At 44.1% G+C, this 102,201-nt stretch overlaps 1 protein-coding gene across 3 annotated transcripts; it reads left to right on the top strand.

Annotated features, from left to right (window-relative positions):
- On the top strand, positions 890-101,714 carry CFAP221 (cilia and flagella associated protein 221). 3 transcript variants are annotated; one of them, XM_021075445.1, is made up of 25 exons: positions 890-1,186; positions 1,765-1,947; positions 6,274-6,374; positions 17,666-17,752; positions 17,898-17,996; positions 21,407-21,507; positions 32,234-32,337; positions 39,391-39,550; positions 43,146-43,266; positions 43,350-43,461; positions 44,286-44,394; positions 50,660-50,747; positions 52,687-52,776; positions 55,445-55,543; positions 60,538-60,643; positions 62,028-62,161; positions 63,945-64,025; positions 65,331-65,438; positions 65,527-65,667; positions 67,762-67,920; positions 69,520-69,611; positions 76,284-76,376; positions 79,903-79,998; positions 86,426-86,548; positions 100,902-101,714. In XM_021075445.1, exons 2-24 carry the CDS (start codon positions 1,809-1,811, stop codon positions 86,532-86,534), a joined length of 2,529 nt encoding a protein of 842 aa, XP_020931104.1. In that variant the 5' UTR covers positions 890-1,186; positions 1,765-1,808; the 3' UTR covers positions 86,535-86,548; positions 100,902-101,714. The 3 variants fall into 3 exon arrangements, with proteins under 3 accessions (XP_020931104.1, XP_020931106.1, XP_020931105.1); XM_021075447.1 differs by having other exon boundaries at positions 890-1,294; positions 100,902-101,060; XM_021075446.1 differs by lacking the exon at positions 100,902-101,714 and adding an exon at positions 86,974-87,885.

Here is a 102,201-nt window from a genome sequence, read left to right as displayed (position 1 = left end):
GAGGATGAGGGTTCAATCCCTGGCCCTGCTTGTGGGATAAGGTCTGGCATTGCTGTGAGCTGTGGTGTAGGTCACAGATATAGCTGGGATTCCCAATTGCTGTGGCTGTGACGTAGACCAGCAGTTGTAGCCTGGGAACTTCCATGTGCCTAGGGTGTGGCCCTAAAAAAAGCAAAACGAACAAGCCAAAACCCAAAAAGACCTAGGAGTTCCCTTGCAGTGCAGCAGGTTAAGGATCTGGCATTGTCACTGCTGCAGTGCGAGTTTGATCCTTGTCCTGGGAACTTTCACAAGCCTCAGGTGTAGCCAAAAGAGGGGAGATCTAAAGGACATCATAGTATTTTGTTTTTGTTTTTTTGTCTTTTTAGGGCCACACCTGCGGCAATATGGAGGTTCCCAGGCTAGGGGTCGAACACCACAGCCACAGCAACAGCAACACGGGATCCCAGCCGCTTCTGCGACCTACACCACAGCTCCCAGCAACGCTGGATCCTTAACCCACTGAGCAAGGCCAGCAATCGAACCCACAACCTCATGGTTCCTAGTCGGATTATTTAACCACTGAGCCACGCCAGGAACTCCAGGAGTCGTAATCTTTTGGAGGTATATTATGAAATATTTATGGTTGCTATGATGTCTGGGATTTCCTTCAAAAAAATACAGTAGGGGAAAGGTGTAGATGAAATAAGACTGGCCATGATTTTATCTTTGTTGCAGGTTCATCATACTACACTACCTGCCTTTGTATATGTTTGAAATTTCTCATAATAGAAATCAGCACAGAAAGTATTACAGCAGAACAGCCAGGACTGAAAGTCAGTCGGGGAAGCCCCACCCACTGAACTTAATAGGCCCCGCCCCTTTCAGTCGAGCTCTCCCGCCAACTGTTCTCAGGGCGTCCAGTTTACCTTGTCTCCCGACTTCCTCATTTCCACTCGGGAATCCGTTGGCCTCGCACCGGATAAGTCTTTATCTCAGTTCTTCCAAGGCTCTAGAGACTACCCCGAGTCCCCAGAAGTGGCCTACAGCCTCCGGACCTCGAATCACGCCGCCCGGGTCTCCCCGTATCTCAGGGGAATTTGGTTGCGTCCTCTGCGACCCCTGGGATGGCGTCCGCGTCGTCATGGCGACGCTCCGGGCTGTAGGCCGCGGCACCTCAGAATCCTACCCCGGAACCTGCTCCCGAGTGAGCGGCCTGGGACCTGGGACTGGGTGGTGATGGAGGCGGGTAGACGGCCTGAGCCCGGGGAGAGTGTCCAGTCCCCAGTCAGCCCTGCTGGGGGTCGGAGGAGAGGTTGGGCCTAAGGGGTTAAATGAGGATGGGGGTGGCGCATGGCTGTGGGATCAACCCTACTCCCAGCAGGGGATGGAGGATAGGAGGACCTCAAAAGCAAAAAAAAAAAAAAAAAAATTCCAAACTCAGTCTACTGTGAGAGCCTTTATTTTCCCCTTCTTGTGCCCCTACTAACAGCAACAGCTCAAGAAGCATCAGGACATTTGGGGCAAAGCTTTCCAAAAGGATTAAGGACCATGGAAGTGTTTTGACCATGGAATGGGTTTGATGTGTGATGCAAGGTTAATGGGACAGCCTGTGTGGGAATGGAGTGGCTGGGGAGAGGCGGCAGGTGAGGCGGGTGGGGAGGAGCCGGAGCTGCAGGAAACCACACAGTGACAAGAGGTACCTTTGTCAAGGATTGAGGAAAAAAAAAAATAAAAGTGCCTGGTTTCCCGTGGATGATTATACGCCTACTGTTTTCTTCCCAGGAAATGACCTTTGGCTCTAAAAAGACTCCATTTTTTACGATAAAATGGCAGCAGTGAAAACCCCCAGCAGAGAAGTAAAGAATGCCGAAGAACCATTTCAGAACATGTCACCCCTCCCTTTGAGGAGCCTAGTGGAGGAACCTAAGAAAAGAGGAGCAGTACCTAATCACCTCCTGGAATCCAGTAAGTGGTTAGAAAGCACATTTGCTTTACAACTTTTCCCAGAGGACCCAAAGTCCAGAAAGCATAATGGAATTTTGGGTGCCAATTTATCTAGATTGTTTTACAGGCTCATACTAGGACTTATTTATTTATTTATTTATTTGCTTTTTAGGGATGCATCTTCAGCATATGAAAGTTCCCAGGCTAGGAGTCCAGCTGGAACTGCAGCTGCTGGCCTATACCACAGCCACAGCAACAGTGGATCCAAGCCATATCCAGGACCTATGCTGCAGCTCACAGCAATGCTGGATCCTTAACCTACTGAGTGAGGCTAGGGATCGAACCCAAGTTCTTGTAGATACTGGTCAGGTTCTTAACTCGCTGATCCACCATGGGAACTCCAGGCTTCTACCAGTTTTTAGTGTTATGAACAAAGGTTCTATTTAGATCCATCAGCTTAATTAATAGACTTTTTGTTTAGATTCATCAAAAAATTTACATTTTATTTCATCCATTGCTCCAGGAAGTTAGACAGAAATTAATGGTAATGATAGAAGATATGTATGATATATATTTAAAATTTTTTAAAGATAGGTATTTAATATATTTAAGGTATGCAGTATGATCATTTGAAAAATGAATTTTTCAGAGTAATCTATGTAATGAATATATGCTGTAGTAAAAGTTTTATAATGAAAAATAGCAAATTCCATCTCATCCCCCCCACTACTAATTCCCACTCTCTCAGGCCAATGACTTTTAACACTTTTAGTTGTTTCTTCACTATTTACCTTCATATTTTTTAATGTGCAAATGTTGCTGTTTTTTAACTTCTCAATTTTAAGTATTCTATCAACTTCCTTTCTCTCTCACCCACCACCATCATCCCACATCCCACATCCCCCATACCTCTACACTCTCAATTAAGTGGGAAGGGCTGGGAGATTGGGGTTAGTAGATGCAAACTATTACATTTAGAATGGATAAGCAATGAGGTCCTACTGTATATACAGGGAACTGTATCCAGTTTCCTGGGATAGAACATGATGGAAGATAATATGAAAGAAAAAGAATGTATGTATACATATGTATACATATATGTGTGTGTGAGACTGGGTCACCATGCTATACAGCAAAAATAGACACAACACAGTAAATCAACTATACTCTAATATAAAAATACATATGTGTATGTTTATATAGTAAGTAAAAATGTTAACTGATAGACTTTTATGGTGTAAATGAGTTGCCCAGTCCTGTTGCTTCCACTTCCTCAAGTATCTTTCCTCTCTGTCCCCACTTGGTCCTCAGCAGCAGTGCCCTCCTCCCTGGCCATACCCTCCTCCCATCTCCCTTTCCACCCCTCGCCCCCCATCTTCCTTCCCAGAATCCAGGCTGGCTCCTGTACCTATCCTGTTTGAATACTGTCAGCGTATCCTCTTGTGTATAGAATAAAGCAGCCATTCCTCTGCTTGGCATTTGGACTCCTTTGCCATCAGTCGATCTGAACCTTCCTACCTACTTCCCCTGCCATCTGCAGCTCCGGCCATGCCTGTTACTCCTACTCCTTCAAGGCCACTTGCGTTTTACGCCTTCTTGCCTTTCCCTAGGCACATCCCTTAGCCTGGAAAGCCTGGTAAATCCTATAGCTATATGTAGACGGCTGATCATTTTGCTTACATTCTTCTCACTAATCCGTCATAACATCGACACCTTCTATTTCAGTGGTGCTGTTGGGAAAGCTGAGACTCAGAAAGGTCAAATGAATTCCCCAAGGTAGCCCAGCCAAGTGGGGAGTTGGTGTTCAGCTGTTGCTGCTCAGTGTCCAGCTCTCTGCGTTGTCACACTAGCTCGCTTTCCACTTGCCGTTCGAGGCCCATTGCCAGTGCAGCATTTGGAGTAGCTCTGTTGTCACTGTAGAACATACTAGGTGCAAGTTAATATACCTGACTATTTCTGGGCATTAACAGCAAAAGGCTCATTTTACTTCTGCTTTGTAGCCCTAAAACCAAAATCTTCAGCATTAAAAAAAATTACCAAATAATGTTAATTTCAATACTTAAGAATTTACTAAATAACCTACAGAGATCGTAGTCCCCCTGAGATGCCATCCTTATCCTAATCCAACCCTGATGACAGTGACCTGGGAGGAACAGAAACACCAAGAGTCTCACACCCACTTCAGATGTATCCTAATCAGAGGGTAAAGGATGGGAGCATCGTGTCTGTGGCTCACAAGATTTGGATATAGCCAAAGGGGAAAGGTTACCATTTGTAAGAAATTGGACAGTGCATTATTATTGAAGGAGGCAGTGGGATGGTTGGAATCAGGCCTGGGCTTAATTTTTTTTTTTTGGCTGCACCTGCAGCATGCATAAGTTTCCAGGCCAGTGGCTGAACCCATGCCATAGCAGCAACCTGAGCCATAGCGGCAGGAACACTAGTTCCTTAACCACTAGGCCGCCAGAGAACTCCCTGGGCTTGAGTTTTAATCACCAGATGTGAGCAGGTTGCTTAGTCTCGCTGAGTCTCAACATCATTATCTACAAAACGGAAAAAAATATTCTGTCACAGGGTTGGAGTGAGGATGGGCCTGGCAGGAAGCGAGCAAGACAGGAAAACAACCATGACCCCATATCTTCACACATCTCAACTCCTGCTAAATGAGGAGGATCCGGACATTTCTGTGGGCTCAGCTGTCTTGCCCTTGTTCTCAAAACTGGGGGAGGAAAAAAGATGTTCACGTGACAAAAGTAGTCTGAGACTTTCCTGTCCAGAGTGATAATCACTCAGAGCTTTAGGAATACTCTCTATCACACTGTAATTCAGTTCACAGGAAATCCCAATAATGCCAGTTAAATACACAACAATAAAATTAAATACTTGGTGTTTGGATTCTTTGAAGTGGATATTCATTACATAATAAGCCATTGCAGTATTATTACACAGAGAAAACAAACTGTGCTCTTTATGAGCGTGTGTCTTATTATGAAGACTTATACAAAATGTGTTCAGAGCAAATTATTTTTATAGGGAATAAACAATAAATGTGGATTTGTATCATGTGGATAATATCCCCCAAGTGATGTATGAACATAGAGTGAGAAACCGTTCAGTTCATTTGGAACAGACCATTCACCTTGCTGACAGCTGTAGCCTCTGAAACTTTCATGTGCTTAAAATAGCCTAAATTAAAGGGAGCCCATGGTGTGTGTGTGTGTGTGTGTGTGTGTGTGTGTGTGTGTTTTAATTTTATTGGAGTATAGTTGACTTACAAAGTTGTGTTAGTTTCAGGTATACAGCCCAGTAAATCAATCATATATATACATATATTCATTCTTTTTCAGAATCTTGTCCCATATATGTTATTACAGAGCACTGAGTACTTTTCCCTGTGCTGTACAATATGTCCTTGTTGGATATCTACTTTATATGTAGTAGTGTGTGCACGTCAGTCCTAACCTCTTACCTCTTACCTCTTAATTTATCCCTCCCTCAACCTACATTTCCCCTTTAGTAAATATAAGATTGGTTTTGAAAACTTTGACTCGGTTTCGGTTTCATAAGTTCTTTTGTATCATGTTTTATTAGATTCCACATGTTAGTGATCTCATATGACATGTGTCTTTCTCTGTCTGACCTATGTCACTTAGTATGATAATCTCTGGGTCCATCCATGTTGCTAAATGGCATTATTTCATTCTTTTTTATGGCTGAGTAGTATTCCATCATGTGTGTATACCACATCTTCTTTATCCATTCCTCTGTCGATGGACATTTAGGTTATTTCCTTGTCTTGCTATTATGAATAGTACTGCAGTAAATATTGGGGTGATGTATCTTTTTGAATTATGGTTTTCTCTGGATAGATGTCCAGGAGTGGGATTGCTGGATCATATGGTATTTCTATTTTTAGTTTTTTCTTTTTTTCTTGCTTTTTAGGGCCACATCTGCGGCATATGGAGGTTCCCAGGCTAGGGATGGAATTGGAGTTACAACTGCAGACCTACACCACAGCCACAGCAACACAGGATCCAAGCTGTGTCTGTGACCTACACCACAGTTCATGGCAACACTAGATCCTTAACCCACTGAGTGAGGCTAGGGATTGAACCTGCAACTTCATGGTTCCTAGTTGGATTCGTTTCTGCTGCATCACGATAGGAACTTCTAGTTTTAGTTTTTTGAGGAACCTCCATATTGTTCTCCATAGTGGTTGCATCAGTTTATATTCCCCCAACGATGTAGGGGGATTAAAGGGAGCACATGTTAATAGGATCTTCTTTCATTTAATATATTTTTTTCATATCTCATCTCATGATTTACTTATCTACATTGTTTCTATAGAGGTTTATGCAAAACTTCTGAAAAATAAAGTTCTACAGGCAAAACCTGGCATCTTGCATTTTGGAGGCTATCAAGTAGAAAAACAACATCAACAGATACTGGTAGGTACTTTTTCTTTTTTCTTTTCTTTTTAGGGCCGCACTGCGGCATATGGAGGTTCCCAGGCTAGGGGTCGAACAGGAGCTGCAGCTGCCGGCCTACACCATAGCCATAGCAACGCCAGATCCGAGCCATGTCTGTGACCTACACCACAGCTCATGGCAACGCCCAATCCTTAACCCACTGAGCAAGGCCAGGGATTGAACCCACAACCTCTTGGTTCCTAGTTGGATTCATTTCCACTGTGCCATGATAGGAACTCCCTGGTAGGTACTTTTTAAGGGGGATAATTAATCATAATAATGAAATGACATGAACATTCTACATTTATGCTACTCATTTATTTGTGGCGCAGCAGGTTGAGGATCTGGCGTTGTCACTGCAGCAGCTCAGGTTGCTGCTGTGGCATGAGTTTGATCCCTGGCCCAGGAACTTCTACATGCTGCAGGTGCATTCAAAAAAAAAAAAAGATGGCAAAATCAATAGAATCAGTAGAAGTGCAGATGTAAATTGGACCAGAAAGGTAGTTTTAGGATGAGAAATAATTTTTTAATAATTTATCTGATATTTACTTATTTAATTATTGAGGTGTAGTTGATTTACAATATTGTGTTATTTTCAGGTGTACAGCATGGTAATTCAGTTACACACACACACATATATGTATATGTATATTCTTTTTCCTTATAGCTTATTACAAGATATAGAGTTCCCTGTCCTATACAGTAAGTCTTTATCTATTGTTGGTTATCTATTGTTGGTTATCTATTTTATTATTTACTTATTTAATTTTTTTTTTTTTGCTCTTTAGGGCCGAATCCACAGCATATGAAAGTTCCCAGCCTAGGAGTTGAATTGGAGCTATAGCTGCCGGCCACAGCCACAGCAATGCAGGATCCGAGCCACATCTTCGACCTACACCACAGCTCACGACAACACCAGATCCTTAACCCACTTAACGAGGCCAGGAATCGAACCCGTGTCCTCATGGATACTAGTCGGGTTTGTTACCACTGAGCCACGACAGGAACTCCTTGCTTATCTATTTTAGATACAGCAGGGTGTACCTGTTAATCCCAGCCTAGGATGAGAAATTTTAAAGCTGCGTCAGTGTCCTTGGACAAGTTTCCTCCCAGGCCAAAGGCTCCTCTCAACACTCTTTCCAAATTGGTCCTGTGGCTGAATGACTGTAGGGACCAGGAACTGGGCTTTGTGTCTCACGTGACTGGTTTAGTCCCTGCACTAGCTTCATGGAGGTTGTATTATTACCCTTTTGTAGAGAGAGGAAACCACGACTGCAAAAGGTGAACTAGTTGCCTCAAGAATCCAGTGATAGAGACAGACTGACTCTCAGGCCGCCTTCCTCCAAACCAGTGCATTCTTGCTCCACGACTACACCACCAGGGAAAGGAGGGTGGGTCCTTAGGAGCCCCAGCAAGGGTTCTGCTTCATCTGTTCTGGTCAGATGTCCATACCTAAATCAGTCATTCTGGCCAGAGGGATTCCAGCTGGATCTGGGATGGCAGGGGTACCACTGAATAGGATCCAGAAGGGACAGAGGAAAGGATGCACAGAGAGTGGCTGAAGCTATGGGGACAGCAGTCCACCCCAGAGCCACAGCAAGATCCTGGCCTTCTGGGTCCCCTTCATTGATCTGGATGGTCAGATTGGTGTGGCCTTGGGGTGACTACAGCTTTCCTGTCTTCCCCAGTAAAGGGGTCCTGAACATTTAGATCAGCTCTACAACCTCAGTGACCCCACCAGAATCCCCTTAAGTCACAACGAGCAGGATATCAGAACTACCGGATTCAGCTTCCATGTGTTCTTACATATCAAAGTGGAGGGAGAGAGAAGGGATCAGGAGAGGGACTGGTCAGGGGCCAAGTGCTTCCTCTCAAGGGAAAGGAGTTCCCTGGTGGCCTAGAGGTTAAGGATCTGGCATGATCACTGCTGTAGCTTGGGTCACTGCTGTGGAGCAGATTGGGTCCCTGGCCAGGATCTTCTGCATGCTGTAGACATGGCAAATTAATTAATTAACTAATTAATTTTTTTTTGGTCTTTTTTTACCTTTTCTAGGGCCACTCACATGGCATGTGGAGGTTCCCAGGCTAGGGGTCTAATCAGAGCTGTAGCCACTGGCCTACGCCAGAGCCACAGCAATGTGGGACCCAAGCCGCATCTGCGACCTACACCACAGCTCATGGCAACGCTGGATCCTTAACCCACTGAGTGAGGCCAGGGATCAAACCTGCAACCTCATGGTTCCTAGTCAGATTCGTTAACCACTGCGCCACGACGGGAACTCCTAATTAATTAAAAATAAAACTGCAGTTAGGAAATGTACCCCTCAGCCTGTAAGGACACAAAGACCGAAGTGAATCATGTGGGGACTTATGTTTCCTGGTAATTATGTTTGCTATCTAGATGATGATAGGATAGGTCTAAAATAACTATCATTCATAGTTATTCATTGTCTATAATGAATGAACAATTCGTCACCCATCCCCAGCCCCCCCAGCTCTCCTAATTCCCTTACCTACCCAGCCCCACCCTAGCCAACCACTGATCCACATTCTGTGGGTGTAGATTGGCCTGTTCTAGACATTTCCTATAAATGGAATCACACAGCATGTGGTCATTCTGCGACTGGCTTCTTTCATGCAGCCTGTTTTCCAGGGTCATTCAGTTGGTAGCATGAATGAATACATCATTCCTTTTTATGGCCAAATAGTATTTATTGTGTGAATAGACCACATTTTGTTTATCTATTCATCAACTGATGGACAGTTGGATTTTGTCTTGGGGCTATTAGGAGTAATGCCATCATGAACATCTGTGTCTTGGAGTTCCTGTCATGGCTCAGGGGTTAACAAACCCAACTAGTACCATGAAGACTCAGGTTTGATCCCTAGCCTTGCTTCGTGGGTTAAGGATCCAGTGTTGCCATGAGCTATGGTGTAGGTCAAAGATGTGACTCAGGTCCCCTGATGCTGTGGCCGTGGTGTAGGCTGGCAGGTACAACTCCGATTAGGCCCCTAGCCTGGGAACTTTCACATGCTGCAGGTGCAGCCTTAAAAAGCAAAAAAAGCAAAAAAAAAAAAAAAAAAAGAACATCCGTGCCCATGCTTTTGTGTGTTCACATTTAAAAAAAAAAAATTTATGGCCACACCCTTGGCATGTGGAAGTTCCCAGGGCAGGGATCCAACCTGTGCCTCCACAGTTAGCTGAGCTGCCACATCCAGATTCTTAACCCACTTCGTTACAGCAGGTTATCCTGTGTGGACATATCTTCAGTTCTCCTGGATATACATCAAGAAGTTGAGGAGTTCCCGTCGTGGCACAGTGGTTAATGAATCCGACTAGGAACCATGAGGTTGCGGGTTCGATCCCTGGCCTTGCTCAGTGGGTTAAAGATCCGGCGTTGCTGTGGCTCCGGCATAGGCCGGCGGCTACAGTTCCGATTAGACCCCTAGCCTGGGAACTCCATATGCCACAAGAGCGGCCCAATAAATGGCAAAAAAGACAAAAAGAAAAAAAGAAGTCGAGTTGTTGGGTTGTATGGTATATTAATTTTCCGTGGCTGCCTTAATAAATGACCACAAATTTCAAGGCTTAAAAATCCAGAAACTTATTCTGGAGACCAGAGTCCAATATCCAGGTGTCAGCAGGGCCATGATCCTTCTGGTGGCCCCAGAAGGAATATCTCCTCTCTTCTTCCAGATTATGGTGGCTCCAGGTGTTCTTTATCTCGAGGCTGCATACTGCTATACTTGGCCTCCATCCTCACAAGTCTTCTTCTCTGACTCTGTTTGTCTTCTCTTCTGTCTCTAAAAGGACACATCACTGGACTTAAGGCCCATCTAGGTAATCCAGATGATCTTATCTCAGGGTCCTCAACTTACTAGCAGCTGCAATCACTCTTTTCCCAAATAAGGTCACACTCAAGTTATTAGGGTGTGGATATATCTTTTTGAGTTTACCATTCAACTCACTACTGTTCCAGTTGCCTTTCCTTAGTGAATAATGAAGTTGAGCATCTTTTCTTAAGCTTACTGGTTACATTGTACCAAAGGCTTGCAGGGGAGAAGCCTTTTGGGATAGCACAAAGCAGAGTGAGAAGCAGGGAACAGACATCTAGGGTTCAGCAGGAGACATGGAGAGGGGTTCAGCCGGGTGAGCATGTGGCCTATTTGGGGACCAGGGTACAATGTAGTTTACCTGGATCATGGGATTTTTTGGAGGGAGGTAAAAACTTCATTCTGCTGAAGAATAGAAGCCATCTCTGTCTTTTGTATAACATAATGCCTAACCCACAGAAGGCACTCAATAAATACTTGTCAAGATAATGAATTCACTTTATTGGAAGAGAGTGACTTGGCAGAGATTCACTGATTCCAAGTAAACACAGGGTAAAGTCTCAGTAATCACACTGTTTCTATCAGACATGAAAACAAACAGAAATAGATAAAAGTGCCGAATTAGTTCATCTCAATAACATTCGGGGAGAGCCAGCCTCCCATTTTCTATCAGCAAAAATGCAGAAGCCTAAGGCGATTACCTTGAGATTCTTGTTAAACAAGGTGGTGGTGTTTGGGGGGGTGGGGGGAAATGGGGGAATCCAACTCTGCTTTTATCTTGGTTTTGTAACAGGAAACTGCAAATTGCCCAAGAATGGAATGATTGAATGTGTGTTTAAAACCGCAAAAAAATTGTTCATTAACCTTTGAGATTGATCCCGATCTGGTTAAAGCCTTTAACTTAGATTCATATCACAATCAATGTTTCAATTTACTTTAAAAGTCGAAATAATGGTTCCCAGTTTTCTCAAAACCAGGATCTCTTTCATTCTTTTTCTGCTCTGCAGAAAGACTTTGTCTGGGAAACTCTATTTATTAAGTAATTAATTTTCCCCTGAGACAATCGGTGTTAACTCTTGCCAGCCCAAAACCATGTTGTTAGCCTAGAGGAACTTAGGTAAAGGAACAGTCCCTTCAGGCTTTCTGAAATAATTGTGTTAGTTTTCCATTCTCTGTTGCAGCCTCCAGAGACACCCTTGCTACAGGATCTCGCTTCTCAAAACTGGGGGTGTGAATCCCAAGCAGCTTCTCAGTTGTGACGGTGGAGAGTTGAAGCCACCCATGTAAACACAGTGCTTTTTCTGGAGCATCAGTTTTACTCTCCCATTTTGGACAAATGCATTATAGAGCAAAATCTTAGAGTAAAATCCATTACCAACATGCATTTAAGATAAAAGTGTTACCGACCAGGGTTCTTGACCTCCTAAGCCAATAGACATTGATAAGAGGCCGGGCAGGAAATGCAGACAAGGCTTTATTGGGACTCAGGTGAAAGTAAGTAAGTTCCCTTGCTCCCTCCTCAGGGGGGTCAGGGGAGCTAGGTCCTTAAATGGAGTGACAGTGGGGACAGGTCCAGGGGTCTGGCTGAAGGGATGGCTTGGGTAGTCTGCCCACCCCCTTGGTGGTGCTGAGTGCAGAGATCATGCCTAACACCCTGCTTTTGCTCCCAACACCTCAGAAGGGGCAGCTGGGTTTTTGGTCTTTTTGAATCTTGTTGTTCATAATTTGCCCCAACTGCACATGGACACGGTTATTTGTAGTGCCTTATCATTTGGAGGAGATGTTTGTCCAGGTGCAAGCACTGCAGCAAAGAGTCCCAGGCTCCAGGCTCCACCTGTCTCAAAACACTTTAAAGACATTACACGGCTGCTTGCATTTTGCCCCCAGATCCCTGTTAGGTGTTAACCTGAGAAGCTGTGTCCTCAAGGGGAGGGGTTGAAACGCCCCCCCCCCCACCCCCGCCCCCGACCTGGAGGCTGAAGTGTTCACTGAAGGGCTGGGTTTGCTCTGCCCTGTGGAGGGAGGAGACAGGTATCTCCTGAGGGGGTCGAGAGCTGTGAGCAATGCTTGGGAAACCCCTGTGAGTGAAAGCTTTTGAACCCACAGCTGCCTGGTGTCCAGTTCCTTGTTTGCCTTGTAGGTTGGTTTGTTGTGGGTGTTACAAAATCAGGTCTGGCTCCCCGCCCGCCTCTCGAAAATCAGAAGAGGCAAATGTTGGTAGAAAGGCGAGTTGCTTTTAATCAGAATGCCAAGGGAGTTCCCTTCATGGCTCAGCGGTCAACGAACCCAACTAGGATTTATGAGGATGCAGTGGCTGTGGTGTAGGATTTGACCCCTGGCCTGGGAACCTCCATATGCTGCGAGTGCAACCTTAAAAAGCAAAAAAGAAAGCAAAAAGTATGCCGATAATCTGGGGAGACGGTGGACTCAGTGCCCCCCAAAAACAGTCTCTGAAGATTCTCCCTGGCTGTGAGCTTTTAAAGGGGACAGGAAGCGATCTCAGTGATCTCACTGTGGGCCTGTGATCTTTCTTTAGATCCTGTTTTGTTCACACAGTGTGTTTGTGAGATCACTGAAGGGGAAGCTGGGGAAGAGATCTGGTCACCTTTTAATGACTGATTCTTTTTTCTTTTTTTTTTTTTTTAGCTATTTCTTGGGCCGCTCCCACGGCATATGGAGGTTCCCAGGCTAGGGGTCGAATTGGAGCTGCAGCCACCGGCCTACGCCAGAGCCACAGCAACACGGAATCCGAGCCGCGTCTGCAACCTACACCACAGCTCACGGCAACGCCAGATCGTTAACCCACTGAGCTAGGGCAGGGACCAAACCCGCAACCTCATGGTTCCTAGTCGGATTCGTTAACCACTGTGCCACGACGGGAACTCTCTAATGACTGATTCTTCATTGCTACTTATTTGGTCTATGGGAAAAACTGACAAGTTAGATAAGTATTATGTGATCAAAAGATTAAAACAGTGTGCTTGGGCCAGAGATGAATGCCTGGCTTCAAGTTAGCAGCGGGGAGGGAGTTCCCTTTGTGGCTTAGGTGGTTAAGAACCTGCCTAGGAACCATGAGGTTTCGGGTTCGATCCCTGGACTTACTCAGTGGGTTAAGGATCTGGCATTGCCGTGAGCTGTGGTGTAGGTCACAGACATGGCTTGGATCTGGCGTTGCTGTGGCTGTGGTGTAGGCCATAGCTCCGATTAGAGCCCTAGCTTGGGAAACTCCGTATGCTGCGAGTGCGGCCCTAAAAAGGACAAAAGACAAAAAAAAAAAAAAAAAAAAAGGTTAGTGACTGACAAAGGGCCTCCTGCAGAGAGCTCTTTCCTGCCCCAAACTGCTTACCTGTGGGCAGTTCTGAAAAACTGAACTGGGGCCTGATTTTTCACTTAAGAGTCCATGTGGTGCCCAGTGGAGGCAGCATCAGTTGTGAGGATCAGGTCCAGGAGAAGGTCAGCTCCCAGGAAACAGATTGCTCAGAGGGGGGTCAGGACATCTATTGCTCCCAGTTTGTGAGACTGTAGAATTTAGGTGATTTTTTTCTTTTCTCATCTCAAGGGCAATTCTGGGTTGCTCACATTTTCAAATAAACTTCAAATATTAATTTAAAATACACTTTCTCAACAATTCATCTCAAGGCCTTGCTTTCCCCTTGAATGATGATCCCCCCCTCCCGCCCCCAGTTTTAGTTGTAATTAAAAAGTCAGGAATACCATTTTAGCCCTGAAAGGACATTATTTTTAACAAACTGACCTGCTGACAAAGTATCAAAAGAAAGACAGGAGGTGCAATTTAGGCACTGATAGGTCCTGAGCAATGAGGCAGTAGAGGGAAGAGCCCTAAACCCCGGCTCTTCCCCAGGGTTCTGGACTCAGTGCTGCCTCTTAACCCGGGTGCTGTGTCTTTGCACAGATGTCCATCATCCAAAAGATGCTTTCAGTCCTTCTTAGGCTCAGACAGCACAGACTTCAATAGGACAGAGAATAAGGATTATCATAGCATGCAATGAGTATTTGCAACCAAAAATGGAGAATTCCAAAATTAATAGACTATCCAGTATTCCCAATACGTTTTGCCTTTTTTTTTTTTTTTTTTTTTTTTTTAAGGGCCACACCAGCAGCATATGGAATTTCCCAGGCTAGTGGTTGAATTGGAGCTGCAGCTGCCAGCCTGCGCCACATCCACAGCAACACCGGATACTTAAATCGCTGAGCAAGGCCAGGGATCGAATGCAAATCCTCATGGATACTAGTTGGGTTCATTACTGCTGAGCCACAATGCAAACTCCCCCAATATGTTTTGGAAGTCAGTCTCTTGGTGGTTAACTTTACTTTCCAAAATGTAGAGAGTGGGTTGTTCTTTGTGTTGTTTTAAGTTCATCAGAAAAAGTTCATTGGCAAACATGTCCCCTGGAACGTGTTTGTCTTAGGCAACACTGAAATGTAACTGTCCTTGTGAAGAGGGTTTTTCTCCCCAGCATCACTATGGTCTGTTTGTTGACTGTCCTCTCAGATTTCTGCAGCTGCCTGTGGGACCGTGAGCCCAGCCTCAGTCCTAAAGAGTCCCCATCTCACATCAGATCTCAAGTAAAAGCTAAACATTTTCTTACTCTTTCTACACTCTCTGTACCTGAATATCTATTTTTTTTTCATTTTTTCAAAGTTTTATTGAAGTATAGTTGATTGACAATGTTGTGATCATTTCTGCCGTACAACAGAGTGACTCAGTTATACAAGTACCCATATCCATTCTTTTTCAGATTCTTTTCCCACATAGATTATCACAGAATATTAGGCAGAGTTCCCCGTGCTGTACAGCAGGTTCCTGTTGGCTGATCATTCCATATACCTCCGTGTCCATATGCCAATCCCACACCCCAGTCCATTCCTCCCACCTTTCCCCTTTGTAAATATCTAAATTTTTGCTTGAGTCTTTTTATTATTTCTTATTTAATCTTATTTTTTTCTTTGTTAATCCAAATGTGAATAATTGTAGATCCAGACTCATACAGTGAATATGGGATCTTGCAGCCAAATAATGTATCTTTATTATCATGAATAAGGGCTATATTGTTTTATTCTATAAAAAAATCATTCAGTATTTTCTTCTTGCTGTTTATTTATTTATTTATTTTGCCTTTTAGGGTTGCACCCATGACATACGGAGGTTCCCAGGCTAGGGGTCTAAAATTTGGAGCAGAGAAAGGTTTATTGCAGGACCATGCAAGGAGGTGGGTGGCTCGTGCCCCCAAAATATCCCAAATTCCCTGAACCAAAATTGCAAAGCTATTTTATTTTATTTTTATTTTTATTTTTATTTTTGCTTTTTAGGGGTGCATCCGTGGCATATGGAGGTTCCCAGGCTAGGGGTCCAATCAGAGCTACAGCTGCCAGCCTATACCACAGCCACAGCAATGCAGGATCCAAGCTGTGTCTGTGACCTACACCATAGTTCACGTCAACATCAGATCCTTAACACACTGAATGAGGCCAGCAATTGAACCTGAAACCTCATGGTTCCTAGTTGGATTTGTTCCCACTGCGCCGTGACATGAACTCCCTGCAAAGCAATTTTAAGGGCTTTTTAGGGCTGTACCCGCAGCATATGAGGGTTCCCAGGCTAGGGGTTGAATCAGAGCTACAGCTGCCTGCCTATGCTGCAGCCATAGCCAACAAGGGATCTGAGCCATGACTGCAACCTATACCACAGCTCATGGCAACACTGGATCCTTAACCCACTGAGTGAGGCAAGGGATGGAACCCTCAGCCTCATGGATCCTAGTCAGTTTCGTTAACCGCTGAGCCATGGAGGGAACTCCAGAAATCCTTTGTTCTTGCAGCTGTCCACAGAAGGCAGGTCCCAATGTTCCTGTAAACCTCCAACAAGATACATGTTATTGGAGTTCCCATTGTGGCTCAGTGGCTTAAGAGCCCAACTAGTATCCATAAGGCTGTGAGCTTGATTCCTGGCCTCACTCAGTGGGTTAAGGATCCGGCGTTGCTGTGAGCTGTGGTGTAGGCCAGCAGCTACAACAACGATTTGACCCCTAGCCTGGGAATTTCCACATGCCACAAGTGCGGGCCTAAAGAGACCAAAAAAAAAAAAAAAAAAGATATGCAAAACAGGGTCGTAGAAATTGTACTTGAAGAATGTTCACAGGTGACAGACAAATGAGAACATTTTTTTCTTTTTGCTTTTTAGGGCCGTCCCTGAGGCATATAGAGGTTCCTAGGCTAGGGGTTGAATCGGAGCTGCAGCTGCCAGCCTACACCACAGCTATAGATAGCAACTTGGGATCTGAGCCCCATCTTCTGCCTACACCATGGCTCGTAGCAATGCCAGATCCTTAACCCACTGAGTGAGGCCAGGGATGGAACCTGCAACCTCATGATTCCTAGTTGGATTCGTTTCCACTGCACCAGGACGGGAACTCCAAATGAGAACTTTTGACCAATGCAAATGTCTGCGTAACCTCATCAGAAGATAATGTTTAATTTAGGGCCTCAGTGAATGCGAGGCCTTGGGCAGTGGGCTGTGTGACAGGCCCAGCCTCTGGCCTTAATTTTGGAAACCAAACCACACTCTTTTTCCTGATTTTTTGACTGCCTGAATGTCATTGTGTCCCCAGGACATGTGACATGTCATCAGAGAAACTGGGAGTGGGGACTGGCTGTCTTCTTAGCTCAGCTACTTCACAGGACTAAGCTGAGTTCCACAAAAAGGCACCCAGGGTAGCTGATTGGGACAAGGGTGGGGGAGCATGAGAGGCCTGGCCTGGGGCCTCCAGGGCTGCAGCTCTAGAAAATTTTTAGGCTGGGCAGAGACAAATGGGCATATTTCTTTCTTCCTTTTTTTTTTTTTTTTTTCCCTTGTTAGGGCCACACCCATGGTACATGGAAGTTCTCAGTCTAGGGGTCAAATTGGAGCTGCAGCTGCTGGCCTACACACAGCCACAGCAACACCAGATCCGAACCTTTAAATGGTGTTTGCTGTGTTTATTTCCTTCTTCTCTCTCTTTTTTTCTTTTTTTTGGCTGTGCCCACAGTAGTGGATGTTCCCAGGCTAGGGGTCAAATTGGAGCTGTAGCTGCCAGCCTGTATCACAGCCACAGCAACGCCAGATCCGAGCTGCATCTGCAACCTACACCACAGCTCACAGCAATGCCGGATCCTTAACCAACTGAGCAAGGTCCGGGTTCGATAACCTGTACCCTCATGGATACTAGTCAGGTTCATTACCGCTGAGCCATGAAGGAAACTCCTTTTTCATTTTTCTTTAGGCTGCATTTGGTAGATTCTGAATCTTTTAAAAAGTTTAAAAGTGCACTGTATCTCGTCAAATCCCTTCAGCAAAGGATGAGGTATAAATGAATGAGGAGGTGAGTATGCAGACAGATAAAGCAGTGTGTTAACTGAATGCTCCTTTTCCTCTCCAGCATCTGGTCAACATTTGCAATGAAGACACGCATGTTCATATTTTACCCCCACAAACCAAATACTTTCAGATCAAGTATGTAAAAAAGGTAAGTAAGAGTCCTTTGGTGGCCCTTCTCCCTCCCATGGTGTTCACGGTGGGATATGCCTGAGTGGGTGTGTAAAGCATTGTCACCCTGGTCCTTCTCCTGGTGCCCTGGGGCTTGTCCCAACAAGAGCTCCCTTATCTTCTAGGAGAACCGCCTTGTCCCTGGCTTGTCCCTCACAGTCACCGTTATATTTTCCCCAGATGAGTGGCGATACTATTATGATTGTATCCGTGTTCACTGTAAGGTAAGTTTCTTAAAATCAAGCTATTTTTTGGTGGGGTGGAGAGTGGTATCAGAACTTATATCCTCAAGGGAAGAAGAAAGAGAGACAGAAGGCTGAGTATGAGGTTGTTCAGCCCAATGTCAAGGGCAGCCAGACTGAGTGGCTGGAGAGTCCTTGTCCAGGGATGTCTGTTGGTCTCTGTTGGGAAACCTCCAGTTGCTGAGAGCTGGGGCAGGGCCAGAGACACTGCTTGCTTAGGTTCCCATCTGCCCAAGCCCCCAGACCTCATTCATCTTGTAATACCATGGTGTTGATGTTGCTTTTCATTAATTTCTCTTTCTGATCTTTTGTTGTTAGTGTATAGGAACTCAAAAGATTCCTGTGTATTAATTTTATATCCTGCCACTTTACCAAATCCATTGATGAGCTCTAATAGTATTCTGGTAGTATCTTTAGGCTTTCCTGTGCAAAGAAACATTTTGTCTGCAAACAATGACAGTTTTACTTCTTCTTTTCCAATTTGGATTCCTTGTATTTCTTTTCCTTCTCTGATTGCTGTGGCTAGGACTTCCCAAATGTTGAGTAATAGTGGTGAGAGTGGACATCCTTGCCTTGTTCCTGATCTTAGTGGGAAAGCTTTTAGCTTTTCATCAATGAGAATGATGTTAGCTGTGGGTTCGTCATATATGGCCTTTATTATGTTGAGGTAGGGTCCCTCTATGTTCACTTTCTGGAAAGTTCAAAAAGAAAATTACAGACCAATGTCATTAATGTATGTAGACACAAAAATCCTCAACAAAATATTAGCAAACCGAATCCAACAATATATTAAAAGGATCATTATTATGATGAAGTGGGATTTATCCCAGTGATGCAAGAATTCTTTAATATCTGCAGATCTATGAGTGTGACACACCATATTAACAGATTGGAGAATGAAAACCACATGGTCAGTAGATGCAGAAGGCTTTTCAAATAACTTAAACATCCTTATTTAAGTGCTGTGTTAAAAAATCACCAGCAGCCCTAAGTTGTGTCTATAAACACTGAGGACTGGCAGGACATTCTACCAGAATGTCCTCTGAGGTAACCCCAGGGGTCTATAGGGAGGTGGGAACTTGTGCGGCCTGACCCCATAGGGCTGTGCTGTGGGATTCTTGAGAATGCTTTCCAGGTCGCCTGATTCATCCTTGGTCTCCAGCCAGAGCCAGCTTTACACTCTATCAATCCCTCTTCCAAAACTGGCAGCACCCACCTACCCCTCGTCTCCCTCTGTGCTCTGTGCCCAACTCTTAAAAGTTGAAAAGCCTTAAGATTAATGAAATGTAACTTTTTTTTTCTCTTTTGCTTTTTAGGGCCACACCCATGGCATATGGAGGTTCCCAGGCTAGAGGTCTAATTGGAGCTACAGCTGCTGGCCCACACCACAGCCACAACAATGCCAGATCTGAGCCGCATCTGCAACCTACACCACAGCTCACGGCAATGCTGGATCCTTAACCCACTGAGCGAGGCCAGGGTTCGAACCTGCATCCTCATGGTTCCTAGTCGGATTCGTTTCTGCTGTGCTACGATGGGAACTCCAGATTAATGAAATATAACTTTTCAAAACTAAAGTGGAAGAGTGTGCTTTAGTAACAAGTGAGTTTCAATTTTTAAAAAGAGGGGTGGATTTCCCTGGTAACCTAGTGGTTAAGGATCTGACATTGCCACTGCTGTGGCTCAGGTTTAGCCACTGGCCCAGCAAACTGCGTGCTGCGGGTGTGGCCAAAGATAAATAAATAAATAAAGTAAAAATAAAATTACTTTTTAAAAAGTAAATAAATAAAAAATACAAGGAGAAAAAAAAATCTAAAAATGAAACCAAAATATTGCTGTTAGTATTCTGTACCAAGAACAGAATCCCTAGAACAGACAATGTGTAGAGTGCCAGGGAGTGTGTCCTGCAACTAAATTGCAATGCTAGCTAACACCTTGTAATTATCTCTTGTACTTTAAACTTTTTAAGGCCATTATCTGCTTTATTTATTTTTTTAACCTCAGATTTTTAAAAAATTCTAGTTGATTTATGGTTTTTTTTTTTTTTTTTTTTTGGTCTTTTATCTTTTTAGGGCCTCACCCACGGCATATGGAGGTTCCCAGGCTAGGGGTCGAATCCGAGCTGTTGCTGCTGGTCTACACCAGAGCCACGGCAATGCCAGATCCGAGCCACATCTGCCACCTACACTACAGCTCACGGCAATGCCAGATCCTTAACCCACTGAGTGAGGCCAGGGATCGAACCTGCAACCTCATGGTTCCTAGCCGGATTCGTTAACCACTGAGCCACGACGGGAACTCCTGATTTATGGTTTTGTGACACTTTCTGCTGCATGGCAAAGTGACTCAGTTATACATATATATACATTCTTTTTTTGTATTCTTTTCCATCCTTGTCTATCCCGGGAGAATGGATATAGTTCTCTGTGCTGTACAGTAGGACCTTATTGCTTATGCATTCTATATATGATAGTTTGCATCCACTAACCCCAAACTCCCGTCCGTCCCACTCCCTTCCCGCCACCATCTGCTTTAATTCTTTTTTTTTTTAAAGTTTGCATTTTATTCTGTGATTGAAAGTGATCAGAGGCTTTTTTTTTTTTTTTTTTTTTTTTTTTTTTGCTTTTTAGGGCCACACCCGCGGCATATGGAGGTACCCAGGCTACGGGTCCAGTTGGAGCTACAGCTGCCGGCCTACACCACAGCCACAGCAACGCAGGATCTGAGCCACGTCTGTGACCTACGCCACAGCTCACGGCAATGCCAGATCCTTAACCCACTGAGCAAGGCCGAGGATCGAACCTGCAACCTCATGGTTCCTAGTCGGATTCGTTAACCACTGCGCCACGACGGGAACTCCTGCTTTAATTCTTAAACACCTTTAAAAAAAGGCAGAATTGTCCCCATTTGAAAGCAAAGGAAGAAAGGCTTGTGGAGAGGTCAAAGGTCTTACTTAAGATCATGCCCCATGCAGGTCTAGAAGCAGGCCTCTGGACTTTGGCCAGTTTGTCTGGATCAGCTGATTCTGTGCTGGTTTCTCTTTATCTCAGGCCCCTTAGGATTATGTTTCCCTATAATTTTCTGAAATAGAAACAGATTACTGTCTTCATCTCCTGTGACAGCATTACCTTTAGCTTTCCTGGATAATATTGACTCTCATTTCAATAAGATGTACTTAAAATTTCCTCTAGTTTGTTTATAGCTAAGAAAACTCAATATTTCAAATGTTCTATTTAAGTACTCAGGTTTTTAAAGATTTTTTTCCTTTTTTTCTTTTTTTTGGGGGGGTATTTTTTCATGGTAGAAAATAAGAAGTAAATTATCTATAAATCTGTCTTCAAAAATTATAGCTGTACGTGTGGTAAGCTTGGGTTTTTCCCTGTTAATTTTAGGGAGACGAGACTTTGCTTGTTCCCATCCATGCCTATCCTGTTGCGAACACACTGGACTTCCCCTCATTTATAAATCTATCAAATGTTCTACTTGGTGAAAGGTAAGTGATCAAAATTAATTGCCAAAGTGGCATGTAAAAAGTTAAGAGATACATAGATTAAAAACTTGGGTTTCTATTTTTTCCTAATGGGAAGTCTTCCTTACAGCTAAGTTAGACTGGACTTGTAATTGCAAAGGCAAAAGAAAGTAAGAAGAAAGGGTGAGAGGGAAGGAGGGAGGAAGGAAGGGAGGAGGGAAGAAAGCAAACAAACAAACAAAATCCCCAAACCCAGCTAAGTCAAGATATCATAAAAGGAATTTATTGGTCGTTAACCTGACAGATACAGGATGCATCTTCAGGCATGGCTGGATCTAGGGGTTTAATTCAGGTTTCAGGACCCCGACGCCCCCCCATATCTGGGTTTTGCTGCCCTGTGCAGGCTTCTTTCTCAGCAGGCTCCACTTCATAGCTGTAGCAACACCATATCCTTTAACCCAGTGTGCCAGGCCAGGGATTGAACTCCTGCTTCCATAGCAACCCAAGCCACTGTAGTTGGATTCTTAACCCACTGCCCCACAGTGGGAACTCCATGCAACTTGCTTTCTTTCATTCAACATTATGTATTCGTTGTCCAGCCATGTTAATCCATAAAGCTCTAGTTCATTGCCATGGGGTCCACTGTATGGACTTACCAAAGTTTTTACATCTGTATTGCAGCTAATTGAGGGTTATTGCCACTCCTTTTTCTGCTGTGACCAGCACTCCTGCTCAGTATGCTTGTACACAGCCTAGGGCGCAGGTTCCAGAGTTTCTCCAGGTTGCACACGTAGCAGGGGAATTGCAGGTCCACACGACTTCAGTGTCACTGACGCCAGATTGTTTTCCAAAATGGGTGTACTCATCACACACCCACCTGTGGTGCATGAGAGTTCCTGTTTCTCTTGCATTATTGCTGACATTGGGTGTTATCAGACTTTCACATTTTGGGTGATGGATATTCTTGGCCCCTTACTCTTTTTATCTCTATTTATTTTCCCCAAAACATTCTGCCAGAACTTTTTCCCTCCCCATATCAAGCCTTTCCCTTCACCCAGTCCTTCTCAGCACTAAGTGGTCAGTATAGGGACCCCCAGGACCTAACCAAGGAGAGTCCTTCCTGGCAGGACCCACTCACTCTGTGCATTTTAGGGCCAAATATAACTATTTCCTTTAAGTGGGTAAATGAGCAATTTTTAAGCAAAATTAAAGTGGCAGGAAGCAACTAACTTCCTAGTTCAAGTCTTCCTTTCTTCCTTTTTTTCTCTCTCTTTTTTTCTCTCTCCTCCACAAGGCACTCCTTGTTTGGACCGTCAGCGAGGCTGTCAAGGTTGACAGCACTGGTTTGTTCGTAGGCAGGGGGAAATGACGGCTTTAGTATCAGTCTTGGTTCTTTTTTTTTTTTTTTTTTTTTTTTTTTTTTTTTTTTTTGTCTTTGTTGTTGTTGTTGTTGCTATTTCTTGGGCGGCTCCCGCGGCATATGGAGGTTCCCAGGCTAGGGGTCCAATCGGAGCTGTAGCCACCAGCCTACGCCAGAGCCACAGCAACGCGGGATTTGAGCCGCATCTGTGACCTACACCACAGTTCACGGCAACGCCGGATCGTTAACCCACTGAGCAAGGGCAGGGACCGAACCCGCAACCTCATGGTTCCTCGTCGGATTCGTTAACCACTGCGCCACGACGGGAACTCCAGTCTTGGTTCTTAAAACATACATCTAGCCACTTCCCCTGGAGGCTTCTCCCAAGCTCTTTCCTACATCATGCCCTTCATTTGTACTCAGAATGAAAACTGTGGCTAAACACTTTATGAAACTGAGTTACTGTGTGTCATGTTGTGATATTTTCAAAAATCTTTCAAAAGATAGGTATGCTACTTTGCTTCTCCCAACATTTGGGCAGCAGGCTGTGCCTTCCTAAGACTTGATGCACTTGACTTAATGGCTTTTCCCCAACTTTTAACCGCCCAAACTGCCCTTGCAGTGTTCAGCCCACAAAGGTAGCAGCACAAAGGGTGAGTATTTGAAAGAATTTTCACCTGAAATGTCCCCTCGTAATCCTGGGCTGCTTTGGGGGTTGAAGGTATCGTTTGGGTAGGCACTTTATCTGGCATTCATTCATTCATTCAACAAACCTTTATTGAATGTCTACTATATGCCAAGCACTACTAGTTCCAGAAATGATTAAGCCCTGATCTCACGATTAAATGGACACTTCTTATTTCTAATTCAGTGTGTTCGAGCAAGGTTACCTAATCTAGCTCAGTGTGAATTGAGCCAGGCAGGTGGGACAGGGGAGCTCAGACAGGACTTTCTAGAGGAGAACTAGCCTGCACTGAGCTTTTTTCCTTTTGGCCGTGGCGTGCAGCAACTTGGTGTAACAGCTTAGTTCCCAGACCAGGGATTGAACCTGGGTCACAGAGGCAAAAGCACCCAAACCTAACACTGGACCCCCAGGGAACTCCCCTGCCCTGAGCTTTTGAAGGATGACAAGAAATCAGCCAGCAGCAGAAGGGAGCAGAATAGGAGAGAAGAGGGCTGTTTCAGGCAGTGCAAAGGCTTGGGCAGAGTCAGAGATGTGAAAGGCACAGCAGGTTTGGGCCTGTCTAGAGCGTTCATGAGACTGGACCTGGGTTATAAGACTGTGGCAGGGGAAGTAGGGAGAGGGCTGAGTGAGGGGGGCCTCAGAAGCTCTGCTGGGAGATGTGGGTTCTGCCCTGAGGCCCCCACCAAAGGATGTAAGCGCAGAGTCATATCTCCCTTGTTGAAACCTCACTCTGGTGGCCTGTGTGGGGAATCGCAGGGGTGGCGGGGTGGGGTGCTGGTCAGGACTGCTGTGGAGAGCCAGACCTGAGACAGGAGAGGGCCTGGAACACCTCAAAAACATGCAATGATGGCAAATATTTCAACGTGGTAGTAGGGTCTTAGGTTCCTTAGCAGTGTGGCCAAAACTCTGCCTCTTTCCACTGGTGCTGAGTAAAGACACGGAGACAGAGTTTGGGATGAAGGAGAAAGAGAGCTTTTATTGCTTTGCCAGGCAAAGGGGGCCACAGCAGGCTACTGCCTTAAAGACTGTGTCCTCCACTGGGAAGAATTGTGGGGAGCTGAATGGTAAAAAGGAGAAAAACAGGTTTTCAGATAAGGATCAGGATTGGGGTAAACATGTGTTCTTTCTTTGGGGGAATCTTAGTCATCAAAGTTGGTGTCAGGAGGTCTCCGCACAATCCTGGTGGTGGTCTTCTGGGTTATTGCCTAGAATAACAGTACTTGTGAAAAGGGCGTATTGATCAGAGATTAGAACAAACTAGGAAAGTTCCTGTAAACATCATGTGCTAATAATTTTAACCCACAGCCGATTATGCTCAGGGTGACTAATCTTTAGCTTTGGGTAATTGTGTTTAGGGTGCAATTAAGCCAGGGAGAAGGACAAGGAAGGACTCTAAGCTGTTCAGTTTTAAAGTACTCATTTCTAAAAGGAGCATAAGAAATATAACTTTTCTCTTAGGTGTATAAGATGCCTACATCTTTATGTGTATCCCTTGAGAGGGAACCAAGATCCTGCCCCAAGGCTGTACTATTGTTTCTTTCTTTTTTTCTTTCTTTTTCTGTCTTTTGCCTTTTTTTAGGGCCATACCCTTGGCATATGGAAGTTCCCAGGCTAGGGGTCGAATTGGAGCTACAGCTGCCACCCTATGCCACAGCCACAGCAACGCCAGATCCGAGCTTCGTCTGTGACCTACGCCACAGCTCACAGCAATGCTGGATCCTTAACCCACTGAGTGAGGCCAGGGATTGAACCTGCAACCTCATGGTTCCTAGTCGGATTCGTTTCCGCTGAGCCATGGTGGGAACTCCTGTACTATTTTTTCTTGACTCTTCCTCCCTTGTCTCTGCATCCCCTTCCTCCCCTGAACAGCAACTGTCTGAACCTGTTCCTAGAAACTCAGGGAAGGTCCTGGAGGTTGAATGAGGTTCATTGCCTAAAAATAAGAAATGAGGGGACACAGAAAGGCTTTTGTGCCCATGAGCCCCACAGGGCAGAAGCAGAAACAAAAACTCATTGCACATGATTTATTAAGGCATAACTCATAAAGGAGCAAAGGGCAGAGAAGGGGGTGCTCAGGCCCTCAGCCAAGGGCACTTGTCTGGAGAAGGTCAAGGAGAGATCCTCAGCCACAGCCCTCTCAGAGCCGGTGATGGACACACCAACTGGTGAGGGAGAAGACCAGGAGCATTGCTGCAAAGCCACAGCAAGCAGACAGGCCCTGGATTTACACACCCACTTGTCACCTCTCCATCTGTCTTCCTTTTGCTCTGTGATTATACTTCTCTGGAGCGACGGGGTGGCTTCCATGTGCAGTTGAGCTGGTGTGAGCTGCTGTCCGGTACAGGTGAGCACGTGGGTGGTGTCATGACTGGATAGTGTAGGGCTGATGTGTGCCAGGTGTACCATTTCTGGGCTTCCTTCCTTTCCTGGACCACTGGGTGCACGGCGTCTGCTTGCCGTGGCTTTGCAGCACTGGCATTTAAATGTTACCATGCATCAACAATGCAAAATATTATTAGTGATAAAAAGACTCCTCCCTACAATTTTGGACATGCTCCAGCCACTGCTAGATGCAGAAGAAGCAGCGATTAGAGTCCCCTGATGGTGCAGAGGGTTAGGATCTGGTGTTGTCTGTGCTATGGCTTGGGTCACTGCTGTGGAGCAGGTTCGATCCCTGGCCTGGGAACTTTCACATGCTGCAGACAGGGCCGAAAGAAAGATTCCTATATCAATAGTTGGCAAAGGGATAGACTTACTAAATTGATATGTTCTAATCCATGTTACAGTCTAAATTATTCATGTGTCTCTGTGGGGAGGAGTCCCTTCATCTTGATGGTGTTTCCCTTGAATTTTGTACCTGCACAATGGTTAATTTATTGTGCCATCTGAATCTAGCACCTTGTAATAAGTTAGCATTTGTCATGCTTATTATCATTTAACTTTCATTCTACAAAAAGGAGTCAAATACTACTTATGGCAAGATGGCTCGCTCCTTCCACTCCCTAAACACTGAGTTGGTTTTTTTTGTTTGTTTTTTGTTTTTTGCTTTTTAGGGCAGTACCCTTGGCATATGGAAGTTCCCAGACTTAGGGGTCGAATAGGAGCTGTAGCCGCTGGCCTACGCCAGAGCCACAGCAATTCTGGATCCAAGCATCATCTGTGACCTACACCACAGCTCACGGCAATACTGGATCCTTAACCCAATGAGCAAGGCCAGGGATTGAACCCACATCCTCATGGATGCTAGTTGGATTCGCTTCCACTGAGCCATGGATGGGAACTCCGAGATTTTTTTAATTAGGGAGGAAATCTTATCTATAGTAATTTCACAATATCATTCTCTCAGGAAATTCTCGATTACTGCTTAGACAAAACAATATTAAATACTTGGGTAAATGATAAAAATAACATCAGAATAAGGTAAAAACAAATGTTACATAATTTACTAGAAATGAATGTGGGCTCTGGTCCTCTATTAACGTTTATTTAGAGATGGGACAAGAAAGAAATTTAAGTTTATATCGGGGTATTTTCTATATTTACTTTCTGTAATGCAAATTTGTATTTTTTCCTTCTAATAGGCACAGAGTTTGTACATGATCATAATATAAGTCTAACATTTAAAAGGTTTGGGTTGGATTTTATTAAAAATAAGAAATAATTTGGAATTTGCTGGTGGGTTAGCAGGTTAAAGATCCAGTATCATCACTGCCGTGTCTCAGGTTCCATCCCAACCTGGGAAATTCATGCTGTGAGCTTGGCCAAAAAAAAAAAAAAAAAAGCAGGGGGGGATAATTCTTTTAAAGTACTTAATATATTTTTATACATAGCCTCAGTGTATTTGATTAATGCTTAAATAATAAAGCAACAGTGATAAAAGTTGTAATTACCTCCAAAAGTACTAACTTTTATCTGCTTTAATTTTTTTTTTTTTTTTTTTTTTACTTTTTAGGGTCGCACCCGTGGCATTTGGAGGTTCCCAGGCTAGGGGTCAAACCCGAGCTACGGCTGCCAGCCTACACCACAGCCATAACAGCACCAGGTCCGAGCCACATTTGTGACCTACACCACAGCTGATGGCAACACCAGATCCTTAACCCACTGATTGAGGCCAGGGAACAAACCTGCAACCTCATGGTTCCTAGTCAGGTTTGTTTCCGATGTGCCTCAAGGGGAGCACCTGCTTTAATAACTGGCTGCTTTCTATAAGTTATATAAGAACTGTAATTCAGGTTCTTGTTCGCATCCAAGGATTAATAAGTATAAGATGTGTATATTTATTCATGCTTATTCATTGCAAATGAGTTCAAACTGTGTTTAGCAATGGGAATTTAGTTGAGAATTTTTAAGTCCCTTCGGAATCTAATGAGATTCTATTTCTTCACACGTGGAAAAGTTCTAAATAGGCTAAACTTCATATTTGCCAAATTTCTCTTGGCCCAAATTAATTTAGACTGCCCTTGATTTATGATGAAGGAAGCCAACTGCACTAATGTGACATCCTTAATATGAACAGCAGCAATGAAAGCAAGGTTCAGGGATCCCACTGAATTTGTATTCCTTGCACTGCTGTGTCTCCTTCTAAATTGAGGCACCTGGAATTCTGTGCCCTTAAGGAATTGTTTGTTTTTCCGACTGATTAATGCATCAGGAACTTGGCTTCATGTAATCATCATTAAACAAATACTCTGACACCTTTTCTATGGGAATTATCAGAGCTTTGAAATTAGTTACAGATTGGGCATATACTAAAATCCCTAGCAGGGTTTTTTGGTTTTGTTTTAGTTCAGGGAAATGCAGCATTCAACTTTTAGCAGAAGAACCCTGAGCGGTAGACTTTGCCTTTCTGGGGCAGCTCTGAGCAGACCCCTGAGGGTACTGGCTGGAGGGTCGGATGGCCCATGGGGCTTGTGAGTCACTGGCCTACTCTTCAGAGAGCAGGTTTGGGCAGTTTAAGGCTTCACATTGACCACTATCCAAGGCTACTTATATCTTGAGGGGTGCTTGTAATTTGTAATGTTAGTTTTATCTACCCAGTGTGGTAAAGAAGCTGATACCCAGTGGGGCCTGAGTATCTGTTAGGCTGAATAGCCTTGAAAATGTAATGACTTTTATGTACCCTGTATTTCAGAATTAGAAAGCATCTCTAAAGAGAGTAAAGCTGGAGTTCCCTGATGGCTCAGAGGATTAAAGATCTGGCATCGTCACTGCTGGGGCTTGGGCTGCAGCTGTGGCATGGGATCAATCCCTGGCCTGGGAACTTCTGTATGCCGTGGGCGTGGCCAAAAAAAAAAAAAAGAGGAGTTCCGACTGCAGTGCAATGGGATTGGCAGCGTCTCTGGAGCATTGGGACCCAGGTTCCATCTCCAGTCCAGAACAGTGGGTTAAGGATCCAGCATTGCTGCAGCTGCAGTGTAGTTTGCAACCATGGCACAGATCTGATCCCTGGCCCAAGAACTGCATATGCCTATGGGCTGCCAAAAAATGAAAAAATGAAAAAAAAATAATAAAATAAATAAATAAATAAATAAAATAAAATAAAAGAGAGAGAATGAAAGTAAAGATGGATGAACCTATACTTATAGTAGAGACTGATTTGGGATAAGATTTATGAGTTTGGGGGAAAAAACCTATGAAGTATTCATCTCACTTTTGGCTTAAGTGATTACTCTGATAATGACCCTTGTCTAGAATTTATATCAAGGAATATCACTGTCAAAGTGAATATCTAGAATTTACAAATTAATAAGAGAACAGAACAACGCAGTAGAAAAATAGGCAAAGAATACACACAGGCAGTTCATAGGCAGGGAAAACCAAATGGACACATCTGAGCAGAAGCTCAACGTCAAAGAAATGAAAAGCAAAATACAACAAGGTGCCAATTTCACCCCATTGGGTTGGAAGAAGTTAACATGTTTGTGAAGTCTGTGTTGGTAACCACCTGGAGCCCCCAGATGCCACTCGTGAAAGGGCAAATTGGTACCCATGCTTTGGAGAGCACTTTGGCCATTTCTAGTAAAGTTGGTATTTTTACTTGACCAATAACCAGTCATTCCATTTCTCTGTTATAACTGGAGCAGTTCTGGTACTGATGCACAGGGAGTCCCGACCACATTGCAGTGGTGAAGAGGCATAAACTACTTGAACGCCTCTCAGCAGGAGGATAGAGAACTAAGGCTGGTGTAGACCCACACTGGTTAGGATGAACCAACAGGATGTCATGTGTCATCATGGATCAGTCTCAAAAGCATAGTGTTGAGCAGAATCAGCAAGTTTTAAAATGACATTGTTGAAAGCAAGCAGTGGATATCATGTATTTTATGGGTACATACATAAGTGATGATGTAATAAAAATCCACAGGGATGGTAGTGAATACAGGTAGGGGTCACCCCCGGGGAGGGAGGAAGAGACAAGCACCAGGGAAAAGTGTACGGAGAGCTTCAACTGTTCCACAATGTTATGTCTTTCAAAGTAAGGAGTTCCCTGGTGGCCTAGTGGTTAATGATCTGGCTTTGTCACTGCTGTGCCTCAGGTCCAGTCCCTGATCCAGAACTTCCACATGCTGCAGGCTACAGCCAAAGCAAACAAACAACAACAACAAAGAAATAAGACATTGACCTGCCCAAAGCAAAAGAATTAATAGCACCTGGTAGTGGATAAAGGGATCTTTATGTTGTTCTCTATATTCTTCTTTAAACTGGAATATTTCAGACATTTAAAAAAGGTAATGAATTTAAAGCCAAATAAAAATGCTTTGGCTTAAGTTTTAAAGCCACATTTGAGCTGTACTGGACTCCTCCTCAAGTTGTTACTGAAGAAGGGTTACTTTTCTCCAACAAATATTCATTGAGTTAATCTGTGCCGGAGTCTGGGATTTTGCTGAGGTTGTGCTGAGGAAGCAAGTTAGCTCGGCTTTGCCTTCAGAGAACTTGAGCCTCCCAGGTAGACAGGTGCTGGTGGGTCAAGGAGTGGCCTTGAGAGCTGGTTTGGATTCCAGCAGGGGAGTGCGCCTGCTGGTATACCCTTGACTGAAGAATGGTCCTTCTCCATTGGGGATGGTCATCCTCTTTGACTGAGGGAAGGACCTTCATGGAGTGGTGAGGGAGGAAGGGGACACCCACCTAGCTAGCCAGATCAGCCGAATCAACCCTGGCGATCAGTGGGGTGACAGGTGTCACAGCCAGAGCGCCCTCACATCCCAGAAGGTGGTCTTGATGGGAAAAGCCCATAGGCAGACAGGTTGGGATGAGCACTGCTTGGAAGGGAACACAAAAGCTAACCTGGCAGCTCTGCTCAGACCCATTACCATCCAGTTCTCCCAGGAGTAGGAGCCAGGAGACAAGTTTCCTACTGAGGGAGTGAGGGACAAACCTGGTTGGCAGGGAAGTCCCCATGGAAAAGGTCACAAGGTAGGAACCAGCCACTAAGCAGGAGGGCATGATGGGCCGGGAAGGAGCAGGAGTTAGGTGGTGGAGAAAGAAGGGAGGAGGCACAGGAGAGGCCGGGCCGGGGGCAGGGCTGAGTCCCCTGCAGCGGAGCTGCCGAAAGGGATCCAGATGACCTGTCTGAGCTCCACGCGGGAAGCCAAGTGCTGGCCAGAGAACCCTGCTTCTCCCCACACTCATCCCACAGACTCGGGCTGACCTGTGCTTGTCCTCATAAATGGAGTGGATATGGAGGTGCTCAGGGTTCTCTAAGAAGTGCCATCTCAGAGTTTCTGTTGTGGCTCAGCAGGTTAAGAAGCTGACTAGTATGCATGAGGATGCAGGTTTGATCCCTGGCCCCACTCAGTGGGTTAAGGATCCAGCGTTGCTCTGAGCTGAGGCAAAGTTCACAGATGCAGCTCCGGATCCTGAGTTGCTATAGCTGTGGTGTAGGCTGGCAGCTGTAGCTCCGATTAGACCCCTCACCTGGGAACCTCCATATGCCACAAGTGCAGCCCCAAGGAAAAAAAAAAAAGTGCCACAACTGTGGCAGCTCCTGTGATGTCGTAAGCCTCGCCTCAAGCTCATCACAAAGTTGGCCTTTTCCCCTGTGAGAGCAATTCTGAAAACATGGTCCCTCTCTGGCTCCTCTGCTGGCTGTTGAGCTTCTAACCGAATGAAGCCTCTAGCAAATTTCAGTCAAACATAGCCTGCAGTGTGGTTTCTTCAACATGGGCTAGTGCCATGCTCCGTGAAGGCCACGGCTTCCCAGGCTGTCCGTGAAGCCTGGTAATCCAAGTTCCAGGCTTCCCCAGGGCCTGCTGTGTAGTGGACATGCCCTCTCCCCATGACCATGAGCGTCCGTAGGGTAAACCTGCTCAGACTCAAGAGGCAGCAAGCCTGAGATGTTTGGGGTGGAAACTCAGGACAGTTGACCTGCTGTGAATCCTGGTTCTGCCACTAACCAGCCATGTCAGGGTGGGCAGGACGGTAACCCTCCCTGTGCCTTGGTTTCCTCCTCTGTCAGTGAGGGAATCATATTACCGCTGGGTAGGACTGGCACAGCTCACTCTCTGGGAAATGCATAGGTTGCCGTGACCCAGGAATTATTGCATGAGTATCGGGACGGTCGTCATTCTGTGGCTGCTTATTACATAATGAGTCTCTATTCCTTGGTACCAAGAGAGCTGGTTCTAAAGAAAAACAATATTTTCCACATTTCTTTTCTTTCTTTGTTTTTTTTTTTTTTTTTTTTTTTTTTTTTTTTTTTTTGGTAGCAAAAGTTATGTGATTCCTCTGCAATGCAGTTGCCCTGTGGATTTCGAGTTTCATGTCACCTTGATTCAGTCTCATCCAGCCTTTACTGTTGAGCCATCATCAGGTAAGGAGAATTAATTCTCAAGTTTCTCATCCCCCAAGAATTCTCAGATCAAAGAAGATTTGGAAAGTAGGTGCCAAGTTATGAAAGAGAATAAGGCAGCTTTGACTATGTTATTTTCAAAAGTGTAAGACTAACAAACTTTTATGTATCTGACATAGCGTGTAATTGGAATTGGACACCAACATGGGAATAAAGACAGTTTAGGATAATTTGCATCATGCAGATAAATTATAATAGTGTCCAGGTAAATTTCTCCCAAAATCAAAACTTGAATTTAGAAGTTAATCCATTCTTTTTTTTTTTTTTTTTTTTTTTTTTTGCTTTTTAGGGCCACACCTGCAGCACATGGAAATTCCCAGGCTAGGGGTCGAGTCAGAACTACAGCTGCTGGCCACAGCCACAGCCACAGACACATCAGATCTGAGCTTTGTCTGCAACCTACACCTCAGCTCATGGCAACGCCGGATCCTTAACCCATTGAGTGAGGCCAGGATTGAACCTGCAACCTCCCGGTTCCTAGTCAGATTCGTTTCTGCTGTGCCATGGTGGGAACTCCCTAGAAGTTAATCCATTCTAATTCTAGTTTTGACTCTAGGTACGTCCTTGGTTTAGTAGTCACTTTTAATTGTTTCAGACACAATAGAAATATTGTTTCTTTTTTGTTACATTTTAAAAATACATCCTTTCCCTTTATGGTTTATCACAGGGTATTGAATGTAGTTCCCTGTGCTGTGCAGTAGGACCTTGTTGTTTATCCATTCTGGGTGTATAGCTTACATCTGCTAATCCCAACCTCTTCCCCTTTGGCAACCATAAGTCTGTTCTTTATGTCTGGGAATCTGTTTCTGTTTTGTAGATAGGTTCATTTGTGTCATAGTTTTTTTTTTTAATTTTAATTTTTTAATTATTATTATTATTTTTTTTTAGAGGTACACTTGCAGCATATGGAGGTTCCCAAGCTAGGGGTCAAACCAGAGCTATAGCTGCCGGCCAACACCACAGTGTCAAATCAGAGCTACAGCTGCCAGCTGACACTACAGCCACAGCAATGCAGGACCTGAGCCTCATCTGCAACCTACACCACAGCTCACGGCAATGCTGGATCCTTAACCCATTGATCGAGGCCAGGGATTGAACCTGCAACCTCATGGTTACTAGTCGGATTTGTTTCCATTGTGCCACAAAGGGAACTCCTGTGTCATAGTTTTATTTACTTTTAAAGTTTTATTGAAGTATAGTTGATCCAATTTTGTGATAATTTCTGCTGTACAACAAAGCGATTCAGTCATACATATACACACATCCATTCTTTTTCAGACTCTTTTCCCATATAGACCATCAATGGACTACTGGGTACCATTCCCTATGCTACGTAACAGGTCCCCCTTGGCCAATCATTCCATATACCAGAGTGTGCATATACCAATCCCCAGCCCCCAGTCCATCCCTCCCCCTATGACCTGTCCCCTTTGGTGACCGTAAGTTTGTTTTCAAAGTCTGTGCTTCTGTTTCTATTCTGCAGATAAATTCATTTGTATCCTTTTTTAGATTCCACATATAAATGATATCATATGATGTTTGTCTTTCACTGTCTGACTAACTTCACTTAGTATAATCATCTCTAGGTCCATTCATGTTGCTGCAAATGGCATGATTTCTTTTTTCTGGCAGAGTAGTATTCTGCTGTATATATGTACACATTTTCTTTATACAGAGAACATTGTCTCTTTCCAAGCCTTCAGAATCTTAGTGAAGGGTCTAAGGAATTTGCATCAGATGTGGTGTAGGCCATCAGCTTTTTCACACCCCAAAGCACAGATCTCAAAGACGCTTAGGACTTTTGAGAGGGAAATCTCTTCCTGAACTGATTTCCTCTTCCCAGTTTCCATCTGTGAATGTGTAGGTTTGGGATTTGGATATCTGCCCACTGTGGTCTGCTGGAAATACTGAAATAGTTTTGTTTTTACTTTGCATTCTTTTAGATTTATGAGGTATAGTTGACTATAAAATTATAAGCTTTTTAAAGGGTACAATGTGATGATTTGACATAGGCATGCATTGTGAAAGGGGACCCTTACTGAGTTAATTAATATATCCATCTGCTCACATAGCATGTAGTTCTCTCTCTCTCTTTTGGTGAGAACTTTTTTTTTTTTAAAGTTCTATTCTCTTAGCAAATTTCAATTCTACAGGACAGTGTTACCAGCTATAGTCATCATGTTTTACATTAGATCCTCAGACTTTATTCATTCTAAAATTGAAAGTTTGTACCCTTTTACCAACCTCTCCTTTTCCCCAACCCCCCAGCCCCCAGCTCGCAGTAAGCACTTTTCTACTCTCTCTCTAGAAACTGGACTTTCTTTTCTTCTAGATATGCCTGTAAGTGACACCATGCGTTTTGTCTTTGGTTTATTTTACTTAGCATAATGCCCTCTAGGCTCATATGTGTTGTCACAAATGGCAGGATTTCCTTCCTTTTTAAGTCTGAATAATATTGCATCGCATATATCTACATATCTGTATCTATCTATCTATCCCACAGCTTCTTTATCCAGTCACCTGTTGATGGACACAGGTTTCCATACCTTGGATACTATGAATAATGCTGCAGTTAATATGGGAGTGCAGCTATTGCTTCAAAATAATGATTTCATTTCCTTTTTTTTTTAAGGCTGCACCCTCAGCATATGGAGGTTCCTAGGCTGGGGGTCAAATCTGAGCTGTAGCTGCTGGCCTACACCACAGCTCTCGGCAACACCGGATCCTTAACCCACTGATGGAGGCCAGAGATCAAACCTGCATCCTCATGGACGCTAGTCAGATTCCTTTCTGCTGAGCCATGACAGGAACTCCTTCATTTCTTTTAGATCTGTATCCAGATGTGGGGTTGTTGGATCATAGGATAATTCTATTTTTATGTTTTGAGGAAACTCTGTACTGTTTTCCATAGTGGCTGTACCAGTTTATATTTCCAACAGTACACAAGGGTTCCCTTTTCTCCACATCCTTGCCAGGATGTGTTATCTCTTATCTTTTTGATAACAGCCATTCTAATAGGTATGAGGTGATATCTCATTGTGTTTTTTATTTGCATTTCCCTGATGATTAATGATGTTGAACATGTACCTGTTGGCCATTTGTATATCTTCTTCGGAAAAATGTCTATTCAGGTCCTTTGCTCATTTAAAAAAATGGGTTATTTGGGGTTTTTTGCCATTGAGTTATATGAGTTGCTTGTGTATTTGGGGTATTAATGCCTTATGGGATGTGTGGCTTGCAAATATTTTCTTCCATTGCTTTCTCATTTTGTTGCTGGTTTGCTTTGCAGAAGCTTTTGAATTTGATGTAGTCCCACTTGTTTATTTTTGCTTTTGTTGCTTTGCTTTTTGTATCAAATCCCAAAAATCATTGCCCAGACCAATGCCCAGAAGCTTTTTATAGTGTTTTCTTTTAGGAGCTTTATGGTCAAGTCTTACATTCAAATCTTCAATCCACTTTGAATTCATTTTTGTGTATGGTGTAAGATAGCGGTCCCCATTTCATTTTTTTCCTATTTGTTGAAGAGACTTTTCTTTCCACTTTGTATATTCCAAGGGGCTTTTGTTCTCAATTGACCATGTATGCATGGTTTTATTCCTGGGTTTTCTATTGTTTTTCATTAATCTATCTGTCTATTTTTGTGTCAATAGTATACTCTTTTTGATTACTGTAGCTTTGTGATAGAATTTGAAACCACAAAGAGTGATGCCTCTAGCTCCTTTCTTCTCTCCTAAGATTGTCTTAGCTATTCTGAGTCTTTTGTGATTCCATACAAATTTCAGGATCGTTTGCTTTATTCCTATTTTAAAAATACCATTAGAAGTCTAACAGGGATTTCATTTAATTTGTATATCTTTTGGGTAGTATGGACATTTTAATAATATTAATTCTTCCAATCCATGAACATGGGATAACTTTCCATTTCTGTCTTTCTTTTGTCTTTTTGTCTTTTCTAGGGCCACGCCTGTGCCATATGGAGGTTCCCAGTCTAAGAGTCTAATGGGAGCTGTAGCCGTGGGCCTATGCCAGAGCCACAGCAACGTGGGATCCTGCAACTTACACCACAGCTCACGGCAACGAAGGATCCTTAACCCACTGAGCAAGACCAGGGATCAAACCTGAAACCTCATGGCTCAGTGGTTAACAAATCTAACTAGGAACTCCTTTCTTTCTTTCTTTTTTTTTTTTTTTCCCGCATTTATTTCTGTCTTCTTCAATTTCTTTCATCAATGTGTTACATGTTACAGTTTTCAGTGTTCAGGTCTGTCACTTCCCTGGTTAAATTTATTCCCCATCACAAGAATTTTTCTCTTTTTCTTTTCTGCCTTTCTTTTTTTTTTTTTTTTTTTTTTTTTTTTTACTTTTTAGGGCTGCACTGAGTCTTATGGAAGTTCCCAGGCTAGGGATCAAATCAGAGCGGTAGCTGCCGCCCTACACCAGAGTCACAGCAATGCCAGATCTGAGCCTTGTCTGCAACCTATGCCACAGCTCCTGGCAGCACCAGATCCTTAGCCCACTGAATGTGGCTGGGGATTGGGCCTGCAACCTATGGATACTAGTCAGTTTCATTACTGCTGAGCCATAGCAGGAACACCTTCTTTTCTTTTTATTATATCTATTTGAGATGAATGATGTTAATTAAACCTATTGTGGCAATCATTTCACAAATACGTAAAGAAACTATTATGCCATTTACCTTAAGCTTATACAGAGATTTGTATATTATTTCTCAGTAAAACTGGAAAAAAATTTACTCCTAGGTATTTTATTCTTTTTGTTGCTATTGTAAATGGGATTTTTTTTAAAAAATTTCACTTTCTGGGAATTCCCATAGTGGCTCAGTGGAAACAAATCCAACTAGTAACCTTAAAGTTGCAGGTTTGATCCCTGGCCTCACTCAGTGGGTTAAGGATCCAGTGCTGCTCTGAGCTGTGGTGTAGGTCGCAGACCCGATTTGGATCTTGCACTGCTGTGGCTGTGGCATAGGCCGGCAGCTGTAGCTCCTAGCCTAGGAACTTCCATATGCCACAGGTGTGGCCGCCCTAAAAAATAAAATAAAATAAAAACAAATAAATAAAAATAATAAAATTTCACTTTCTGGTAATTTATTGTTGGTGTATAGATACAAAGCTGATTTTTCTGTATTGATTTTATATCTTGCAACTTTACTGAATTTTTATTAATTCTAGCAGACTTTTTTGGTGAGTCTTTGGGGTTGGCTGTAGTTTTCTGAAGCACCATGCTCGGGATCTGGGAAGATAAAAAAGCTCTGAGCCTGATGTCTGCCTTAGGGAGTTGCAGTCTAGTTGGGAGACTTGAAACCTTGAAGTGTAACCATCCAGGTGGTAGCAGAACACCCTCGGGGGGCTGAGAGTGGGGGGAGAGGAGTCTCCTGTCAGTGGAGCATCAGGAGGCATTTCCTGTAACACGCACACTGATGAAGCCTTTTAAGTTTGGGTTCATTCAGCTTCAACAAGTGTTTATTGAGCTGGGAACACAGTAATGAGCAGGCACCTGCTTTTTTAAGACTTAGCAGGGAAGGCAGACAATAAAGAGGTAATTTCAGAGGGTGGGAGTCAAGAACTAAAAGAACATCTGGAGGGAGTGCCCATTGCGGTTCAGCAGTAATGAACCTGACAGGTATCCTTGAGGATGTGGGCTCGATCCCTGGCCCTGCTCAGTGGGTTAAGAATCTGGCGTTGCCACAAGCTGCATTGTAGATTGCAGATGCAGCTTGTATCTGGCGTTGCCGTGGCTGTGGCATAGGCCAGGAGCTGCAGCTCTGATTAGACCCCTAGCCTGGGAACATCCATATGCCACAGGTGTGGCCCTAAAAAGCAAAAAAAGAAAAGAAAACCTAAAGGAAGGACTTCCCAGGCTGAGTGAACAGTAGGTTCCAAGACCCTGGGGTGCAGAGGCCCCTCTCCTCCTTGAGGCTGGGCTGCAGTATCTTCTCACCCGGGCCCAGCGTTCCCCACACCTCAGCCCACCGAACTCCGCTTTCCGCTTGCCTGTCTGTGGCCTGCTTTGTATCCATGACAGGACTTGAGAGTTTACATTCACTTGTTCATTCCTTTTTGTTAAATATCCTGACTGGAATGTAAACTTTGTGAGATCTGGAACTTTGTTTTGTTTATGACTATATCTGTGCCAGGCACCCAGTGAGTACTCAGTGCCGGCTTGGGTGGCTGAATGAAAGGGTCATGGGGTTGGCACAGAGAGCAGGAGAGAGGGTGGGCCAGGATTCCGGGGAAGAGGGGGAGGCACAGGTGGAAAGGAGGGGATGCCAGGCAAATGCGTGGGTTGTATAAGGCCTCTGCGGGGACTGTGGGAATACCAGATGCCCCAGGGCCAAGGAAGCCCCCTACAAAGCAAACCAGAGAGCCTTCAGCAGAAGTCAGAAACACTAGCCCTTCTCGCACCTGCTACACTGACACCCCCCGCCTTTTATTTTTCTTTCCACGTTTGCCAAGCACTTACTGGGTTCCAAGCCCTTTAGCACCAGAGATACAAAGGAGAAATAAGCCTTGTTTGATATTGACTTTGGAGAACAGTCATCCATCCTGAAGTTTTGAAAGGAGAGAATTCAAATTACATAACATAGGGAACTGAATTCTTTGGACACAAACTTTTGCATGTGTTCCTGAGCTTCTCCTTGCTGCTTACAGCATTGACATTGACATCTGGGAATTAGCTTAAAGGTTATGGTTCTGGGAATCAATTCTGACTCCCTAATGCTGACTGGTAGGTATGTATTTATATAACTGACACGCTCTCGTTCTTATTACAGAGCATTAATGTAGTCATTGGTAAATAAGATCAGTGTAAACATGCAGAAGTTTATTCATGTGTATTTAATAAAAAGACTACATAGAGATAATAGAAATACTTGTGCTTATCATGGGAAGAATGTGTGTGTGTGTGTGTGTGTGTGTGTGTGTGTGTGTGTGAGGGTCTTTGCCCGAACTTGGCTGGAAGAGCAAGTATCACGTTTTCTCATTGTTTTCTTCTCAGGAATAATTCCGGCGAATGGGAAGATGAATGCCACTGTCAGGTTTACCCCCTTTCAGTATGGGACCGCACAGATCAAACTGCAGCTATGGATCTCACAGTTCAACTCTCAGCCCTATGAATGTGTCTTCACAGGAACATGCTACCCCAACATGGCTTTAAAGTACGGTCACCTGGGCATGTCTTTGTTTATTCTTTAACTTTTTTTTTTTTTTTTTTTGCTTTTTAGGGCTGCACTCTTGGCATGTGGAAGTTCCCAGGCTAGGGGTTGAATCGGAGCTACAGCTGCCGGCCTAAGTCACAGCTACAAACAACTCCAGATCCAAGCCACATCTGTAGCCTGTACCACAGCTCACAGCAATGCTGGATCCTTAGCCCACTGAGCGAGGCCAGGGATTGAACCCACATCCTCATGGATACTAGTTGGGTTTTTTACCACTAAGCCACAATGGGAACTCCCTGTTTTTGTTTATTCTCAAAATTTTTTCAAAGTCTTCCTTTCTTCCATTCTGTGCTTCTTTTATGTAACAGAATGTCATCAAGAACTTACTTAAGGAGTTTCTGCTGTGATGCAGGGGGTTAAGAATCCAATCGAAGTGGCTCAGTTCACTACAGAGGCACGGGTTCAAACCATGACCTGTGCAGTGGGTTAAAGGATCTGGCATTGCCGAAGCTGTGGTGTAGGTGGCAGCTACGGCTCAGATTCAATTCTTGGCCCAGGAACTTCCATATGTCATGGGTGCGGCCATTGAAAACAAACAAAAACTTACTAATATTCCTGAAACTAATATACTGTCTGTGTCAGATCTCAATTTTCAAAATGTATTTAAATGATGAACCTTCATAAAATACACTTTAAAATATAACAGTGATGCATAAAATATTTCTGTGCTTGTGGCAGTAATTGCTTCCACCAAGAGGAGAAGAGATGACTGAGAAAAGGGGTTTTCTGGGAACTCTTTCTCTCACTGATGAATACTGATGTGCTGTTTGAGTTGTTGGCCATATGTGTGAATCATTGTCTATTTGAAAATTTAAATCATAAGACCATATCAACATAGCTATGTTCAAAGTTTAAACATAACATAATGGGCTGAGTGCTTGTCATGGGCAATGTCCACTGAAAATCCCAATGGGAAATGGTCCACACTCTGAAGATATGACAGAAAAGCCCAAATAAGTCATGTGTGACAAGTGACTTTGACATAAGGCAGAAAGGAAAACGCTTTTCTTAAAGCAATATCAGCCTTCAAGACAGAGTAAAGGTGTAAAATGCGTTTCAATTTTCCTTTGTAACAAATTATCCCCCAACTTCCATTTCCTTTGTAACAAATTATCCCCCAGTTCCATTTCCAGTTTGAATTATTATATCCAAGTGTATCTAGTTATATAAAAGTTAAGAGGAAACATTTTTACAGCATAAATATTAATCTTGGAAACGCCTTACAAATATTTTGGAAATGAAGAAGTGTGATTTTCCTCCTGTCCCCTTCACCCATAATCAACATCACATATTAACATCATCAGGCATATTTAAGTGAAGGAACAGAAGTTCCCACTGTGGCTCAGTGGGTTAAGGACCCAGTGTTGTCTCTGTGAGGATACAGGTTCGATCCCTGGCCTCGCTCAGCGGGTTAAGGATCTAGTGTTTCTGTGGTGTAGGCTGGCAGCTGCAGCTCTTATTTGACTCCTAGCCTGGGAACTTAAATATGCTGCAGTTGCAGCCCGAAAAGAAAAGAAAGAAACTCCCTGATTTATTTTGTATGTATATTATGATTGTCTCTCTAAAAATTCCAGAGCAGCTCAAATCAACTGTAGAATATTGATGTGCCTGCTGAACCCAAACCCCGTACATTAGCTCAGTAGAACTCAGCCAACAAACAAGTAACATTGGATAAGAATGAAAGACAGAGCTGATTTTTCCTGTGTCAGGTTAACTGGCTAAGCAGGATGCTGTTTGCCAGCTCCTATCTGCATTGCAACACATAACCGACCTTCTCAGAGGCAATACTGGAGTGGGATTTTTACATGTTTATCCTTCCACAGACATGCTTTGATGGATGCTGAAGCATCGCACAGCAGAAATAACCTGCAGGTGAAGATGCACACTTTTCCTAAACTGTGATGTTTCAGTTTCCTACCTAGAGTTTAATATCTTGTTTATTTATTTATTTTCTTTTTCAGCTGCACCTGTAGCATATGGACGTTCCCAAGCCAGGGACTGAATCCAAGTTGGAGCTGCAACCTACTCCACAACTGTGGCAATGCTGGATCCTTAACCCACTGTGATGGGCTGGGGATCAAACCCTCACTGCCATAGAGACAAGCTGGGTCATTAACCCACTACAGTGGGAAATCCTTTTAGAACACTCTTTAAAAAAAACATTTATTGGAGTTCCCGTCGTGGCTCAGTGGTTAACTAATCCGAATAGAAACCATGAGGTTGCGGGTTCGATCCCTGGCCTTGCTCAGTGGGTTAAGGATCTGGTGTGGCCGTGAGCTTTGGTGTATGTCGCAGACGCAGCTCAGATCCCAAGTTTCTGTGGCTCTGGCATAGGCCGGCTACAGCTCCAATTCGACCCCTAGCCTGGGAACTTCCATATGCCGCGGGAGCGGCCCTAGAAAAGGCAAAAAGACCAAAAAAAAAATTATTGAAGTCTAATTATTCACAATGTTGTGAGTATTTTTTGTTTGTTTAGACTTTTCTACTTTATTTCAAGGACAGTAAATAAGAATCACCAAATTTCTGTACAAAACATCTAATTGGCTTCTTATGTTTTTTAAAAGTAACAATTCTAAAGAAACATGTAATGGGAAATAGATGTTTAATTTCCAAAGAGCATTAAAATATAATTGAAATATAATAGATGCATATATATGACAATGTTGTATTAATTTCTGCTGCACAGCAAAGTGACTTAGCCGTACAGATGTATGTTCTTTTTCATGTTCTCTTCCATGACAGTTTATCCCAGAATATTGAATATCCTTCCCCGTGCTTTATGGTAGGGCCTTGTTGTTTATCCATCCTATATAAACTAGTTCACATCTGTGTTTAAAACACTCTTGGCGTTTTCTTCTCGCTCGCTCGCTCTCTCCCTTTCTTTTTTATTTAGGGCCCCACCTGTGGCATATGGAAGTTGCCAGGCTAGGAGTTTAATCGGAGCTGCAGCTGCCGACCACAGCCACAGCCACGCCAGATCCGAGCTGAGTCTGCAACCTATACCACAGCTCACGGCAATGCTGGATCCTTAAGCCACTGAGCCAAGCCAGGGATCGAACCCACATCCTCCTGGAGACTGTGTTGGGTCCTTAACCCAATGAGCCACAATGGAACTCCCTGAGTCACCTTTTTTAAAGATCCTGCAACAGACAGTGGGCATAATTACTCTTTGACTAGGAACATAAATCATTGTAAATTCTTTTTTAGCATAGTAAATACATTTAGCTGAGGCAAACGAACAGCCTAGAAATGAAATTATGCTAGACTGTGAGCATTTTTCAGCATGTTCTGTTTTCACCTGTGATGTTCTTTGGAATACAAGGAAAGCAGCCATCGGCAGGCTGTTTTTAAATGTTTATGCTCTGAAATTCTGACGCATTTATTTCAGTAAGCCCCTGTTTTAGCACCAGATTCATTTTCAGTTTCAATATCATATTTAATGGACTATAAGTCATGGTATTATCAGAAGGGACTAAGATTAGGCACCTTGAGTTGTTGGGCTATATAATAATTTAATATATGTTTTAAATTCTAGATTAGAAGAATTTGAAAGATTAAATACTCTTGCTAGGAAAGTAGCTGTTCCTCCAGAAAAGGCAATGATACCTGTCCGTTTTCACCGACTGACAACAAATCTTAAGCCTCCAAAGCTTAAGGTAAAGTGGGAGTTAGGCTAAGCACAGTGGAGGGAACTACAGAGAAGTAAAATAATGACTTTTCCCTCCTGATTTGGTCTCAGGAAATTGAATATCAGAACTTGAGGTTTCCGGTAGATTTATCAAATCCATTTGCCGTGGCAACTGTGCTAAACCAAGAGCCAGGAAAATTGAAGATTAAAGAATTAAGAGAAGGTAAGCAGTTTACCCACCATAAATTAGCCCCTGGGCAGGATCTGAAAGAGGGTTGTGTGTCACATTTATCCCCCCTCCCCCAACCCCTGCTTTTTGTCTTTTTAGAGCTGCACCTGAGGTATATGGAGGTTCCCAGGTTAGGGGTCTAATCGGGGCCATAGCCGCCAGCCTACACCACAGCCACAGCAACACCAGATCTGAGCTGCATCTGGGACCTACACCCCAGTTCACGGCAACGCCCGGATCTTTCACCCACTGAGCAAGGCCAGGAATCGAACCTGCGTCCTCATGGATGCTAGTCAGATTCGTTTCTGTTGAGCCAGGACGGGAACTCACCATATTTACCCTTTCTGAGCAATAGCAAGGAAACTCAGATCGATGTTATGTTTTGCCATTAGAAATGCGTTTTTTGGACTTCCTTTTGTGGCTCAGCTGTAACAAACCCGACTGGTATCCATGAGGCCGCAGGTTCGATGCCTGGCCTCGCTCAGTGGGTTAAGTATCCAGCGTTGTCAAGAGCTGTGGTGTAGGTTGAAGACGCTGCTCAGACTGGCATTGCTGTGACTGTGGTGTAGGCTGGCGGCTATAGCTCCAAATCAACCCCTAGCTGGGAACTTCCATATGCCATGGGTGCAGCCCTAAAAAGACAAAAAAAAGAAAAAGAAAGAAAGAAAGAAAGAAAGAAAGAAAGAAAGAAAGAAAGAAAGAAAGAAAGAAAGAAAAGAAAAGAAAGAAAGAAATTAAAAAGAGAAAGAAATGTGTTTTTCTCTCAGCAAATGACTCATTTGATTACTGGTATCATCGTTGTTCACCCCCGCCCACAGTTTTGGACCAAGGCACTGAGATTTCAAAAACAAGGCAGATGAAGGAAGCGCTCTTTGAACAGAAGGTCAGACAGGACACTTATGAAGAGCTTGAAAATCACCTTAAGTGGTAAATATGGAGTGATTATTTGTATCAAGTAACAGTGTTTTTAGTAATGGTTTTTTATACGAGACTAAAGTGTAATAACTTTTTTAGACCCTTTGAAGTATTTGATTATTTTTCTCCCCTTTAATGGATCCTCTGTTTCAGAATGAGTTTTCTATTAGGATTAAGTCACTGTGAGGGAAGCATGCTTTTTCCTAAGTGTCACCAGTGGCAGAACTGGAGGGAATTGGGGTGTGTGGGGGAACTATGGGAGAGAAGCTGGGACATTGCTCCTTGCTGCCCCAGCTGAAGGAACCCCTCACTCTAGGACAGATCTGGGGGACTCAGTCACCCCAAGTGTTGTGCCATCACCCTCACTTCACTCCGAGTCCCCTGTACCCTGGGTTGTATGTCCCCAGGGACCCTCTTGGGGGCCTGGCATTGCAGGCTTGGTGGGGGGTGGAGGCTCCCAGTGGAATTTGTAAAACTCAGATACTGGGCTTCTGCTTTGTGCTCCTGCAAACAAAATGGAACTCTTGGGAGTTCCCATCATGGCGCAGTGGTTAACGAATCCGACTAGGAACCATGAGGTTTCGGGTTCGGTCCCTGCCCTTGCTCAGTGGGTTAATGATCTGGCGTTGCCGTGAGCTGTGGTGTAGGTTGCAGACGCGGCTCGGATCCTGCGTTGCTGTGGCTCTGGCGTAGGCCAGTGGCTGCAGCTCCGATTAGACCCCTAGCCTGGGAACCTCCATATGCCGTGGGAGCAGCCCAAGAAATAGCAAAAAGACAAAAAATAAAATAAATTAAAAAAAAATGGAACTCTTTATACAGGTCTGTTTGTCTGTTTGTTTGTTTGTTTGGCAGCACCAGAAGCATGTGTAAGTCCCTGGGCCAGGGATCCAACCCATGCCACAGCAGTGACAACACCAGATCCTTAACCCTCTGAGCCACCAGGGAACTCCCTCTTTACATGTCTTAAGGAGATCATCCCACATATATCCATGTGTACAGATTTAGCTGAAGTAACTTTAGAACTCTTGAACTGAGTTTAAAAGAGACTCCTGGAAAGGGTCATTGAGAGGCTACCTCGTCCACACCCTCACCTCCTGGCCTCTCAGACAGAGAACAGGCCCCAAGACCCAGGGCAGGCTCAGGCTTCACCACCTGCTACCCCCTCATGAGAAACAAGCCCTTCTGTGCCACAGAATTCTGTGTGAGCTTGTGTTCAATGTCTGGCCTCAGTTGAACAGGAAGTGTGCCAAGTAACACATGACCATTTAAAAAATACTCTTTCCAGGAGTTCCTATTGTGGCCCAGGGGGTTATGAACCCAACTAGTATCCTTGAGGATGCAGGGTCCATCCCTGGCCTGGTTCAGTGGGTTAGGGATCCTTTCCTTGTTATAAAAAAAATGGACACACTCTCACTGTGTGTAGAATGACACACAATGGACACACTGACATTGTGTGTAGTTTTTCAAGAAAACTTGAAAAAAAAATTTTAAGTGTAGAAAAGAAAAAAAAAATCACTCTAATGCAGTGACCACTGTTAGCACTGGTGTATTTCCTTCCTTCTCTGCTTCTTTGTAACATACCTGAAATCACATCCTAAATTCAGTTTTTTTTAATAGTGATTTTTATTTTTTCCATTATAGCTGGTTTACAGTGTTCTGCCAATTTTCTACTGTACAGCAAGGTGACCCAGTCACACATACATGTATACATTCTTTTTTCTCACATTATCATGCTTCATCATAAGTGACTAGATATTGTTCCCAGTGCTATACAGCAGAATCTCATTGCTTATCCATTCCAAAGGCACTAGTTTGCATCTATTAACCCCAAACTCCCAGTCCATCCCACTCCCTCCCCCTTGGCAACCACAAGTCTGTTCTCCATGTCCATGATTTTCTTTCCTGTGGAAAGGTTCACCTGTGCCATATATTAGATTCAGATTTAAGTGATATCATATGGTATTTGTCTTTCTCTTTCTGACTTACTTCTCTCAGTATGAGAGTCTCTAGTTCCATCCATGTTGCTGCAAATGGCATTATTTCATTCTTTTCAATGGCTGAGTAGTATTCCATTGTGTATATATGGCACATCTTCTTAATCCAATCATCTGTCAGTGAACATTTAGGTTGTTTCTATGTCTTGGCTATTGTGAATAGTGCTGCAATGACCATGTGGGTGCATCTGTATTTTTCATGGAAAATTTTGTCTGGATATATGCCCAAGAGAGGGGTTCCAGTGTCATATGGTAGCTGTCTATACACAGTTTTCTAAGGTACCTCCATACTGTTCTCCATAGTGGTTGTACCGATTTACATTCCCACCAATGGTGTAGAAAGGTTCCTTTTTCTTCACACCCTCTCTAGCCTTTGTTATTTGTGAACTTATTAATGATGGCCATTCTGACTGGTGTGAGGTGGTACCTCATAGTAGTTTTGATTTGCATTTCTCTAATAATCAGTGATGTTGAGTTTTTTGGGTTTTGTTTTTGTTTTTTTTTTTTTTTTTTTTTTTGTCTTTTTGCCATTTCTTGGGCCGCTTTTGCGGCATATGGAGATTCCCAGGCTAGGGGTCGAATCGGAGCTGTAGCCACCGGCCTATGCTAGAGCCACAGCAATGTGGGATCTGAGCCGCGTCTGCAACCTACACCACAGTTCATGGCAACGCCAGATCCTTAACCCACTGAGCAAGGGCAGGGATCAAACCCGAAACCTCACGATTCCTAGTGGGATTTGTTAACCACTGAGCCATGATGGGAACTCCGATGTTGAGCATTTTCTCATGTGCTTGTTGGCCATCTGTATATCTTCTTTGGAGAAATGTCTACGCAGGTCTTTTGCCTGTTTTTCAATTGGGTTGTTGGCTTTTTTGCTGTTGAGTTATATAAGTTGTTTGTATATTTTAAAGATTAAGCCCTTGTCAGTTGCATCATTTGAAACTATTTTCTCACATTCTGTAAGTTGTCTTTTTGGTTTTTTTATGGTTTCCTTTGCTGTGCAAAAATTTGTCAGTTTGATTAGGTCTCATTGGTTTATTTTTGCTTTTATTTCTGTTGTCTTGGGGGACTGACCTGAGAAAACATTTGTAAGATTGATGTCAGAGAATGTTTTGCCTCTTTTCTCTTCTAGGAGTTTGATGGTGTCTTGTCTTACATTTAAGTCTTTAAGCCATTTTGAGTTTATTTTTGTGCATGGTGTGAGGGTGTGTTCTAGTTTCATTGATTTGCATGCAGCTGTCCAGTTTTCCCAGCACCACTTGATGCAAAGACTTTTTCCCATTTTATATTCTTGTCTCCTTTGTCAAAGATTAATTGACCGTAGATGTCTGGGTTTATTCCTGGGTATTCTATTCTGTTCCATTGGTCTGTATGTCTTTTTTGGTACCAATACCACACTGTCTTGATGACTGTGGCTTTGTAATATTGCCTGAAGTCTGGAAGAGTTATGCCTCCTGCTTGGTTTTTGTTCCTCAGAATTGCTTTGGCAATTCTGGGTCTTTGGTGGTTCCACATAGATTTTTGGATTGTTTGTTCTAGTTCTATGAAAAATGTCATAGGTACTTTGATAGGGATTACATTGAATCTGTAGATTGCTTTGGGTAATATGGCCATTTTTACCATATTAATTTTTCCCATCCAGGAGCATGGAATATCTTTCCATTATTTGAATCCTCTTTAATTTCCTTGATTAGTGTTTTATAGTTCTCAGCATATAATTCTTTCACCTCCTTGGTCAGGTTTATTCCTAGGTATTTGATTTTTTGGGTGCAATTTTAAAAGTTATTGTATTTTTGTATTCCTTTTCTAATATTTCATTGTTAGTATACAGAAACACAACTGATTTCTGAATGTTAACCTTATACCCTGCTACTTTGCTGAATTTGTTGATCAGTTTTAGTAGTTTTTGGGTTGAGTCCTTGGGGTTTTCTATATATAGTATCATGTCATCTGCATACAGTGACAGTTTTACCTCTTCTCTTCCAATTTGTATACCTTTTATTTCTTTCGTTTGTCTGATTGCTGTGGCTAGGACTTCCAATACTATGTTGAATAAAAGTGGTGAGAGTGGGCATCCTTGTCTTGTTCCAGATTTTATTGGAAAGGCTTTCAGCTTTTCTCTACTGAGTATTATATTTGCTGTGGGTTTGTCTTAAATGGTTTTTATTATGTTAAGGTATGTTCCCTCTGTACTCATGTTGGTAAGAATTTTTACCATGAATGGATGTTGGACTTTGTCAAATGCCTTTTCTGCGTCTATTGAGATGATCACGTGGTTTTTGACTTTTCTTTTGTTAATGTGGTGTATGACGTTGACTGATTTGTGTATGTTCAGCCATCCTTGTGAACCTGGGATGAATCCCACTTGGTTGTGGTGTATGATCCTTTTTATATGGATAAAATCTTGTTGAGAATTTTTGTGTCTATATTCATCAAAGATATTGGCCTATAGTTTTCTTTTTTGGTAGTATCTTTGTCTGGCTTTGGTATTAGGGCGATGGTAGTGTCATAGAATGTCTTTGGGAGTGTTCCCTCTTCCTCAATCTTTTGGAAAAGTTGAAGGAGGATGGGGATACGTTCCTCTTTGTATGTTTGGTAGAACTCGCCTGTGAAGCCAACCGATCCTGGACTTTTATTTGCAGGGAGTGTTTTTATGACATATTCAATTTCATCTCTAGTGATTGGTCTGTTCAGCTGATCTATTTCTTCTTACTAAATTCAGTTCTGATCCTGTGTTGTTCATTTAATATTTTCTCTCAGTTTTTCTGTTGTAAGATTTTTAAACCTGCCAGTAACCCCCATGTACATTTGCTATAGTTCCATCAGTTAACACCAGGCCATGTGTACTTCCTCCACTCTTTACACACCAACACACCCTGTACATGCACAAGTACAATTACACCCATGCACACACACTTTTTACTCCCTGAGCCATTCGAAAGTAAGTTGCCGGTGTCATGAAGCCTTGAAGACTTAAGCACGTAGCTCTTAAAATAAGGACCTTCTCCAGCATCACCATAATCATTTCTAAGAAGTTCAATTTTTTTTTTCTTTTTGGGCCATCTTGAGGCATATAGAGTTCCCTGGCCAGGGATCAGATCCAAGGAACGCTGGATACTTAATCCACTGTGCCAGACCAGGGATGGAACCTGTGTCCCAGTGCTCCAGAGATGACACCAATCCCATTGCACCATAGCGGGAACTCCCAAGAAGTTTGATATTGACACAATATTAAATAATCAGCCTATATGGAAATTTACCCAGTCGTCCCAACACTGTCTCTTATACATGGGATTTTTTGTTTTTGGAACGGGGAATCCGAGGTTCAATCAAAGAGCATACAATTTGTATTTAGTTTTTGTGTTAGTCTCCTTTAATCTATAACAGTTCTCTAGACATACCCCCCGCCCCCCACTCTGCTTTTAAAATCATAGCTACTTTATTCTTTGAATATGTGTCAGATTCCATGATGGGTCCATTACATACCAGAATTTTTTTTAAGTGTGATAAATTCACACAATATAAAATTAACCATTTAAAAATGTACAACCCAGAAGTTCAAAGTATGTTCACAATGATGTGCAACCATCACTACTTATTTCCAGAATATTTGCATCTCTCCAGAAAGAAACCCCAGAACCATAAAATAGTCACGACCATCCTCTGGCAACCGCTAATCTGTTTTCTGTCTCTGTCGTATTGCCTATTCTGTGCATTTCATATGAGTGGAATCATATAATATATGGCCTTTTGTAACTGGCATCTGAACATGTTTTCTTCTTTCTCTTTATGTCACACCTGTGGCATATGGAGGTTCCCAGGCTAGGGGTAGAGTCAGAGCTACAGCTGCTGGCCTACGCCACAGCCACAGCAACTCGGGATCCAAGCCACGTCTGTGACCTACACCACAGCTCACAACAACGCCTGATCCTTAACCCACGGAGCGAGGCCAGGCATCAAACCTGCATCCTCATGGACACTAGTCTAGCTCGTTACCACTGAGTCACAATGGGAACTCCTGGGCACCCAGACTTTTTAATGCAGAAGTATTTTAGCCTGTGTCACTGGAAGATAAGCTTCACTTCATCAAACACATTACTCACCTTAGTTATGTTGCCAGCATCTCTACAACTTCTCTCCCCCATTGGGGTCTCCTCCAGTGTCTCAGCATGTCTCTTCAGCTGTGGAGCATAGCTAAGACAATCCTGAAATGGATTGTGGTATTCTGATGGCTTCTGGAGGCTGTTTTTTTGTTTGTTTGTTTGTTTTTTCCCCCTCCCCAGGCAGGTGCACCTCGGGAAAGACCCCATGTCCTTTAAATTGAAAAAAGACCTTATGGAGGAGCGGCAAAGAATAAACCAGAAGTACAAGGTCAGAAGTACTGCCAATTTGATATCATTTACTTCACTAAATATTTTGAATTCCTGCCATATTGCAAGACGCCATACCAGAAGGAAAAACCATACCACAGTTGGGAGGGGAGGCTATTAGCAAGTCCATCATTAACTGCAAATCAAGGCTGAATGTGAATGTCATATGAGACCCTCCTAAATATTGTGGGGATTCAGAGGCCAGCGAGGAGAGAGGATTCATCTAACTGGAAAGCTTCCTAGTAGACACAGTAAAATTTTGAAAAGTAATAAAAAGGAAAAAGGCGTCCAACTTAGAGGCAGGAACTAGCTCGAATTTGGGCTGGAATGTGGGGTGTGAGGTGTGCCGGTCCCGCGATCTGCAGAGCATGGTGTGAGAGACCCAAAGACCAGGAGCCAAACTGGAGGCAGATGGAACTAAAGCTGGAGGCTGAGGCATTTGGCAGGAAGCCAGAGACTGCGGAAGGGGTTGGGCATTAGAGTCTCTGGGGTGATCACTTCTCACTCACGGGAGCTGGTCAATAATACCAAGTTCTGGGCATTTCCCAGTGGCTCAGCGGGTTAAGGATCTGATGTTATCCCTGCTGTGGCTCAGGTTCGACCTCTAAGCCCAGAACGTCTGCATGCAGAGAGTGTGACCAAAATAATAACAAAAATGTTATTATTATTAAATTCTGAAGTGTTTATCATAACCAAGTAGAGTCCTAATAAAGATATGTCTCCCTTCTCTTTCTTGTAGCTAACGATGCATTTGCCAGTCTCTTCTTTAAAGTGCCTATATTTTATTCGACTTTTAGTGGTGCCGGAGGACTGAGTTTCTCTATCCACGAAATCTGTATTTTGAGCCCAACGTCCCATCTCAAGCTTAGGCTCCCCCTGCATGCAGATAAGAGCTGGGCAGCTCCCTGCCCTGGTGACCATCACAGGGCATCTCATATTTCTGAACAGGGTGTAGGTGTGGTGATCCGAATAGATTTCTTCCAGTTAAATCTTTAAAAATGATGAACAGTGTACTTGAGACCCAAGCTAGTTTAAAAAGTTACCTAACAAACAACAAAACCCACAGACAGGCATATGACACATGTTTTTGTGGTGTGCACCGTCCCCTTGGCCATGGAGGCAGGCTGTGTAGATGCTGATCCAAGCCCAGCCTGCATTCCTGGTGATGACCTGGTTTCCCAGTGGCTCCCGGGGGGCCAAGAACAATTGTTCAGGGGCATCACGGAAGCAGGCAGTGGGGGAGGGGAGCACCTGGGGGACACTTAACCCTAGGAGGGGACGGACTCCCAATCTCCAGCTCCTGGAAAGGGGAGGGATCACATCCTTTGCTAAACCCAGATAATCAGCTCTGAGGAGCTTAAATCTTGGCAGACCCCTTACATTTCTTTTATTTATTTATCTATTCATTTATTTTGGGGGCTGCACCCAGTGACATATGGAAGTTCCAGGCTAGGTGTCGAATCGGAGCGGCAGCTGCTGGCCTCCACTACGGCCACGTGGGATTCAAGCCAAGTCTTCAACCTACACCATAGCTCACAGCAATGCCTCATCCTTAACGCACTGATGGAGGCCAGGGATCGAACCCTCATCCTCATGGATACGAGTTGGGTTCATTGCTGCTAAGCCATGATTCTCCCATGGTTACAGTCTCCTAAAATCCTTTCCATGAATTTTTATTTTTTACTTTTCTGTGAATTTTAAATACTTCAGAACTAATTTCCAGAGACTATTCTCTAATGATAGGAAGGAGATATTGGGTTTGGGCTTCCGTAAAAACTTCCCTTGTTTAAACAGTAAGTGTAATTACAACATTCATTTTAACCATTGCTCCCAAGGGTAACTTGACCAGTTGCTTAATGGGTTTCTACCAGTTTTAAAGAGAAATGCAGTTGTGTGCACTGACCTTCAATTTTAATATTTTTAATAATTGAAAACCCCAGCTAGACAGAGGAGATCCCATTTTGGAAGAGGAATTTCAGAGACTCAAGACAGAAGTTAACCCCAAACGGGTTGTACGGGATCTGGAAGAAGTGAGTAACTTTTCTTTATTTGGAATCTAATTATCAGCAGCTCTTTATGAGGCTTATTTTTTATTTTTTTATTTTTAAAAATTTTACTGGAGTATAGATGACTTGCGGTGTGTTAGCTTCAGGTGTGCAGCAAACTGAATTAGGTATACATACACATATATCCATTCTTTTTCAGATTCTTTTCCCATATAGGCCATCACAGCGTATTGAGTAGATTTCTCTGTGGTATAATGCTTATTTTGTTTGCTTTTTGCTTTTTAGGGCCTCACCTGTAGCATAGGGAAGTTCCCAGGCTAGGAGTTGAATCAGAGCTGCAGATGCCGGCCCATTCCACAGCTGCAGCAACACGGGATCCAAGCCAAGTCTGTGACCTACACCACAGCTCATGGCAACACCAGATCCTTAACCCACTGAGTGAGGCCAGGGATTGAACCTGCATCCTCATGGATACTAGTTGGGTTTGTAACCTGCTGAGCCACAATGGGGACTCTGATGCTTATTTTTTGAATGATAAACAATGTTATAGAAATCCTTTTGTCAAGGGGTTTTTAATTTTTTTTTTTTTGGCTACACCCAAATCACATGGAAGTTCCCAGGCCTTTTCTGGGGCCGCTTCCGCAGCATATGGAGGTTCCCAGGCTAGGGGTTGAATCAGAGCCGTAGCCACCAGCCTACACCAGAGCCATGGCAACGCGGGATCCGAGCCGCATCTGCAACCTACACCACAGCTCAAGGCAACGCAGGATCCTCAACTCGCTGAGCAAGGCCAGGGATTGAACCCACAACCTCATGGTTCCTAGTCAGATTCGTTAACCACTATGCCACGACAGGAACTCCTACAGTCGGATTCTTAACCCATGGTGCCACAGCAAGAACTCGCCAAGGGATATTTAATAATATTAATTTGCTTACCTTTCTGGAGTTTTTCCCTTTTTTTTTTAATACATATGCATGAGTCCAGTATCCACAATTAATGTTCCCCTTGGAATTAACAGCATCGCACACTGCCTCCTCCTTTCCACAACTCTCCTTTCTCCTCTTGGTCTCCTTTTTTATTTCCTTTTGCTCTCCACACCCCTGTCCCCAGGTCCTTCGGTGGGCCACTGTGCCTGCCCCCTTCCCTTGGTGGGAAGGATTCAAGGCAGGAAGTCAGAAGCCAGAGTTGGGGTCCCAGCTCCACAGCGGGTTTGGGACTCAGGAAGAGCCCTCATAGGCTTGGTGCCTCAGTGTCCTCGAGTATAAAATGGGGACAGTAGCCTGTCCACCTGTGTGTCCTCTGTCATGTGATCATTTCTGGTTAAAATCAAAATTTCAATTTTAAAAATTAAAAAAAAAGGAGTTCCCGTTGTCGCTCAGTGGTTAACAAATCCGACTAGGAACCATGAGGTTTCGGGTTCGGTCCCTGGCCTTGCTCAGTGGGTTAAGGATCCGGCGTTGCCATGAGCTGTGGTCTATTCACAGACGAGGCTGGGATCCTGTGTTGCTGTGGCATGGTGTAGGCTGGTGGCTACAGCTCCGATTCCACCCTAGCCTCCGATTCCACCCATATTCTCCATATGCCACGGGAGCAGCCCAAGAAATGGCAAAAAAGACCAAAAATAAATAAATAAATAAATAAATAAAAAGTCTTCCTAATCTTCCCACCTCCATCATTCTCACTTTTCTGGGTTTGCCATCTCTGAATTATTTTTACCTCTTTTCTCCTCCCGCACATTTAATCTGGCCACAAAGTCTTGCTGAAGCTCTTCCACAAGGCCAGGTCCAAGTCCAGCCATCATGTCCACCCTCACCTAATCCAGCCATCGATTGACAGTGGGTCTGCCCTCCCCTCCACCGCCCACTGCAGGTGCCAGTGCGAGACTAATTCATTTCTGACGACTTTCTCTTTGTGTTGCTTTCCTGGGTTTGAGACCCTGCAGTGCCTGAGGCTCTGGCTGGCCTTACAACACACCCAGGCCCCCCTTCCTTCGCATTCATTGACTGATTCACAAACATTCTCACCCACATGTGCAGCCTTTCCACCTGGAATCATGCAGTCGTTGCCTCCCAGTTCTGTGTGCAGGGCCAGTACCCATACGGGGGACGGACTTCTGTGTGACTTCATTCTTATAACTGAGGGCCACATGCGTCTGCTTGAGCTTTGCTGTCCAGCTTTGCTGTCCATTTCTTTTTCTTTTTTTTTTTTTTTTTTTTTTTGTTGTTGTCTTTTTAGGGCCAAACCTTGGCATATGCAAGTTCCCAGGCTAGGGGTCAAAATGGAGCTGTAGCTGCTGGCCTACACCATAGCCACAGCAATGCAGGATCCCAGCTGCATCTGCGAACTACACCACAGCTCACGGCAACACCAGATCCTTAACCCACTGCGCGAGGCCAGGGATCAAACCCATGTCCTCATGGATGCTAGTCGGGTTTGTTACCACTGAGCTGCAATGAGAACTCCCAGGCTGTACACTTCTTAAAACCCAAATCTTGTCTTCCTCTTTTGGCCCCTCACCCAAGAAGTATTTCCTAGAATACTGTGTACAGCAGAAGTGCTTAATAAATGCTCATTCAGTGGAAGAACAAATAATATCTTGGTTTGAGATCCAACTCAAACACATTTTTATTAAATGCTCATGGCAGGAGTTAACATATAAATCTAAGATGTGCCTGTATTTTCTGTTTACAGAACATCAGGGAGTTTCATCCTAATTTTGATCCTGTCATTAATAACACTTGGGTCAACAGGTTCAGGGCGCAAAGACGGTTTCAACAAGCAGCACGCAAGGTAAGTCTCAGCACCAGATTGAAGTTGTAAACTGTTTAGTCATCAGCACAAGGAAATTGAACAATGACCTTTTTTCTTTTCATGTTTAAAGTTTCATTGAAGTATAGTTGATTTACAATGCTGTGATAATTTCTGCCATACAACAAAGTGACTCAGTTATACATGTACACACACCCATTCTTCTTCAGATTCTTTTCCCACCTAGATTATTGCAGAATATTGGGTAGAATTCTCTGTCTCTGCAGCAGGTTACTGTTGGCCAGTCATTCTATATATCTCAGTGTGTATATGCCGATCCCCAACCCCCAGCCCAACCCTCCCCCTACCTGTTCCCCTTGGTAACCACATGTTTCTTTTCAAAGTCTGTGAATCTGTTTCTGTTCTGCAAATAAGCTCATTTGTATCCTTATTTTAGATTCCACATACAAGTGATAGCACAAGATAATTGTCTTTCACTGTCTGCCTAACTTCACTTAGTATGCTCATCTCTAGGTCCATCCATGTTGCTGCAAATGGCATTATTTCCTTCTTTTTTTATGGCTGAGTAATAGTCCATTGCATATATGTACCACATCTTTTTTATCCATTCCTCTGTCATTGGAAATTTAGGTTGCTTCTATGTCTTGGCTATTGTGAATAGTGCTGCAATGAACACTGGGGTGCATGGATCTTTTTGATTAATGGTTTTGTCTGGATAGATGCCCAGGATTGGGACTGCTGGATCACATGGTAGTTCTATTTTTAGTTTTTGAGGAACTTCCACACTGTCTTCCATAGTGACCGTAACCAATTTACATTCCCACCAACAGTATAAGAGGGTTCCCTTTTGAACAATGAGCTTTTTTAAAAAATAACAGCTTTACTGAGAAACAATTTACATCCATAAAATTCACTTTTATTAAGTGTGCAATTCAGTATTTTTTCGGACATTGCCAGAGTTGAACAGCCATCACCACTGTCTAACTTCAGGGCATTTTTTTTTTTTTTTTGTCTTTTTGCCATTTCTTGGGCCACTGCCGTGGCATATGGAGGTTCCCAGGCTGGGGGTCTAATCTGAGCCGTAACCATCGGCCTACACCAGAGCCACAGCAACTCGGAATCCTTAACCCACTGAGCAAGGCCAGGGACCGAACCGGAAATCTTACAGTTCCTAGTCGGATTCGTTAACCACTAAGCCACGATGGGAACTCCCTTTAGGGCATTTTTATCACTGCCTAAAGAAACCTGGCTCCCATTAGCAGTCACTCCCCACCCCCAGTCCCTGTCTGTTTTCTGTCTCTGGGGATTTGCCTATTCTGGACATTTCATATACCGGCTTCTTTCTCTTAACATGTTTTCAAGGTTCATCTGCGATACAGCAGGTTTCCGAGCTCGTCCCTTTTTCAGGATGAACACTGTTCCACTGTATGGAAGTACCACGCTCTGTTTATCTAGTCATCGACTGAGACATTTGGGCTGTCCTCACCTTTGGGCTCTCACTGGGGGACTAATGAGGCTACAAACATTTATGTTTGTGAATATATTTTCAATTCTCTTGGGTGTCTGTACCTAAGAGCAGGATTGTTGGGCCATGTAATGACTCTGGAATAGGAGGGTGCTGATCAGTTGTAATGGGGTGTTCCTGTGGGGTCTTGTCTCTAGCATCCTGGCTTCCTCACTGTCACTCTGGTCTTCCATCCCCATTTCCTGGGATCAGGATCCCGTGAAGACCTCTTAGCCTCTAAGGTCAATAAAGTGTGAAAGGAGGCCCAGGTCCGGCAGCCCCACAGCTCTACGTTGTCCCGGTTTCCATCTTCTTTCCCAAACACCAGCTTATTCCCCGCCCCTCAGCCTTCACCTGAAATGTGGTTCCATCTGGCCGGCCTCTGTCCACACCTATCCTTCCGCCAGCTCAGTCTGCCCCTCCTCCAGGAAACAGTCCTGTAAGCTTCCGCTCTGCATCATCTCCAGGGTTCCTCTTGCATCTTATGCTGCATCTGGATCTCTTGTCTCTGCTGCCGGCACGTGGCTGCCTGGCGAGGGCAGGCAGAAGCACCTTCAGGCAGGGAGACAGGTGAAGACTTGCGCTCCTGGGGCCAGGCTGCTTGCCCCTAACTCGTGGTGCTACTCCTCAGGAGCTCTCTGCTCTTGGACAAGTTCCATGACCTCTGGGCCTTAGCTTCCTCATTTGTCACCGAGGATAACAGTAAGACGTGTCTCAAAGGGTTGTTGTGAAAGTTGAAGGAGTCACACATAGAAGAAACTCCAAAAGTTTTATGTACCAGGTGAGCTTGTAAACAGTGCTTCCAGCCTGGTGACAGTCTGGGAGTGGGGAGTGGCTCGCTGCCTCAGTGACCTGCTCACCAACCTCGCAGGCCCTGGAAACCAATGTTCCTGCTGGGGCTTTGCCTAGGTGGACTCTGTACCTGTGCAGAACAGAGGTGGCCACAAGATGCTCCATGTGGGGGAGGAAGTGGTGGAAAGAGGCAGCACAAAGGTGGGGCACAGCAGGAGTTCCCCTCCTGGCGCAGTGGAAACGAATCCGACTAGGAACCATGAGGTTGCGTGTTCTATCCCTGGCCTCGTTCAGCAGGTTAAGGATCCGGCGTTGCCGTGAGCTCTGGTGTAGGCCAGTGGCTACAGCTCTGATTAGACCCCCCTAGCCTGGGAGCCTCCATGTGCTGTGAGTGCGGCCCTAAAAAAGACAAAAAAGGCAAAAAAAAAAAAAAAAAAAAAAGGTGGAGCACAGCAAGACACTGGCCCAGCCTGCTTCCTCTGAGTGGGACGACCTTGGCTGCTCTGGAGCCAGCTCCCCTGTGTCATCAGGCTTGTGTTTGCCTCTGAAGCATGACTCCGGCTCTTCCTCACACTCCCCACCAAGTACTGTCAGAGAGATGTGCAAATGTGTCACTAGCCTGGTGACTCCTGCCGTCTCCCCAGCCCGGTCACAGCCCGGTCACAGCTCTATCCTCTCTCGCCCAGACCCGTGCACCCAGCCTTCCTCTTCCTGTGCCTGCATAGCAGCCAGACATGGAGTCCCAAAGCCGAGAGACGATCAGGCCTCTCCCCGTAAAACCCTCCAAAGGCCTCGCGTTGCATTTGGAATGAGATGTACAGTTTGTATCCAGGCAACAAGGCCATACTGGATTTCCCTCTGTCCTTTCTTTAAAAATGTTCTTGGGGAGTTCCCGTCGTGGCGCGGTGGTTAACGAATCCGACTAGGAACCATGAGGTTGCAGGTTCGATCCCTGCCCTTGCTCAATGGGTTAACGATCCGGCGTTGCCGTGAGCTGTGGTGTAGGTCGCAGATGCGGCTCGGATCCCATGTTGCTATGGCTCTGGCGTAGGCTGGCGGCTACAGCTCCGATTAGACCCGTAGCCTGGGAACCTCCATATGCTGCGGGAGCGGCCCAATGAAATAGCAAAAAGACAAAAAAATAAAATAAAATAAAATAAAATAAATTAAAAAAAATGTTCTTGGAACATAGTTGATTTACAACATTGTGTTAATTTCAAGTGTACAGCAAAATCAATCAGTTATACGCAGACATGTATCCATTCTTTTTCAGATTCTTGCCCCATGTAAGTTATTACAGAATATTGAGTGTAGTTCCCTGTGCTATCTAGCAGGTCCTTGTTGATTCTCTATTACATATATAGGAGTGTATGTATGTTAATCCCTAAATTCTAATTTATCCCTTCTCCCCAGATTTCCCCTTTGATAACCATAAATTTGATTTAGAAATCTGTCAGTCTGTATCTCTTTTGTAAATAAGTTCTTTTGCATCATTTTAAACTTCTCTGTCTTTTAAACCTGCCTCTTTTGTTCCTGAATCAGGATCTTTGCACCTGCTGCTTCCTCTGCTCAAAACTCTTTCCAAGCTCATTGTCTCCTCATCAGTACAGTCTCTGGTCAAAACTCATTCCTCCGAGAGGCCTTGAATCCTCGCAGAATCGGCTAGACTACCCCTCTTCCAGCCCCCCCCCCAGTCACGTCTTTGTGTGTTACTCTTTTTTCTTTTCTTCATGGGCTTTATCTTGTTTGTCTGTTCATATGTTTGTTTGTTTTCTTTTTAGGGCCGCACTCACAGCATATGGAAGTTCCCAGGCTAGGAGTCAAACTGGAGCTGTAGCTGCCAGTCTACACCACAACCACAGCAATGAGGGATCCGAGCCACATCTGCAACCTACACAATAGCTCACAGCAATGCTGGATCCTTAATCCACTGAGCGAAGCCAGGGATCAAACCCACATCTTCACAGACACTATGTTGGAGTTGTTACCACTGAGCCACAAGGGGAAGTCCCATTCACGTGGTTGTTATCATTCCACTTTGCGTGCGCGCGCGCGCGTGCACACACACACACACACACACACACACACACACACACTTGCTCTATGCAGGCAGGACACTTGTTTGTCCCCCACTGTGTCTGCAGTACCTGGAAAGAATGGTCCACAGAGCAGCCACCTCACAGTATTTGTTAAATGAATTTGTCTCAGGATGGAGAAAGGCAGGAACCGTGGGATGAAGGTACCCTTCGAGCAGCTTTGTGTGCAGGTTGTACATCCCCAGCAGCATCTGTTCTGAATGCCAAACTCAGGAGCCTGCGTCAGCATGGCCCCCAACTGCAGCCCCAAACCCAATTGCCCCTTAGTTTGCCCCTTGTAAATAACGCGGCGGGAGCATTACTACTCAGATACACCGAAAAGAAGGAACATAGAACCAGTCACTCTTTCCATTCTGGAAATATGAGAAAACTGGGGCTCATAAATTGGGTGGGACAGGGCCATTTGATAACCTGGTCTTTTTCTGTGCCCAGGCGGGCCTGCACCGCACAGACCTTGATGTCCTGAGACCTTGTCTAGGGTAGCATGCCATCCTCCCTGGGAATCACCATGTAGAGCGGTGGCCTCAGCCCTTGGTTGTGGTTGGGAAAAGTGAGCTAAACAGAATGCCGCCATGAGCATGTGCCAACTAATGGTGTGCAGCCATTGCTCTTTCTAACGCCAGGTCATTGTGCATCGCCGATTACTTACCATGCTGGATGCTGTCCGTAACATGCGTGGAGAAGCCGTCATAAGAAAGTTCACTGAGGGAAGACAGTCCACAGCACAAGGTAGTGCTCAGAACAGCTGTGCTTCCACGGGAACGTCCTCTGAGAGGAGGTCTTTATAATGAAGTTAGCTGTGTTTTTATAAGTTGTGTGTACTGTTTGGTTTTATATTGATAAAACAAACCACCACAAACTTAGTGGCTTAACACCATGCAATTTGGAGTTCCCATCGTGGCTCAGTGGTTAACGAATCCGACTAGGAACCATGAGATTGCAGGTTCGATCCCTGGCCTTGCTCAGTGGGTTAAGGATCTGGCGTTGTTGTGAGCTGTGGTGTAGGTTGCAGACGTGGCTTGGATCCCGTGTTGCTGTGGCTCTGGCCAAGGCTGGTGGCTACAGCTCCTATTCGACCCCTAGCCTGGGAACCTCCATATGCCCCAGGAGCAGCCCAAGAAAATGGCAAAAAGACAAAAACAAAAAAACAAGAAAAAAAAAACCATGCAATTTATCATCCTATGGTTCTGGAGGTCAGAGGGGTAAATCCCAGGTGTGGGCAAGGCTGGTTCCTTCTGGAGGCTCCAGGGAAGAACCAGTGCCTGCCTCCTCCTGTACTCCTCGGCTTGTGGCCCCTTCCTCACACGGCTCTGACTGCTTGTCTGGCCATCACACCTTCTCCAGCCCTCCTGCTTCCCTCTCACATGCATCGTGTGAGGATGCTGGGCCCACCCAGACTACCTGGGACCATCACCCCATCCCAAGATCCTAAATAGTCATGTCTGCAAAGTCCCCTTTATGATGCAGGTCCGGGGAATAGAATTGCGTAGGGGGAAGGGCTTGGGGAGGCACCACTCACCCTGCCTGATGTGAATCAGACCTCCACAGCATCTGTGGCTGGAACCCTGCCCAACTGATTGTGAGCAAGGCTGACCACTCGACCAGGTTTAACGTCTGTGACATTCGGTTGTGACCTCCTGTTTTGTGCTGTTATCTCCCATCACCAGAGAGACTCGAACAGTTGGCATTTATACCTGTTGAGTGTCTCTACATCTGGTGATGTCTTTAGCATTTGTACATGAAGGTTTTTTTCCTCTTTTCTAAATTAAAGTATGGTTAATTTACAGTGTGTAGCAAGGACCCACTAACTGGTGTGTGGCACATACACAACTAAAGATGGTGGTCCGGAGTCCCCATTGTGGCTCAGTGGGTTAGGAATCTGACACAGTGTCTGTGAGGATGCAGGTTCGATCCCTGGCCTCTCTCAGTGGGTTAAGGGCCCGCCATTGCTGTGGCTGTGGCTAAGCCAGCAGCTGCACCTGTTTCCACCCCCAGCCTGGGAACTTCCATATGCCGCAGGTGCAGCTGTAAAAAGATAAAAGGTGGTGGTCCCTCCAAAATACCTCAAGGATCACCTCCCCTAACAGAGTGCTGTTTTGTCTTTTGTCCACAGACCAGAATTCCTCCAAATACCTGCGGTCCCAGGTCAGCCAAGATGATTATCCCATCCAGTTCCCTGTGTCACCTGAGACCGTGCTGCCCTTTGCCTTCCCGTCCTACAGCCCTCCGCAGGCCTCCAACGAGCTGGTGGGTGCGCTTAGGCTATAGGGAGGGGCTTGTCAGGCAGGTGCCCCTCTGCTCGCTGTTCCTCCACCCCCTCCTCCTGAGAGGTGCCCCGGGGAGACCTGGGATCACCGGCTGCCCCCACCCCCCTGCCTGGCACCTGGTCACCCTTGCAGAGCTGCTGAGTGCCTGGCCCAGGTCCTGCCCAGCCTGGACCCCAGCAAGACCACAGAGCCCCACCGGATGGCCAGGGAATGGGATGAGAGCAGAAGGGCGGACAGAGAAACCAGGGGAGCCTGGCATGGCCCAGGAAGGCGCCCACTCAGCCAAGCTCCCCTGCTGCTTCTGGGGACTGCAGAAGCCAAGTTGGGGGTGGGGTGGGGGTGTCCCACATCTAACAGTCCAACCCACCAGACTCACAAGTCCACCTCTCTCTCTCTCCTTCCCTCCCTCTTGATGGCTTCAGTTCTGTCAATTCATTTAATTTTTCAACGAGTCTTTTACAGCTGAGAGGGAAACAGGGACACAGAGTCACCCTATCAGTAATAAAATGTCACTTGAGTCCCCCAGGTTCACATAATTAGCCATAAAAAGCGTGTTTAAATCGATATGGAAAGAGTGCATGCAGGAGTTCCCTAGTGGCTCAGCAGTTAAGGATCTGTTGTTATCACTGCTGTGGTGTGGGTTTGATCCCTGACCCGGGCACTTACGCATGCCTTGGGCAAGGCAAAAAGAAAAAGAAAAAAGAAAGAGCATATGCAAAACAGTTCTATAGTTTCAAAGAATAAACTTCACATCCTATAATGTGTTAGGCTTTGCAGGTTAATCTATTCAAGAATTACAGGACTGGCTTTAAAAATTCCATGTGTTTTCTGCATTAGATAATTAAATGATTTAAAATATCAGAATCTTTAGTTTCTAGGAAATAAGAAATCTGTGATTTTCAAGCAATAAGAATTATCTGAGACTTAGATAATTAATGGCTGGAAAGGATGATAGAGATAAAAAGAGATCACTAAATATTTACTGTGGAACCTAGATATATATTTTTATTTTTTATTTTATACTGATTTTTTTTTTTCCATTATAGCTGATTTAAAGTGTTCTGTCAATTTTCTGCTGTACAGCAAGGTGACCCAGTCACACATACATGTATACATTCTTTTTTTTCACATTATCATGCTTCATCATAAGTGACTAGACATAAGTGACTTCCCAGTGCTACACAGCAGGATCTCATTGCTTATCCACTCCAAAGGCAATAGTTTGCATCTATTAACCCCAAATTCCCAATCCATCCCACTCCCTTCCCCTCCTCCTTGGCAACCACAAGGCTGTTCTCCATGTCCATGATTTTCTTTTCTGTGGAAAGGTTTATTTGTACTGTATATTAGATTCCAGATATAAGTGATATCATATGGTATTTGTCTTTCTCTTTCTGACTTACTTCACTCAGTTTGAGAGTCTCTAGTTCCATCCATGTTGCTGCAAATGGCATCATTTTGTTGTTTTTTATGGCTGTGTAGTATTCCATTGTGTGTATATACCACATGTTCTTAATCCATTCATCTGTCAGTGGACATTTGGGTTGTTTCCATGCCTTGGCTCTTGTGAATAGTGCTGCTATGAACATAGGGGTGCATGCATCTTTTTAATTATAGTTTTGTCCAGATACATACCCAGGAGTGGGATGAAGCATAGCCACTTTTGCTCAGTGTTGATCATGTGTCACTTATAAAAAATTTTTTAATTGAAATATAGTTGTTTTACATTGTTCATGTGTCACTTTTAAATTTTCGCATTTTAGGCACCTGATGGCCTTGGACCAGTCCCAATTAAATCATCAGAAATTCAAATCAAGCAGCCCTATTCCTTCTTCAATTTGCAGGTCAGACTTACTAAATGGTTTCATTAATTGGGTAACTTATAAAGTGAACAAAATATTTTTGATTTTTTTTTTTTTGTCTTTTTGCCATTTCTTGGGCTGCTCCCGCGGCATATGGAGATTCCCAGGCCAGGGGTCGAATCGGAGCTATAGCCGCCTGCCCAGGCCAGAGCCACAGCAATGCAGAATCGGAGCCGAGTCTGTAATCCACACCACAGCTCACAGCAACGCCGGATCCCTAACCCACTGAGCAAGGCCAGGGATCGAACCCGCAACCTCATGGTTCTTAGTTGGATTCGTTAACCACTGAGCCACGACGGGAACTCCAAAATATTTTTGAATTTGAATTGCACTGTTTTACTAGTTTTATTCCATTATGGATTATATTGTAGTATGCTGTACTTTTCTGTTATTATTTTATGTGGCACATGAGGTGTAACCTTTTCTTTTCCTAATGTGGCTCATGGAAACCAGAATCTGTTCTGTGGATATACCAGATATTCTGCATAGCTGAAGCTATGTGAACTACGTATGTTAGAAACTTGAAGAAAAGACACAGGATAAGTGAACAAAAGTGAGTCAGCCTTTCTTGTGCTATAGGATATATGCATATTTTGGAGTTCCGTTGTGGCTCAGTGGGTTAAGAAACCAACTAGTATCCATGAGGATGTGGGTTCGATCCCTAGCCTCGCTCAGTGGGTTGAAGATCTGATGTTGCCATGAGTTATGGTGTAGGTCACAGATGTGGCTTGGATCTGGCATTGCTGTGGCTGTGGCATAGGCCGGCAGAAATAGCTCCATTTCAACCCATAGTCTGGGAACTTCCATATGCTGCAGGTGTGGCCCTAAAAAAGAAAAAAAAATGCAAATTTTATTTCTTTATTTATTTTATGACCACATCTGTAACATATGGAAGTTCCCAGGCCAGCGACTGAATCCGAGCCGCAGCTGCTGTTTTACTCAGCAACACCAGATTCTTAAAACCCACTGTGCCAGTCTGGGGATTATACCTGCACTTCCTAGGCTGCCCGAGTCACTGAAGTCAGATTCTTAACCACAGCGGGAAGTCCAAAATATGCATGTTTTAAACTGACAAACCAGTGTTCAGTGTATTTCTAGAGTTAAGCTGTGGGATAGGGTGAGTAACTGTGAACAGTCCTGAGTGCTGGAACAGGGCTCGGGACTGAAACCCATTCAGGGCTGGTCCAAACCAACTGTGCCCACAATCTGATGGTTAGACGTGGTGCTCGTTCTCCTTTGGCCCTCAGGTGGCTGGGAAATGCCTCTCAAGGGCTTCTCTCACCTCAGGTTCCTCAACAGTACAAGATCAAGGGGTACCAGCCCATCTCTGTCCAGAAGGCTTCAAACAGCTACAGACCTCAGAAGCTCGCCCGGGCCCTGAAGCAAGGAGCTGAGGTAACGTCCCCCCACTTTCGAGAAAACTGCCTCCCCTTCCTGCTTCCCCAGTATGGGGACTAACACACTGCCCTTGGTCCTGGTGCAGGACGAAGCCACCACTGTCATAGCCCTGCCCAAGGAGGATGCAGTGTGCGCGCCCCAGCTCCCAGGAGAGACCTCCATCCTGAGCCTCAAACTCCCGGAGGCCTTGGCCAGGGCCCCCGATTATGACCCACTCTACATTTTTGTAAGTGATAGGGGCAGAAGTCATTGTTTGCCGTCCTTTTATTTCAGCAGTTACTTCATAAGAAGACAGAAGCCAATAGAAAACAAACTTATGGTTCCCTAAGGGGAAAGGAAGCACCCTGGTCACGTGCACCTTCGCCCCGATCCTCGTCCCTACGAGGCAGCCAGCCTCTCACCCATCAATGACACTGCTTCCTGATCACACTGTGACCAAGTCCAGCCGGGGTCTCTGTCTCTTCCTAGGTGCTGTCCTGATTGGCCTTTGTAACCACAGGGGTGACTCTTGGCAATGGGTGTCAGCAGTTTTCAGGCTCTTATACCCCAGTTTCTCCCCTTACCGTGAAGTGAGCTTCTTCAGCCCTGTGTGTCTCCCTGGCTCCTTGGCTGGGGCTAAGGTCCTCGATCCTCTTCTGGACGTCTCTGGATATAATTAGGCGCAGAGGACCTGGTCTGCCCAGGCTGGGGCACTTGCTCTGTCTTCTGACCTTTGCTCGTCCTTCCGTCCTGTCCTTGCAGTCTGTTATTTAAGGGGACCTGTGCGGAAGCAGGAAACAAAACCCCCACCTCCCCACCCAACACCCGCCTTAGTCTGTATTCTCAGCCTCCCCGCTTTGTCTCACCGGGCCCCCACCTTTCTCCTTGTTCCCTTCCAACTTCCCAGCCCCTACCTGGGGAAGCGTGGGGGGACCCAGTCTTTGCCTTTTCCTCCGTCTCTGCCCTACCTCCCTGCAGCACTTCAAGAGCCAGAAAAGATGGTGCCATTGTAGACATATAGGTGATTCCTCACTCTTCCCTTTGCTGCAGAGCTCACTGTGGGCACGGCTGACTCCCCCAGTGGGAATCACTGCCTCCATGCCCTCCTCCTTTTACACCCAGGCATTTGGGCAAGAGCCCCCTGGCATCTTCCTCCTCAGCCCCGGCTGCAGGTCAGCCTCTCTGCACTAGCAAAGTCTTTCCCAGCGTTCTTAGAACACATTTATCACACACCAGCATTTAGGCTCTCCCCATAGGGCCTCTGAGTACTTAACTCCTCCCTGGCCCCCAGCCCTTCAGTTGTCGGAGATGTTTATTTCTTCGCAAACCTGGGTTTCTGTAAGTTTGTGGAGATTGGTTGTTTTTTGTTTTTTTGTTTGTTTTTGTTTTGTTTTTGTTTGGGCTTTTTAGGGCTGCACCTGTGGCACATGGAATTTCCAAGCCTAGGAGTTGGAGCTGCAGCTCATGGCAACACTGGATCCTTAACCCATTGAGCAAGGCCAGGGATGGAACCCAAATCCTCACGGTACCAGACAGGTTCGTTACTGCTGAGCCACAATGGGAACTCCATCTTTAATTGTTTTTAAACATTAGTCAAACAAATAAAAAGAACAAAATCTCAACTTAGTGATTCCCAAACAGCTGAAATTAAACAACCGTGAGGATCAAAAAACTATGTTGTTTGGGCCAAAGAGTAGGGTTTTTGTTGGACAAGCCCAGTAAGAAACATTAAAAGCCTCTATATTTTTGTCTGTTTTGATGTGCTTGCTCTCTGCCTCCATTAGTACTGTTGGAAAATTAGTATAAAAACAGGATCTCCCTTAAAGCCAGATCCTACATCCCGACGGAGCCTTCCTGAATTAAAAACATTGCCAAAACAATGTTAAATGTTGACATTTCCTGATATATCCAATGCCACCCTCTTTGTCTTCTTTTAAAGTAGTTTTTAAGAAGCTATTTTTGTCTTCCAAACCAGAGACTTATTTGCTTTTTAAAACCAGTTTTCTTATTTAATAAATCCTCCTAATTGGTCAAATTTAGAAACAAATACTTTAAGCTGTTTAAGCTGTGATTTCATTTGTACTTATTTCCAAGGGAGCTTAGTAAATCCACGTGGCACGGAATGAAGCCCTTCCACCAGAAAAGTGATGTTTGTGAATGACGGAGACCACTGTCCCCCTGAAGCCACCTCTGCTCTCCTGCTTCTCTTTCCCAGACGGGCTGACATGGGGTCAGAGCACTCACACCGGTGGGATGTGGGGAACATCAGCTGACGTCTGTCCCATGCCCAACCAGGAGACTGGTAAACAAAGGAGATTCCTTTTTCCTCTCTGTCCTGCAGAATCCCAGCCCAGGACTATTTGCTGTGATGCACCCTCTGACCTATGCAGAAACCTTGATCGATTACCACCTGTGCTCTCACCCCAAGTACAGGTTCACCAAAGAGTCCCACTCTGGATCCAGCATTCCTCTCACCCAGAAGCAGTTTCTCCACCACACGGTAAGGCCATCACCATGCTCATTGGCAGAGCTGGCCCTGGGCTGCAGGGGCAGGCAGGGGACAAGGAGGAAGGGTCACAGCTGGAACTGAGAAAAAGAAGGTTTGCAGCCACAGCCTCAGGACAAGGATGGGAACCACGGCTGTGGACCTTCTCACACCATCAGCCCTAAAGAGGTGCAGGTGGGGACTCAACACCACTCCCATCCCGCCTGTGCTTACCTCCCAGTGGTACTTTTTTCAACATTATTATTGTTATTATTTTTTGATTTTTAGGGCCACAAGGTGGCATATGGAGTTCCCAGGCTAAGGGTCTAATTGGAGCTGCAGCTGCCAGCCTATATCACAGCCACAGCAACAAGGGATCCAAGCCTTCTGTGACCTACACCACAGCTCATGGCAATGCTGGATCCTTAACCTACTGATTGAGGCCAGGGATTGAACCCATATCCTCAAAGATACTAGTCAGGCTTATTACCACTGAACCACAATAGGAACTTCCTTTTCAACATTCTTATTCTCTTTTTCCCTCAAAGGCCATGCCTAATATTCGTTTTATTCCCATTTCAACAAGCACATAGTGCCCATAACCTCATGGTCTAATTCCTCTTTCTTTGGTCCCCAACACTTTGGAAATGTCAGAATGGACAAGGTGGCACAGTAAAGAAGAGGCTCCCAAGAATTCCGTCTTCCTCTAGATAATCAGCCTGACCTCAATATCCAGCGATATCTCTCAGGGGTTGCCCTCATGCCCTTCAAACTCAGTGAAACCCTCCCTTGGGTCATGAACTCACCCCCACTTCTACCAGCCCCACCTTACACCTCTTTCCCCATTACCTTTGCCTCTTGCTTCTGTGACTTTGTGCAATGACCTTTGTGGTCCTTGCTCCCTTCCTCTTTCTCATCCTCCAGATCCAGCCATCCTGGAGTTTTACCAGTGGCCTCAAACAGCCTGTGACCCTCCCTCTCCTCCATCCCATGGCCCCCACTGTACCAGCATCAGCCCTCCCTAGAAATCTCCCTCCCACACAAATCTAATCATTTTCCAGCTTGAAAACCTGCCGTGGTCCCTGCTGCACAAGGGAACAACTCCAGCCTCATTAGTTTGACCCACAAGCCCCTTCATGACCAGCCTGCATCTCCAGCCATATTGCATGTCAGTCCCCATTGCACTCCCTGCACTCAGCTGGCAGTCTCCTGACAACACCCTCCTCGAATTTTCCATGCAGTTGCACGTGTGCCCCTGCCTGGACAACCATTTGATGAACTGGCCCATCCTCTTTGAATGTTGCATTAGCATCACATTCACAGTAATCAAAACGCTTTGAGAGGCAAGATCAGCCTCCAATCATCAGGACCATTGCTCCTGCGTCTAATAAATCAGGGGTGGGAACCTCTCCTTCCTCCACTTTAATTCGAGTTGCCCTGTTGAACGTCCTTTGATAAAGCAGTTGTCTTTTTTAGCTTCAAAGAAACTCTACCAAACTTAATGAAATGATACATTTGGGAACTAAACTTAAGACTGAAAAAGAGTCAGTTGAATGAAATGGAAGTTCTTCCTAGGATTTATGTTTGGTACTCTGGTGCCGGCTGCAATTATAGGACATCATTCCCGGAGTGATGACCTGGAAGAAGTTCCAGTCCCTGGCCCTCTCATCCCTGCCCGAAACCAGTAAGATAGAGACGTCACAGAGGTAAGCCCAGTGCACTGTCATCTCACTGAGGTACGTGTGCTCCATGGACTTAGGAGGCTGTGACCCCCCCCAGAGTTACATGCCAATAATATGTCAAATTATGCTTTCAGCCCATGAGGGAAATTTGCTAGCCAGAGAAATACAATGTGGTGATTCGTATTTTGACTTTATATTAATTCATTTATATGAATTTTGACTTTATATTATATACTTTTAAAAAATCAGGGAGGTGGGAGAGAGTGGATGGATGGGGAGATTGGGGTTAGTAGATGCAAATGATTCCATTTAGAATGGATAAGCAATGAGGTCCTGCTCTACAGCACAGGGAATTATATCCAGTCTCCTGGGATAGACCACACGACTGAGTCACTTTGCTGTACTGCAGAAATTGGCACAGCATTGTAAATCAACTACACTTTAATAAAAAATTTTAAAAAAGAAAAAATCAGTGTCACAGGTGGCTTATAGTCCTTACTTTTAGAGTAGAAACCAATCCATATTCCATACAACTCTGCTGAAATATTTATGGTCCTTTTTCTTTTCCTTTTACAGCCATACCTGCAGCATATGGAAGTTCCTGGGCTAGGGGTCGAATCAGAGCTGCATCTGCAACCTACGCCCCAGCTTGTGGCAGTGTTATTGTCGGGTCCTTTACCTACTGAGTGAGGCCAGGGATGGAACCTGAATCCTCATGGACACTATTTCCGGTTCTTAACCCGCCGAGACACAACAAGAGCTCCCATGGTCCATTTTTTAACATCACATATTCTTTTTTTTTTTTTTTGGCCACACCCACAACATGCAGAAGTTCCTTGGCCAGGGATCAAACCAGAGCCACAGCAGTGACAATGCCGCATCAGAAACCCACTGAACCACCAAGGAACTCCTTTTTTTCCCTTTCTTTCTTTCTTTCTTTCTTTCCTTCCTTCTTTCCTTCCTTCTTTCTTTCTTTCTTTTTTTTTTCCTTTTCTTTTTTTTTTTAGTGCTGTACCTGTAGCATGTAGAAATTCCTAGGCTAGGGGTCAAATCAGAGCAGCAGTTGCCAATGAACATCATGGCCACAGCAGCACTGGATCCTTAACCCACTGAGCAAGGCCAGGGATCGAACCTACATCCTCATGGATACTAGTCTGGTTTGATACCGCTAAGCCACCACAGAACTCCAGTGGAATTCCTTTTTGTATTCTTTTCTCCTTTTTTTTTTTTTTTTTTTTTTCCTTCTGGCCAAACCCATGGCATGTAGGAAGTTTCTGGACCAGGGATTGAACTTAGGTGGCAGCAGCAACCTGAGCCCCTGCAGTGACATCAGATCCCTAACCCCCTGAGCCATAAGGGAAACCCCTTTTTTTCATTGTTAACATTTTCGAGTTGCCATGATTAGTCTTCTATACCCTCCATGTCCAACTCCAAAGGCTCCACTTGTGTCTGTGCCCCAGCCTGGCCATTCACAGGAAGGCCCCACAGCCATCATCACACATTGACAGAACCCTGCTCCAGAGATGGAACAAGTGGATGAGACCACTGTAGACCAGGAAGGAAGAAATTTAGAGTAACTGCATTCTTGCTAATTTTCTGATGTAACACCTCTTTGAAGCCCTTAGATATCAAACAAGTAGCTTGATGCCTTTTCTTTAGGATCCTGTGCAGTTAGTAACCTCCTCCCCAGCCCTTGAATTTGCTTCTTTAGTCCATTGTCTTTATTAACATAGTTAAATGAGGCTGGTGAGCAAGCAAAGGTGACCAATATCCCAACAGGATGAGCATCAGTGGTGACCCTTTGTTCAAATCCTTTGGCCCAGAGTGAGGGCCCCCCCCCCCGAGGGGGCAGAGCCCTGCCATGGCCCCGGGAGTCTGCAGCTCTGCCTGAGCTCTGTACCCTACTTGGTTTGGCCTGTGACTCACACCCTCGGCTCCTTCCAATGTGTCCTGGATCCTCCCTGTCACCAGAATGCCCCATGGCCTCCAGGAGCTGTAGGACCTCAGCCACGCTCTCTAGGACCAGGTGTCTTGTCCAAAAGACAAGCCAGTGGGACTTGCTATGAAAACCTTGCTTGGCCTTGATATTTGCATTTCAGGAGAAGCAGGAATGCTCACCCCAGTGGGCACCAACCCCATATATGCAGCCCGTCACCTCCTCTCCGGGGATTAGAGGAATAGTTGAAATGCAGCTTGTGACTCCAGAACACTTAACTTCTTCCTCCAGCACCAGCAGAAAAGCTCTTCCTGAATTACATAAAATCCAGCCTTATTTCCAGAGGCTTTTCCACATGCTCTCCCTTTGGGGTTATTCCCTTAGGGCTTTTTTCCACGACCCTCCTTTGCCTGGAGATTAACATGAGACCAAGCATAGGATTTGGGACATGGCAAGGGCTCAGAAATCTTAGTTCCTTTTCTCTGAGTTCGCGTTGCTGAACCAAACTTGGGCCCACTTGCCTGCGTGCAGAAACACCAGTCTACTGACCCTGGCTTGTGCTAGAGGAAAGGGCAGTCCCCATCCATGCCCCTCCCTTCCTGTCACCCTTGGTAACCACAAGTTTGTTCTCCATGTCTGTGAGTCTGTTTCTGTCCTGTAGATAGGTTCAATTTGTCATATTTTATGTCTTTTTTTTTTTTTTTTTTCTATTTCTTTGGGCTGCTTCCGTGGCATATGGAGGTTCCCAGGCTAGGGGTCGAATCGGAGCTGTAGCCACCGGCCTACGCCAGAGCCACAGCAACGCGGGATCCGAGCCGCATCTGCAACCTACACCACAGCTCACGGCAACGCCAGATCGTTAACCCACTGAGCAAGCGCAGGGACCGAACCCGCAACCTCATGGTTCCTAGTCGGATTCGTTAACCACTGCACCACGACGGGAACTCCTGTCATATTTTAGATTCCACATATAAGTGCTATCATATGGTATAGGGGCCAGATAAGGAGCACAGCTAGTGCTCAGAAAGCCCCAACTCCTGATGGGTTTCAGGGAGGCTTTTCCTTTGGGGGGGGGGCTTAATTTCTTCTTCTTCTTTTTTAAAGTTTTGTTGAAGTAGAGTTGATTTACAATGTTGTGATCATTTCTGCTATACAGCAAAATGGTTCAGTTATTCATATATATACATTCTTTTTCAGATTCTTGTCCTATATAGGTTATCAGAGTATTGAGTAGTTTCAGGGAGGCATTTTATTTTATTTTATTGCCACCCAGGCATATGGATATTCCCAGATCCCTTAACCCACTGCACCAGGCTGGGGATAGAATCCACATCTCCATAGCGACCCAATCTGTTGCAGTTGGATTCTTAACCCACGGTGCCACAGCAGGAACTCCAAGGAGGCATTTTTATTTATTTTGTATTAAGGTATAGTTGATTTACATTGTTGTGTCCATTTCTGGTATACAGCATAGTGACCTAGTCATATACATATATATTCTTTTTTTCATGCTGTCTTCCATCATGTATTATCGCAAGAGATTGGATATAGTTCCCTGTGCTGTACAGTAGGACCTCACTGCTTCTCCATTCTAAATGGAATAGTTTGCATCTACTAACCTCAAACTCCCAGTCCATCCCACTCCCTCCTCCTGTCACCCTTGGCAACCATAAGTCTGTTCTCTATGTCAGTGAGTCTGTTTCTGTTTTGTAGATGGGTTCATTTTGCCATATTTTAGATTCCACATATGTTATATCATATGGTATTTATCTTTCTCTTTCTAACTTACTTCGCTTAGTTCGAGATTTCTAGTTGCATCCATGTTGCTGCAAATGGCATTATTTCATTCTTTTTTATGGCTTGGTAGTATTCCATTGTATACATGTGTATATGCACCACATCTTCTCAATCCATTCATCTGTTGATGGACATTTACGTTGCTCCCATGTCTTGGCTATTGTGAGTAGTACTGCAATGAACATAGGGGTGCATGTATCTTTTTGAACTGTAGTTTTGTCTGGTTATATGCCCAGGAGTGGATCATATGGCAGTTCTATATTTCGTTTTCTGAGGAAGCTCCATACTGTTTTCCATAGTAGTTGTACCAATTTATATCACGGAAGTATTTTTCAAGGCCAGGTTGGGGAGAGGGGGTTGCAGGGTGTGTGAACAGCTCATGTACAGTTCTCTGATTGGCTGGTGGTTAGAAATGGGATTGGGTCACAGGGGTTGACATGATCAATCCTCAGTCTTCAGTAGGTCTAGGGGCTACTGCTCATGGTCATCAAGTAGTTAACATCTTCCATGTACTAGGGCTTTCACATATGATATACTCAGGAGTGTGTATCAGCTCCTGTTATCTAGGTGCCTCAGAGAGGACCTAGGGAGGCGTTTGCCCCGGGAAGGCCCCATGGGGTCCTTCTTGGCTCCGCTCATCCATGCTTCACGCATCCCTCTGCCGATTCAAAATACACTCAGCACCCCTGAACTCCATCCTGGCATATTCCTAAAATCGGGACTCTCCCACATCAAGGGCTAGGAAGAACCATGACATTGTATAGAGAAGGAAAGCTTTGGCATCTGAGAGATGTTACTTGTTGGCCCTGTCACCCATGCTGTGTCCCTGGGCAAGTCACCTATTGCTGAAGCCCTGTGAGCAATAACCTCTTCATCTGTGAAACAAGGGACCATGTTGGCATCCTCACTGTGTTGGGTGCTTGTGAGGACTCAAGTGGAGCATCTATAGGAGGGGCAAACAGGGTCCTTTTGTAGAGCACAGAGAATTAGATTCAATATCCTGTGATAAACCATCAAGGAAAAGAATATGAAAAATTTTATATATATATAATTTTATAGATATATATAAATCACTTTGCTGTACAGCGGAAATTAATACCACATTGTAAATCAACTCTTCTTAAATAAAATAAAAAAAATAAAGTGGAACATCTAGCACCATCTTTAATTACTCTCCTCCCTCATCTGCGCTACCCTATCCCCCATCCACCAAAACTTGAAATCACTTTGCTGCCACCAGATGGCAATGGCCTGCCACCACTTTGACACAGGGCCTCATTTTGCTGTGGGGTGAGGTCACTGCAAAACTGACCTCTTGGAGTTCCCATTGTGGCTCAGCAGGTTAGGGACCCGATGTTGTCTCTGTAAGGATGCGAGTTTGATCCCTGGCCTCGCTCAGTGGGTTAAGGATCTAGTGTTGCTGTGGCCGTGGTATAGGCTGGCAACTGCAGCTCGATTCAGTCCCTAGCCTGGGAACTTCCCTGTGCCTCAGGTGTACCTTAAAAAGAAAAATACGAAAAACAAAACCCTGACCCCTGTCATCTGTAAACCAAACATCGCTGGGTGTGGGGTTCCCGTCTGGGGACTGAATAAGCAAAATGAGAAACGGTGGGTTGTAGACACTGCCAGTGTGTACCAGCTGTCAGCAAGGACAGGTCTCAAGAATTAAGAGAAAAACATCCTTTTTTTTTTCTCCCCAGAGCAATGTCCTTGGAAAAACCTCCCAAGGCTGTTCTTTCAAAAAGCACTCAGAATGCAGTTACCTAGGGTTTGAATTAACCATGAATAAACATGAATTCTACATGAATTAAAGAAAGCCCTCCACTTGGGAGTTATTACTTCCAGCTTCTGTGCCTGAGTGCTCTGTTGAGCCAATTTGTGTCAAAATAAACTGTAATTGTATAACAGATTAGAAAATCAAGCGAGGATTCTATTTTTCTTTATCATGCATTTCCATGATGTAAGATTCTAGATCATGTTTTCATTTCTAAAAGAGTTATAATAACAGCAGTCCTTTTTTAACTTCCTACAAATCTGCTAGTGATACTTCAACTTTACAGTCATTTTATTTGAATAGATGACCTATTTCTTAGCTGGCATTTCCCTTATGTTTTTGTCCCTGAGAGTTATCTGTTAATTGTTTTTTTTGTTTGTTGGTTTGTTTGTTTGCAGGTTTTTTTTTAAGATTTTTATTTTTTCTATTATAGTTGATTTACAATGTTCTGTTCCTTTCTGCTGTACAGAAAAGTGACTCAGTCATATTACATATATATATACACACACATACATATACATTCTTTTTCTCACATTATCCTCCATCATGTTCCATCACAAGTGACTATATAGAGTTCCTTGTGCTACAGAGAAGGATCTCATTGCCTATCCATTCCAAATGCAATAGTTTGCATCTACTAACCCCAAATTCCCAGGTATCTGCTTATTGTTAAACCACGCAATATCACAATATCGTTATTTAATGTTTATTGATTACAAGGTCATTTTTGTATTTGTAATGATCAAAACAGCTCATTGATAAATTCAGAAAGAATTTGTTGAGTCTCTGTGAGTTCCATGAGATCTGAGAGTCAGCAGTAACCAAAGAAGTGTTAGTGCCCAGACTTTGGGATTTTAGAGATGAATGAAATGTCCAGAAGAATCTTCTGGAACTGACTGAGCCACAGTGGGAACTCTGAAAATTATGTAAGTTTAGACACTACGTGTTTGAAAAGTTCTTTTTCTAAACCCTGGGAAATGTCATATTTGGTGACATTCTCTTGTATTTGACTGATACATATCATCCCCCCTGCCTTTACCCCTAGGGAAACACACGAGTAGGTTTCCAAGAGTGAAGGAGACTCTAAAATACCAGTGGTAAAACAGAAGTGCTTTAGAAAACTGAGAAAGATCCCGAGATCACTAACGTGGTCATTTATCCTTGGCTGCTCCTGTGATTTTTTCCACAGCTGTGATTCCTTCAATTTGGTCATGCTTCCTGTAAATGTCCCTGCCGTTCTTGATGCCTTACCAGAAGAAGACAAGATGGAGACATTTGAACGGTACTTTTTTTTTTTTTAATCTTTGGCCTCTAGTGTAGTCTGTTTTCCAAAAATATGCCAGGTGCTATGAGAGGGTTCCAAAGAGCGTGTACAGTGCCTGAGCTTGCAACCCAACCAGACAAGGCTAACACTCAGCTGTACCCCGAAGAAGGTAGGAGGCTGAGTTCATGGTCGAGAACAGTCTAAGGTCTCAGATTGGCTGATCTTGAGGTGCTCAAGCGAGGGGTGAGCAGAGGTGGTACTCGTGGGCTGAGAAGGGTTCAGTGGTCACATGAACTTGAGTTAGTACTTGGAGGACCAGTAAGATTTGGAGAGGTATGAAGAAATACAGATTGCCGGGAGTTTCCAGGTGGCTCAGCAGGTTAAGGATCTGGTATTGTCACTGCTGTGAGTTCTGGTTACCAGTGTGGCACCAGTTCAATTCCTGGCCAGGGAACTTTTGAATACACATCCTAAATAAATAAATACTTAAAAAAAAAAAACTATAGGCCCCCACCCCCCCCAAAAAAAGGTAGAAAAAAGAAAAAGGAAAGAAAAAAAAATTTTTAAGAAAAAAAAAAAACATCTGTGGCATTGTAGTTGCAGCTACAACTTGGATTCAGTTCCTGGCCTGGGAACTTCCACATACTGCGAGTGTGACCAAAAAAAAAAAAAAAGAAAGAAAAAAAAAAAAAAAAATGGGGGAAGAGTCGGGGGGGGGGAGAAATGTAGGCTTCCACACCGAGGTGCTTACTTTAATGTTACTAATGAGCCAGTGAGAATAGGTCAAAGACCTATTCTTGTCACTCAAACATTTTTCCGTGTAAATAATCAAGAAGTGAAATCACGTCAGTATCTGAGGTGCTTATCTAGTTCCTCTAAGATCTGCCCCTAGGCAGTGATACTTAGCAACTTTTCAGCGTCTAAATCTTGGAATCCAGGTTTGAACCTGGAGGTTAAGCGTTGGCCACTCAATTCAGTGCAGAGGCAATTTGCTGAGGCCGCCGCGGCCGCAGCCGGCGGAGTGATACACGTTTTCTTGAAGAAAGAGTCCTGTTGGGCGGCGCCTTGGGGAGGTGGTCTGCTGCCCCTCTTCCATTCACAGTGGTGTGCAGACTACAGTGACTCAGTTTCCTCATCTTGAAATGGGAATAATAGCACCTACTTTACAGGGGACTGTCAGGTGAAGAAGAGGAGGAGGGTGGTCATTATAATAACTAACATTTACTAAGCATTGAATCTGCATCAGGCGCCATGCTTTGCGATCAGTCACATTCACCGGGCAACCTGAAATCACCCGCCCTTGAACAGTGAGGTAACTGCCAACAGGAAGACCAAGTTTGCGAAGTCCCAGCATCCGGTTTCGGTTAGGGCAGCTGCTTAGCGAAGGTTAGGGGATTGGAACGTCTTGCAGTTTTCAAGGCTATTTTCCCAAAGCTGCTCCGCCCAGCTCTGGTTAGGTATGGCTGCCAAGTGTTCCTGTTTGTAATTCTAAATGTCAAAGCATTTATTGATCTTGGGGGCATAGCTCTGTAACTGAGTGTGGCAGAGACTGCAGCTGTCCGCAAAGTTAAATCGCAAATTTCTGTTTTGGGTCAGCGGGTTGGGAACCTGATGTAAAGTCCCTGAGGATGCAGGTTTCATCCCTGGCCTCGCTCAGTGGGTTGAGGACCCAGAGTTGTGGCAGGCTGCAGCGTAGGTTGTAGGTGCGGCTGGTTTTGCCACAGGAATCTGTAGGGATCTAGTTTTGCCATGGCTGTGGTGTAGGCCAGCAACTGCAGCTCCAATTCGACCTCCAGCCTGGGAGCTTCCACATGCCACAGATGAAACCCTTAAAAAGAAAAAAAAATTCTCTTCTTTTTTTTAATGTTTTAAAGTTTTATTGAGGTATAGTTGATTTACATTGTTGTAATAATTTCTGCTGTATAACAAAGTAACTATTCTACATATACACAAATTCATTGTTTTTCTGATTCTTTTCCTGTATAGATTATCACAGAATATTGAGTACAGTTCCCTGGGCTAGACAGCACGACCCCGTTGGCCAGTCATTCCTTATACCAGTGTACATATGCCAATCCCAAACCACTAGTCCATTCCTCCCCTCTTCTAAAGGAATAGAGTTGTAGAAACCCAGAAGCTAAATTTCCCAGCCTCCCTTGCAGTTAAATCATGCATTGGACCAAGCCTTTGCCAAAGGAATACAAGCAGACGGGAGATGTTCTCCTTCCAGGGCAGGATCCCTGATGGAGTGAGTTTGCATTCTCCACCCTCTCCCTACCTTGCTGCAGCTGGAATCCCCACCTGCAGTGACCCAACTCCGACCATAAAACATCAGCGCTGCAGGCCAGGGGTCAGCAAATAGCCGAATCTGACCTGCCACCTGTTCTTGTAAATAGTTTTATTGAAACGCAGCCACAATCATCCGTGTATGTATTTTCCGGGATTCCTTTCATGCTGCAGCAGCAGAGCTGAGCAGTGGTGAAAGACACCATGTGACCCACAGAGGCCTTTATGGGAAAAGTTTGCTGAGCCCTGCTCAAGGGGAGAGCAGACCACAAGATAAAAATAACCTCGGTCCCTGTGATTTCTTCTCTCACACATACACTGTTTAGAAATACACGGTTTAATTTTTTAAGGCAGTTGTGGATTTTTATAAGTTATCTTCCCTGCTATTGATATCTATTCAAATTCTGTTGTGGCCATAGAACATACTCTGAATTTGAAATCATTCAAGCTTTCTTTGTGGTCCAAGATATGGTCAATATTAGTAGATGTTTCATGTACATATGGAAAGAATATGGATTCTTTTTTTTTTTTTTTTTTTTTAAGGCCACACCTGTGGCATATGGAAGTTCCCAAGCTAGGGGCTGAATTGGAGCTGCAGCTGCTGGCTTACACCACAGCCACAACAACGCCAGATCCAAGCCTTGTCTGCCACCTATGCTGCAGCTTGTGGCAATGCCGGATGCTTAACCTACTGTGTGAGGCCAGGGATCAAACCCAAATCCTCACAGAGACTGTCAGGTTTTTAAACTGCTGAGCTGCAGCGGGAACTCCTGTAACCCATTTTTAAACTGCTTTTTATACTCTGCTTAAAAATAACCATTCCTATTGTTTGCTGGTAGAAAGCTATTTATCAGCCTAAAGAGTAGGTGGAAGTAACATTGAAGGCCACAAGAGCTGCATAATTCTTTTGTTTGTTTGTTTGTTTGTTGTTTTTAGGGCCGCACCCTTGGCATATGGAGGTTCCCAGGCTAGGGGTCCAGTCGGAGCTGCAGCTGCCAGCCTATGCCACAGCCACAGCAATGCAGGATCAGAGCCGTGTCTGCAACCTACACCACAGCTCACGGCAATGCCAGATCCTTAACCCACTGAGAGAGGCCAGGGATCAAACCCAAAACCTCATGGTTCCTGGTTAGATTCATTTCCACTGCACCACGGTGGGAACTATAGAACTGCCTAATTCTTACATGATCACAAGATTTTTTCTGTTTTATTTTTGGAAGGAAAAACCATTCCAGCTAAATATCTTATTCGTTTTCAGTGAGCTCTGTGAACAGAGTGTAGAAATTATGCTAACTCCAGAAATGATCGAAGTGGAGTTCCCTATGTTGGACTACAAGGACACCAAGAAGGAGAAGTAAGTGGATGCTTTTATGCCTTTACTGGTAAGAGGTAGCCTGGGGCAGAATTTGTCCTCCGTGACTTATAGAACTGTCGTGTTGTTTGAATCTAAAAACGTGTCAAAAGAGACACGTTTACAATGCTTTAGATGTTTAGGATTCCATTACTATATTTTATTAAATCATATGTTCGGTCATCCCTCAGTATCCATGGGGGATTGGTTACAGGACAACCCTACACAATGGATACCAAACTTGATGGTTGCCCAAGTCCCTCATATAAAATGGTGTAGAATTTTCACATAACCTATGTACATCTTACCGTATATTTTATTTTTTTGCATTTTTATTTTTAAATTTTTTTCGAAAGGATATCTTATTTTTGTGTATGATTTTTATTTTTTCCATGATAGTTGATTTACAATGTTCTGTCAATTTCTACTGTATAGCAAACTGACCCAATAATACACACATATATATATTCTTTTCTCACATTATCCTCCATCATGTTCCATCACAAGTGACTAGAGTTCCCTGTGCAGTACAGCAGGACCTCATTGCTTATCCACTCCAAATGCAATAGTTTGCATCTATTAACCCCAAACTCCCAGTCCATCCCACACTTATATCTGGAATCTAATATACGGCACATATGAACCTTTCCACAGAAAATAGACTCATGGACTTGGAGAGTAGACTTGTTCCCGTATATTTTAAATCGTCTCTAGATGACTTATACTTAATACGACACAAATGATTTGTAAATAGTTACCAGCACATGGCAAATTCAAGTTTTGGTTTTTGAAACACTCTGAAATTTTTTCCCATCCAGGGTTGGTTGAACCTGTAGATGCAGAACCCATGGATACAGAGGGCCAACAGTACATGTTTATATACATACATGTTTATAGGATTTCAATCATATTAATCATATTTTTATTATCTTCCAGACTCTTATTTAGCAGTATATTGTAAACATGTATTTATAAATACAGACCTACATCTTTATCTCTCACTTGTAGATGTACCATAATTTGTCTAACCCATCCTCTACTGATGACCTCAGCAACTCTTTTCAGGGTGTTGCTCTCACCAGCAGGGCTGCAATAAACATCCTTGTGCCATGATTCCTTGCAGACTTATCAGACTGTTTCCTTAGCATAAATTCCCAGAACTGTATATGCTAGATCAATGTTCATTTTAAGTTTTTTTTTTTTTTTTTCTTTATAGAACTGCATCCACAGCATATGGAAGTTCCCAGGCTAGGGACTGAATTGGAGCTGCAGCTGCCAGCCTACACCATAGCTCACAGCAATGCCAGATCCTTAAGTCACTCGGCGAGGCCAGTGATCCAACCCAGTCCTCATGGATACTGGTCGGGTTCATTACCACTGAGCCACAACGGGAACTCCCATTTTAAGGTTTTAATGTATACTGCTTCATTGCCATCTGGAAAGGCTATCAACATGCCTCCTACCAGCAGAGGGCAGGCTGCCCACATTCAAATGCCCTGAACAAAGTGGACTACAGTCATGCTTTTTTATTCTTATTTTTTGAATTAAAAATTTTCTTTTCTTTTTAGGTCCACACCTGTGGCATATGGAAGTTCCCAGGCTAGGGGTCAAATTGGAGCTGTAACTTCCAGCCTATGCTATAGCCACAACAATGCTGGATCCTTAACCCACTGAGCCAGGCCAGGGATTGAACCCACTCCTCAAGGATACTAGTTGTATTCTTAACCTATTGAGCTACAACAAACTCCCATGCTTTTTTAAAAAAAAGTTTACTTTATTGAAATAGAGTTGATTTACAATGTTGCCTTCACTTCCGCTATACAGCAAAGTGATTCAGTTATACATACATATATACACACGCATATATACATTCTTTTTATCCTGCTTTCTTTCTTCTTTACCTATATGTTAGATTTTTAAATGACCGTGTCATTGTTTTAATTCTAACTTCTTTGTTTACAAGTCAATAGTAACAAATTTTCCTATAGTCAGCAACTATTTTTCTTTTATGAGAGGCTTGTTTGCCTATATTACAGAAAGTATTTCTCTTTTTCTTACCTATTTGGAAGAGTACCTTGTATATAAAGGATAATTACCCTTCCTGTATTTGTCATAAATTTCTCAGTTTGTCCTTTTTTTTTTCTTTTTCTTTTTTTCCTTTCTTTTCTTTTTTGGCCACCCCGAGGCTTATGGAGTTCCCGGTCTAGGGATTAGATCCAAGCTGCAATTGTGATGGCACAGCTGCAGCAACTGCCAGATCCTTTAACACACTGTGCAGGGTCAGGGATCAAACCTTGGTCCTGGCGCTGCAGAGGTGACGTCGACCCCATTTCGACACCGTGGGAACTCCGTCCTCTTTTTAGGGAGTGTCTTGAGGAGGCCCTGCCTTTTCTGAAAGGAATGCCTATGTATCTGAGAGAAGCAGGGGGATCCTTTGGTTTGTTTGTGATAGTGATTTTATTAGAATTTCAGTGAGCATCTGTTTTGATCAGCTAATTAACAATGAAATATCATGTTAGACTGCATAGCACATAAAACAGCAAATAAATGCACTTTCCATTTTGCTTCAGTTTTCAAACAGTTGAATAAGAGATTTAAATAAAAACTTTTTTTTCTCAGTTTCAAAAATTATTCCTGGACATAAAATGGTTTGCCCGGTGAGCACAGTAACATCCAGTAGCTCTTTGCTCATTTGCTATTTAACCTGGTTTTTCTCCATTTTCACTACAGAGCTAATATTGAGTTCTGTTGGTTACTCAGATGATTATTAAATGGAATAGAAATTATTACTTTATATATTCATCCAAAATAGAAGATCTTTTTTCTTTTATTATGTATTTCAGCTCTGCTACTTTACTAAAACAAACAAGCAAACAAAAAAAACCAACAATGGGAGTTCCCGGTGTGGCTCAGCAGAAACAATCTGACTAGTACAAAGGTTCAATCCCTGGCCTTGCTCAGTGGGTTAAGGATCCAGCATTGCTGTGAGCTCTGGTGTTGTTCGCAGACATGGCTCAGATCTGGCGTTGCTGTGGCTATGATGTAGGCCAGCAGCCGTAGCTCCGACTGGACCCCTAGCCTGGGAACCTCCATATGCCATGGGCACGACCCTAAAAAGACAAAAAGACAACAACAAAACAAAACAACCCAACAATGAACTCTAAACATTTTCCACATGCCATCTTAGCTTTCAATTTTTTTCAAACTATACATACATTTCACACATTTTCAACACATGGATCCACGGCATTTTGAATTCACCTATTTGGTAGTTTAAATTACTTTTTGACAATGTGTCAAAATTGTCAGTATAATTATCCATTTGTTGGCTGCATAGTATTCCAACAGATTGATAACCCACAGGTGATTTTTTTCTTTTATTTAAACTGTTATTGAAATATAGCTGATTTACAATGTTGTGTTGCTTTCAGGTATACAGCAAAATGATTCAGTTGTATATATCTATTCTTCAGATTCTTTTCCCTTTTTTTTAAATAGTTTTTTTGTTTTGTTTTGTTTGGCTATCTTGCAGCATATGGAGTTCCCAGGCCAGGGATCAGGTCCAAACCACAGTTTCGACCTCCGCCACAGCTGCAGCAACACCAGATCCTTAAGCCACTGTGCCTGGCTGGGATCGAACCTACGTCCTGGCACTGCAGAGATGCCACCAATCCCTTTGAGCCACAGTGGGAACTCCCAGATTCTTTTTCACTATGAGTTATTACAAGATATTGAGTAAATTTCCCTGTGCTCTACAGTAGGTCCCATGGACAATTTTTGAAAGTTATTCGATTCTGAAACTCTCTTCAGCTCATTTGAAGCATCACCTGATGCTCAGTCTTGTCTTCTCTGTCCATACTTTGCGCCTTTTCCTTGTTTCCTTCAGCCTCAGCCAGAAGTGGGCAGAGTCTTCACTATCAGACACACACATAACCAGAGCTTGGACAGGCCGGGATGGACATAACACATCAGTGGTACTTGATGTCCCCATGTAGAATGCTGTCTATTTGGTTTCTGGCAAATATTTATTTTCATGGATGCAAAGCATCACCTGCTCTCCCTCGATGACTTTCATTAACCTGAGAGATTCTTTGCTCCCTTGATAGTGTTCCTCCCCCCTGAAGACCCACTAAGGAGAATTATATTGCAAAATGTGCAAGAAACTGTGCGAGTGGCTTTGGTTGCCGACACATGGACACATCATTCAGCCCTCCTTAGATTATCATATCATTCAGTCATTAATATATTGAAGGGCTGACATAATCTGTATATTTTTAGACTGATCTCATAAGTGGTGCCAATTAGTTTTTTTTAATTATATGCATTAGGGAACATTTTAATTTTTCATTTTCAGATAGTTCTGCTTTTTCAAATCTTTCAGGCTTTTGCCAAAACTTTTCATTTCACTCTCTTTAGGAAATGTTTCAGAACTCCTTTCTTTTTTAAAATTTATTTTATTGAGATATAATCGATTTACAATGTTATGTTCATTTCTGTGGTATAGCAAAGTATAGCAAATATGTATTTCATAAATGTATACATTCTCTTTCATATTCTTTTCCGTTATGTTTTACTATTAAATATAGTTCCCTGTGCTGTATAGTAAGACCTTGTTGTTTATTCATTCTATATATAATATTTTGCATCTGCTAATCCCAAGCTCCCAGTTCTCCCTCTTGGCAACCACAAGTCTGTTTTCTATGTCTGTGAGTCTGTTTCTGTTTCATAATTAAGTTCATTTGTTCCATATTTTAAATTCCACATGCAAGTGATGTCATATGTATTTGTCTTTGTCTGACTTACTTCACTTAATGCGACAATCTCTAGATCCATCCATGTTGCTGCAAATGGCATAACTTCATTCTTTTTTATGGCTGAGTAGTATTCCATTGTCTATATGTTCCACATCATCTTTATCCATTCATTTGTCAACGGGCATTCAAATTGTTTCCATGTCTTTGCTATTGTAAATAGTGCTGCTCTGACATGGGGGAAGCACTTAATTTTTGTATTGAAGTCTTCTATCTAGACAGATATATAGCTGAGCTCACAATCTCAAGACATCTATGCTTTCCACCAAATACACTCATCACGTCCTCCCAGATATTTGGAAAGTTTTACCACTTGCCACTCCAGGAACATTTCTAGGCTTCACATCAGCCACTACGTGACCCAGGTGCATAACCCTTCCTCTTGATTTGCACTTTTCAGGAGCCATTGTCAGAGTCAGAGACATTGTGTGTCAATTTTATTCCCATACGCGGAGAATCAACTCATGCTGACCGAACATTTAGAAGCCATCATGATAAGATGTCCATGAGTAAATAAATTCTCTTCTCACCTTCCCAGCAATCCTGGGAGATGGGAATTACCACTGGGTGTGTACCTGGAAATGGAAACTGAGAGTTTAGGTAACTTGGCTGTGCTAAGACACCAGTGCAGCTGAGATTGGAAACCAGTGTGAATGAAAAATGTTGCCTGCTGTATCAGTAAACAAAGGATGTTGCAGCTATCAAGTCATCACATTACAAATATATGGTGAGGAGTTCCCGTCGTGGCGCATCGGAAATGAATCCGACTAGGAACCATGAGGTTGCGGGTTCTGTCCCTGGCCTTGCTCCGTGGGTTAAGGATCCAGCGTTGCCGTGAGCTGTGGTGTAGGTCACAGACGCGGCTCGGATCCCACACTGCTGTGGCTCTGACGTAGCTCAGCAGCAACAGCTCCAATTCGAGCCCTAGCCTGGGAACCTCCATATGCCACGGGTGTGGCCCTAAAAAGACAAAAAAGACCAAAAAAAAAGGGTGAGCCCTGAAGGAACTCAGGGTAGAAATAGGATGCTGGCCATCAAATCATTTGCCACTGTGGCCTCCTCCCCGACTCCCCCACCCCAATGGTGAGCCCTGAAGGGACTCAGATGAGAAAGCACAGGACACTGGCCCCAGATACCTGAGGTGCCTGTCAAAGGCATGATGTCAGTGAGCCCAGGCTTTTGCATCTTCCCATACACAGAAAAGAGCTAAATTCCTTAACTTGAGACACTGGTTTTCTTTAATTATTAGTAAACTTTTGATGGCCCCACTACCTGGTCTTTGTTGCAAAAACTCCTAGATATCCTGGCTCTCTTCTTACCTCTTCGGAACAGTCCCTCAGAGCTGAGAGGCTGTGGCCAGGGATTATGTCCTCAGTTCTATCCGCCAAATAAAATACAACTCTCGACTTCAAGGTTGCACATTTTTCTCTGTCGATGCCTGGTTTGAGTCACTTATCAGCCAGGTGTTTTCACTGGTAACTAAATGATCGCTGAATGTAGTTTAAACTGTCCAGCCTTAGCGAGGCATCACTGGCAATGCTGATGGTGAGTTGACCAGAGTGTTTGATGAGGTGCCCTGATGTGTCCTTGTGGGGTTTGTGTTTTTTAAATATATCTAGAGAGATGAAAGACCAAGCACAGCCAGTGGAGAAGGCAGCGGAAAAGGTGCTTGAGGAGATGAAGAATCTTCGGGGCAAAGCTCTCAACTCATACCTGATTCTAGAATAAAGATTCCCCAAGAGGTCAGTTCCTCCCACTTGCTTTCTGCAGGTCACTGTGGCCCTTCAGGTCTATTTGTGTCCCAGCCATTTCAGGAATTAAAGTTTCTTCTTAACGTTTCTTCAGAAAAAAAAAATGAAATGTAGATATGATGTATATATTTTAAAATTATTTTTCTTGGAGTTCCCATCATGGCTCAGTGGTTAACGAATCCAACTAGGAATGTTGAGGTTGCATGTTCGATCCCTGGCCTTGCCCAGTGGGTTAAGGATCCAGCGTTGCCATGAGCTGTGGTGTGGGTCACAGACAGGGCTCGGATTCTGTGTTGTTGTGGCTGTGGCTGTGGCTGGCAGCTGCAGCTCCAGTTAGACCCTAACCTGGGAACCTCCATATGCCGAGGGCACGGCCCTAAAAAAGACCAAAAAAAAAAAATTTTTTTTCTTTTTAGAAATCAAGTGTCATTAATATAATGGCCATTGTTGGAGCTTCCTGGTGCAAGATTTAGTGTGGTGCCAAGACTTCCAGAGCAAGGTGTGCGCCTCGGGCCAGAGGCAGGAAGGGTTGGGGAGGGGCTGCTCCCACCCCACCCCCACCCCACCCGCCAGCTCTGGCCCCACCCTTTGGCCCTGCAGCAGCCTTGACCCTGGCTTCAGTAGCCACTCCTGGAAAGAGCAGTGTTGGTGAGGATGAGGCAGGAGATAGATGGGCTCCAGGAAAGACATTTATAACTGGCCTCTTGTTTACACTTCCCGAGGCAGGAGATAGATGGGCTACTGGATAAACATTTGCAACCAGCCACCTGTCTACCCTTCAAGATAGAAATGTCAACAGGCACAAGGCAAATAACTGGTACTTGTCTTCTGTGAACTTGTTAAACAATGGTAATGACAGCATCGGAAGAGAGGCTGAGCCCGGCCTGGACAAAAGACCAAGAGCTTGTGTACTCCCCATCCTCAGGGTTGGGAGACCTCAACACATGTCCAGAGAGATTCCCCCGACCCCATCAGAATGGGAGGGGGTGCCAGACCATAATAAGTCTAGGTAACCTTCCTACCATGCTTTGCTTTGGAATCCATCTTGGCCAAAAGATGCGCATGCAGATCAGGGAGGGGCCTGGGTCTGGTCAGGAGTAAAAGGTAAAACAAGATAATTGGCCAAAGGGAAACAAAGACCGGGAAGATGTGCCCCATTTGAGTGGTTTAAGCCACCTCTCTGGTGCTCCTCACTCTGGGGACACCCACACCCTTGCTCCTTTGGGTGTGTGTTGCTGCTCTGCTTCTGCCTTAGATGAAACAGACTGCTTCTCCGTGTGCTCTCCCACATGTTCTACTGTGACTCTCACAATAAACTTTATACCTCTTTTCACAGCATTTGCCTCCTTGAAACATTCTTGCTTTCAACAGGGGACAAGAATCAAGGCAGTTCTGCTTTTTTTTTTTTTTTTTTTGTCTTTTTGCCATTTCTTGGGCCACTCCCTCGGCATATGGAGGTTTCCAGGCTAGGGGTCTAATCGGAGCTGTAGCCACCGGCCTACACCAGAGCCACAGCAACACGGGATCCGAACCGCGACGGCGACCTACACCACAGCTCACAGCAACACCGGATCGTTAACCCACTGATCAAGGCCAGGGATTGAACCCACAACCTCATGGTTCCTAGTTGGATTTGTTAACCACTGTGCCACGACGGGAACTCCAAGGCAGTTCTGCTCTTAGTCTCTAGCTGGTCTAGTGATTAGGACTCCTGGTTTTCACCCAGGCTGCCCAGGTTCAATTCCTTCAAGCCATCACCCACTGCTGTCTCTCCGAGATCAAGGCTACTGGGTTCCCCAAGTTCCCTGTGCATCAGCAGACACAGGCCAGGTGCAGGGGCACTGGAAATGGAGGGGACATTGAGGGGTGACAAAGCTTGCAGACTGGCTTGAGAGAAGAGGGTCACACCCAGAAACACCTGGGGCAGGAGGTCTTTGCCTGGGGCCAGGAGTCCCTGTGAATAATCCGTGAAAACCAGGCCTTTTGACTGTGTGTTCAATTACTTCATTCTCCTGCACAAGCTGGTAAGGCGGGTGACAGTGCTTTATAACAGCCCATAATTATCCAAATATATTTGCATGTGTTTTTCCCCCCATTCTTTCTTCTATGCACACATTTAAATAGCTGATATCAGGCCGTATGTACCATTTGGAAAGGCCTCTTCATTAACTTGTTGACTCTGACATTTTTCTGGGATTTGTTATTTTCATCATGAAACCAAAACTCTTTAGGGACAGACAGGCCCCTGCTACAATGTGTTCCAGGCAGTTCTTCACACACTTTAATTAAATGTTAACAACCATTGTCCTGTTGTCATTCAATGTAGGATGTAAACAAGTGAACTTAGGTCTGTTTTTTTTGGGGGGGGCGGGGCTGCACCCATGGCATACAGAAGTTCCAGGGATTGAACTGGAGCCACAGCAGCAACACTAGATCCTTAACTGCTAGGCCACCAGGGAACTCCAGAAATTGATTTCTTAAAGGCAAACCGAGCCCGTATGTAAAATGGAAGTTTCCATCACTCTCTTTTGCACAAGTCCATGTGGGAGGTGCCCTGGGGAGGAGGCCAGGGCCCACTCCTCAAAACTAAGGTTGCCAGACACAGTAGAGCCCAGTGAAACCTGAATTTTAGATTCACCATCAATAATGCTTTAGTGCAAGTATGTTCCAATGGTATATGTACTATTTGGGACATATTACAATAAAAAATAATTCATTGTATATTGAAATTCATATTTATCTGGGCATCCTATATATTTTTTTGGCCATGCCTGAGGCCTGGCATAACAACACTGGATCCTTAACCTGCTGAGCCACCAGGGAACTCCATGGGCATCCTATATTTTTCTTTTCTTTTTTTGTCTTTTTAGGGCCACACCCACAGCATATGGAGGTTCCCAGGCTAGGGGTCGAATTGGAGTTACAGCTGCTGGCCTACACTACAGCGAGAGCAACTCAGGATCCAAGCTGCATCTGTGACCTACACTGCAGCTTACAGCAATGCCAGATCCTTCACCCACTGAGCAAGGCCAGGGATCGAACCTGAGTTCTCATGGATATTAGTCAGGTTCGTTACCACTGAGCTGCAATGGGAACTCCAATTTTTATTTTCTGAATAACACTACTTGACACCCAGCAGTCTTTGGATATACAGTACAATAAAGAGTGACAGAATGGCTACAGGGGCCTGGACAGAATCTAGAGGGTTCTTGGGAACCCAGAACTCACAGCTGGTCAGCCGTGCTGGGTGAGAGGGGCAGTTGGAGACAAGATACTGCCTGAGTTGCCTGAGGTCACCAGTCTTCATTCAAGAGCCACCCACAACTGATGCTGTTTTCTGTCTTGACTTAATCCTATCTCATCAGCTTAAGGAAGAGAATGAGGTCACAGCACTTTTCCTCCTCCAAGTTCACAATTGATATCGCCCATCCCACCTGTAATAGCAACGGCACAGGGGTTCCACAAGCTCCTTTTCCTTCCCAGGTTGGCTCCAAGCACCCTAGGAAGTCTTCCTTAGCATGAGGCTGGTCCTGATGGACCACCTTTGGCTGCCCTGGCACGAGCTGCCTGCAGGCTGACATCTGATGGGTGCCCATCAGCTGTGGGAACAAAGCAACTGTTGCCAGCCACCCAGTGGTTCTCCAGGTGCCGAAAGAGGAGTGGCCTTCTTGCCAAAATATCAGCCGCCTCTGTACACCGATGCCAAATAGAAACGCGGAGACAGAGTTGGAGGAAAAGGAAAAAAATAGCTGTAAGAGCCAGGCAAAGAGAGGCACTGCAGGCTAGTACCTCAAGGACTGCGCCCCCCTTGAAGGGGTTAGTGAGGAGTCTTATCATATTCAAGGAGCAGGGCGTGGTCAGCTCACGGACATACTTCTGATTGGTTGCTAATGAGGTCATTGGGAGTCAGCATCTTCAACCTCCTGCTTCTGACCCGATGGGGGTCTACGATGGGGGTCTACGTGCTTGCGGGCAGCATACAGTTGACTTCTTCCGCCCAGTGGAAGCTTCAGCACCAGCAAAACAGCTCCAGGGACATGACTCGGGATATTATCTCTAGTCCTTGAGGAAGAACTAAAGGTCTTTGTTGAAAGGTTAAACTATTATTATTCTGTCTTATTGACTGTTTTCCTTTTTCTCTGTATTTTCTCACTTTTCTGATTAAATTGATTTTTTTTTCTTTTTTTTTTTTTTTTTTTTTTTTTTTTTTTTTGCTTTTTAGGGCCACACGCGTGGCATATGGAGGTTCCCAGGCTAGGGGTCAAATCAGAGCTACAGCTGCTGGCCACAGCCACAGCCACAGCAATGCCAGATCCGAGCTGCAGTCTGTGACCTACGCCACAGCTCACGGTAACGCCGGGTCCTCAACCCACGGAGCAAGGCCAGGGATCAAACCCGAAACCTCATGGTTCCTAGTTTGGATTCGTTAACTACTGCGCCACAACAGGAACTCCTAAAATGATTCTTTGACTAAAGTTTTTTTATAAACAAAAGGCAGGCGGAGGACATGGGTGGAGGCCCACTCTGGGAAAGCCTCACAGGGTCCTGCTCAGTTGCAGCCTGGGATGGCCCATGTGCACTGTATGTGTGTGCACACACACCACCCACACACGTATGCACACACCTCACATGCATGCGCACACATGCACAGAATTCAGAAGGGTGGCTGAGCGCCATCAGGAGATAGGTCACATGGGGTCTTGTGGCCAGGGGACAGCTTTGGATTGGGTACATCATTGTAAGTGAGATGGGAAGGAACCCTTGGAGAGTTCTGAGCAGAAAAGTAGCATGAGATATTTTATGTTTTAAACAAACTTTATGGGCCTGTATGGAGAACTCACCATAGGGAGCAAGCTTTCAAAAAGGAAGACCAGCCAGGAGACCGAGAGAGAACCCAGCGCCAGAATGTTCCAGTAAGAATTCCTCTGTCCGGCACCAAGGCCTTTCTTTGGGGTGGGCTGGTCAGGTCCATCTCAGGGTCAGGGTCAGACTCATCTTGTGCTCTGGTCCAAAGCCTGGGGTGCGGGGTGGAAAGGCTCCCCTGCCCACCACCACCCAGACCACACAGGTTGTTATCGAGGACTCAAACAAGGGGTGGCCGGTGCCCGGGCTTTCTTCTGGGAAATGATTTAACTGCTCTTCCCTGATAGAGAGCCCTCAACCTGGCTGCATGTCGGAATCACTTGGAGAGCTGTGTCAAAAACCAGCTGAGGAATTCCCATTGTGGCTCAGCAGTAATGAACCCAACTAGAATCCATGAGGATGAGGGTTCAATCCCTGGCCTCACTCAGTAGGTTAAGGATCCGGCGTTGCCGTGAGCTGTGGTGTAGGTCGCAGATGTGGCTCAGATCCTGTGCTGCTGTGGCTGGCTGTGGCTGTGGCCAGCAGCTACACCTCCAATTCAACCCTGAGCCTGGGAATTTCCATATGCCGCAGGTGTGGCCCTAAAAACAAACAAAAACAAAACAAAAGCAAGCTGAGTCAGGAGTTCTCTGGTGGTTCAGCCAGTTAAGGATCCAGCAGTGTCACTGCTGCAACTCTGGTGGCTGCTATGGTGCAGGCTTGATCCCTGGCCCCAGAACTTCTGCATGCTGAAAGCATGGCCAAAAAAACCAAAAAACAAAAAAAAAAAACCACCAACCCATCAGAATCAGACTTTCTGGGGTAGCACCCAGGCAATAATCATCTTTAAAGCTCTCCCGGTGGATCTGACTTGCAGCCGGGATTGAGAACCACTGGTCTCCAGGCTAAAGTCCAAATTCCTCACCAGGGTCTCCAAGCCTCGCTTCTGTGTGTTTCATCTCTGTTTTTCTTCTGCACCAGCTCGGCCTGTAGGGAGGTGGGGAGGTCAGGCTTGCGTGCCTATCTGCTAGCGTCCCTGGCCCTTCTCTTATCAACCACGTGACTTCTTAATCTCTCCAAACTTCCCTTTCCGCACTGCTCACTTCACCCGGGGCTGTGAGGGTTAAATTAGGAAATGCGGAGAGTATACCTAGCATTAAACAATCAGTCAAAAATAGGAGTTCTTAACTCACAGGCCAGAGCTGAAGCATCAGTAATTAAATTTTTTTTTTCATTTTGAAGTTATTTTATTTTATTTTATTTTTGGCCATTTCTGTGCCATGTGGAATTTCCAGGGCCGGGGGTTAAACCTTTGCCACAGCAGTGACCCGAGCTGCTACAGTGACAACTCGGGATCCTTAACGCACTGCACCACAAGGAAACTCCTTGAAATAATTTTGGACTTAAGGAAAACTTGCAAAACGAGCACAGAGCACTTGAATATAGAGTAACCAGCTTCCCCTAATGATAATACCTACTATGACACAATGATCAGAAACAGGAAATTAAAATTGGCACAATGCTGTTGACCAGCATGCTGTCACTGCTCAGGTGTCATGTGGTGTTTCGTCATCGAATCTCTTTAGTTTCTGCTCATCTGTGACAGTCCCTCAGTCTCTGAGCTGTGCCATCCCCAGCCAGCCCCAGTGACAGGGCCCCACCTCACAATAACCCCTCTTTTTCTTGAAGAAGTTTAAGGGAGTCTGTTTCTTACTACTTAAGAGCCTAGTCCAACCTCAGGATTTAGCCAAGGCAGGGACCCAGGGGGCTGGTAGCATATTCTCCAATAGTGGTGTCTTCAAAAGAGGTTTCTTTTATTTTTCTTCTTTTTTTCTTTCCTAGGTTTTTTTTTTTTTTTTTTTTTTTTTTTTTGCTTTTTAGGGCCACACCTGAGGCATATGGAAGTTCCCAGGCTAGGGGTCTAATCGGGGCTACAGCTGCCGGCCTACACCACAGCCACAGCAACGCCAGATCCAAGCCCTATCTACAACCTACACCACAGCTCGCGGCAACACCGGATCCTTAACCCACTGAGTGAGGCCAGAGATTCAAACCTGCATCCTCATGGATGCTAGTCAGATTCATTAACCACTGAGCCACGACAGGAACTCCTTTTTTTTTTTAGGACAGCACCTGCGTCATGTGGAGGTTCCCAGGCTAAGGGCTGAATTGGAGCTGCAGCTGCTGGCCTATACCATAGCAATGCCAGATCTGAGCCAAGTCTGTGACCTACACCAAAGCTCAGGGAAATGTCAGATCCTTAGCCCACTGAGCAAGGCCAGGGATTGAACCTGTGTCCTCATGGATACTAGTTGGGTTCGTTACTGCTGAGCCACAATGGGAACTCCTCAAAAGATGTTTCTTTTCAGATACTCTGTTTGTAGGAAGTTTATTAAAGCCTTTGGGAAAAGACTTAAGAGGAAGCAGTGCAGAAGAAAGAGCTTGAAGTATTTTATAGAAGATCAACAGACAATATTTACTCCCCCACTAATCAACAGTGCAAGTGCTTACACACACACACACACACACACAAGAACACACACATATGCACATAAGCATGCACGTCCTTCCCAGGTCCAACTCAATAGCTCACCAGCCAGAAGCCCACAAAAGATGGGACACTTCTTGGAGTTCCCTGGTGGCCTAGTGACTAAGGATCCAGTGTGGTCAGTGCTGTGGTGCTGGTTCGATCCCTGGCCCAAGAACTTCTGCATGCCATGGAGGCAGACCAAAAAAATAAAAAAGAAAAAAGAAAGATGAGACCTTCTTTATGTGCTTACTCTCCTTGATGGTAGAGTTGTTGACCTTGCTCGAAGCTGAACCCAGGGATGGGCTAGTCTGAAAGTTCCCATCACCTGGAGCTCCAAACTGGCCACCCTTGGGGCACCAATGGCTCTGCTGCTCATCCTCCCATCCCAGCCTTCCAGAAGCTTTCTCTTCTGCTTCAGGCTGCTGCTTCTGAACTGCAAGCCTGAAGAGGATGTCCAGGGCCTATCCTATAACTTCCAGCTAATGACTCTGGACCTTGAACTAAATTAGTTTCCTACCTTTCCCTGGATTCTAAGTTAAGAGTACCTACTGAGACTAATCTCCTCTTTTTATTTTATTTTATTTATTTTTTTATTACTCAAATGAATTTATCACATCTGTAGTTGTATAATGATCATAACAATCTAAATTCACAGGATTTCCATCCCATAACCCAAGCACATCCCCCCACCCCCCAAATTGTCTCCTCTGGAGACCATAAATTTTTCAGTGTCTGTGAGTCAGCATCTGTTCTGCAAAGAAGTTCAGTCTGTCCTTTTTTCAGATTCCACATGTCAGTGAAAGCATTTGACGTTGGTGTCTCATTGTATGGCTGACTTCACTTAGCATGATAATTTCTGGGTCCATCCGTTTTGCTAAAAATGCTGGTATTTCGTTCTTTTTAATGGCTGACTAATATTCCATTGTGTATATGTACCACATCTAAGAGACTAGATGAGACTAATCTCTTAAAGTTCACGTTGTGGCTCAATGGTAACGAACCCAACTAGCATCCAAAAAGATTCGGGTTTGATCCCTGGCTGCGCTCAGTGGGTTAAGGATCCAGCGTTGCCATGAAATGTGGTTTAGGCTGCAGACTCTAGTCAGATCCGGTGTTGCTGCAGCTGTGGCGTAGCTAGCCTGGGAACCCCATAGCCACAGGTGTGGCCCTAAAAAGAAAAAAAAAAAAAAGGAATAGACTCATCTCCTCTTGCCTTGCCTATTTGCCTCCGCTACCACCAGAAATCAGGCAGGATTAGCAGAGAGACTGACCGAAAGAGACAGGACGTGGTTACTGCCAGCCTCAGCTGTTCACATCATGACCAACAGGAAGGAGGGCCAGCGATGAGCAGTCATGGATCGAAACATCTTTTATCCTCTTTCTGTCCTTCTTACCAGATGAAAAATCCCTAGGAAAATAGACAAGAGTGTACCCCCCACCCCAAGTCATGGAAGCCGAACATCTAGTCTACATTGAAGGTTGACATGGTAGAGGCTGTTTTGGAGGAAAGACGAGGTTGAAGCTTCAAAACAACAATGAGACTGAGTCTTAACCAAAATGATACTGTGTCAGGAATTGATATGAACTGACAAATTACAGATCTGGACTGTGCATCCCTAAGGCAGCCTGTAGTACACAGGAACCTGGAGGGTTTGAAGAGCACAGTAGGAAGCAATTATTGGAAAAATAAAGTCATTTCAGTTATACCCCAGTGAGCTGATATTGCTCAATCAAACTGTTCACGCCACGGTCATCACCAGAAGTCCCAGCCTCTGAGGTCAAGAGGGACCAAGGAGTGATGATGGAAAAATAGGATTTTGGAAGCAAGAGGGGACTGTGCAGGGCAGCCTAGGCAAGGAATCTGGGATCTACTTTGGTCTATGTGGGTCAGTATTATAACAGGCATGCACAGTAAAGTCAGTAAAAGAATGTGGCAATAAAGGAAATTGGTATTTCAGAAAAGACAAGAAAATATCTTACATTAGAACAAGATTTTTTTTCATTTATAATGCTTTTTATTTTTTCTGTTATAGTTAGTTTACAGTGTTCTGTCAATTTTCTACTGTACAGCATGTTGACCCAGTTACACATACATGTATACATTCTTTTTTCTCACATTATCATGTTCCATCACAAGTAGCCAGGCATAGTTCCCAGTGCTATATAGCAGGATTGCATTGCTTATCCATTCCAAAGGCAGTAGTTTGCATCTGTTAACCCCAAATTCCCAGTCCATCCCACTCCCTCCCCCTTCCCCTTGACAACCACAAGTCTCTTCTCAAAGTCCATGCATTTCTTTTCTGTAGAAAGTAGAACAATATTTGTTAAATTAGTCAGTTAAATTGGAGTTGAATTTAAAATGTTGTGATTCTGGATTTCCCTGGTGGCTGAGGAGGTTAAGGGTCCAGTGTTGTCACTGCTATGGCTTGGGTAGCTGCTCTGGCACAGGTTTGATCCCTGACTCCGGAATTTCTGCATGCTTTGAGTGCAGTCAAAAATAAGTATATAAAAATAAAAATAAAATTATGTGATCGCAGGATATTTTTTTCCACTCTTACTGCTGCAGTTGCAACATATGGAAGTTCCTGGGCTAGGGGCTGAATCAGAGCTGCAGCTGCCGGCGTACACCACAGCCACAGCAATGCAGGATCCAAGCTGTATCTGCAACTTATGCTGCAGCTTGCTGCAACACCAGATCCTTAGTCCACTGAGTGAGGCCAGGGATCAAACCCACATCCTCACGGATACTAGCTGGGTTCTTAACCTTCTGAGACATAATGGGAACTCCTTCGTGACATTTTAAAAATGTATCTTTTCTGGGGTTGCCTCTACACTGGCTGCTGTGCTATTGCCCACTTTCAGGATCAAGTAGGGTGATCTAATGTGTACCCTACATTCCTAGATTTTGGTCTCAAATAAAATTCCCCAAAAGGAAGCAGGTTGCCTTGGTAAGTATCTGATTCTATATCTTACAGCAAAGATAATTAAGGTGGGCCTGGAACACCAATGTGTTGCCGGAAAGTATGCTTTCAAAATGATCCAGGGCAATTTTAGAAGATAAAGGAGCCAGTTGAAAGAGGTGCCCACTGGGCAAATTGTGATGATTTTGGCCTTGGAAAGAAAGCAATAGTTCTCTGCAGAGCCATATGAGGCATGCTATAAAAAAAGGGGGGGAGGTATGTACAAGTTTTTAATGATGTTTACAGTATGTGGAAGAAGCCAGACTGTGTATATTATATTTAATTTTGGTCAACATCAAAATTTCATCATTACAAATCAAACAGCAAAAATATCCACTGTAGGAGTTCCCGTTGTGGCTCAGAGGTAACAAACCTGACTAGTATATATGGCATCACTCAGTGGGTTAAGGATCCAGCATTGCTGTGAGCTGTGGTGTAGCTCATAGACATGGCTCAGATCCAGCATTGCTGCTGCTATGGTGTAGGCCAGCAGCTGCAGTTCCGATTCGACCCCAAGCCTGGGAACCTCCCTATGTTGCAGGTGCAGCTCTAAAAAGAAAAAAAATAAAATAAAATAAAAATATCCACTGCAATCCTGGGGGGGATGCAGGATCTTATCAGCTGTACTCAAGCGATGAAAAGTCATGGGAGATTTTACTATTACCAAAAAAAAAAAAAAAAGAAAAAAGACACAGGCTTAAGAAGTCCAATTATCTCCATAGTGACTCAGCCTAGTAAAGACCAACTTAGGATGAATCATCCTGGAAATCGTTCTGGACCCCTGTCCTGGGCAATCATATCCCACCAAGAGTTCAGCCCACGGCAGCTCAGTGTGAAGTGGCCTGAGAGAATGGTTCTGTGCCCCTGGGTTAAGAGGGGTACATTTGTGGTGTCGGGATTGAAAGCACATACAAGCTCCTGGGCTCTGTTTTGAAGTAAAAGATTTTTCCTGGAGTTCCCGTCATGGCGCAGTGGTTGACGAATCTGACTAGGAACCATGAGGTTGTGGGTTCGATCCCTGGCCTTGCTCAGTGGGTAGGGGATCCGGCATTGCCGTGAGCTGTGGTATAGGTTGCAGACCCGGCTCAGATCCCGTGTTGCGGTGGCTCTGGTGTAGGCCGGATGCTACAGCTCTGATTCGACCCCTAGCCTGGGAACCTCCATATGCCACAGGAGCGGGCCAAAGAAATAGCAAAAAGGCAAAAAAAAAAGATTTTTCCTTTAACCTCCCAGGCCTCCCCTCAAGTTTCAAAAGGGTGACTCAAGAGTTAATGATGAGGAGGTACTGGTACAGCTAAAAAACTAGGTAAAGCCATTCCCCTTATGCTGCACTCTCACTAACTCACACTAACCTGCTTCTCATAAATGGTTACTTGCTTGATTACCTTTCACAGATTTCTTCTTTTGTGTTTACAATCCCATCATGCACATGGTAGTTTTTCTCCCCTGAAACACTTCCTAACGCCCCCTTCCCTTTGTGAGCATCTTTACTGAAGACAGAAGGTCAAGGGGAATAACCCCAGCAGCTGTCACTGGACCAGAAGTTGATGTCGGCCTTGATGCCTCTGAAATCATCTACGCAGGAGGAAAAATGGCAGCACCCCAGTCCTTATCAACAGCCCTGTTTTTTGAGCTAAACATATAAGACCCCTTGCCCTTCTCTCTCAAGGGAGGACACAGTTTTGAGGACATTAGCCTTCTGTGGCCTCCTTTGCCGGCAAAGCAATGAAGGTGTTCTTTTTGCTTCACCCCAAACTCTGTCTCTGAGACTTAATTGGTGTTGATGTGCAAAGGCTGGATTTTGGCTACAGGATGTAAAGAAGAATCTACCTGAGTTGATACTTTGGTGCTAGGTAGATTATCTGTAATAATGAGTTATATTCCATTGTTTCATATGTACTTCATTTCAGATGTTTAAAACAGGTAAGAAAATCTGTTACATTTCTGGGTCTGTTTTATTAGATTCATAAGAGTTGCTAAGGAGCTCCCTGTGGCACAGCATGTTAAGTATTTGGCATCGTCACCGCAGCGGCATGGCTCACTGCTGTGGTTCAGATTTGCTCGCTGGCACATGCCGAAGGCATGGCCAAAAAAAAAAAAAAAAAAAGGAGTTGCCTAATGGTTTAGGATGAGATTTGACTTGGGAATAAGACTACTTGGCAGTGGGTGGGTATTGGTGTATTTAAGAGAATCAGCTAAATTAAATTTGAAAGTATAGTTTGAGATGTCCAAGGGATTTGATCAATTAAGTACAGAAGTGGTATGAAAAAATTAAGAGGAAGATTTAATCTGTAAAGCCCATGGTTAATTGAAAGTTAACCAAAGAACAAGTAGAAACAAAACCTCTTTTTCTTTCTTTCTTTCTTTCTTTCTTTCTTTCTTTCTTTCTTTCTTCCTTCCTTCCTTCCTTCCTTCCTTCCTTCCTTTCTTTCTTTCTTTCTTTCTTTCTTTCTTTCTTTCTTTCTTTCTTTCTTTCTTTTTTTTTTTAATGGCTGCACCCATAGCATGTGGAAGTTCTTGGACCAAGAATTGAATCTAAGCTGCAGCTGTGACCAATGCTACAGTTGTGGCAATGCAAGATCTTTTAATCCACTGCCTGGACCAGGATCAAACCACACCTCCAAAGCAACCCAAGCCGCTGCAATCAAATTCTTAACCACTGTGCCCCAGCAGGAACTCTGCAAGACCTTGTTATACAAAAACTACTGTATGTATTAATAGATAACAATATTTTAAGTTGAGACTTTAGGCTTAAGAGGTATGAGATATTTAAACTTGATACTTTAATCAATTGAATAGTAATTAGAACATAAATAACTCTTGGTGTGTTACTTATGGCCAAAATCCCCTTTGGGAAGAATTTTGTGAAGAAATAGAAAATCTGAAAAACCCTATAACAAGTAAGGAGATTGAATCAATAATCAATAATCTCCCAACAAAGCAAAGACCTGAAGCTGACGGCTTCACTGATAAAGTCTACCAAATATTTAGAGAACTATTATCTATCCCTCTAAAACTTATCCAAACAGTTGAAGGGAAAGGAATGCTTCCTCATTCCATAGACCAGCACCACCCTGATACCAAAGTCAGATAAAGACATTACAAAAGAAGAAATATTGGGCCAATATCCCTTATAAACACTGATGCAAACATTCTCAACAAAATCCTAGCAAACAAATTCAGCGGCATATTAAAGAGATTATACATCATGACCAAGTGAAATTTATTCCTGCAACGCAAGGATGGTTCAACAAAAATCAATGTAATATACCACATTAACAGAATGAAGGACAAAAACCACATGATCAATTTATGCAGCAAAAGCATTTGAAAAGTTCAACACCTTTTCACAAATAATCACTCAGTAAACTTGGAGTAGAAGGAAATTTCTCAACATAATAGAAGCCATATATGAAAAAGTCACAGCAAACATACTTAATGGTGAAAAGCTGAAAGCTTTTTCTCTAAGGTCAGAAATAAGACAAGGATGCCTACTTTCACCAATTGTATTCAACATAGTACTAGAAGTTGTAGCCAGAACAATTAGGCAAGGAAAAGAAATAAAAGGCTTCCAAATTGGAAAGGAAGAAGTAAAATTATTTCTGTTCATAGATGACATATAATTATGTTTAAAAACCCAAAGTTTGCACAAAAACTTGTTGGAGCTAATAATAAATGAATTCAACAAACCACATGATACAAAGACAACAGACAAAAATCATTTGCTATACACTAACAGTAAACAGTCTGAAAAGGAAATTATGAAAACAATTCCCCTTACAATAGAAACAAAAATGATAAAATACTTAGGAATGACCTTAACCAAACTGTTGAAAGACCTGTACACTAAAAACTACAAAACACTGCTGAAGGAAATTAAAGACATAAATAAATTGAAATACTTCCCATGATCATGAATTGTAAGACAATATTATTAAGATGGCACAACTACCCAAAGTGATCAATGCAATCTCTATCCAGAGTCCCAATGACTTTTTTTTTTTTCTTCCAGAAATAGAAAAAGCCATCCTAGAATCACTTGAAATCTCAAGGAACCCTGAACAGCCAAAAAGACCTTGAAAAAGAACAAAGCTGAAGGACTCATACTTCCTGGTTTCAAAACTTACTACAAAAGTACAGTAATCAGGAGTTCCCGGAGTGGTGCAGCAGAAACGAATCTGACTAGGAACCATGAGGTTGCCATTTTGATCTCTGGCCTCACTTAGTGGGTTAAGGATCTAGCATTGCCATGAGCTGTGGTGTAGGTCACAGGCACGGCTCAGATGCCACTGTGGCTATGGTGTAGGCTAGCAGTTGCAGCTCTGATTCAACCCCTAGCCTGGGAATCTCCATATGCTGCAAGTACGGCCCTAAAAAGACAAAAAGACAAAAAAAAATAATAAAAAACTACAGTAATCAAAACAGTGTGAATACCAGCTTTATGCTTTAGGTAATAGACTACTACTTAGACTACTATATATATTTAGAGCATATATATATAAAGTCTATAACCAATGGAGCAGAATAAAGAGCCCAGAAATAAACCCTTACATATATAAGATCAAATGATATTTGACAGAGGTGCCAACACCATTCAATCAGGAAAGAACAGTCTTTCTAGCAAGTATTCCTGGGAAAACTGTATATCCACATGCAAAAGAATTAATTTGGACCCTACCTAACACCACATTCAAAAATTAACTCAAAATGGATCAAATACCTAAATGTAAGATCTAAAATTGCATAACTCTTAGAAGAAAACATAGGGCAAAAGCTTCACAACATTGGATTTGGCAATAATTTTGTGGATATGACACCAAAGGCATGGGAAACAAAAGAAAAATGGACAATTTGGACTTTATGAAAATTCAACATTTTGTGCATCAAAAGACAATGTCCTCAGAGTAAAAAGGCAACTCACAGGATGAGTGCATCATATATCTGATACAGGATTAATATCTAGAGTGTATTGAGAACTCCTAAAACTCAATTACACACACACATACACACACACAAAACCAACCCAATGCAAAAATGGGCAAAGGTTTTTAATAGACCGTTCACCAAATAATAGATACAAATGTCCAATAAACACACGAAAGAGTGCTTCAAGCTGCTAAATCATTAGAGAAATGCAAATCAAAACTACAAGATACCACCTCACACACACTGCTATGTCTACTATTGTTGCTGAAACTTGGCCTCTGTCCACTAGTGACAAATAGAAACTCGGAGACAGGGTTTTGGGTAAAGGAGGAAAAAATAGCTTTTATTGCTTTGCCAGGCAAAGGAGGCCACAATAGGCCAAGGCC

This window comes from Sus scrofa, chromosome 15, assembly GCF_000003025.6.
Source record: "Sus scrofa isolate TJ Tabasco breed Duroc chromosome 15, Sscrofa11.1, whole genome shotgun sequence".
Taxonomy (NCBI): Eukaryota; Metazoa; Chordata; class Mammalia; order Artiodactyla; family Suidae; genus Sus; species Sus scrofa.
The sequence above is the reverse complement of the archived record's forward strand: the minus strand, read 5'-3'. Positions and strand labels throughout refer to the sequence as shown.

Excerpts from the sequence above, each read along its gene's own strand:
- CFAP221 (XM_021075445.1), top strand. The coding sequence starts at position 1,809 with ATGGCAGCAGTGAAAACCCCCAGCAGAGAAGTAAAGAATGCCGAAGAA. Across the intron at positions 6,375-17,665 it reads AACAACATCAACAGATACTG|CATCTGGTCAACATTTGCAA; the intron begins GTAGGTACTTTT and ends TTTCCTCTCCAG. Across the intron at positions 55,544-60,537 it reads TTCAACAAGCAGCACGCAAG|GTCATTGTGCATCGCCGATT; the intron begins GTAAGTCTCAGC and ends TTCTAACGCCAG.